General features: G+C 38.7%; 4 protein-coding genes and 3 long non-coding RNA genes across 7 annotated transcripts in view; all 7 read left to right on the top strand.

The window, feature by feature from the left end:
* LOC137041049 (adhesion G protein-coupled receptor F5-like) overlaps nt 1-4,944 on the top strand; it is a 15,058-nt gene extending 10,114 nt beyond the window's left edge. The window contains exons 8-11 of the mRNA XM_067416973.1: nt 3,415-3,515; nt 4,280-4,347; nt 4,499-4,635; nt 4,742-4,944. Of these exons, the coding sequence (XP_067273074.1) occupies nt 3,415-3,515; nt 4,280-4,347; nt 4,499-4,635; nt 4,742-4,944 (509 nt within the window). The remainder of the gene's footprint in view (nt 1-3,414; nt 3,516-4,279; nt 4,348-4,498; nt 4,636-4,741) is intronic.
* A 15,696-nt stretch (nt 4,945-20,640) lies between these two features.
* On the top strand, nt 20,641-30,032 carry LOC137041477 (adhesion G-protein coupled receptor F1-like). The gene is made up of 7 exons (XM_067417829.1): nt 20,641-20,751; nt 20,840-21,016; nt 24,386-25,723; nt 25,875-25,916; nt 27,038-27,097; nt 28,463-28,526; nt 28,679-30,032. The coding sequence occupies exons 1-7, from the start codon at nt 20,653-20,655 to the stop codon at nt 28,756-28,758; spliced, it is 1,860 nt and encodes a 619-aa protein (XP_067273930.1). The 5' UTR covers nt 20,641-20,652; the 3' UTR covers nt 28,759-30,032.
* Nucleotides 30,033-57,082: 27,050 nt separating this feature from the next.
* On the top strand, nt 57,083-90,865 carry adgrf6 (adhesion G protein-coupled receptor F6). Its single transcript, XM_067416972.1, has 41 exons — nt 57,083-57,271; nt 57,897-58,000; nt 58,364-58,467; nt 59,080-59,128; nt 59,316-59,459; nt 59,574-59,738; nt 70,830-70,979; nt 71,079-71,252; nt 71,350-71,379; nt 71,495-71,638; nt 71,729-71,893; nt 72,861-73,007; nt 73,109-73,267; nt 77,172-77,318; nt 77,456-77,602; nt 77,736-77,882; nt 78,079-78,231; nt 78,342-78,497; nt 78,763-78,909; nt 79,011-79,169; nt 79,460-79,606; nt 79,742-79,888; nt 80,194-80,340; nt 80,625-80,777; nt 80,879-81,034; nt 81,303-81,449; nt 81,551-81,709; nt 83,226-83,372; nt 83,507-83,653; nt 84,248-84,400; nt 84,505-84,660; nt 85,258-85,404; nt 85,506-85,664; nt 85,810-85,956; nt 87,655-87,801; nt 88,085-88,237; nt 88,346-88,501; nt 88,768-88,914; nt 89,016-89,174; nt 89,966-90,112; nt 90,690-90,865. The coding sequence occupies exons 2-41, from the start codon at nt 57,988-57,990 to the stop codon at nt 90,863-90,865; spliced, it is 5,697 nt and encodes a 1,898-aa protein (XP_067273073.1). The 5' UTR covers nt 57,083-57,271; nt 57,897-57,987.
* Nucleotides 90,866-91,134: 269 nt separating this feature from the next.
* LOC137041483 (uncharacterized) lies at nt 91,135-95,013 on the top strand. Its single transcript, XR_010898107.1, has 4 exons — nt 91,135-91,280; nt 92,712-92,864; nt 92,975-93,130; nt 94,970-95,013. It is a non-coding gene; the product is annotated as an uncharacterized lncRNA (long non-coding RNA).
* Nucleotides 95,014-98,735: 3,722 nt separating this feature from the next.
* LOC137041046 (adhesion G protein-coupled receptor E2-like) lies at nt 98,736-120,296 on the top strand. The gene is made up of 10 exons (XM_067416971.1): nt 98,736-98,808; nt 108,341-108,487; nt 108,676-108,831; nt 108,936-109,091; nt 109,353-109,499; nt 109,601-109,759; nt 110,105-110,251; nt 110,389-110,535; nt 119,283-119,429; nt 120,292-120,296. The coding sequence occupies exons 3-10, from the start codon at nt 108,765-108,767 to the stop codon at nt 120,294-120,296; spliced, it is 975 nt and encodes a 324-aa protein (XP_067273072.1). The 5' UTR covers nt 98,736-98,808; nt 108,341-108,487; nt 108,676-108,764.
* A 14,650-nt stretch (nt 120,297-134,946) lies between these two features.
* Nucleotides 134,947-135,747, top strand: LOC137041481 (uncharacterized). Its single transcript, XR_010898105.1, has 3 exons — nt 134,947-135,090; nt 135,183-135,329; nt 135,617-135,747. It is a non-coding gene; the product is annotated as an uncharacterized lncRNA (long non-coding RNA).
* A 198-nt stretch (nt 135,748-135,945) lies between these two features.
* Nucleotides 135,946-137,731, top strand: LOC137041480 (uncharacterized). Its single transcript, XR_010898104.1, has 3 exons — nt 135,946-136,091; nt 136,184-136,330; nt 137,602-137,731. It is a non-coding gene; the product is annotated as an uncharacterized lncRNA (long non-coding RNA).
* Nucleotides 137,732-144,179: the final 6,448 nt, after the last annotated feature.

Raw genomic sequence — 144,179 nt, 5'->3', positions numbered from 1 at the left:
TCCGTCGAAACTCATTCATTGAAAAACGTTCCGCGGTGCAAAAATAAGTGTGGTAAAAAAATTTTTTTTTTTTTTTTGCGTAATTAATTAACGCGTTAAAGTCACGTAATTAACGTTAAAGTCCCGGCCCTAATAGAAATATTTTCTAAATATAGAAAATATATTGAAAGTCATGCACCATCTGATTTGGGCTATTGTTAATCAACCTCTTTAAACATATGCAGGAGCTTGCTTAACTCACAAAAAATACTTTGTTTCAATAAACATACATGAAATAATTCAGTTTTGTTTGTATATCAATGTATTTTAATATATGAATCAATATATAGCAATAGGTTGTCCATCCATATATTGCTATATATTTTCAAATATATGAGGAAGTTTCTGATACATTGAAATATATTTTCTAATGTATTGCAATATAAATTCTAGTATATTGCAATATATTTTTGTTTCGTAAGGGTAGTGTGTAATGTTGCTGTTAGAGCATAAATAATACCTGTAAAATTATAAAGCTCAAAGTTCAATGCCAAGCGAGATATTTTATTTAACAGAAGTTCCCTTTCAAAGCCTACAGCGAACGGCCGGTTTGGACTACACCCCTGCACTTCTTTCAGGAATGACGTCACTTGAACAGTTTAGGCTTGTTCGACTTCACCCAGAGATGCGCAGACCGATCGGCGGCAGACTTGAAGCACTGCATGACGGTTAGAAATTTTGTCCGACTTGAGGCAGCGCAGATGGCACGTGACTGTGACATATGTCAACAAAGTACCACGAGAGCGATTCGAGAGCAGCCGGCTGATGCAGCCACTGCAGTTTTCAAGGGGGACTGCAGCAGGCTACTCGAGCTCTAATGACGACACAGCTGATTCACAATTGGCCGGATTCGCCACATGACAGCGATCACGTGCGTTTCATGTTTATTCTAAAACCTTATGTTACGCTAATGCTCACAAATCATTTATTTATAACAGTAAAACCTCTTTTCATGTAGTCGCGATGTTATATTGTCATGTTTATCAAATTTATACTGATAAAAACCGTTGACAAAACTTCACTGATAGTGTAGGTTTATATATTGAACTTTATTCTTGTCCAAACAGACGCTTTATTAAGCAGTACATAAATTATTGAATAAAAATGTAATTGAAACATCTGTGTATTTGAGAAATTTTGCATTTATTTAACTCCAGCTGTGATAAAGTTTGCAAACACAGCTCAAGCGTCACTGCGGGAAGCAGAAAGTGTCCGCCTTCACGTCACCGTTTGCAGCTCCTCTCCGCCTGCACTCGGTAACTCTCGCCGATCGCATGCATCCAGCCGCAGCCAATGTCGAACACCACAAGAACATGCAAAATAGGGGGCGTGGTCTTGTTACTCTCCCACATGGAAAAGAGAACGCGCATTCAGAGCTTGCATCTCCCCGTTATGATAAGAAGTGGGACCTTTCCGGGCAAAGTGCGCTAAGCTGCTGTCCAATCACAACACGGGAAGCGCTGGCCCAATCAGAACTCGTTACGTATTTCTGAAGGAGGGACTTCATAGAAAAAGGAAATCATCAGGCCATTTTTAGGACAGAGAAAACAGTGGTGTACAGATAAGTAAATTGTGTGAAAAATACTGTTTTTTTTACACGCGAAACATGAACTCGTTATGTTTCACGCTGTAAACATAATCAAAGCTTTGAAAACACGCAAAGAACGGAACCTTTAAAAAGTTCATAAAGAGATTGTATAACAAATACATAAGAATCGAGCAGTTTAGTCCACATTTTCTAAAGATACATGACCACTTTATATGATGAACAGATTGAATTTAGGCTTTTATACACATATAAAGATTGATTAATGAAAATAATCAGAAGCTCAACGGTACATGCTTGATGTGTGAGAATGGACCTCATTGGTTCTTGAGCTTCCGTTTATCATAACTGCAATAGAGTGCCGAAGTCATGACGTCACTTTGTAGGCCAACCCGGAAGTTAGCGGCGCATGGGATTCCTCGATCAAAAGCCTATGAATTTTCCCCATAGACTTTTGGACAATCGCAAAAAATAAGATCTGTGTTCAACAAAGAGTTATGACGTTTTGTCTATCAAGATAATCTTTACAAGTGAATCCAAAATGTATACTGTTTAAAGCCTAAATAAAGCCGTCAGATATAAAATGCTAACGGTAAGCTATAAATGGACTACAGCACAGTCGCGGATCTATGTCATCATCAAGCTTCCTCAAACTTTATTTAAAAAACACGTTCACTCATTATGATCTGCGCTGTGTATGAACACTTATCCACTTTTTCATGAGAAATATTGCCCATTAGTTTTTTTCCAAAAATGTTAGAAACTAATTGGGTTTATGCGAGATTTGTTTTCTCGTTTGTTAATGTTTTATTTATTCGTTTATTATTTTGTTAGTTTATATAAACCTTAATATTATTTTCTTTGTGATTAAGATTAGGCTATTATGCCTGATCCTCATGCCCCAAATAGACTTTAAAGATTATCTTTCACTGTATTATGTTTGATTGTATGTTTGCATACCATTTGCTAATTCGCCAAAAAAAAAAAAAAAAAACGAATCTTTACCACCTCAGAAGCACTAACGACGTAAGCTATAGCCGTATCAATTTACAATCATATGTCATTTTTCTTAGACGATTGATCATATATCGAGGAGAGAACCACTATAAATATGGACATGTAACGTTAGAACAGCCCAGCTTTCATTCGACGACTTGTGGTTCCATCTCGGGACAAAACAAAACACTACAGTCTCTCCACAGAAATGAAGAACTGGTAATTGGTTACCTTAATATGACAGATTTCTGTGTACAACAATATTTAGAAACACTACTATTTGAAATGACTAAATATATAACTTTATGTATATTAACTGAAAGGCAAATTTCTAAGAACGTGAGACTGAAATGCAGGCTAGTTTTTATTTTTAATAAATATGTACTTACAGAATTCAAAAGTGAATGAAACGCGGGCTGGTGAGATTTCCTGTTTGTCACGATGACGTCTAAAGTCCCGGCCAAAGGATGTAGTCCCTTTTAGCAACTTCTTAGCAATGGCCGTTTTTAAGACACAATAAAGTTTTTAAAAAATCACAAGCAGATTAGAACTAGTGTCATAGATAAAAACGTGAAAACATTTAGAGGCTTTGTTAACCACAGACCTTATTTCAGGCGATTTAGCAAAAACCCATTCAAAAAACCCATAGACTTTAGAGCGAGGGAACCGGAAGTGCTAAAACGCTAACTCACTATTTTATTCATTCATTGTCTCAGGGATATTTTTTGGAGGGGCTACTAAAGTAAATCTTGCATACCCCCAGCAACTAGGTAGTATTGGTACTGAGGATTCTTACTGTAATTTTGATACATAAATGTACACTTGTTTTACAGATATTGGAATGTCAATGACAATAGATCAGAATTTTAGCACCAATCTTACTGACCCTAATAGCAATGATTACAAATATTTATCTGCACAAATTGAGAAAGCAGTGAGTATTCATTCCTTTTTTCATATTTAAAATAAATATATTGTTTTTGATATTGGCATATGAATACAGCTTTAATATAAAATATAACAATTATATATATATATATATATATATATATATATATATATATATATATATATACATACATATATATATATATACATATATATATATATATATATATATATATATATATATATATATATATATATATATATATATATATATATATATAAACACACACACACACACACACACACACACACACACACACACAATTATATATAACAATCATAACAATTATTTTTGGTAATTAATATTTATGGTCACACTTTATTTTGATGGTCCACTTAAGACACTCTAACTGTGCAACTTCATGTCATCTACCAGTAATTTAAAAATTAATATACTGTCTGGTGGTTAATAGCTATCACTTTATTTTGATGCTTCTCCAGCATATTATACTGACTAAAAGTAACGTTGCGACTTATTCAGCTTATTCTACTAATCCAAACCCTAACAACAAACCACAGTCTACTAATTCTTAGAGTTAGTTGACAAGTTGACACGTAGTTGCAAAGTTATTTATAGTGAATATCTAGACCATCAAAATAAAGCGTGACCCTATTTATTTATGTATTACTTCAATAACCCCCAACCTCCCTGCATATACTTCTCCGACTGATTCATATTTTTACTTACTAATATACAATGACTTTTCAAGCATATATTGGGTACTTTTTTACTTTTTTTTTTTTTTACAGATTAACACAAATTATTTAAAAAATCTTGCTGGTTACAGTTCTGGTTCTGCAAAAGTAACTGGATTCAGGTATGATCTACCATTTGAATTGTATTGATGGATTAGGTTTAATTTGAACTTTTTCCCCACTCAACATTTTTATTTTTTCATAACTTTTTCAAACACGTACAATGTTAATATAGTGTCTTTACATTGGTGTGGTTTGTGTTTCACTCCGTAGATCTGGTAGTGTTATAGCAGACTACACAATAAAAGCATCATCTAACAACCTTGATTTTAGAGCAGCACATGAAAGTATCTCTGACTCTCTAAGGGCAGAAGGAATCATTTTAGCTGAAGATGCTTTTGCTCTGAGTGGTAAGTTTAGACAGTGCCCCATCTAAAACCCTTCACATTTCTTAGTTCCATCATATTTATGTTATTGTTGTTTTTTGTTCATGAGCTATATGGTTTTTCTTTTCAGAACAAAAGGACTTCACAAAAGATGAATTATATCCTCTACAAACGATTGACCTGAACTGCATACAACCAGACTTTGCAAAAGGAACAATACAATGGAAAGTGAATAACAAAGATCCTGCACTAGACAAAAAAAGATACGTCATTTCAAACAACAACAGCACTCTCACTGTGAAAACTATTAGTGAAAGTGACAGTGGTGAGTGACGCAAGGTTTATCTTTGCCCTCTCTGTCTTACATGACAAGAGTCTGATTGATTTTAGAGTCCTGTTTTGAAAAGCAGACTACTGTAAAACTTTAATCATAGTTTGATTGAGGTATATTAGCACTGATGTCCTATAACATAAGATTATACTACATTTACCGTAGAATATGCTGCCATATCAACATTACATTTAATTATGAAATCCATCAACCAATGATAACTAAGCCACACTGAACATTTACAATATTGGTTTGATAGCAAAATAAATAAATACATAATACAAATGAATTTTGTTCTTACTGAAAATGCTCCTTAAAAAATGTATTTTTTGAGTTTACTTTTTAATGGATCCCCCTTACGCCCCATCCCCCTTAATGCAGGTCGATACGTATGCATCATACAAAGCAGTGGAGTAAAATACATCCAGTGGCAAAACATTGTTATTAACCAACGCCCCACTATCATTGTGGGTGGTAATCGTGATTTTCCATGTGAAGACAGCACTGTCCAACTGAGATGTTCTGTTGATGCTATCTACAATGTTGAGTGGGTCCTGAATGAAGCAGTACAAACTTCAGGTTGTACATTCAAATCATTAGTAAATGTTTTACAAAAGTTATTGAGTAGTTGTCTTTTAAACTTTCAATAAAATCTGCCATGTTATTTTTTTTTCTCTAGTACTAGGATCTGATATCATATTAAACTATCCTACTAAAAGTGGGAATTGTAAGGATGAAACCTTTACATGCCGTCTCAAGGGTCTGCCACAACTACTTCAGTACAGTTACAGCTCGCGCAGTGTCACAGTAAGCCTAAAGCACACAAGCACACAACGTAAGCCAGTTTCTTATTCTTCTCAGCATCATATTGCTTTTCACTGTTGGTTTTAACAATCTAAGGCCCCGTCCAAACGGAGATGCATTCAGCTGTATATGTATACATTTTGTACCGTATCAGCATTTTGTCCACACAGATCCGGCGTTTTGGAAGCATGAACACAATATTTTCTGAAACTGGGAACCCGAGAGTGGATAAATCTGAAAACGATATTCTCTCATTTTCGTGTGTACAGCCAATCCGTATATTTTCTGAAACAGTGATGTCATCACATACGTCCAGCATGGTGAAAGAGATAAGGGATACAACTAAGTGGACTGGGCATGCGAACATCAATATCGCGTCATTTAATTAACGTATCTGCATTATTGTAAGGGTAGGTTTAGGGTTGGGGTAGCCAAACTTAGCCCCGCCCACAACATTTTTAGGTCGGGCGGTTCGGTCTGGCCTCGATCCATAGAGGCAGTGCTTTAGGTGGCCCAAAAGAAGTGCCGGTACTCTATTATTTTTATTTTTATTTTTTTGCTGACTCCTCTCCTCCCCTGAAGTAACAACTATATTGAAGTGGTTTTATACGTAGGGTTGCCAACTTCTGGAAAAGAAAATAAGGGACAATCGTGGTTCTTTAAGAAAATAAAGGACATAATAAGGGACACTCAAAATATGTGTACTGTACCACACAGTGTAGTTATTTCAGTGTCTGCAGTTAAGTGTGTGTATAAAGGCTCTCAGACAAACACATGAGTCATTCTGTGTCAAAATCTGCCAAATTTCTGAAAGTTTCTGAAGAAAGACAGTCATAAATTAAGAAAAAAAGACAAAATATTTAATGTGATGGATGTATATTTACTGAGTAATTCAATATTTTGTAGTGGGGGTCAGAATGGCAATTTTCACAGGGGTGTAAAAATGACTTTAGAAAGATGGCATCATTATTTTATTTTCACACAGAGATTGATAGGTCTACTAGTGAAATCTGTTGACTTTAGAAATCTTTGTTGCATTATAAGCAAACGGCGACGTTTAAAAAAAAAAAGCACTTGTGTTTTTTTGTTGTTGTTGTTGTTTTTTATTTTTATTTGCATGCCTGTAATTCATTTTGAAGATACCTTAATATCCTTTTAGATCCTTTTAGATTCCAATTCTTAAAACACTTTTTTTTTTACTTTTTTGTTCCTTAATTTGAAGGCCCATTAATTTACAGAGATATAGGGATCGCAATGTGGCTCCATGAGTTTATTGGTAAACATTTTCAATGGTCTCATACACTCCTGAAAAAAATCTTAAGACCAGGGGATGCATTGCAAGTTTTACACATTTCGCACTTGTGGACTTGTGGGGTTGTAAGTGCTGCTTCAAAATGCCAAAAGAAGAAACAGGAGCGAGAGACAAAAAATAGAGAGTAGGCAATTTATTGAAAGAAAACAATATGGCTTTCATGTCATTGTTCTTGAAGCAGTCATATTGTCAAGATCTCCTGATGGCAAAGGCAAAAAGGCTTTCTCTCTTTGAACGTGGCAGGATTGTTGGGCTGCACAAGCAAGGCCTTTCGCAACGCGTCATTGCTGCTGAGGTTGGACGCAGTAAGACAGTCATTTTACATTTCTTAAAAAATCCTGAGAGTTATGGGACAAAATTGGTCAACTGGGTCAATTGGTAGACCCAAAAAGATTTCACCTGCACTGAGCCACAGGATCCGACGGGTTGTCCGTGAAGACACAGGTCGATCCTCAACCCAAATTAAGGCCCTTACTGATGCTGACTGCAGCCCAATAACCATAAGACGTCATCTGCTAGAGAAGGGCTTCAAGAACAAAAAACGTCTTCAAAGGCCACGTCTCCTCCCACGACACAAACTTGCCCGTTTAGAATTTGCAAGGGAGCACCAAACATGGGACATTAAAAAGTGGAAGGAAGTTTTATTCTCTGACGAGAAAAAATTTAACCTGGACGGTCCTGATGGCTTCCAAAGTTACTGGCATGACAAGGAGATCCCACCTGAGATGTTTTCTGCGCGGCACAGTGGAGGAGGCTCCGTCATGATCTGGGGTGCTTTTTCCTTCAATGGGAAAATGGAGCTTCAGGTTGTGCAGGGGCGTCAAACGGCGACTGTAGATCTGTTGCAGCAGGCATCCCTCTTGACCGAGGGCCCTCGTCTGTGCGGTAATGACTGGGTCTTTCAACAGGACAACGCTGCAATTTACAAAGCCTGCCTGACAAAGAACTTCTTCCAGAAGAATAACGTTGCTGTTTTGGACCATCCTGTGTGTTCCCCTGATTTAAATCCCATTGAGAACATTTGGGGATGGATGGCAAGGGAAGTTTACAAAAATGGACGTCAGTTCCAGACCGTGGATGCCCTTCGTGAAGCCATCTTCACCACATGGAGCAACGTTTCCCCCAGTCTCCTGGAAACAGTCACATCAAGCATGCCGAAACGAGTTCCCTTTCGTTCAGTCACTCCGACGTAACGTCAGTGACTGACGAATGGGGGTTTCGCTTAGAAGCCTGTCATCTCCGAGACTAGAAAGCGCCCAATGGCAGTGCCAATGCCATGGGCATGCGAGATTTGCATGCGTAACTCCGCCTACCCACGTGGGTATATAAGGAAGTAGCTGGCATCATCGCATTATGTTTTAATGCTTCGGAGCCAAGGGTTACATACCTTTCACTCCTATAAGCCTTCTGAGTTAAGTGAGTTAAGCCTCGGTCTCATCCGGTCCGCGGGGCGTCTCTTCGGCTGGTGGCCAGGGTGACCTGAGGGTGATGGTGTGGAATACAGCTCCGACGCTCATGCCTCGGCCCACACCCCCCTCTGTTTCACCGGTACCCGCGAGCGTTGTGATGGAGCCCGCGGCCTCGGTCTCGGCCGGTCCGCGGGTTTCGTTCGGCGCTCCAGAGGACGAGATGTCGGTAACCGCATCACAAGGTGGGCTAGAGTCCTCTGAGGATGAGGATTCGGCTGTGCTGCCGCCTCCGGGCGCGCCAGCATTGTCCGAGTCGGACCCGGAGTTGACAGCCATGCTTGCCCGGGCGGCCGCGGCACTCGGTCTGGAGTGGAACCCTCCACCCCGGCCGGAGCGTTCGCGGCTAGATGATTGGTTTTTGGGTGCGCCACGACAGGACAGCCGTCCTCCTGGCGTGGCGATCCTAAGCACCCCTCCAAGGCCTGTAGATTCACATCTTCCATGGTGTCGAAGACCTACAGAGCTGCGGGGCAGGCCGCCGCTTCTTTGCATGCCATGGCAACCCTCCAGGCCTACCAGGCCAAGTTGCTGTGCGACATGCACGAGGGTGGAGCCGACCCAGGGCTCAGAGATGAGCTGCGTGCCGTGACCGACCTCGCTCTCCGAGCGACGAAGGTTACCGCACGCTCCCTGGGCCGGGTGATGTCCACTTGTGTGGTCCAGGAGAGACACTTATGGCTCAACCTGGCCGATATGCGGGACGCCGAGCGGACTCGTTTCCTCGACGCCCCCATATCCCAGGCTGGGCTATTCGGCGGTGCGGTCGAGAGCTTCGCCCAACAGTTCTCGGCCGCCCAGAAGCAGACTGAGGCTATAAAGCACATACTGCCCCGGCGGCCCGCTGCTGCACCCCAAGCGCCTCCGGCACAGTCGCCTCAGCTGCCTCGCCGCCGAGTGCGGCCTCCTGCGGTCCCCCCCGCTCCCGCGCGGCCACAGCAGCAGCCTTCACCCGGGCCGCGCCGCGGAGCGCGCCGCGGAGCGCGCCGCAAGACGCCGCCCCAGTCCGCGCCAGCCCCGCGGCCCGCTAAACGCCAGGCCAAGCGGCGCTCCTGACGCGGACAGCTCAGAGATGGGCAGTTCTTTCCAGGAGACGGCAGCAGGGCCGCTCCTTCCCCCGGTGGAGGGCCGGGGGAGAATCTTTCGTTCCGCTGCCGCCCCCCGGGGTGGCAGCACCCTAATGTGGTTAAAGAAAGAACTGACAAACCCATCTCTGAGCACCCAGAGACCGTTGACGGCAGTGTGCGCCGCCCCCGGGCCACGCCGCTCTCGTCCCTCTCTGTCGCCAGCCCCCTCTCAGAGCAGACCCCAGTGGAACGCGAGTCCTTCCCTGGTCTCCTCTGTCAGGGCGCAGCCATTACCGCTGCCCCGACACCGGGCCGCTACGCCACCCGAGTCCGGGCCGGTAACGCTGCCTCGCTGCCCCACCGAGGGTACGCCGGTGCTCCGCATGACCCCGTTGGTACACTCCCTGGGAGCGCGGCTACAGCTGCCGGGACTGTCCCGCTGGGTCGCACGGACCATCCGGCTCGGCTACGCGATTCAGTTCGCGCGAGCTCCTCCCCGCTTCCGGGGTGTCCGGTACACCATGGTGGGGTCCAATGCCCCAGTCATGCGTGCGGAGATCGCAACCCTACTGGCGAAGGGTGCGGTCGAGCTCGTCCCTCCAGCCGAGATGAAGTCCGGCTTCTACAGCCCTTACTTCATTGTACCGAAGAAATCCGGTGGGTTACGACCGATCCTGGACCTTCGCGTCCTGAACCGATCCCTTTACAGGCTTCCGTTCAGGATGTTGACTGCGAAACGCCTTTTCGAATGCGTTCGTCCATGCGATTGGTTTGCAGCGATCGACCTGAAGGACGCGTACTTCCATGTGTCCATCCTTCCGCGACACAGACCGTTCCTACGGTTTGCGTTCGAAGGGCGGGCATATCAGTATACTGTACTACCATTCGGGCTAGCTCTGTCCCCTCGCGTCTTCACGAAGATTGTCGAGGCAGCCCTTGCGCCACTCAGGCAACAAGGGGTTCGCATCCTGAACTATCTTGACGACTGGCTCATACTGGGCCACTCTCGGGACCGGGTGTGCGAACACAGAGACCTGGTTCTCCACCACTTAGCTCGTTTGGGCCTTCGGGTCAACTGGGAGAAGAGCAAAGTCTGCCCCGTGCAGAGGATCTCTTTTCTCGGTATGGAGATCGACTCGGTCGCCATGTGCGCGCAGCTTACCGGCTTGCGCGCGCAGTCGCTGCTGACTTGCCTCAGGCAGATAGAGAGCAAGAGTGCGGTTCCACTGAAACTGTTTCAGAGGCTCCTGGGTCATATGGCATCTGCAGCCGCGGTAACGCCGCTCGGATTGCTTCATATGAGACCGCTTCAGCACTGGCTTCGCGATCGAGTCCCGAGATGGGCATGGCGGTCTGGCACGCTCCGGGTCCCAGTGACTCAAGCCTGCAGACAGACACTCACCCAGTGGTCGAACCTCAGTTTTCTACGGGCAGGAGTGCCCTTAGAACGAGTTTCCCGGCATGTTGTTGTGTCAACAGATGCGTCCACCACGGGTTGGGGTGCCATGTGCAATGGACATGCAGCCGCCGGCTCTTGGTCAGAGAGCCAGAGCCGCCTGCATATCAATTGCCTCGAGTTGCTGGCAGTACGGTTCGCCCTGCACCGCTTCCGAGCGTTGCTGAAGGGTCAACACGTACTAGTCAGGTCGGACAACACGGCCGTAGTAGCGTACATCAACCACCAGGGCGGTCTACGCTCCCGCCGCATGTCTCAACTCGCCCGCCATCTCGTTTTATGGAGTCAGAAGTGCCTGAGGTCCCTTCGTGCTGTCCATATCCCGGGGATCCTGAACCGTGCAGCCGACGAGCTCTCACGGGTTCAGCCAATCCCTGGGGAGTGGAGACTCCATCCCCAGTCGGTCCAGCTGATTTGGGATCAGTTCGGGGACGCACAGGTAGATCTGTTTGCCTCCCACGACTTGTCCCACTGCAGCCTATACTATTCCCTGACCGAGGGCACGCTCGGCACGGATGCACTGGCGCACAGCTGGCCGCGGGGCCTACGCAAGTATGCGTTTCCCCCAGTGAGCCTTCTTGCACGTGTTCTGTGCAAGGTCAGGGAGGACAAGGAGCAGGTCATTTTGGTCACCCCGTACTGGCACGGCCGGACCTGGTTCCCAGAACTAGTGCTCCTTGCGACAGCCCCTCCCTGGCCAATTCCTCTGAGACAAGACCTACTCTCTCAGAGACGGGGCACCCTGTGGCACCCGCGTCCCGTCCAGGAGCCACACGTGGAGGTTCCAAAGATCGGGACGCGGGTGCCACAGGGTGGTGGCTACCATCACTTCCGCTCGGGCCGAGTCCACGAGACAGGCCTATGCGTTGAAGTGGAACCTCTTCGTCAATTGGTGCTCTTCTCGCCAAGAAGACCCCTGGAAATGCCCGATCGGGTCTGTGCTCTCTTTCCTCCAGGAAGGGTTGGATCGAAGGCTGTCTCCATTCACCCTGAAGGTTTATGTGGCCGCTATCGCCACCTACCATGACCTCCTGGACGGGAAAACGGTAAGTAAGCACGACCTGGTCATCAGGTTCCTGAGGGGTGCGAGGAGACTACATCCTCCTCGTGCTCCTCTCGTACCCTCTTGGGACCTCTCAGTAGTTCTAAGTGCTCTGCAGAGGGCCCCATTTGAGCCTTTGCGGTCAGTAGATGTTAAGTTCTTGTCTATGAAGACAGCGCTCCTGACCGCACTGGCCTCCATCAAGAGGGTAGGGGACCTGCAGGCATTTTCGGTTGACGAAGCGTGCCTGGAATTCAGGCCGGCCGACTCTCACGTGATCCTGAGACCCCGGCCTGGATATGTGCCCAAGGTTCCCACCACTCCGTTCAGAGACCAGGTGGTGAACCTGCAAGCGCTGCCTTTGGAGGAGGCAGACCCAGCCTTGGCACTGCTCTGTCCAGTACGCGCCCTTCGCGCTTACGTAGACAGGACGCAGTGTTTCAGGACCTCAGACCAGCTCTTTGTCTGTTATGGTGGGAAGCTGAAAGGAAAGCTCTCTCAAAGCAAAGGCTGTCTCACTGGATAGTGGACACCATTGTTTTGGCTTACCAGCAGCAGGGACGCCCATGTCCCCTTGGGGTCAGGGCCCATTCCACCCGGAGTGTGGCCTCCTCTTGGGCGTTAGCACATGGCGCTCCGCTGACAGACATCTGCAGAGCTGCAGGCTGGGCGACACCAAACACATTCGCCAGGTTTTATAACCTCCGAGTGGAGCCTGTATCCGACTATGTACTCGCCTCTACAAGTGGCCGGTAATGGATTGGCTCAGGTGTCTTCGCTTGCTCGCCATTCCACTCCACGGACTGGATACGTGCGATATTCTTCTCAGGTGAGTTCCCCGAGAGCCCTGAGCTCCTCCAGCACTGACGACGCCGACGCCAGTAAGTCTGCCCTTAGTCCAGACACTCGTGTCCGGCCAGGTGCCCCATGTGCATGGTTCCCCTCCGGCGACCCCCACATGTGTATTTCCACCGTAAGCCTCCCTGAGCGGGTGTATTCCCTTGGCAACCGTGCCACCCCCTGGGGTTAAAAATCCACCTTCGGCTGGTACCCCAGTGATCTTCCGTATGCAGCCCTCCGGGGTCATACGTGTATTCCTAAGTCCTCCCTACGGGTAGGCATCTTGGCGCATATCTCCTCCTGGAATATGCCTCCCAGTGTACCTTGGTATTCCTGCGTTAAGTAGAGGCCTTTGACCGTCCTATCTTGCATCAGGGCTCTCACGCTTGCGCAGGGCACTGGAAGACAGCCGAGTGGCGTTATTACATTGGGACCCCCATTCGTCAGTCACTGACGTTACGTCGGAGTGACTGAACGAAAGGGAACGTCTCGGTTACGTATGTAACCCTCGTTCCCTGAGGAGGGAATGGAGACGTAACATCCCGTTGCCACATCCGCTGTACCGCTGGAACGGAGTTCAACTTGGCTCCTCAGCAGGTAAAACATAATGCGATGATGCCAGCTACTTCCTTATATACCCACGTGGGTAGGCGGAGTTACGCATGCAAATCTCGCATGCCCATGGCATTGGCACTGCCATTGGGCGCTTTCTAGTCTCGGAGATGACAGGCTTCTAAGCGAAACCCCCATTCGTCAGTCACTGACGTTACGTCTCCGTTCCCTCCTCAGGGAACGAGGGTTACATACGTAACCGAGACGTTTTTGAAGTGATCAACATGAACTGAGTCCTTTTTTGACACTTTTAGTACTGCTATAGTTTTAAACTTTTGATTAGCTGATGAACGGCCTGTTTGAGTTTAAATGCAGTTTTCAATAAATTGCCTACTCTCTATTTTTTGTCTCTTGCTCCTGTTTCTTCTTTTGGCATTTTGAAGCAGCACTTACAACCCGGTTATGATCCACAAGTGCAAAATGTGTAAAACTTGCAATGCATCCCCTGGTCTTAAGATTTTGTTCAGGAGTGTATTTTCTGAACAACAAATAAACTAGAAATGTATCTATTTTTTTTTTTTTAGATACATTTCTTTTAGATACACAATTGAACATTGCTGTCTGAGTGCCATCAATATTTTTCCCATACTGTGGGTGTAACTCTTTAGTTTAATACTCTAATATTAATATTAGTACTTAATACTTAATACTCTTTAATAGTTCTGTACTAAAGGGATATTAAATACCATCAACCTCTATTAAAAATTAAAACGTAAAAGTTTTTTTTTTTTTTTTTTTTTTCAGGAAGATACATAGATGGCATACAATTTGAAAGCATAATAACTGGACTGAAATGTCAGCCAATAAAACATTTTATAAAACATTGGCACTTAAAATGTTGAACTAAATGTTGTTGCAACCTTATATGAATAAATGAAAATGCATATTTTTGTATGAGAACTCAGAGGATTGCTTTTGCTGCTTGAGACTTTATTAGTTATTTTGTAGAGAACTCAGAGGATTGCTTTTGCTGCTTGAGACTTTAGTTATTTTGTGTTTGAATAGCCTAATGAGACGTATGAATACGACAAGTTAAATATTTAAAATACTGCATTAACTTACAATTATAGTGAAAGACGACTTCCCTTTTTGATCACGTCTTCCATCAGGGAGAGTGCATGTTTTTTTTTGTTTTTTTTGCATGGCTGAATGTTGGACTCAAGAACAATAATCACGTTGTTTGCATCTGCCCAAACTGATTTGCCGAAAATCTAAATGCGAACACATAGAAAACACCGGCAGAGGATTCTGCCGGGTCTTAAAGCCTTCTGCGAACGGTTATTCTCGGTGGGACGAATTAGGAAACATGCATTGTGAAGGGCACTCTGGAAGATGTTCAAATGAGCGTACCGGTACGCTAAAGTCACGTTCTGGGTGCATGGAGAGGTGGCGGTATGCTCAAGAGCTATATTTGGAAGTGACGGTACTGAGTACCGGCGTGTACTGGCCCACTTAAAGCACTGCATAGAGGAGTAATTATACCCGAACAGAAACTGTTCAGACCAATGAAATCATCAGAAATCATCAGATCATCAGGACTGATGATCAACAGTAACGTAGTCATGCATGTCATAAAAGGGGTAAAATGTGTGTTATTTGGCAAGGTTGCCTGCTAAAATTCGCACTCATGGGTCTTTATATCACATAATAGTCGCTTCAACCCGCGGGCATGGAAAACAATCAGTGGAAAAAAAACGTGGACTTGGCAACACAGTGCAGTTGAGCTCTGTTGACATTTGACAACTAACGTAATGAGTCACGTCAATGCTCTGATTGGTTGATCCAATTGATGTCTTTTCTGGTTCGGTTGAAACACGCCCCACAATCACAGCCCAATGGAGCAGTTTCAGACTAATATTCTGACTAGAATTGAGTATGACCACGTCAGGTGTAGGTGTTAATAAAAAAAAAAAAACATCTGTTAAGTAGCAAATATATTCGTTATTTTATCGTGAGATAAACCTCCTACCACAGTTACCCCTTCTAGCCATAACTCTTCTTTTCCGTTTTTAGTGTATTTCTGTGGCAGAATTACAGCGCCACACACTGGCCTGGCATGCATACTACAGCGTTTTGAGTCAGTTTCAGTGATCTCGTGTGTACGCAGATATTTCTTGAAATGAGGAGGGAAAAAAGATCGAATTGGGAAAGCTCTGGCTTCGTGTGGACGAGGCCTAAAAGACTTCTCTTAGGATCTCATCACACCTGGGGCCTCATTTATAAAATGCTGCGTAGAAACTGTCCTATGTGTGATAGCCTATAAGATCATGTCTCAAATGTGTGTAGTCTACGTGTGCGCCTTAAGTTCGTGCTAAAAACATGCTAGGGCTCTCTTTCGCATGTGAAATCTATAAAGTGCAAATGATATAGAAATCAGATCTCCGCCTTGTAAACACCCCCTAATTAATATAATTACCATATGAAAGAGCACCATTTAAAGTCCAAATGTTTTACTTGAGAATGGCGAGCGGGCGAGTGACAAGAAAAGTTATTTTAGTGAGGTCAAAATCGGGGCCCTGTTATAATTTAACTTCAATGCCATGTAATTATGCTTTTTCATTTCATGTATTTATTATAAAGGAAAGTTTAAAAAAAGAAGAAGAAAAAAAGTAACATTTAAGGTACAATTTAAACGGGCCTGACTCAGTTTAAAACTGATTTCCAGCAGGTTCCTGTTCTGCAGAAAATAAAACATAAAACACAATTTACAACACAGAAATATATATATATATATATATATATTTTATAAAACACTTATACAAGACATTAGCAAACAAATACAAGCTAAACAAATACAAATGACTAAAAACAACAATTCAAAACAATGCAAACTGAACCAGGACAATAAATAAACAATCAGTGAGTACAAGTGTAACTGTTTAGAAGAAACTGTTTGCAGAAGCGTCACTAGCAATTTTGGGCCCTATGAAACAATAAGAAGTTGGGCCCCCTATCATACCAAACATACAGGCCAACATATAGCGATCCAAAATCATTGTCAGCCATTTAATTATATATACACTACTCAAACAAAAGTTTGGGAATGGTAAGATTTTTAAAAATGTTTTTAAATAAGTATTTTCTGCTCACCAAGGCTGCCTTTCTGTTATTAAAATACAAAAACGCTGTAATATTGTGAAATATTATTCAAATGTAAAATAACTGTTCTCTATGTGAATATATAGTGAAGTTTAATTTATTCCTCTGATCAAAGCTGAATTTATCATGATTACTCCAGTGTTAACTGTCACATGATCCTTCACTAATCATTCTCATGTGATGATTCACTGCTCAAGAAGCATTAATGATTATTATCAATGTACTTTTACAATTATTTGATGAATATATATTTTTTTTAATTATTTTTGAGAAAGAATTTAAATAAACGAATCCATAATTTATTCAGCAAGGATCCATTAAATTGATCAATTGACAGTATAGACATTTATAATGTTCCAAAAGCTTTATATTTCAGATAAATGTTGTTCTTTTGAACTTTCTATTCATTAAATTATAATAATCATAAATGTTTGTTGATCATCAAATCCTCATTATGATTTCTGAAGGATTGTGTGACTCTTGAGACTGGAGTAATGAGGATAAATTTAGCTTTGATCACAAGAATAAAATAATTTTAATATATTCAAATAGAAAAAAAAAAATTACATTGTAAAAATATTACACAATAATACAGTTTTTTGCTAGCCTGACAAACCAAACCCACACCAAGATGTTTGGTCTGGAAACTCACCATTGACAGGGCTCAATCCGAGGGGCGGGATAAACGGTTGTCTTTCAAACTCCCTCTGCACGCGATAGGATAGCGCTGCAACCAACCAGAGCAACGAAGTGAAAGAGAGCTTGTTGATAGATTAACCATTCGCCGTATCCGGTTGGCAAAACTCTAAACACATCTTCCCTTCTTAAGAATGACTTCAGTGCCGTTCTTTGTTCTTTTCTCAGAGAAAAGCTTAACTCCAAGTCTTCCAGAGTCACGGTCAAAGCTGATTCGAAAGACCGCCGCCGTTCGCCAGTTTCTGTGTTTACTAGAAGCACGCAAACGCAACTCGGCCATCGTCATTATGGCCCCGCCCACCGACTCTATACACGATGTGATTGGCCCGGCAAGAGTTAGGCGATTAGAGCTCAGAAGGGTATTGATAGTTGCTAGACGACACTCGCGGGCAGATAAAAATTTTCTGCCGCTAGGGTGCGTCTAGATTTCTAGGCTAGTTTTTTTGCTGTATTTTGGATCAAATAAATGTAGCCTTGGTGAGCAGAAGATACTTCTTACAAAAACATTTCAAAAACCTTCTTCAAGTCTTGACCAGTAGTGTAGCCTACTGCATAGTTGACCTGCACTTGTTTATGTCGCTCGTTTAACTTCTATCGTAACACAGCTGTTTAGTTAGCTAACTTACACATCTCATTTTGCACTTTGTGACTGATAACTGAAGCGTTGCACTGGGATTCGTGCTCATCAGCTGTGAATATAAAGCCTGCAGAACGTTGTGTTTTTTTTTTTTCCTTCTTAAATTATTTGACGTTAAATGCATTATATTAGTCACATTTACAAAAGCCAAACTAGTAGTACTAATAAAACCGATCTCTGGGGGCCCCAAAAGTGCGTGCGCCCTTATAATTGTCCTAACTTGTCCCCGCTTAGCTACGCCTCTGACTGTTTGTATGTCTTTTTAAAACACATGATGGATGGTATTTTTGTGATGTGGAATATCATTTAAGGTTTTGGTGTATGTATAAAAAAGGATTTCTGACCATAGTTATTTTTATATAGAGGGACTGGTATAAGTGCCTGTGAAACTGACCTAGTGAGAAGTACCAGTCTCATATTGTGTGATGGATAAAGTGCAGCAAGTGTTGGAAAAGTAGCATTTTGAATTTGAAAATAAAATGTAATAGTGTGACTATTTATATAAAAAGTCAGAGCGTTTGAACGTTTAAGTGCAATGCAATGATGGGACTAATTTGGAAGATTACTGTTGATCTTAAAAGCTCATTTATATAATCGTGCTATTGGTTCAGTAATTTCCTTAGTGGAAAGAGACCAGATTGGAAAATTGTTTAAAGTTTCTGATTCAGTTTTTTTTTTGTGTGTGTGTGTTAAATTAGAAATATGACCCTGGTATGCAAGATGTGTATCAAGTAACACACCAAGATATTTATAAGTCTTTGTAGTGACGATCTTGGTTTGCAAAGGTGATAGAGTCAACACGAGAGACTAAAAGACCTAGTGTCCGTGACGTCACCCATAGGATTCTGATAAGCTGCTCTGAAGCTTAAACTGCAAAAACTGCAAAAAAAATACGATTACTAATCACAACAACATACACATGACAAATGCGCTGTTTCAGACTGTTTGAATGACTTAGATTACTGGATCACTGTTCTGGAGTTGAACATGACCTGATCACAAACAGAGAAGCTGAATCGGGTTAGTTAGAATGGATATTTCCTCCTCCCTGGGTTACAAGTGCTGTAGACACTCATGTGATTGTGATAAACTCCGAAATTGAACTGCGTGACGAAAATGGTGTTAATGACGCAGCTTTACATACTTCTGCAATTTATTTGCGTTTAAGTATTAAATTTGTTTTTATTTGATCCACAATACAACAAAAACAGTGTTATTGTGATTTGCTTCTTTTTTCTATTTGAATAGGCTATATTTGTGTGGTTAAGTGTGAGAACAGTTAAGTGTGGTTTATTCCTGTGATCAATGCTGAATTTTCAGCATCATTACTCCAGTCTTCAGTGTCACATGATCCTTCAGAAATCATTCAAATATGAGGATATGCTGCTCAAGAAACATTTATGATTATTATCAGTGTTTAAAACAGTTGTGTATATTTTTTTAATGAAAAGAAAGTTTAAAAGAACAGCATTTATCTGAAATATAAAGCTTTTGCAACATTATAAATCCCTATCCTGTCACTTGATCAATTTAATGCATCATTGCTTAATAAATGTATTAATATATTTAAGATCATAACCAAAAATAAATAAATACAAATTCTTAATGACCCCAAACTTTTGGGCGGTAGTACAATATGACAAAAGCCTTGTTTTTGTACGTTCTATTTCAGATAAATACTTAAACATAAATGTTTGTTGAGCATCAAACGGAAGACTGGAGTGATGATGATAAATTCAGCTTTGATCAATAAATTGCACTTTACTATATATTAACATAGAAAACAGCTGTTTTACACAGGAGTAATATTTCACAAAATTACAACTTTGTTTGTATTTTTAATAACATAAATGCAGCCTTTGTGAGCAGAAGAGACTTTCTTTAAAAACATTAAAAAATCTTACCATTCTCAAACTTTTGACCGGTAGTATATATTATTATATAAATCTTTTTCACATAAGTGCTGCAGGTGCGTAATGTGACGATATTTTAAAACTCACGTTCGGTTGTCCTATAATTATTAAATATCATACTGATATTTGCACATGTAAAAATAATAATAATAGGTTACAGAAATGTATCTAATCTAATTAAATTAGAGTAGATTTATCTATTATTAGGGACAATAACTATAATCAGGATTATTATTACTATTACTATAATTATAATTACTACTACTTATAGATTTCCAAATACCTGCAGTACTCTGACTCTGCCACAAGGAAAAGTACATACTGTACGTCTGCTTAAACCCTGACATGGCTATATAAGTACTTTGCCATGTCAAAGACCAGTTTTATATGAACTTTGTTGTGGATTTTATTGTACGCACTGATTTGATCTTAGAATGTGTGTACGCTAAAATCCACTGCAAAGTTCGGCACATTTTATAAATGAAGCCCCAGATCTTGTGGTGTTGACTGTTTTGGTCCTATTATTTAGTTACTGTATTTGACCCTAGTTATTTGTGACGTTCTGCATAGCATGCAACCACATTTTAAGGGTACTTAAAGTCCCAAATGTGAGTGTAATGCAATATATTCATATTGGGTGATTTGCTGAATTAAATTTTTTCCTTCTGACTTTCTATCAAATACTTCTCCAGAGTATCCTTGCAAGGATCTAAATCTTGGATTTGGAAAAACAGGCGATGAGAAGGAAGGAAACTGTGGAAATGGAATGAAAGGCAGCATAAAGTACAGATGTGATTCAAAATGGATACCAATAAAAAACAACTGTATACTCAGTTATATTGACACAATTAAAAATGATGTTAAGGTAATCTATTGGTTATCTGTCTATTTAAAAAATCATCTGTACCTTTTAAACGTTTCTAATATTCATATTTTTGTACTTTGCAATTTAGTCCTTGATTGTGGAGGACATTCCAGTTTTAACGAGTAACCTCAGTGATGTCACAGCACAGAATAGTGTTAATATAACACAGTCTCCTGCTACTGTCCAAGCTATTGTGGATATACTTTCTTCAGTTGCTAATTTGTCAGTGTCACAGACTGTTGCAATCAGTAAGACAGTGATGGAGGTAAGTATGGTAACATTCAAACTTTTGTCAGATGTTTTATGACATTGTTTGCTTTTGAATTGAATTTAACAAAAATTTATACTCCCCCAGTCGTGTGTATATTGAAGTTGAATATGCTTTGCATGTCGAAAGACTCAACTATTAACTAGGACACTTCACTGCACATCAAAAACAAAATGTGATATGTTTCTTGATTATTGTTTCTTTTAAACTTCCGGAGCAGTGTTAGCAATGCCTGCTATGGTCACATAATTCAACACCGCCATGGTATCAAAATCTGACTCCCAGAGAGATGACACATTTACCACATTTGAAGGCTGTTCCAATTCGACGGCTGCTTCAAATGCAGCCTTCAAATGCATCCTTCATTTCCCACGCAATCAAGGATACAACAGACCTTGCAGCCTTGCCTACCCCAGAATTCATTGTGTACCAGTGACAACAGGATTGATTTTGCTTAAAGTATTGGTCTTCAACTTAGTGAAATATCTTATGATGCATTAATAATATTATTAATAATAATAATAATAATAATAATAATAATAATAATAATAAACCTTAAAGCTGTTTAAATGTTGACATAGGGGAGAGCAGGGCACAACCTATAACACTTTTTGACAGTTTGTCTAAATCCACTTGGGGTTTATTTTTATTTATTTTGTACTTTTTTCCACATTAATTGCACACATCTAGCACAATTATGTGTTTTTTTCATTAATACAGTGTATATTTTTTTCTTTATTTTACGCTGAAAGAATGGAAGTGAAATTTGACAACATGCTAGCCTAGAAATCTAGACGGACCCTAGCGGCAGCAAATCTAATCTGCCACGAGTGTTGTCTAGCAACTCTCAATACACTTCTGAGCTGTAAACGCTAAACTCTGGTCGGGCCAATCACATCGTGTATAGAGTCGGTGGGCGGAGCTTAACATAATGATGGCAGAGTTGCGCTTGCGTGCTTCCAGTAAACACAGAAACTGGCTAACGGCGGCCTTTCGAATCAGCTTTGACTGCGACTCTGGAAGATTTAGAGTTAAGCTTTTCTCTGATAAACGAACAAAGAACGGTACTGAAGTCATTCTTAAGAAGGGAAGATGTGTTCAGAGTTTTTCCGACCGGATACGGCGAAAGTTTAATATTTCAATTAGCTCCGCTTCACCTTTGTTGCTCTGGTTGGTTGTAGCACTATCCAATTGCGTGCACACCATGCAGAGGGAGTTTGAAAGACAACCGTTTATCCCGCCCCTCGGATTGAGCCCTGTCAATGGTGAGTTTCCAGACCAAACATCTTGATGTGGTGGGGTACATGTGTGGGGTACATTGTAACATGTGAGGGGGCATATTGTAGCATGAGCAAATGACAGTTAAAGGTTTAGTTCACCCAAAAATTCTGTCATTAATTACTCACCCTCCTGTCGTTTGACACCCGCAAAGACCATCGTCGGAACACACATTAAAGGGATAGTTCACTTTGAAATTAAATTTTGATATGTTTTAGCTTACCTCATGGGCATCTGAGATGTAGGAGTATTTATTTCCCCAGTAGTTTCAATTTTGATCATTTTAGGTCAAACCGTTCTTGTCTGTGCCTCACATAATGCAGGTCTATGGTCACCACCTCAAACAGCATTCACAGAGAAGTCCAAATTAAACAATCCCCCATCGTAAGTACACACTGATGGCCTAAGACACGAAACGAATGGTTTGTGTGAGAAAACGAACAGTATTTATATAGTTTTTACCTCTTGTACAGCACTACGTATGACTGATCCGAGGGCGCGTGTTTCCTGTTGTGACATTCACGCGTTCTGGCTTTAGTCTGCGCAAGCGCGGAAAGTGCCGGAAGTGGATCTCTCGCGTGTGTACGTCTCTCTTTTGGGGAAAGTAATGATAGTGGAGTGTTTGAAGCATGAAGACTGGTCTCCAGGCCAGTTGGTCAGCGCAGGCTTTCAAACAAGCAGATGAGATGCTGTCTGGGCCCGAAGCTTTCTTAGTCTTCTGTTTTTTTGAAGTCTCAGCTCATGTCCTCCACACAGACCTTAAAAGTGCACTATGCAGTATTTTTGCAGTTAAATATTCAAAAACCACTAGGTCATATTTTGTTCAGTTGAGTACTAACAATTTTTTTTCCAACTATTTGAAAATTGTGAGAAAATTGATATTTTAACCAAGAAGCCGGGATATCTGAGCATAACATCTGAGGGAGTCGCCTGTCAATTGTGTCATATCTGCGTTACTCTCAGTTTTATTTGGCAGAAACGCTTTACTCTTAGCAGTGTGCAACAAGTGTCACAGCAGCCGCCGAGCGTACGCACAGAGAAACGTCATAACATAATTTTAAACACACTTAAATGTATCTAATATGATAAACGGAGCTGCATTACTTTATACTCATTACAGAAAAAATGGAAATAGCGCCGGTGCCCGGCGACTGTCCCCCGTCAAAATAAAGCAGAGCAGGACCGAGTGTTGTGGAGCTGAGCAATGCCTCCGGAGCGATTGTTAATGAGATGAACAACACACGCCTCGCGAGCAGCGACAGGGGACAGTCAGGCCTCCGGACAGTCCCCAGTCAGTCTCCCGACTGTCCCCCGTTGCTGCTCGCAAGGCATGTGTTGTTAATCTTATTAACAATTGCTCCAGAGGCATTGCTTAGCTCCACAACACTCTGTCCTTCTCTGCTTCATACTACAGTAACGTTAATAACCGCATCCATCAACATGATTTCTGCCTGAGTCCTATCCACTGGCTGTAAGGTGAAGAGCACATGTCCCAAGATGCTGTGCTCAAACTTAGTGTCATCAAATTACGCCTTTGTTTTGAAAAGACCATTCAGGTTGCATTCAGGTCCCACTCAATCAGAAACAGGGGAGTCACAATTCCATGCAGATGATGCATAAATTAAAACAAAACAACAACATAAAGTACAGGCCTAGTCCTTTCTCGTCTTTTACTGTCATCACTCCTTCTTCTATCCTCCCGGGTGGCTCTGGTCTCACTCAGTTCCCACAGCTCTCAGCGCCAACCCTATTTTCCACAGTAAGGAAAGATTTCCCCATGCAAATTGACCAAAAGTTTCAAGTGTTGGGCAAGGCTGTTTGGTTTGAAAGTGACTTCTGTGTGGGCTGTGCCTTTATAGATCACTATGCTACATAACTGATACAAGCCTATTATTTAAACATGGTGTGTCCCCACTCCCCACCCAAATGTGAAGCTATACCTAGAATGTTGATTCAGTGCAATTGTGCCATTATCTCTATTATCATAAAATAAACATGTTCAATATTTATATTATAACTATATTATTATATTTCAGATTTTATGGGATACATTTCATATTATTAAACAATGGTATATTCAATTTCCAGGATTTTCTAAATACAGTGGACATTATTGTATCAAGTGATGTCAGTAATACATGGATCACACTGAACAATGACAACAACACCAGCATTAAACTTCTGGATGCTATTGAGAAGATAAGTGACCGTCTCACAGATGATTTTGTGATTAACGGAACATCCTTTCAGCTGAACAGAACTACAATTAAAGACTCATTCCGTATGACATCAACACTGCCAAACTCAACCACAGAGATTGTAATACCACGGGTTCCTAATGTGACTACCGTAACCATCATAATCTTCACTACTCTTGAAAATGTCTTACCTACTCGTAATACTAGTAATAATAATGACACTAATAATTCAGATGTTCGCATCAACGGAGATGTGGTTGTTGTTAAGGTTAACCCAACACTTTACAACATTTCTTTTGCATTTGACATTACTGAACAGTCTTTGAAAAATCCTCAGTGTGTCTTTTGGAACTTCAGTCTTGATGCATGGGATTCCACTGGATGTGAAGTAAAGCTCTCAATGAATACATCAGTTACGTGTGAATGCAACCACACAACCTCTTTTTCAATCCTAATGTCACCATTTTCCCTTGATAATAACAAAGCCTTAGCCTATATAACTTACATTGGTGTTTCTATTTCCTTGGCCAGCTTGATTTTGTGCCTCATTATTGAGACTATTGTATGGAAGTCAATGACAAGAAATGACACATCCTACATGCGACATGTCTCCATTGTCAACATTGCCGTGTCCCTGCTGATCGCAAACATCTGTTTTATCATTGGAGCCGCAGTCGCAGAACAAGAGCAGCCAACATCAGTGGATCGCTGCAGTCCAGCGGTTTTCTTCATGCACTTTTTTTACCTGGCTCTTTTCTTCTGGATGTTAATTTCAGCGGTGTTGCTCTTTTACCGGACCGTTATGGTTCTGTCCCAAATGTCAAGGGCCAGAATGATGGCCATCGCCTTCATAGTCGGTTATGGTGCGCCTTTGCTCATAGCGGTCATTACAGTTGCGTCAACAGCTGGACCACAAAATTATATCATGAAAGAAAAAGCATGCTGGCTGAACTTGGATGAGTCTAAGGCCCTGCTGGCATTTGTGATTCCAGCTCTCACTATTGTAGCCATAAACCTTATGGTTTTGATTGTGGTTCTGTATAAGATGTTGAGGAGAGGAGTTGGTGCTACAACTCAACCAGATGAGAAACATGCCCTGGTGGTCATTGCCCGATGTGTGGCCATATTGACTCCTATCTTTGGACTAACATGGGGACTTGGAATTGGAACCATGGTGTCCCGTGAAATAGGCATTCATGTGGTGTTTGCACTCCTCAATTCACTGCAGGTATCACTTTTTTACATCTCTATTTTTATTTTTATTTTTTGTATATAATGTAATGCTGAACATTGATCTATTCTAAATATCCATGTTTTATGGAATTTAATGGAACAAATTATTTCATTTGTATTTTCATTTTTAACACTTTCTTTAATAGGGATTTTTTATTTTGGTGTTTGGAACACTTCTAGACAGCAAGGTACAGTATGAGTTTACTTCTGTTGCTTTGTAAAAGCTTAAAAGGTTAGTTCACCCAAAAATGAAAATTAGATGTTTATCTGCTGACCCCCAGTGCATCCAACATGTAGGTGTGTCTGTTTCTTCAGTAGAACACAAATTAAGATTTTTAATTCCAACCGTTGCTGTGTGCCAGTCATATAATGGGGTGAATAGGTAACAAGTCTATGAGAAAAAAAGAAGAAAAAAAACATGATTAGGCAACATGCACAAAAACCTGGCTTCTCCTGATGAAACAATGATTTGTTAAGACACAAACCGATCAGTTTCTGTGAGAAACCGAACAGTGATTATGTAATTTTTTTACCTCATATCCCGACGAGTCTCATCAAGTTTTCCCATCGGCAGTAACTTCCGTTAGATGAGGTCAAGCTGGTGCGATCATAGATATATACCATGTAGATACCTCATTAGATCGATCTGCGCAGGCACAAATGAGGATATATATATATATATATATATATATATATATATATATATATATATATATATATATATATATATATGAATATGATCGCACAAGCTTGACATGCTTAGGATTCTGAAGTGAAAGGAAGCGAACACGCGTACAATGTCTTCACCACGTGAGCTGAAACTTCATTAAAAATAAATGAAGTATCACTCATTCTTAATATTATGATCTAAAGGAAAATTTTGCAGCGGCTGCGTTCTTCCACAATCAGGAAAAGCGCAATATCTTGCTATTCTTTGGCATGTTTATTGCTGCTGGCTAGCGATCTGAACAGCTCAATGAGTCGACCGGCAGGGCTACGGAATTAGACGTGCTGTAGAGACGGTGTTTCGCAACAGATGACGTCAAGATGCGCACACAATCGTTTTCTGGGCCTGGTGTCTATAAAAGCTTTACTTTGACTAACAATGAAGTTTTCAACTCTGAAACTTACAGGATATTCTTATATTACCATGACCTTTTATATATCAAACGTTAATTCCTCAATTCATCACCCCTTTAATAATAAATACTGCAATATTCATTTACAAGTTACAAGTGAACCTTCACAGCTTAATAAAAAGACATTTAAGAGACTTTTCGACATGTTAACTAGAGATCTTTGATTGCAGGTTCGTGAGTCACTAAGAGGAAAGCTGTCACTACAGAGATTCAGTTCCAACCGTACCCAGGTAAAAGACATTTTATAAAAGCATATTTACATTTACATTTATGCATTTAGCAGATGCTTTTATCCAAAGCGAATTACAACTCAGGAGAACAGGAAGCGATCCATCAAGAACAGGCAAAGAAACAAAAAGTGCCCCAAGTACCAAGATTTGTATACCGCTCAGAGCAGCAAAAACCAAAAAAGGGAAGAAGAAAGGAGAAATAGAGGAGGAAAGAGGTTTTTTTTATGTAAGATTAAGTGCTCATGGAAGAGATGAGTTTTTACCTGTCTTTTGAATGAAGCGAGTTCTGTCGTGCATATGGAGGATCGTTCCACCAACCAGGAACAATGAAAGAAAAAGTTCTAGAGAGGGATTTCATGCCTCTCTGTGATGGTACCACAAGCCTTCGCTCATTAGCTGAGAGAAGGCTTCTGGTGGGTGTGTAGACTCTTAGGAGTGAGTCGAAGTATGCGGGTGCTGAGCTTGTGGAAGATCCATAAGCAAGAGTCAGGGCTTTGAATTTGATCTGGGAAGCGAGTGGTAGCCAATGCAGAGAGATGAATAGAGGTGTGACATGAGCCATGTTTGGGCTCATTGAATACAAGACGTGCCGCAGCGTTCTGGATCATTTGCAGCGGTTTGATTGCACAAGATGGAAGTCCAGCAAGAAGCGCATTGCAATAGTCAAGTCTAGAAATGACCAGGGCTTGGACAAGAAGCTGTGTTGCATGCTCTGTAAGGAATGGTCTGATTTTCCTGATGTTGTGCAATGCAAAGCTGCATGACCGAGCTGTCTTTGAGATGTGGTCTTTAAAGGACAGCTGGTCATCAAAGATTACTCCAAGATTTCTGACCGACCCTGAAGGAGTAATCAAAGATGAACCTAGCTGGATGGTAAAATCGTGTTGTATGGTGGGATTAGCAGGGAAAACAAGCAGCTCAGTCTTTGCTAGATTGAGCTGCAGGTGTGGTTTTTCATCCATGCCGAGATGTCCGCCAGACAGCTCGAGATTCGTGCAGCTACTGTGGGATCATCTGGTTGAAATGAGATGTAGAGCTGTGTGTCATCAGCATAGCAATGATATGAGAGGCCATGTGCCTGAATGATGGGTCCCAATGAGGTAGTGTAAATGGAGAAGAGGAGAGGTCCAAGCACTGAGCCCTGAGGAACCCCCGTGGTCAAAGTCGACCTGTCTTATTATACCCAATTACTTTAGAAGCATATAGAAGCATTTACAAGCATATTCTCTTTAGACTTGCATTCTTTCAAATGAGAAAAAAAAAATATTCACTTGATATATACCATCAGTCAAAAAACAAAAATTGTGCCAATAATTTTTGTTGATTTTTACATTGACTATGTGATTTATTTTGATCACCTCACAGAGCACCAGTGCAGGACCATCATCCACACCTGGATTCAATTTTTTGCCATGGCTCCGGCGGAGGAGTAAGTAGATGACATACATCTGAACAACAATTTCAAGATTGAGAATATAGTTATTATTCATGAGTTAGATTCATAATTTAAACATACACGTTTGCTTAATGAATTAACGTAAAAACATTATATGTGAGTAACATACATCTCACTATTTGCAGATGTGTACAACGTGTCTGAAGCCAACAGTTCCTCTGCAGTTACATCTTCAGACAGCTCATACGCCATTCTGAACACTTAAAAGACACTCCAAAATGGTTTCCTCTACTGCAGTGTGTGCTAGTGTTTGGTGGAAGAAATGTTTCTATGTTCTAATATATATGATTAAAAAAAGGACTTTATACTGTACTGTATATTATACAGTGCAGGGTATGGACCTTTATCAATACTTATCTATATTTATCTATACTGGGTATTTTTTAAATAAGGGTTTTCTTTGTTTTTTTTTGTTGTTTTTTTAAATTCCAAATATTCCTAAATTGTTTAATGTCTGCATCACCAAAATTAAATGCATTTTCATGCTAAAATAGCTTGAAGATGATTTTAGAAAACTTGAGAAAAAAGACATTTGTCTTCGCCTTTGCCAAATAGATAGAAAAACTTCAACGCCCATAATGCACTGGCATGTTGCTGTCCAGGGCCCAGTCTGCTAGACATGCTTGATCAGAGTCAATGGGTACTTCTCAATATCCCTCCTCGTTTCCTCACTCCTCTGTCCTCCATCCTATGACCTGGAAACCGATGGACTCAGCCATCTTGTAGGACATCTCAATTCTCTAATTGCACCACGAGGAGGTGAGGATCGAGGAGGGAGGAGGCTTCCTGAGGGGTCGTAGGCGAGGATACACTAGAGTATCCTTAAGTGTTTTATCAACTAAACCTGACGCATGCATTAATTCTCCTCCCCTTCACATCGTGCCACAGTTTATTCATTAATATTATCATGTTTACATGTACAAGACACAAATGTTTGTCAAAACAACAACACCTGACATTTGCAGAATAATATCAAAGCACAAGAAAATGAAAAACACATAGAGAAACAAATATAAACTAGTACAACAAAAGGGTTAGTTCATCCAAAAATGAAAATTAGATGTTTATCTGCTTACCCCCAGTGAATCTAACATGTAGGTTTGTTTGTTTTTCAGTAGAACACAAATGAAGATTTTTAACTTCAACCATTGCTGTGTGCCAGTCATATAATCATGTGAATGGGTAACAATTCTATAAGAGCAAAAAAAAAAGAAAAAAAATTCCTTAGGCAACGTGCACAAAAACCCTGCAGCTCCTGACGACACATTGATTTCTTAAGACACAAACCGATCGGTTTCTGTGAGAAACCGAACAATATTTATGTTTTTTTTAATTTCATTTTTACCTCATATCCCCACGAGTCTCAAGTTTTCCCATTGGCTATAACTTCTAACTTCTGTCTGGTGAGGTCAAAAAACGGCGCAAAAACATATATTCCTCATTAGTGCCTGCGCGGATCGGTCAAATGAGGAATCTACATATTGTATATCTATGATCGTATAGATATTGTTTATTGTATATCTAAAATAAACAAAACAAAAACTCACATTATTTTTAAATGATAGTATCATTTTTGGACTGTGATGTTTCCACAGTCTCTGTTCTCATGTATTTTTTTTTTTTTTTTTTTTACATGTTTTCACACCCAAAGCCATTGGCCACACCACACCCACATTATTTTGAGACATCTTCAATGGAAGGATGATGATACTTTAACTAATTGATACTTAACACAATAAAAAAATGCTATTGCATATTGATTAGTTAACATGCATTCCTTAGTAGTTAATATTAGTGACTTGAGTGTTAATGAAGAATTATTCATTAGTACTGCAGTAATTATTTTTATTAGTTATGCATTAAGTAAGAAACAGTATTCTAAAGTGTTACCAAATTATTCACATCCTATTCACATCGGCTGCATTTGTCTAATGTGTATTCGTGGCATGCACCACTGTCAAATGACAAGTTGCATTTTGCTTGTTTTACTAAAACAATATAAAAAAAGTAATATAATTAAGTATTTATCAGCATTTGTCATTATTATTGTAAGTGTCTGCGGGTGGGCTAGCAGTGCAGTTCATTCTGGGGGAAATCTTTTTTTATTTTTTATATAGTGATACTTACATTTTTCAAGTATACAATCAACAGTTTCCTCCAAAGGCGAGATCTTTGAGCAGCTAACAGACGTCTCTGAGCAGACATTACAAACACTGCGGGAAACCGCACAGGTCGGGGTGTTACTGATGCTATGAGCTGTTACTGCACCTGTCACTCATATCTTTTGATTTATTGTTTTATAATTACATGGTGGTATATTTAACAATGAACAATCATAATGATAAAACAAATATGGGTTTGTGTGCATTAGACGGAAAACAAAAACACAATAATAAGGTTAGATCTTGAATTAATCATCATAATGCAATATTTTTTATTTTATTTTTTTGCGGAGGGGGGATGAAACAGGAGTTAAATTTAACAAGAAAAAAAAATGGAAATATAAAGGAGATTTAGCCCACTTTTGCTTGTGGATGACATTTTTTGCATATAAAATAAAGAAATTAACAACATATTCAAGAGATCACGATTTGGGGTTTTTGCAAGGATAAAAAAGGATGAAACTGTCAGATTAGTAGGGTTAAAATGTATTTATTATACTACAATGATAGAATAAATGGGCAGCTGTTTCTTTAACAAGACCACAAAATGAGCAAGTTTAAATCAATATTAATATAGATAGATGAATTAAACCTGTCACACGAGTTGCGCTTGTGATATCGTCATGGGTCACATCATAACGTCAACATGGCGCATAAAGTGCGGATCGCATTCTAACGAGCCCTGCGTCTCAATCAGCTCCCTAGTGCACTAGTCAGGGCATTGATCAGGACATAAGTCAATGGGCTGACTCCCTGATCAGTGCCCTGACTAGTGAACTAGGGAGCTGATTGAGACGCACCCGAGATCTGGATATACAGTACCTACTCTTTTTGCGCTCGTTAAGTAAGTACTTATTGAAATTGAGTACCTACTCAATAAATTGTGGTTCCGAATAAGGTATGGCGGAATAGCACTTTTGAGAGTACTTCAACTCGGAACAGTAAAAAGTCACACCTGAAAAATCCTCCCTCACATCTCCCCCTCCCCCTATTGACAAAAATGAGACAGGGAGGGGGAGATGTTAAGATTACCTGTTGAGGGCGTGTTCTTGGGAATGACTTGGCAAGTTTTCTGTTTCCTGATGTGTTTAGTGCTTGTGCAGTGACTGGTGGTCTGTCTCGTTTCAACACACTCAAATGTACATAATATGAAAACAGTGCTGAAATCAAACAATGTGTTCTTGCCACAGAGAATAGTTTTGAAGCAGACTGGAAGTTTAGGGAGAGAGAATAAGACTGGTATACAGGTTTTAAAGGAAGTGTATGTAAGATTGTGGCCAAAACTGGTACTGCAGGTTTATCCCCTCTCCCTTTCCCCCTCCCCCTGACTCAAGGTTGCCAGATTGGCTGCAGGATCCAGCAGGAACGTTTGTAGCTGCAGCTGTGGTAACTAGAGCAGAGCTGGCAACCCAGATGCCAAAACACTACTGACTTTGTGATTGGTCGATAGGTGGAGGGTGAAGGTTCAGACCAAAACACAACATGTCAACATCAACATCAGTTGAGGGCTGCAACAACAACTTTTAAATGACAATATCCTGGCCGGACTACTGTTGTCAGTGAAATAAGTATTTGAAATTAACATGATTTGTTATTGTCTAGGGACATATCAGGGCCATTTTATGATTACTTGAAATACATTTCTTACATATTGTTCCTTTAAGACCAGAAAACCACCAAAAGCAGATATTTTTGAGCACCTACACACATCTGGTGCATTTGGTCATTAGGCCTACCTATGACAAATCTATTTATGTATAATTTATTAAGAACAATCTATATGAATTATCAAATACTGAATATTAAATCAGCACTAGGTAACTTTTGCTCTACAGTTGGGAAACAGTATTGTCCTCTACTACTCTGTCATCCTACATCAGGGGATGTGCGCGTGCATTGGTTGACATGACAACCATGATAGCCCTGAACTAGTGATGCGCGGGTCGTCTCATAACCCGCGCACCCCTGGTAAAGAGTTGGGCTGGGTAAAGAAATTGTCACTTTATTTGCGGTATGGGTTGGGATTTTATTTAATGGTCGCGGGTGGCGGGGCAGGGCGGGTTGTAAAACTATACAGTGGTGGGGCGGACCAAATAGTTTCATAAAAGCGGGACCCGCGGGTTGGAAAAAAAAGTCGACCCGTGCATCACTTCCTCTGAACACTGCAGGAGGAGCACATGCAGTGTTCTGCTTGCGTCGCGTGTGAATTGTCTTCATCCCAGGTGAAGTGGCATGTTTCAGCATGTCATATGAATATAATTTCATGGGTTTTATTTTTTTCAAACGCCAAATGATCACGATGCTCACGTTTACAAGCCAGAGTCATTATAGTATAGAGTCTATTGGTTACTGTTTTACAGAATCTATATGATACTTCAGTTCAATGTTTGAGTGGTAGCTAACCATATCGTCAATATCATAATCGCAACCATAGATGAATCTGCAAATTTGAAAAATCGATTTGCATTAGGCCTATAGCTTGAGGCAAGACAAATAAACAAATATCACAGACATGTTACGTATCCTAAAATATATGATTTTGTACGTCCTATGTATTTACTTATCTACCTATGTGGTGGTGGGAGTATATGCCGTAAACCAGTCGAATTTTGTAGTTCTTTTGTTCTCGGGTTATACCGAAACCCGAAGTTTAAAAGTAAGATTAAAACAATACGGAGCCCGTCAGGCTATGGCAGACGTGTCATTCAACCTATTGCAAGTCCATTTTTTTATCACAACTCTTGAAAATATATGATGGCCAAAAAATCACCCAGTGCTGCTTTAAGTTAGGCTATTTATTATTATAGGCCTGTATGCAATTCCTGAATATGGGATTTTTATATAAAACGTGTATATAAACTAACAAATAGCCATATTTATATGTCAAACAATTCCTGAATGTGCTGTGGAGTGTAAAAATGACCTCATTCAAAAGTGAAGTAGAGCATACTGAACTGTTTTAGAACATTTATTACGTGTTCAAATGAGAAAAATACATTTTCCTTTCTTTTTTGTTGTTGTAAAGACTGGAAATTACATTTTGTATTGTATTGTGAGCAAGCATCTTGTTTTTGAATCTGGTTAATGGAGATACATCTATACTAGGCAATTGCAGCTAGCTCTGGGTAGACAGCAGGGGGCAGTGACACTCCTCAAATGTGTTGTAGACTGAGAAATCGTTAAAGATTTAACCTTTAACTGCTTTTGCCTGCGGCGAAAAAAAATAGTTAAACTGCTGCACATAGTGTTCCTTTCAAGTTCACAGGAGGCATTTTAGAGGTTTGACGCTCACGCTAGAGATAAGACAGATCATGTTCCTTTCTAGTTTTTTTCTGTGTCTATTATGTCGCAAGTTTTCATTGTTTTCATGACTTTACAGCGAACACATTTGTTATTGTTGGTCGATTGTTCCAGGTGTCCCCAGGTGTTTCTACTGCAGGATTCCTTAGGCCTACGTTGTTGACAGACCATGGGACCAATGGTAACAGCAGTCACTATAAAAGCAAAGTGGTCAAATCTTGTTTTATGGTGTAGCCTTAGCAACTTAGAACTATGTTCTCTGAACATAACCTGTTCATAAAGCACTACTATAATATAAACTAAAGCAATGTTTATTTTACTCTAATTTATCACATTTATCTCACCGACATATATCTACACTCAAGGTGTTTTTTTGGGGGGGGTTTTTTGGCAAGCAGATGTTTTCTATATAATGCATTTCTATGATAAATAGATATACAATTCATCCGATTTTTGCAAGGAATGTGGAAGCAAAATGGCTAATCTTAAAAACAGTGAACTTATACAGCCATATTATCTTTTTTAAGCACAAGCTATTCAAAAGAAAAGCTAAATATTTTCAACCAACATTGATAATATGTACCAAATCAACATATTAGAATGATTTCTGAAGGATCATGTAAGTAATGATGCTAAAAATTAAACTTTGGCATCATAGAAATAAATCACATTTTAAATAGAAAACAGTTATTTTAAATATGTACAAATACAATTGTGAAAAAATCTTTTATTTTTAAAAAAAAAAATCTTACTGATCTAAAACTTTAGAACGGAACTTATGGACAAAATCAAGTCCCTCCCCAAAAATATTTCTTTTTCGAGAAGCCATTTCGCATGATTGTTTGTATAATACATTTTTTATTTGCATAATAACAAAACTTAAATATATTGTTTTATGTAAATGAGTAGGCACAAAGATTGTTATTATTTTAAGTAGTGTACGACCGATATTGCTTTTTTACCAATTGTTTGGATGTTTAGGTGCCGATAACCCGATATATAGAACAGATATTTATTTATTGTGTTATTTCTGTTTTTTTTGGACAATTACAGCAACAACACTGAACTGAGCTTTTTAAACACTGTAATTTTTGCAGTTTTACTCCCTTACATACAGAACAAAAGACATTTACATCAATAAATAGTATGAAAAAAAATGCATTTTTTTAAAATACAGTGCAGTCTTTTTGACATTAATGTTGTTTCACCGTTTTATTTATAAATACAGCCATATTAACAACAGGCAAAATACATTTATAAAGTCTAATATTTTCAAATGGAGAACATAAATGAGAGTTGAGTCTATCAAATCCCCATAACTATGAGCATAAATATAAGCATTCATTTTAAACTACAGTTTTAAAAGGTTTATGTGTTTAATAGAATCTTCTTCTTTCGGCTGTTCCCTTCAGGGGTCGCCACAGCGAATCATCTGCCTCCATCTATTTCTATCCTATGTATCCTCTTCTCTCAGACCGACTACCTTCATGTCCTCCTTCACTACATCCATACACCTCCTCTTTGGTCTTCCTCTTGACCTGCTGCCTGGCAGCTCTAACCTCAGCATCCTTTTACCAATATATTCACTCTCCCTCCTCTGAACATGTCCAAACCATCTCAACCTGGTCTCTCTAACTTTGTCTCCAAAACATCTCACATGTGCTGTCCCTCTGATGTACTCATTCCTGATCCTATCCATCCTCGTCACTCCCAAAGAGAACCTCAGCATCTTCAGCTCTGCTTCCTCTAGATCTTCCTCCTGTCTTTTCCTCAGTGCAACTGTCTCCAAACCATACAACATCGCTGGTCTCACTACCGTCCTGTACACCTTTCCTTTCATTCTTGCTGGTACACTTTTATCACACAACAGACCTGACACTTTTCTCCACCCATTCCAACCTGCCTGCAGATGCTTCTTCACCTCTTTTCCACACTCCCCATTGCTCTGGACTGTTGACCTTAAGTACTTAAAATCCTGCACCTTCTTTACCTCTTCTCGCTGTAACCTCACTGTTCCACTTGGTTCCCTCTCATTCACACACATGTATTCTGTCTTGCTACGACTAACCTTCATTCCTCTTCTCTCCAGAGCAAACTTCCACCTCTCTAGACTTTCCTCCACCTGCCCCTGCTCTCACAACAGATCAGAATGTCATCCGCAAACATCAAAGTCCATGGAGATTCCTGTCTGACCTCATCTGTTAGCCTGTCCATCACCACCACAAACAAGAAGGGGCTCAGAGCCGATCCTTGATGCAGTCCCACCTTCACCTTGAAGTCCTCTCTCTCACATACGGCACACTTTACCACTGTCCTACTGCTCTCATACATATCCTGCACCACTCTAGCATACTTCTCTGCCACTCCTGACCTCCTCATACAATACCACAGCTCCTCTCTTGGCACTCTGTCATATGCTTTCTTTAAATCTACAAAGACACAATGCAGCTCTTTCTGACCCTCTCTGTACTTCTCCATCAACATTCTCAAAACAAATAATGCATCTGTAGTGCTCTTTCTTGGCATGAAACCATACTGCTGCTCACAAATGTCCACTTCTCCCCTTAGCCTTGCTTCCACTACTCTTTCCCACAACTTCATTGAATGGCTCATCAGCTTAATACCTCTATAGTTTCCACAACTCTGCACATCTCCCTTTTTCTTAAATTTTTTAGTGTTTAATAGAATAAAGATTGAATATTCTCTGGAATTGTAATAGCTATGATATAGTCGCGGGTTTGTTTCTTTTTCTTGCAGAGTCAATTTCATCTAGTACGGTAGCCAATCAAAATGAATGTTTGTGTATATCTATGAAATACTGCAGTATTACTGTCATGATGACAGCACTGTTTTCATCTCTGCGTTTAACTTACACATCTCGCGGAGATAGGCCTAATAATACATTTCCACGGAGCTGTAATTAATTAGATATTTATTATATAAATGTTATATAGCAGACGACGTTCATAATTAGGAGTTTTAAACGTGTCTGTCTTGTTTACATACGGTGACTAGCCTATATGCTGGAGCAGCAACTCCGTGAGTGAACGGCTGAATGCGACAGAGGATTCAGTTGTTAAGCTGAAGCCTTCTACCTCTGCTCTCGATATTGTTCCTACCCAATTTTTTAAACAGGTATTTGATAGTGTTGGGGTCTGGATTCTAGAAATTATAAATAAGAGCCTTCTTTCTGGGTCTGTTCCTGCTTTTTGTAAACATGCTTTGGTTAAACCTCTGTTGAAAAACCAAACCTGGACACAACTGTCCTATCACATTTTAGGCCAATTTCTAATTTACCGTTTATTGCAAAAATTTTAGAGAAAGCTGTGTTTTTGCAATTACATAGTTTTTTGGCCACTAACAGTATTCTAGAAAAATTCCAGTCTGGTTTTATGAAAAATCATAGTACTGAGTCTGCACTTCTAAGAGTACTGAATGATATTTTATTACTAGTTGATTCTGGGAACTCAGTAATTTTAGTACTCTTAGATTTGAGTGCAGCTTTCGATACAGTGGACCATAGCATTCTTTTATCACGCCTTGAAAAGTGTGTAGGAATCCAAGGAACTGCCCTGAGCTGGTTCAGATCTTATCTTAGTAATCGAACCTTTTCAGTAGGTATTGGTCATGCTACTTCATCTGTAGCATCTCTTACCTGTGGTGTTCCTCAAGGGTCTATTTTGGCTCCCATTTTATTTTCCCTTTACATGCTTCCACTAGGTTCAATTTTTAGGAAGCATGGAGTGTCTTTTCATTTGTATGCAGACGACACCCAAATCTATTTACCCCTAAATCATAATGACAAGCATGGCTTAGAAACATTGCTTGCATGCTTAGCGGATGTACAATTCTGGATGTCTTTGAATTTTTTGCATCTAAATGAGTGTAAGACTGAAGCAATTGTCTTTGGGCCTTCAGTTAAAAAAGGAAATCTAAATCTTAACTGTGGTAAACTAAACTCTTATATCAAACCAACGGTTAAAAATTTGGGAGTTGTTCTTGATTTGTCCCTTAAATTTGACAAACATATAAATTCGGTTGTAAAATCATGTTTTTTCCATCTTAAACTACTGTCTAAAGTCAGATCTTTTTTATCTTTAAAAGACCTCGAAAGAGTTATACATGCCTTTGTTTTATCTCGCTTGGACTATTGTAATTCTTTGTATATCGGATTACCTCAATCTTCGATTGCAAGGCTTCAGATGGTCCAAAATGCCGCTGCTAGGTTTTTAACTAAGGTTCGTAAACGCGAACACATTACTCCGGTATTAGCGTCTCTTAATTGGTTGCCAGTGCATTATAGAGTTGAATTTAAAATGTTGTTGTTTGTTTATAAGTCGTTAAATGGTTTGGCACCTGCATATCTGTCAGATCTTTTGATTGTAAATAAGTCAGTTAGATGTTTGCGATCCTCAGACAGTATTACATTGGCATATCCTAGAACAAGATTGAAGTTGCGAGGTGACCGTGCGTTTTCAGTGGCTGGTCCTAGGATATGGAACAGTCTTCCATTATCTGTGAGGTCTGCATCATCGATATATGAATTTAAATCGAAGTTACAGTCTTACTTTTTAAATCAAGCATTCCATTCATTATAACTCATGGTTTCCTTTTAAGCTTAAATTTAGTGATGTATTGTTATTATTATTATTATTTTATTTTTTTTTAATTTCTCTTTTATTGTTGTGTTTATATTATTATTTATTATTCCTATTTTTATTACTGTTCTTTGTACAGCACAGTGGTCAACTTTTGTTGTGTTTATTTGTGCTTTATAAATAAATAAATGAAATGAAAATGAATGAAATGAGAGCATAAAGAACACATGGTGGCCTAATAATGCATTTTCACGGAGCTGTAATTAATAAGATGTTTATTATATAAATGTTATATAGCAGACGTTGATATAATTTAAGGAGTTTTAAACAAGTCGGCCTTGTTTACATAGCCTACTGTAACGTTAGCCTATATGCTGGAGCAACAACTCGGTGAGTGAACGGCTGAATGCGACGGAGCATAAACACAGAAAGAAAGAAATTTGGTGCTTTTACTTCCAACATGCTTTCGTTTAAATGTGAAGTTGCGTCTTTGTGACATGACAGATTACCTGACGACTGTCAGTGAGTTCGTCTCTACAGTGCCAAGTTTAAACTACATATAATCTCATAACATCTTATTTGTTCATATCTCAATTGTGCATTAATGTTATGTTAAACAAAGTTTATTAATTAAGGGATGCAGGTTATTTTACCTTTGAACACCCTTGTTAACTCATCTCCCCTCAGACAGTCCGTTAATGGCGTGCTTGTATGCAATTCTCAAAACGTCCACAAGATGGCTCCATTTATCGGGAAATCCGATATTACGAAACGGATAACCGATTATGGGAAAATGCTTAAATAGCGGGAAAAATATTGGGAATCCGATATATCGGTCGATTACTAATTTTAAGGCAAAAAACTCTAGGCAACAACATCAATTATTTAAAGGAGTACTTCAGCGCTGGGAAGAATCTGTATTTAAACTGGGTCATTAATGTAGTAGAAATGTGAAATTGTTTTTTAATTTGGTGCTTTCTAGACTGAGAAAAGACAGAAAATGTATTTTTGTCTCAAGGGGATGAAAGACAACAATTCCCAGAATGCTTCACTGCCCTACGAGGCCACTCGCAAAGCCACTGCTACTAGATTACTGACTCACTGATCACTTTCCCACTGTGACCGCGATCATCTTCATAAAATCAGTTCAGTTAGAGAACAGACACTACAATTAAAAACTGAACGTGTGTGTTCAATACGTGATTTAGCCTCTGAGGGAGTCTCAGTCACAGCCCAAAACTGCAGGAGTCACATTGACAGTCATGGATGATTCACAGCGCATGTTCAGTATGCTGCGTTTTCAGTTCATGCCTTTGGAAGCTTAACTGTCATAGGAATTAGTTTGAGAAGTTGAAAGACTTACTTTGCAGTTCTTTGCAGCTGAGTGCAGTGTGATCTCCCATCCCCCACGGGCAAGTTGAAAACATGAGGAAATGGCTCCATCTGCTGGCTGTAGTCTTGGGCGGGGTGGAGCACAATCATTTGAATTCACTCCAGGGTTTCTGATACAAAGCAATTATGCTAATCGCTGAAGTAACCCTTTGAAAGTCTTGTGCTGCGTTCCAGTTCGTTTTTATCATGCCCTTCACTCGCAAACTTCCCTCCGTCTCGTTCACTCGGATGCTTACGTTGCATGAGTGCCCACTACTGGCGGAAACGTTGCAATGGACTGAATTGGAATGCCCTAAGCCCTTGATCACTTGGAATCCACTATGGAGTTGATTTATTATTTATTTTTTCCTTTATGAAATTGATTAATGCAGCATTCTATATGTAAATGGATGTGTTTGGGTTGTTTTAAATGTTTTTAAAAATATCAGAATTGTTTGTGGTGGGTTAAATTAAACGCAATATGTGGTGACGTCACAATCGCGTTGCATTGTGGTATATGAAGCTGCCTGAAGTGTACATATGAAGTAGACTCGCTCACTCGGTCAAAATCGAGGGAGCAAGGGTTTGTCCATATAAACATCCCTTGTCAACTTCAGGAAGTGGAACGCACTTCAAAATGGCGGCGGGGATTCCCCCTAGTGGAAGTGCTTAGGGAAGTTTGCAAGTGCGTGTCTTAAAGTGGAGTGGAACGCAGCATCGGACACGTGTTTTTAGCATATTTTAGTAATTAAGGGTGTACCATGCTGAGGCGCGTTTGACCCCCAATGTCTGGCTGGGTTGACTAATGTGAGTGCTCTGCAGAGGTGTCAAAAGTACTCGCATTCATTACTCAAGTGGAAGTATAGATACTAGGGTTTAAAAATACTTCTGTAGAAGTTGAAGTATCAACTCAAGCTTTTTACTTAAGTAAAAGTGTAAAAGTACTGGTTTCAAAACTACTTAAAGTATAAAAGTAAAAGTAATGTAAGGAAAAAATGCCATTAAAGACAAAAGCTTAGGCCACACCACAGGGGCCTATAGCGCACTACCCCACCTCCTCAAGAAAAACTTTTCTAAAGGCCATACTGACTATAATGTTATATTAAAATGTTAATGTTGAAAAATTTGGGAGGCACTGGCTACCTGTTTCAGCCGCATATATACCCATTGAAAATGAATGCATTTTAGTACAATGGAAATATACCATTATGTGTACTGCTGAGCATTAACATGTGTTTCCTGAAGCGGAAGATATGATGACTAGTTGCCTATAAGTAATGTTATCAATAACCTTTATTGGAATGTAAATGTAGGCTACATGTGTGATCAGTGTTGCCAGATTGACGACGCTTTAGAGCCCTACGGGCCCTGACTTTTTTTTACACCCCTAACCTCATACCCACTGTCGGCCGCCGACTGCTTGGTTGTCACTTTAAAAAAAATTAACAAACAAACAAATAATCCAAACATTTTTCTAAATTAACTTTAATAAAGAAACTAAACGAAATTTAACTACTTGGACATTACAATCAAAGCTGAACGATTTTAATGACTGCAGGAGTGTGCCATAGGATTGTGCAGGGCCTGTGCAGGGCTCAAAGAATATATAGTAAAATGCAACTTATTCCTGTGATCAAAGCTGAATTTATCATCATTACTCCAGTCTTCAATGTTACATGATCCTTCACTAATCATTCTCATATGAGGATCTGATGATCAACACACATTTATGATTATTATCAGTTGTGCTGCTCATGGTGATGCTTAAATTTTGTGGAAACCATCTAAACATTTGTGGTAAAATTAAAAAAAAAGAGAAATTAATACTTTTATTGATCAGACATGCATTTAATTGATCAAAAGTGATATTGTTAATATTACAAAAGATAATAATTTATTTAATAAATGCAAATAAATGCTGTCCATTGAACTTTCTTTTCATCAAAGAATCCTGAAAAAATAAATGTATCATGGTTTCCACAACATTTTAAAGCAGCACAACTGTTTCCATCACAGATAATAATCATAAATGTTTGTTGATTATAAAATCATCATATGAGAGTGATTAGTGAAGGATCATGTGACACTGAAGACTGGACTAATGATAAATGCAGCTTTGATCACATAGAAAAAAAAGGCTGTTTTAATTTGTAATAATATTTCACAATATTACTGTTTTAACTATTTTTGATTAAATAAATGCAGCCTTGGTGAGCAGAAGATACTTAACATTAAAAAAAGCTGCATTATAGGCTGCTTTATTGTCAATAAATAGGCTACATTGAGATGGCTTGAAAAACACACATAAAGCATATATTGTCGCACTCGTCTGATTGTCTTCGTCACGTTTCATCACTCATAACGATTGTTTTCCTTCAGCTGTAGCTCCAGCGTGACAGGGTATTACTTCTACGAATCCGCTTTTGGAATTTGGACTTTCTGTGAGAGCGAACTCCTCATATTTAGATGCGAATAAAATGACAGCAGGGCATGCATAGATTAATTTTTGTCTCTGATTTTAAATCTTAATGTATTCACATTGGTTTCTATGTAAATACACTTGCCCGTGACCTCAAATAGCGCTCTATCAACCGAGATTAGAGAAGGCTGTCTTTAGCGTCCCTGTTAATTTGGCCGTCGCCGCGCAGGGTAACGCTGGTTCGAATCCCGCTCGGAGCGGGTCGACTAGAATCGGTGAGACCCAGTAAAGTGCGGGGGACGAAAATACATTTTATTAAAATTGAGGGGGACACGTCTCCCCCCCCCCCCCGTCCCCCACGTAATCTGCACATGCCACTGCCAAAACGCGTAATTCATTGATAAATTACTGTACAATAATCCGCCGACAAAAAAATAACAACAATGGGCTTAGCTTTGCTCTGACAAAACTACAGTAGGCCTACCCTTGTGAAGTTCATAGAACATGCACTTAGCCCAGTCAAAACTGATTCAAACCTCTTTCAGCAGCTGTTGGGGTTGCTAGTTGCAGATGTCCTGAGTGTATGATGGACAGGAATCATGATTATATTTATAAAGAGTCTTCGAGTTACAGGTGTATTCCACGTTTGAGAGTTGGTTCACTCTCCCACTCCTTACTGTAGAAACGGGTTGTGTATATATATACTGTATGTATGCCACTTTAGCATAGCGATCACTTGAATATACATCTATCACGAGTTATCGCGCTAAAAACCTGGCTGTCATGAATGAGCGCGTCTGCCTGCTGATCGCTGATTGACTGAAAGTGCGTGCTCGTCCGCTGGAACCCGCCCAATTTGGCAACACCGTGTGTGATTTGTGCTTTGAGTCATGTGCAGGCACGATGGATCGCGTAGTAACCAATAGGGTGTTGGTTTGGTATATGTTTACACTTCTCATCCAACCACAATCAAATTCACACTATCCGGATGACGCGATTTATCTGCATTTTTTTTTAAACAAGATTAAATGAAAGAGGAGTAACGAGGCTATTTTTAAAAAGTAAGGAGTAGAAAGTACAGATAATTGCGTGAAAATGTAAGGAGTAGAAGTAAAAAGTAGGCAGAAAAATAATTACTCCAGTAAAGTATAGATACCCAAAATTTCTACTTAAGTAAGGTAACGAAGTATTTGTACTTCGTTACTTGACACCTCTGGTGCTCTGTACCGTGCCCGGACATGGTTTGTTTAGCTGGACCTGGCCCACTTAGAAGAGGTGGGCCAGAGTGAGAGTCGGTCTGGTTTTAACTTAATTGACGAAAAGGAATTGTAGTTTGGAGCTGCAAATTCCTCCATCAAAGCCTGATGCCTCTAGCCTAGAAATCTAGATGCACCCTAGCGGCAGCAAATTTAATCTGCCCGCAAGTGTCGTCTAGGAACTCTCAATACCCTTCTGAGCTGTATTCCCCTAACTCTTGCCGGACCAATCACATCCTGTATAGAGTCGGTGGGCGGGGCCATAGTGACGATGGCCGAGTTGCGTTTACGTGCTTCTAGTAAACACAGAAACTGGCGAACGGCGGCGGTCTTTCAAATCAGCTTTGACCGCGACTCTGGAAGACTTCGAGTTAAGCTTTTCTCTGAGAAAAGAACAAAGAACGGCACTGAAGTCATTCTTAAAAAGGGAAGATGTGTTCGGGGTTTTGCTGACCGGATACGGCGAATGTTTAATCTATCAACAAGCTCTGTTTCACCTTCGTTGCTCTGGTTGGTGGTAGCGCTATCGCATGCAGAGGGAGTTTGAAAGACAACCGTTTATAACGCCCCTCGGATTGAGCCCTGTCTATGGTGAGTTTCCAGACCAAACATCTTGATGTGGGTCTGGCTTGTCAGGCTAAGATGCCTCTGTAATTTTCGGATACTTGGAGTGCAATCAAGTGAAAATCCCTGTGTCACAGATCGGGGTGGCCTCCTGCCACCCCTATTTGAGCGTACCACCTTGAGGAGTTACCCAGAGGTGACCAGTATTAAAACATTTTATTGAATTTAAAAATAGGCTAAATCCTAAACTACAAGCACGGTCTGATTCGACTCTTCTACATCAGGCTGCATGGGGAGTTCTCACGTCGGTTCTTCTTCGGCAGGTGAAGGAGCAGACACTGTTAAGGGGGTTCGCACAGCGATTCCTCATCGGATGGCCAGAAGTAATGGGGCAGACACTGCTAAGGAGTGAGAGCATACACTGGTAAGGAGTTAGACAGCAATTCTCTTTTGAGTCAGGGAGTCAGACAGCAATGTATGACTGTTTTCTAAATCCTCTTCTTGTCAGACTAATCGTATACGCATGCCAACGGTCTTCTGCAGTGTGAACAGCCCAACAGAGAGATAATGCTTCCTCTTCGGACAATCAGAGGTAAGGGGTTCGCATGGCGATTTCTCTGCCAGAGATCTCCACCAATATTACCAGCCCATCAAACAGATACAGTTTCCTCTTTGGATCATGTCTCCTCGTCGGACAACCAGAGGTAAGGGGCTCACATAGATTTCTCTGCCAGAGATCTCCTTCGATATGACTAGCCCATCAAACAGACAACGTTTCCTCTTTGGGTCATGGAGTCAAACAGCAGTGCATGAATGTTCAATAAATCCTCCTCGTCAGACAATAATCGGATACTCACGCCAGGTGTCTTCTCCAGTGTGAACAGCTCAACAGACAGATAATGCTTCCTCTTCGGGTCAGTGAGTCAAACAGCAATGTAGAAATACTCAACCAATCCTCTTCCAGTCAGACATGATGGAACTGCACTCCTGCACAGCATACACTCAACATATAGCAGTTAGTTAGTTTCAATTCAACACTAGATAATGAGTAGGCCAACTGGGGACACGGGCAGACAATTTTAATGTTCACAATTGCACGTGCATCACTCACTTCCAATGGTCACACGTGTTCACTTCACACCAAGCACTGCGGCTCACAACAAATTGAGAATAAGCGTTAGTTCTGGCAGGCTAGGTAGTCAAGACGCTGCTAACACTATTTGGTAAAATCAGCTGTTTCTGCTCAGCTGAGATGCATCAGTGCATTAGCTGTTCACACTCCCCTCGCTGCTAATGGCCATTATATAACAGCGCGCATCTTCAAACAGATTCAGTTCGCTCCTAAACTGCTGCTGCTAGCTCTTTGCTGCCCACCACCTCCCCAGCTCCTCCATGTTGTGTATAACATGGCATTTTACTTTGTCATCGTTGCTGCTCTGGTCATAGGGGGAATAGTTCAGCTCTCACAGGCTAAACTGTGTGAGCGTTCCCAAATGCTGCTGCTGTCCTCTGACTCTCTGCTGTTTCATGGTGCTCATGAAAGGTCAGAGGACTCCCTGAACAGAGCCATACCGTCTTAAAGTGGAGTGGAACGCAGCACAGGTATTTTTCTCCCTGTTTGTCTTGCCCCAGCGTTCTCTGTGTTCCTGTGTTGGCCTCCTCTCTACATAGATATCCATAATAAAGGCTAGATGTCTTACGGCGGAGTCACCATCGTCATCACCGGCGGCCATCTTTGATTTACAAATGGTTTGGTTTCTTACAAACGTTATTAACATAGCTACAAATCTGGATGCTATAACATGTTGAAATTGCAGCTTTTCGATTTGATAAACGACTTAATCGTGCAGCTTGTGTATCACTGCTAACTTACGTGCACGTTATCAAGGCCCAGACCACAATCGAGCTGTTCAATTATATAGGTTTTATTGACACCAATAACAATTTTATGACAACCAATCTTTTGTCTAGTTAAAATAAACTTAGTTTGCGTTTTTTTGTTTGAATTTTTAAAAAAATACAAATAATTTTATAATAGTGATATTCTTATTATAAAAGTGTGTGTGTGTGTGTGTGTATATGTATGTATATATATATATATATATATATATATATATATATATATATATATATATATATATATATATATATATAGCTAGCTCTGGAAAAAATCTGAGCGGTGTATATATATATATATATATATATATCTCATGTTGCCATTCGGTACATAGTTTTAGTAGCCTATATATTGATTTAACATAAATACCTTGTGCATGTGTATATTCATTGCACCGTCTGTTCTGTTCATTGTTACTTTCATATTGAAGTCCATGGTTATAATTATTCATAAGTATGTAGTGTCATAACTAGTAGCCTGATACCGAGGCTTCGAAGCGTGTGTCGAGAACGTAGGCACCTCTCATCGGAGCTCCGTAGAGGCTTGTATTGTTTTGGTGACTTGACGTCACTGATGACGTTCGAAGCCTCGTTTGAGTGCAGCGCTTCGAGAAAGGGTTCCTTTTGGAGGGATGCTTCGACTATATGACGTGTCAAACTACACAAGCACCACCATGTAAGGCCGCCCAAATCGTCCCAATGGAGGCTAACGATCGGCGGGTGAAGTTCGCTGCGCGTTCGTCTTATCAGCGGAGAAAAGGGGATTTTATTCCAATTCCTCGTTATCTGACTCCATTTAATGATAATTTAGAATTTAGGTTAGAATGCCAATTGGTTATTTGGTCATTCATTTTTAATAGTTTACGTACACATTTAATTATTCCGTTTAACCCTTTGTTGAAATTATACCCAACCTGAATAATTCCAGAGCAAGTCAGAATCTATCAAAGTATAACAATTTATTTAACAGTCAGGTAAATGTATAAAGCCAATTACATAGTCAATTCAAAGGTAATCCATATATAACATCAAATACTCTGAAGTAAAGAATGAAATGTATACCTGACTTCTGAAAACTACATAATGCTGGCTATCTCGAGACATCCAGCATTACGGGCTGACCGGTTTAAAGTGTCAAGCCTTGAGCTCTTTGCAACATTTCCTTAAATACCCAGAAACAAATGCACAAACTCTTTCAAATGTAAACACGAGTGCACAATGGGAATTTGCATTGATCAAGACTTGTATTGATCCAAAGGCCAAATGGCTGAAAGCCACACCCACCATACACCAAGGAAAGATATCTTTAAACCCTTAAAACATTTATGATGTTCTAGTTTACTTCTGTGGAGTAGAGATATTTGTACCAGTCGCACTGAGACATTTCAAACGATATCAAACACATATAATACTGCATTGTGAGGATTGACATTGTAACAAAGAGATTTCTGGTGCATTTCAGGTGATCTCAAGTTTGTGGGAGCAGTAGTTTGGGGGAAGTTTCATGTGAAAGGAAAGGCATGTAAATTAGAGTCATTCATAGATGATTCACTCAGTGTGATGTCGTCTCGGACAGAGACTCTAACTCTATGAATAAGCTCAGATGCTAATTTCCTTTATTTTCTCAGAGAGTCCTTGTTCTTCATTCAGACATTTCGGCATATACTAGTTTTTTCAGTCTTACAGTTCCACCTCTTGATCCCAATGGGTCAAACTCTGGTGGTCCTATGGGATCACTGTTAGACGTTGGTTAGACGTTGGTTCAATCCTTGAGATGACGAAATTGTCTTAGCAGCTGCAGAGCCCTTTGGAAGGTTCTTTGTTCACCTGCAGGACACCGTCTTACCAGGTGTGTGTAGCTTGAGTTTAAGCTGGTGGGTGAATGTGTTCAGGTGTTCTACCTGTGGTTCAGCACAGCATGTTCATAGAGTCAGTCTCGGACCTTGGTGAATGTTCAGTTAACGTGTCACTTCTTCATGGGGAAGCTTCTGCTTCTGCACCTTCCCGATAATCTGACTCTCCTTGTGTAATTCTCACACCTCCAATGGTGTGGTTCACTGGGTAGATTTCAATGGGTGGAAGGCTTCTCCGTAGTTGACACCTGAAAAGAGTCTTAATGTCCACTTAACGACTGAACACTGATGAACTTAAAGCCATAGAGAAATGCATAAGAACATACAATGCAAGAAAACAAAAATAAAAAACGGTCGTCAGTAGAGGCCATACGACTGATATCTTGGACGCCCGTGCTACACGTTGATCATTCCAAGATATTTTTGTTCAGTCCCCTTGGGTTTGAATTCTCGTAATTAATGCAAACTGCTTTCAATCAGAGGCCCATGACCATCACCACAGATTCAAGTGACCAACTTACTATCTCTAATGGTGACTTTCTATAATCATGCCGTGGTTTTCCACGTCTACGTAATTTAGAGCAATATTACAACAATCAGGAATTAGGGTTGCCCTATTTAGATTGGTCTAACAATTTGTTATTGTTCTAAACGGAAGACGTCTTTAGTCTTTCAACCCGCAGTCCAAGTCTACGTATCTGAACGCCAATGTGTTAGTCGGAGCTCTAAAACATCAGCCTGGTGTGCTTTTATGCTCCACCGAAAAACTGTGTTCTAGTCCGTGTACTAACCTGAGCGTAGTCTTGTGGTGTCATGGATGTACATGATCCACTGAGTTATTAACACAACATACGTTATAGCATTTTCATGGTTAATGCAATTGAATAACACTGTAGCCACATGGCAATCCTATGCTCCATCTGGGAGACAAACAAATTCAACAAAGAACCACATTTATTCAGTTTTTCTCAAGATACATGGTCTAGAATGCATATAGCATCTACAACCTTTATCCTAAGTGTTTCATACACTTACAGTAAAGCAATCTTGTGTTTTAAAGAATAAACTTAAATAGCCTAGGTGTTTTTATTAACACAAACAACTATCGTGTGTTCAATGCGCACGTGTTTAGTACAATTACAAATTTGAAAATGCATACGAACTAATACCAAGCGTTAGGCGGAACTCTAAAATCTCATTCGGCGTGCCTCAAAGCTCCACCCAAAAACTGAACTCCTAACCTGACAGATTTGCGGTAACAATACATCCTAATGCACTAAAATCAATAATTTCAGAGTAAATCAAAATTAAATCGAACGCAACAACATATTTGTCAAAGTGTCTTAAAGATAATGATTTTGATTCGGCCCTGCAGTCACAACTGGCTGGCATGTACATTGATTGCACGACAACAGTCAGGCTTAAGTTCAATGAGCGACTCTGTTGCTGTTAACATCCAATGAACTAGCAGCACATGCTGAGTGCAGTCAAATTCCTGCTCGAATTCTGTTTTGAGTGAGGTTTCGGATTTTATTTTCATGCCAATACATTTGAATATGAAAGACTGGTTCAAGACTGATGCAAGCACATTCGTTGTATCTCTTTTTAGATTTCAAATGCCTATTTGCTTGATTTAGTCTATTTACAGACTAATCTGCTTGGCAGCACAGTGGCAATTTTAACTGAATTTACAAAATGTGATAGATTTAGGTGTTACTTATTTGGCTAAACGCTCCCATTGAACATAGAGAGAAAGTCTTTGTTCTCCGAGTGGGCGTGGTACGCCCCGTGGGCTCGCTGAGCCACTCAGAAACATCATGAGGTTTCTTAACAAAAATACAGTAACAACATCACTATCATTCTGTGTATCAATCTTAGATTTGAATCGTACCACCTCTTAATCATTTGTAGCCACGAGTAATTTAGCTGTGTGGCAATAATAGCTGTAGCCAATTTTGATCAAACAAAAAGTTCTCTTCATTTTTACATGTTGCATATGCATCAGCCTGTTTTTCCCAACTTTGTTTTTCATAAACAAATGCATCAACGTGCGTATCTATCAAATCACAAATGCCTTCCAATTGTTTACAAACTTAGATTTTTAATTCTATTGTTTGCTCGTTCTCATCGTGTGTTGCTAGTTTGTTGCAGCTAATAAAACAACGGAGAAGTATTTAGCTGATTTTAAAAACGCTCTAATTTACAAATGCTTATCGAGTCTCAGGAAATAGTTTGGAAGATGTTTTTCCAATTTAGGTTTAGTTGTTGTAGGTCTACGCCGACAAAGAAATATTTTAAAATCCATAACATGAGTTTTAATTCCTCTACTGCGCTGTCGCTATCATGTCCCTGGTATGTGATGTATCTAAATTCTTAAACCCCACCGGATTGCGGTTCCGGTCTAACATTGGGTATTCCGACCCATTCTATTAATGTGTCTATATGGGATGCGTCTGTTTTTCCCTAAACATTTCTAAAAAGGCAAAAAGAATTTTACTTACCAGAACAGCTGAAGAAAGAGAAGTGCAAACCTCTTGTTGATTTTAAAATCGAATACTTCGCTGAAAAGACGTTGCTCGTAAGAGAGTTGCAACATCACGGAGGCTGGTCACCATTTTGTAAGGCCGCCCAAATCGTCCCAATGGAGGCTAACGATCGGCGGGTGAAGTTCGCTGCGCGTTCGTCTTATCAGCGGAGAAAAGGGGATTTTATTCCAATTCCTCGTTATCTGACTCCATTTAATGATAATTTAGAATTTAGGTTAGAATGCCAATTGGTTATTTGGTCATTCATTTTTAATAGTTTACGTACACATTTAATTATTCCGTTTAACCCTTTGTTGAAATTATACCCAACCTGAATAATTCCAGAGCAAGTCAGAATCTATCAAAGTATAACAATTTATTTAACAGTCAGGTAAATGTATAAAGCCAATTACATAGTCAATTCAAAGGTAATCCATATATAACATCAAATACTCTGAAGTAAAGAATGAAATGTATACCTGACTTCTGAAAACTACATAATGCTGGCTATCTCGAGACATCCAGCATTACGGGCTGACCGGTTTAAAGTGTCAAGCCTTGAGCTCTTTGCAACATTTCCTTAAATACCCAGAAACAAATGCACAAACTCTTTCAAATGTAAACACGAGTGCACAATGGGAATTTGCATTGATCAAGACTTGTATTGATCCAAAGGCCAAATGGCTGAAAGCCACACCCACCATACACCAAGGAAAGATATCTTTAAACCCTTAAAACATTTATGATGTTCTAGTTTACTTCTGTGGAGTAGAGATATTTGTACCAGTCGCACTGAGACATTTCAAACGATATCAAACACATATAATACTGCATTGTGAGGATTGACATTGTAACAAAGAGATTTCTGGTGCATTTCAGGTGATCTCAAGTTTGTGGGAGCAGTAGTTTGGGGGAAGTTTCATGTGAAAGGAAAGGCATGTAAATTAGAGTCATTCATAGATGATTCACTCAGTGTGATGTCGTCTCGGACAGAGACTCTAACTCTATGAATAAGCTCAGATGCTAATTTCCTTTATTTTCTCAGAGAGTCCTTGTTCTTCATTCAGACATTTCGGCATATACTAGTTTTTTCAGTCTTACAACCACTACCCTCTCTCAAGTCCACCAAATCTAAAGAACTCCATTTCCCTCTGTTAAACAAAAGTACTCACCAGTTACAAAATTATGAAACACTAAGCATAAATACATTAATGATTATAGAGGTGTATATATATATATATATATATAATCAATTTTTGCATTGACCAGCAGGTGTCTAGTGTGCATTCGAAGCCTCAAGAAATGAACCACTTTTCAACACATCAGAGAGCTCCCTCTCTCTCTCTCTTCTCTCACTCACACACACACACACACACACACACACACACACACACACACACACACACACACACACACACACACACACACACACACACACAGCGCTGTCCTAGCGCTGCCGCCTCCCTTCCACTCACGTCACTTTTTTTAAATCCCCCACAGCACGAAACACGAGTCCCGCAAACACGCCGCCGAGGAGCTTGTTTGTAATCTGAGGACAATGGCTCCTTGGTTTCAAAATGGTTTGGGTACAAGGTGATCGCGTTGAAAATAAAGGCGTTTGTCTAGTGTAAGAAGATCATTTGAAACATTGCCGCGGCTCATTTAAGAAAATGACAGCTCTGAAGAGCTGTCATTTTTTAGTTCGAGGTAGTGTTAACAATAATAAAGAAAGATGATGATCAACACCTTATGTGTTACCACTGAAATGTAGATGTAATATATTTCCAAAAGTAAGCCTATTTTAAGCGAAATGCACGCTTCATACTGTCGTCTGCTCTTGCTCTAACCACGAGTGTTTTAGCCTGTTTACTTTTTGCATACCCAAACGCTGTGACCTCGCGTCAAATGTTTTTATTGGTTTATTAAGTACAAACAGGCGAGTTATGAAAAATTGAGTGCGAGGGATATGTTCATTTCACACAGAAAGATTTTGGAATGAGATGGCTAACTGTAGTAGCGTTTAGTCCACTGTATAATAGCCTAATTTAGAGATCACTTTTTTTTTTAACTGACAACTTTGATCGGTTAACAATGATAAGGTCAACCATAGGTCAAACGGTCATCGGTTAACATCCCTAGGCAGGTGTTAACTTTACCAACAGTCTTGCTTGAAAAAAAGGTTCTAAATAAAATAAAAATGTAGTCCATACTACCATTATTTGTTTTGTATATCATTTCAAACTGCATTTCCACATTGCAATTTTGTATAGACTATTCATAAACTGAATTAACAGAAAAATTGCTATATCATTATGTATATCGTTATCGGGATATCAAATGAGCTATATCGGGATATGAAATTTTGGCCATATCAGCCCTAGAAGACAGCCTCAAAACCTGTGTAGAAAATAGCCTATTACTTATTAGTTATGATGTTTTTGAATGTAAAAACCACATGAATGTCATTAGTTTACCTCAGACAACAGTATAAAAAATAACAATAAAGCCAGTTCATTACACGGGGCGGCAGTGGCTCAGTGGTTCATGTAGGTTGTCTACAAACCAGAAGGTTGGTGGTTCAATCCCCGGTTCCACCTGACCAAGTGTCGAAGTGTCCTTGAGCAAGACACCTAACCCCAGCTGCTTCCGACGAGCTGGATGTCGCCTTACATGGCTGACATCGCTGTCGGTGTATGAATGGGTGAATGTGAGGCAAAAATGTAAAGCGCTTTGGATAAAAGCGCTATATAAATGCAGTCCATTTACCATTTACACCTTTAAATAGATGGGAAGAAAACATTCATTGGGTGAAATATTTAAAATGTTATACCAGTTGTAAGCTAAATTTGTAGATGGGAAGGAAGGAGGCGAGAACCGGCGAACAATCAACAACTTTTAATTAAATAAATAAACAAAAAGAAAGTACCATGGACAACCCCTCACGGAAGACTGCCCGCACACACATAATAAAACATAAACAAAACCATAACATAGAGTCTAGGCCTGGTCCTTTCTCGTCCTTGACTTGTGTCGCTTGTCCTTATATGCCTCCGATCTCCCTCATGAGAGGACTCGAGACCGGGGTGGCTCGCAGGTGACGCTCATTCGCCATCAGGCCCTGGTTTCGCTCGCTTATCCCATGTCTCTCGCTCGTCCACCTCGCCACACCAGTATTACAATTTGTATACATGTGTATTCAGTGTGATATAAACATGGATGGAGGCATCATTCCCAATACTTTGGTGGTGTACTTGTATGTTTTTGTTAAGGCTATTTTCAAATCTTAAATTAAAAGCTAGTTTAAGAATTGAGTTAGGTTTTATTTTGATGTTTAGTATTTGGTATGTTAGCAGGTAATCTTTTTACATCTTAAAATCACCTATAATTTGTGTTTATATTTTTCTTCTTCAGTAAATTTTTTTATAATATAAAAATTATACTGACATTGGGTCCTACAAAACAAACAAACACACACACACACACACACACACACACACACACACACACACACACATGTCTGGTGCGCTATCTTTGTGGGGACTTGCCATAGACGTAATGGTTTTTATACCATACAAACCATATTCTATCCCCCTACACTGCCCCTGCCCCTAAACCTACCCATCACAGGAAACTTTCTACATTTTTACATTTTCAATAGAACTCATTATGTATGATTTATAAGCTTTTGTACCCATGGGGACCTCAATTTAGGTCCTTACGGTGACACGAGTCCCCATGAGTCTGTGTACATTCAGGTTGAAGTCCTCACCAGGCTAGAAAAACATGTAGACACACACACACACACACACACACACACACACACACACACACACACACACACACACACACACACACACACACACACACACACACACACACACACACACACACACACACACACACACACACACACACACACACACACACACACACACACACAATAAACATAAAAAAAACCTGCTGTTTTTTTTTTAGTAGATCTTCAGAGCAACATTGTAATATAATATACAATAGTATATAATTGTGTTGGCCCTGTTACATGTGAAAAATGAATACGAGAGTAAAATAGTTTTGAAATAAGAATGTTGTCAGTCAGGATTTTTGTCATAGCTTTGCTATTGTTCACAGATAGAAGAGCAAAACCAACACTGTCAGCTGCACAAGGGCTTTATCTTTTTATGCTGTCCTTTTCAAACTATACAGCTTGTAGATTTGCACCCTCTTTTGGCATTAAAAAAACTACTAAACTTGTAGTTGGAATTTACTAAATACAGTCAGTGCAAAATAAGCGCTGAAAAAAGCATGTACATGGTTATTTTTGGGGCTGACTTTATTGCATATGCATTTGTAGGAGATTTATGGGAGGAGAGTATTTATATGAATCATGTAAGGTTTGAGCTTGTCAATTTATAGTTTTTTTGCAACAGTATTTACAGCTGAGAAAAAGCCTGTCTACCAGACACTAATCAGTAGAGCAGTAGATCACGTGTAAAAACAAAACGTCTCTGGTTACGACTGTAACCTAAAGCCTAGTTCAGACTGCACAATTTTCAAACTCGTCAGGTCACTGCTCTTTTCATACTGCATGACTATCTGGGGTATCCTTCAGTCACTGCTGTGTTCACACTGCATGATGAATCAGCAATAGAGGGGTTCACACTGCATGACTGTACAGGAGGAACAATCGCCGACAACTCTCTCTCTGTGAGAGCAAGCATGACAGCCAAGTCAGCATCAGTCGGACACGCCTCCTTCAGCTCATGCCAACGAACAAACGCTGGCCCAATGTTGATCCTCGTCCTGCCTTTAATCCAATCACTTTTTCGTTTCCTCTTATTGCTTTCCTCCAACAAAACCTATGCTTTCTTATTTTTCTGTGCTGCTTCAGACATGACTATAGTATCCAATATAAATAAACAAACGATAGTTGGGCTCGCACGTCCGAATGTAAGGAAGTGGGGGTGGAAGTGAAAGTGACGTATATGCCGTAAAGCAGTCGGATTTTGTTTAAAAGTACGATTAAATGTTTAAAAAGTACGATTAAACATTATACAGACCCCGTCAGGCTATGGCAGACGTGTCATTCAACCTATTTTGTAAGTCGATGTATCATCACAAGAGTTTTGAAACTATATTATGAAGGTTGAAAAGTTATCTAGTGCTGCTTTAATGGAGAGGAGCTACAGTTGCAACATCTCATAATGTATGTCAAGCTGAGTAGCTTATCACTGAGAAACACCCGGCTAAAGTCGTCCTTGAGATCGAGGTTCGGGTTGAATAATATAGCTTTTTCAATGTTTCATCATCGGGCTTGTGCTCAGATTGATATGGTAAAATCAACATCATCGTTGCTCTCTTTAGACTGTGTACAATCGCTGAAGACTGAGGAAGCTTCCTGAGCTGAAATACAGTTATCTAATGGCCGTTAGCTTTCAACAAGCGGCAGACCAATTGTAACCTGAAACAGTAGACTACTTGTCTGGCCAATCAGAGCAGAATAGGCTCACGGAATGGCAGGATTCATCCAACGAGTTGTTTGAGAATCATTGAAAAATGTGGTTATGTGCACTATATATTGTGAGAAAATTAAAGTTTTTTTTTATTTTATTTTTTTTACCTTTGATGCGTGTAAACCTGTTGTAGTAGACCTCCAAAACAAATGACTTTAAACTTTAAAATAGTCTTATTGGGGCATTTTAAAGGTACACTTTGTAACTTTTGGCCCTCTAGCCGTTAAAAATCAAAACTGCATGCATTGTTTTGGTTGTGCTTCGGCGTTGCATGACTGTGCGGATTAATATAATTATCCTGCTGCTCACTACTAGGCTTACCCAGTTGAGATAGAATGGATCTCAAGCCAACTGTCTGAAGACGTTACTATAGCTATACCAATTAACAGACACAGTACTTCTTTGAAAATGAATTCCAGCACAGTGCTACAACAACCATAATGAAATGACCCTTCGAAATAGATAATGCTTAGCAGTGAACTCTGTTAAAGAGCTACACATGGCAATTTATCTGTTCAATTAAATACATTACTCACCTGTTATGATATATGTATGACATGACGTATGTACACAATTTCCTGTGAAAACCATTTAGCTAGGTTGAGAATATAAACACATATAGGCTTACCATGTTGAATCAGGGTGAGAAAAAAAATACATTTTGGAAGAAGGATTGATGTATTGCCTCATTGTTTCAATTTTTAGATTTTTTAAAACACTGCTTCAGTTAAATTTTGTTTAATACTTATATAATATCATATATAGTAACAATCAGGCCCAAAGTGTATCTCCAGACCTGATCAAGCACAGCTGAACAAGACAGTACAGTAGTAAAGGTTAAATGTTTAATATGTGGGCCCCATATCTTTTAAGATAATCTTTTAAGTATATATATATATATATATATCTGAGTGTGTGTGTATATATATATATTCAGGAGTAAATATATATATAATATAATTCAGGTATATATCAGCTAATTCAGGAGTAAATCACATAAATAATATGTGATTTACTCCTGAATTAGCACACAACTTAACAGTTTCTTTTAAAACTCAGCCTCCTCCTCTGTTCTCTTTACACAACAAAACAAGGAAATGGAGAGAATCAAACTCGTCTAGCAGGTGACTCACACGTAGTCACATATTATCAACACAAAGACATGTTAATTCCAGGAAGATTTTGTAGGAGGATCATTTGACAAGGAAACCAAATCTCAGACCCCAGAAGTGAGTTTGGCATCTCTTCATGATTGTTTCCAGAGGTAGGAGTGACAAACCAACGTGTTTTTTTCTTGTGAATGTGTAACTGCTTTTAATTTCCTTTCTGAAGTATATTCAAAGAAAGAAATGCTTACCTTGACTTTAAAATGTACTGTTCAATGTTTACTTTTAAAGTTGTCATTTCTGTCTCTTATTAATATAGAAGAGCAGAAATGACCTAAATTCAGGTTAGAGATTGTAGTTGACTGAAACTGCACAACCCAGACTTATTTGTGCTTGCACTTTGTGTCATTGTAAGTTTATCATTGTAATTTATTATGAAATAATCCTTTATTTTATTTTTATTTTAATTAGTTGCAGGATACTGACATTAACTATTTGAGCCTATTGTAGTCTAATACAAATATTTGTTGTAGAAAATGAGTTACTCTAATTTGTTTAAATAATTACTTTTTGTAAGTCAGTAAACAAATATTTTATCATGAAAACTTCTGCTTATTATTTGATAATTTCATGACAATCGTGACAATTTCTGCTTGTTATTTCTGCTTGCAATTAGCATAAAATATGACTTTTTAGCTCAGGATATTACAAATGCTTTAAACATCATTATTAATCAAAATCATTGTGCACTGATTATCTGTGACATAATTTACTATTTTACAGATTTAAGTTGTCTGGATGAGCCATATAATTGCTTTTTTGTTCTGAAGAAATGCGTTAAAGTGATTTTGACTAACATACGTCTGTGAGAAACATGGCCGGTCAAGGTACAGTCAACTAAATTATTTTTGGCTCACTGTGTCACAAAAATGCTGTAATGCACATACCACATGAGCCTTCAGGCTTTCGATCTAACATAATGGCAAATATGTTCTGGCTTTGTTTATGATATATATCGCACTGAAATAGATTGCATTTGGTGCTCTTGCCCAGCAAAAATGCTTGCTGTCGATACTATCAGTTCAGATATTTGCATTGTAGACAGAATTCATGCATTTAATTTCTTTTTCATTATCTGTTCCAAGACCTGTTTGAATCCTGTTTCTAATAAATGTTTGTTTTTTCTGATATCTTGTTATATGCTGTATATTTATTTGTATATGCTTCATTTTTCAATGTCTCTAATACAGGACAAATATTCAAGTACTTCGCAGGAATCATAATGGCGGTCCTGCTGACCCATGAATGTGTTGTGGAAACTCTGGATTTCCCAGAAACAAATATAGACATAGAGGTAGGGGAAGGTTCATTCATACTGCAGGAACATAAACACAACTCATGTCTGAAAAACAACAGATTCCTTTATTTTGTTAGAGAAAAAAATCTGTAACCATTAAAAGCACTTTTAAAATGTTATGAAATGTACAGCATAAAACACAAATTTGTTGTATGGTCCAGTGTTATTTTAGATTTATTATAGTTGTATTCACATTTTCAATGTGCTAAGTTTTGTAGTAATTTTATTTTACACTTTTGTATTATTATTATTATTATTATTATTATTATTATTATTATTGTTATTATTATATTATTGTATTGTATTTAAAAAAAAAATACTCTTTACGTTTCTTTCTTTTTTTGTTAGTGTTTTATTTTTTCAGTCAATAATTTTAGTGCTATTGCCAAGGAAACATTTCTAATTTTCCTTTAATTTCTTCAATTAATTTATATTTAATTTATTTTATCTTATTTCAGCTTTATTTCTATTAACAGAAATGTATTTAATCATTTTAGTTAATGATAATAACCCTAACATGGTCACAAAATCAACTCGCATGATAAATGCTTATATATAAATAGATAAATAAATAAATACATGCATTTTTGTGTTATTTTAATTTTCCAGTTTAGCTACATAGATGGGCAACTGCATCATAGATTACCAAGAAGCACAGGTCTGATTTGTCCTCTACTCACACACTGTTATAATGCTTTTTTTAAGTATTATTTATATAAAAATAAAAACACATTAACTTGATATTCTTTGCTATTTTTCCCTGGGATTTTGTCTGTCAATTATTTTGTTTTGCTCCTTATGACTGCATGATCATTAAAATCGCATTCATTTTCCTATATGTATAGAGCTATTGGAGTTCATTGTGGTTGTGGAAGTGAATGCATCCCAAGCTGTGGTGATTGAACAGATCAGATCGGCATTGACCTCGATCACGTTTCCTCTTCGATTGGACAACAGTACTGAAATTACTGCTGCAAATGTCACAACAGGTGAGCCGGTTAAACTGGTGATCAAAAGCTATATACTTAATTCTTACTGCTTAATTTTCATCCTTAATGTTGTGTAAACATTCTGTAGTTAAGCAGTTCTGTTGTTTCCATTAGTGTGCCAGCCAAATGTGACCCAATACCAGTGCGTGTGTGAAGGCGGTTATGCATGGACATACAACAACTGCAAGTCATATGAGGCCTGTGATGACATCAGTTTGGGCTCGTGTGGATGTATCAGCGGCATTCCGAGTGATGGAGAGATGTGCGTGCTGGAGAGCGGTAAGAATCATGACCAAACAATTTAAAGGTTTGTTAAACCCAAAAATGAAAATTCTGTCATTACCCTCATGTTGTTCCAATCCCATACGATTTTCGTACAAAAAAGCTCTCGGATTTCATCTAAAATAACTTAATTTATGTTCTGAAGATGAACGAAGGCCTAATGGAAAATTAACGAAGGCCACATGGAAAAGAATGGTGACGGCTTGCGTACACACGGTTGGTCGGGCTCCGTGTTCGCTGCGTTCGTTGAAATATTTATCAAATAAATTTATTTCTTCACGCATTTTAAATATTGTCTGAACAAGTCTTTAACAGCGAGGCAAACGTTTGGCAACAAACAATGCAGATATGCGTGTATTGAACAGAAACATTACCGACGCCAAAAACAGCACACAAACAAACAATGCCATTGGAGCCTTTACCTGCTGTTCATCTGCATTACAGCTGCATTTCTTGCTTCTACAGCTGGATCTTTATTACCCAGAACCCGACCAAAGTTTTTGAAAACTATTCAAACATTAAGCCCTGTCCTCGTTAAACCTCAACTGTATAACTTTGGATATGGGCAACTCACCATTTATCGTTCATTTTGAATCCTCGGTCCAAGGCGTATATTACCCACGACAAAATGTTATTCCAACCGCATCAAAGCAAACAAATTTTATCCGGTTTCATACCTCTTTCTACTGGTCTTGCTTGCGGGAGATATACAGCTCAACCCTGGCTCAGGTTTAGATGCACCTGTCGACATTGCGATGGGCCTCCCTCCTCCTTACAACGAGTGGAGTTTTGTGCTCTGGATACCCACGGCTTGATCGACTCTGCGTCACCCGGAGTGCCCGCAGGTTTTTCGGACTCTATTGACCAGCAAGGACGAGGTGTGGCACGGGGATCTGAATGTGCAGTTCTACGATTCCGCGGGAACGATGGATCGGGCAGAGATGCCGGCCGGCGTTGTTGGAGGTCTGGCGGAGGCAGAGACGCCGATCATGGATAACAAACTGAGCCTGGTCGGTGCCCCGGGCTAATTAGCTAATGCTGCTGGCCGGCTGTCCTCGACAAAGTAAGACCACTCCAATCACAAGTATTGACTAAGCAGACTATCTAGTCAAATCAGAACTCATTTAAATTAGAAATTCTTCGTAAAAAAATAAATGAAATTTGAGACTGAGCTAAAAGGTGTTATATGGGATGAGCTCCAACGATAACCATGTATGATAACTGGCAAGTTTATGTCCGCTATTGAGTTTATTGTGGATAACTTCATTAAAAAACTTAAAAAAAAAGTATCAGTTTTCATGGATAAATGATAATTTAAGAAAATTAATAAAAAAGTGGGACTATGCCCTAAAACTTTTTATCAAGACTCAGGGACACTGATTTGAAATTGTTTAAAGGTCTGCGCAACCAAGTTGTTAGTTAGAGAACTCAGAATTTCCAAATCAAATTATTACATTCAAAATCTAACTGAGGCCAAAAGGGAATGGCAAAATATTTTGCAAGCATTTAAATAGCCTACTAAATCCAAAGAATACCAACACCCAAAACAAATATGAACTTAGAGTAGGTGAAAACATCAGTGATAACACTCAAGATGCAGATGAATTTAATATGTTTTTTATGCAATCGGTTAATAACCTTTCATCAAGTTTTCCACTTAAGAATGATATAAATCTAACAATATTAGACCAGTTTAAAGATCAGGACAACTCATTTCAGCTCAGGGAGGTTAGTCAGACAGATGTTCTGAAAGTCATACAGAACTTAAACAGTACCTTCTCAAAAGATATTTATATAATTTAGATTCAGTTTTTCTAAAAAATATAATAGCTTTCTGATCACGCCTCTCACTAATCTAATATCTCCATTACATCTGGCCAATTCCCAGATGGATGGAAAAATGCTTTGGTAATACCTTGCTTTAAATCTGTTAAATTGTCCTGTAAATAACCCTCCTTCCAGTATTTTCTAAAGTTTTGGAGAAGATTGTTTCAGAACAATTGATGCAGTATCTTGAGACAAACCATTATCTGAGTTCTTTGCAATTTGGATTTTTAGATCTAAAAAAAGCGTTTGATACAATAAATCATAAGACTTGAATATCTAAATTGGCTAAATACAACTTAGCAAAACAGTTGCTGTCCTGGTTTGAATCATATTTAAAAGGCTGTGAACCCCTTACGAAAGGAAAATATATTTACCAATATATTATTTTGAAATATATTATAATATATTGTAAATACATGGAATAATATATTGATGGTATTATACAATATATTATATATTCTTGTAATATATTTTAAAATATACAAATGATTACCGCTATCATATATTGTAATATATTGGAGAATATAAATATGAAATCCCATATATGTGAATATATTGCCTAATGTATTACATGATATTTTCCAATATACTGCAATATATTTTTGTTTCGTTAGGGACAATGTGTTGTAATTAACAATGTGAGATCCACCTTTCGTAAAAATTGAAACCGGGATTCCTCTTGGGACCCATAGTTTTCAGCCTTTACATTAATGATTTACCGGATGTATATCAAGGTTTGCAGATGTAGATGACACAGTTGTGTATGCATCTGGTAATACCTGTATTTCTGTGGCTGATAAACCAAATGCCAATTTAGAGAAAATATCTGCTTGGTTAACCGCATCTTGTTTAATCTTAAACACTAAACAATCTAACTCTGTCTGCTTTTACATTAAAAAATGACCTTTAACACAAGTATTGAATGTACAACTCAATGGGGAACTTATTGAACAAGTACCAGAAGTAAAGTATCTGGGAATGATTATAGACTATCAGTTGAATTTTAAAAGTCATATTAAGAAAATCAGTAACATCATAAAGGTCAATCTGGGCTTTTTTAAGATGATAAGAAACTGTTTGACTCTTGACTGTGCATTTATTTTCTTAAATTTTATAATTTTCTCATATATGGCTGAACCACATGGTCCACATTAACCCAAACTCATCAGTCTTCTGTTAAGTCTATAGAGTGTCTTTATAACCGGGCCTTGAAAATCTTGGACAAGAAGAGAATCAGGCATCATCATTGTCAAATTCTTAGCAAATATAAGATTTTAAGTTTTACTAATTTTATTGTCTCACATTTCGTTAATTTGGTTTTTAAATGTCTAAATAATGCTGCTCCTTTGCAAAACAATAACAAGACAGCAAAGTGGTACAAGATAAATCACTCGTTCAGGGTCAAAAGGCAACTGTAGCATTCCGTTCTGTAGAACAGTGTTTGCCCAAACTGCCTTTTCAGTAAAAAGGGCAATATTATGGAATTCTCTCCCAGACCATTTCAAATGTATACCAACATTACCATTTAAAAAAATGTGGTCAATTCAAGAACAATCCTGCTCACATGTGTAGTTGTGTTTTAATTTTTTTTTAATGTATATATGTGTGTGTGTGTGTGTGTGTGTGTGTGTGTGTGTGTGTGTGTGTGTGTGTGTGTGTGTGTGTGTGTGTGTGTGTGTGAGCCTGTTTATGTGGTTTATGAGGACACAAATTTGTATAACTACATGGGTATTACACTGGTATTACACTATAAATGTGGTTTATGAGGACATATCAAATGTCCTCATAATTCAAATGGCCTTAAAAACATACGAAATGACGTTTTTTTAAGAAAGTAAAAATGCAGAATGTTTCCTGTGATGGGTAGGTTTAGGGGCAGGGGCAGTGTAAGGGGATAGAAAATACGGTTTGTACTGTATAAAAACCATTACGCCTATGGAGAGTCCCTGTAAACCACATAGACCAACATGTGTGTGTGTGTGTGTGTGTGTGTGTATGTTTTTTACGTTATTTTATTTTATTTTATTTTATTTTATTTTATTTTATTTTATTTTATTTTATTTTATTTTATTTTATTTTATTTTATTTTATTTTATTTTAATAAATCCCCACTAGGGACAAGTGTTGTGAATTACCTTTAGCTAAAAACACTGACGCATACATCAGATGAATGTTCAAGTTTATCTATGTTTTTTGTATCTGTCCCTATTCAAATAAACTTAAATGAATGAATAATGGGTTTGGAGTGATGTGAGGGTGAGTAAAGGTGCCCTAGAATGAGTTGAAACAATATGTTAAATTGTTTTCTGATATCTAGATAGAGGGTATGTGGCTTTTTTAAGGGCAAAATTTGTCCATATTCAGTTTTACAGGTCCATTTACAATCCTAGAAATGGTCCCTAGGATGTAATGCTCTGTTTTTGCCTTATTTGGAAGAGTCATGATTATTAATGTTGAGCTCTGCTCTGATCACACAGCACACAGCAGTTCAGTTGTTCAGCGAAGCAAACCGTGAGTCCTGACCGTCCTGACAGAACACAGACAGACTGAATGACACTTTAAGCAGAACATCTCAAATGGAGATTGCTAAAATGCAGCTTTTTGGTGTTTTCAGATAATCCACGCGCGTGCAGAGGCGTCGGACTGGGGGGGTTAAAGGGTACCGAGTACCCAGGGCCAAGGCATGGGGGGCCCCTTAGAAGTCAGTTTTCTATACATACATATACATTAATCAGAGTATGGCTTATTTTGTTTAAGTTTTAAGTGTTTTTTTATGATAAAAAAGCAATACCCCACCCATTGGTATCACTGTTGTATTTGGTACGGAGGCCCAGCAAGATGATTTGTACCCAGGGCCCAAAATTTGGTGCTACTCCGCTGCGCGCGTGCATACTGTTGCCAGATTACAAATGTTTAGGTAAAAGACAGGATAGTATACGTGTTCTTTTCACAGATAAGCTGTTATTGGGGGATTTAAATTACTGAAATCTGGCAACCACAAGCATGAATGCTCTTCTTTCCCCCTGAAAAAAACCAGTATACTATCCGTTGTTTTGGTTATATATGGTACTTGGAGTTTCTATTGTTACTGTACTAGCATCTTGCGTTATCTAGACAATGCTGTCTCTCTAAGAAACTTTCAATTTAATCAGAAATTGATTAAACAGTCAATAAGTGGATAAATCACTACTTACTGCTTGCAGGAATACAGTTGTAATTGCCCCTTTTGTCAGTTTAAGACGCTGAGGGAAGCTTGCTTGAAATGGGCAGAGCAAACGAATGATTTTGAATTAAATTGTTGCGGTATATTATTATTATCAAAATGGGAGAAGATGATGTCAAAATGCTAATTTTGTCAAGTATTCACATATACAATGTTGATTATGTCTTAAGTGAAGGTAAACAGTTGGAGAATATCAGATGTGTACCAGTGTATTGGATCCGTACATTCGGCCTTAAAGTGACAGCAGCTTTGTAACTTTTATACAAGTATTTAAATGAGTTAGTCGCATGCTAGTATGTCAGAGTGAGCATCACCGACTGGCTTAAACCATGATGGCAGAATGTGTATTTATACAACAATAATAAAATAATGCATTGACATAAAAAAGGAAATTTACATTTGATACTTAAGTACTTTTGAAAACAAAAACTTCTGTACTTTTACTTAAGTAAAAATGTGTTTTTTACAACTTTCACTTGTAACAGTAATATTTGACCAGTAGTACTGTTACATTTACTCAAGTAATGAAGTTGTGTACTTTAATGTCCACCTCTGGTTCGGACAGATGCAAATATTGGGGGCGTACATATTAATGATCTCCCGCAATTGCATCACAGGTAGTGTTATGTTGATAATCGCTTGTTTTTCCGTGGTGTTTGTTTTTCATGCATAAGATATAGATAAGAAGTAGGATGCAATGGTGTTTGAGAATCACAGTCCATGTACTGAACTCTTATTATTTCACTATGGCATGGTTAATTCAGTTTTTCATTCTAGGGCACCTTTAATAACAGAATTTCCATTATTGGGTGGAAATTAATAATTCACCCAATTAATTTAATTAATTGGGTTAATAAACCCCTTTAGAACATTCCCAAATCTTCCCTATCCATCTGTCACATGCCTGTCCTGTTTGTATGCACATGTGGGTTTTGTTATGTTGAGCATGTGCTCGTGTAATTGTCAGATCCCTCCCCCTTGTTTTCTGATTAGTGTTATTGGCCCCACCTGTGTTCCCTGATTTCCTTTTGATTTCTTCCCTTTATAAGCTCCTTGTGTTTGTCAGTCTTGGTCGGATCGTTGTATGTCTTGTCTTCGTCTCCCGGTTCCCTGTGTTGGTATGTCTTCAGTTTATGTATTTTCTAGTTTATGGTTTTCCCCCTTGTGGGTTTTGTTTTGTGTTTATGTTTTATTTTGTCATAATAAATAATAATTCTTGCGCACATGAGTCTTCACCTCAGTTTTCTTTAGTTATAACGTGACAGAACGATCCGAACCATGTCAAAGACTCAGCGCAAGAATGCACGTCACCCACCAGTCTCGTGTCCGTATTACGAGCGCATTCTAAGATTCCAGTCTCTAGCGTCCCTCCGCCAACAAGGGGCGGATTTAAGGAAGTTTGCGGGGGAGTTCCTGAGAGCGGCTGAGGGACTGAAATTGAATGAAGGACCTTTAAAGGATTTGTTCTTTTATGCGCTTGACGAGCCCATGGACTGTCTGCTTAGGAGCGCGTACGAGAACGTCTCCTTTGAGTTAATGGTCGAGGGCCTCGCTCGCCTGCAGGAACGAGAGGCCAGGGAGAGGAGGACTGTTCCGGTGGACTCTGTTCCGGTGGAATTAGTTCAGCTGGACCAGGTCCCGGTAGTCTCTAAACGGAGGAGGAGGAGAAGGAAGGCTCTCTTCGTCCCTGTTCCAGAGGTGTCTATGCCGGCGGATTGTGTTCCGGTGGTCCCTATGCTGGCGGATCATATTCCGGTGGTCCCAGTGCCAGTGGATCGTGTTCCGGTGGTCCCGAGGCTGGTGCATCGTATTCCGGTGGTCCCAATGCTGGCGGATCGTATCCCGGTGGTCCCAGTGCCAGTGGATCGTGTTCCGGTGGTCCCGATGCCGGTGGATCGTGTTCCGGTGGTCCCTATGCCGGCGGATCGTATCCCGGTGGTCCCAGTGCCAGTGGATCGTGTTCCGGTGGTCCCGATGCCGGTGGATGGTGTTCCGGTGGTCCCAGTGCCGGTGGACACTGCTGGACCGGAGAAGTTTCCCCGGCGCCCTGCTCTGCCTGCGCCAATGAGGCGCCCTGCTCTGCCTGCGCCACTGAGGCGCCCTGCTCTGCCTGCGCCGCTGAGGCGCCCTGCTCTGCCTGCGCCGCTGAGGCGCCCTGCTCTGCCTGCGCCACTGAAGCGCCCTGCTCTGCCTGCGCCACTGAGGCGCCCTGCTCTGCCTGCGCCACTGAGGCGCCCTGCTCTGCCTGCGCCACTGAGGCGCCCTGCTCTGCCTGCGCCACTGAGGCGCCCTGCTCTGCCTGCGCCACTGAGGCGCCCTGCTCTGCCTGCGCCACTGAAGCGCCCTGCTCTCCCTGCGCCACTAAGACGGCGCCCTGCTCTCCCTGCGCCACTAAGACGGCGCCCTGCTCTCCCTGCGCCACTAAGACGGCGCCCTGCTCTCCCTGCGCCACTAAGACGGCGCCCTGCTCTCCCTGCGCCCCTGAGGCGTCCTGCTCTCCCTGCGCCCCTGAGGCGCCCTGCTCTGCCTGCGCCACTGAAGCGCCCTGCTCTGCCTGCGCCACTGAAGCGCCCTGCTCTGCCTGCGCCACTGAAGCGCCCTGCTCTGCCTGCGCCACTGAAGCGCCCTGCTCTGCCTGCGCCACTGAGGCGCTCTGCTCTGCCTGCGCCACTGAAGCTTCCTGCTCTCACCGCGTCTCCTTGGCGCCCTGCACTAACCGCGCCACCCAGGAGTCCTGCTCTCACCGTGCCTCCCTGGCACCCTGCTCTACCCGCGCCGCCCTGGCTGCCTGAACTCTGCGGGCCGCTCCGGCCACCTAAACTCGGTGGGCCTCCCGAACTCGGCGGGCCGCCCTGGCCATTTGAACTTTGTGGGCCACCATGGCCTCCTGAACTTTTTATTTTCCTTGTCCCTCCCTTGTTTACCCCTCCCTTGTCTGTTTCCCCTGTCCCTCCCGTGCCCCCCTGGTCAGTCCCTCCCGTCCCGCCCTGGTCTGTCCCTCCCGTCCCGCCCTGGTCAGTCCCTCCCGTCCCGCCCTGGTCTGTCCCTCCCGTCCCGCCCTGGTCAGTCCCTCCCGTCCCGCCCTGGTCAGTCCCTCCCGTCCCGCCCTGGTCAGTCCCTCCCGTCCCGCCCTGGTCAGCCCCTCCCGTCCCGCCCTGGTCTGCTTCTCCCGTCCCTGTCCCTGGTGGAGCGTCTGGTAGCCGCTCCTTAAGGAGGGGGTAATGTCACATGCCTGTCCTGTTTGTATGCACATGTGGGTTTTGTTATGTTGAGCATGTGCTCGTGTAATTGTCAGATCCCTCCCCCTTGTTTTCTGATTAGTGTTATTGGCCCCACCTGTGTTCCCTGATTTCCTTTTGATTTCTTCCCTTTATAAGCTCCTTGTGTTTGTCAGTCTTGGTCGGATCGTTGTATGTCTTGTCTTCGTCTCCCGGTTCCCTGTGTTGGTATGTCTTCAGTTTATGTATTTTCTAGTTTATGGTTTTCCCCCTTGTGGGTTTTGTTTTGTGTTTATGTTTTATTTTGTCATAATAAATAATAATTCTTGCGCACATGAGTCTTCACCTCAGTTTTCTTTAGTTATAACGTGACACCATCATTTCAATATATATATTGAACAAATGTTATAAATATATATATATTGAAATGATGCATAGGGAAGATTTGGGAATGTTCTAAAGGGGTTTATTCACCCAATAATGGAAATATATATATATATATATATATATATATATATATATATATATATATATATATATATATATATATATATATTAAATAGTTATACTGATTAATTATGTAAATATGGGTGTCATTATGTTTTTTTAAGGTACAAAATAGATTTACTGTACATTAACATTTTATCAGTCAATACAATGTATAAATATGTACTGTAAAATATATGGACACCAAAAAGCCTCATGATGCCTAGAAAATTTTACAGTAAAATTGTACTGTAAATGAAAATATTTTTGTAAAGAGTATTAACATCATTAGGAACTATTTTTTGAAATTTTAATTAATACATAGGCTGCTTGTTTTTTTATGTATTGCACATTGCTATTGATAATGTAATAAATTAAGGGCTGTCAAAATAACATGTTCATTTCGATGAATTAATCGGGAGAAAAAATAACCCGGATTAATCCATTCGGTATTGAACTTTGACCCTGAGCTGGTTGCCATCGTTGAACTGTAAAAGGAAGTAAGGAGATGAGAACATGCTACCTGACTCACTGATTAGAACATTTAATTATAGTAAAAAAAGAAGAAAAAAAAAACGGCTTGATGGAAGTGTTGATAAAAGTACCAAATGCAAAGCATCCAGGAGTTCACGTTAATCCGGAGGTACGACGTTCTCTGGGAGAAATGCAGTAGCACGTTGATTTGCCATGTGTGGGTCTTTAATGCAGACTCTCCTCATGTGTTTGCAGTTTAAATTAGGACTCGATTAAAAAAAATCTAATTAATTAGATGCTTTGTAATTAATTATTCGAAATTTATCGCATTTTAATTGCATATAAATATTTGACCTGAGAACAGTGAGTTCTAAAAGTAATTTTTCACATGGATTTTTAGTATACCATTAAATAACGACTGAATACATAAGCTTAATCAACAAAATATTGTTTATTTATTTCAGTCCAGCAGACCAGTGCAATGTTTGCCATTAAGTGTAGCAAAAGCATATTTGTGATATTTGAGGATCGATGTGCTGCGGTGATACGCAAATTCCTTGTTGTATAGCTTGCACACAACCATGCTCTTGTCGACGCTTCCATTCTTTTGTTTTTTAAAACAAAATTTCCCATCCACGAGGCCAAGCAAAGCGGTCTCATCAGCTTCTTCGTTCATGTTCACTATGGCTGCGTCTCAATCAGCTCCCTAGTTCAGTAGTCAGGGCACTGATCAGGGAGTCAGCCCATTGACTTATGTCCTAATCAGTGCCCTGATTAGTGAACTAGGGAGCTGATTGAGACGCAGGGTATGGTTTGTTGTTATCGTGACTCGTGTGCGCTAGTTGATGTTCCAGTATAATCGGTCCGTTGAAACTCATTCATTGAAAAACGTTCCGCGGTGCAAAAATAAGTGTGGTTAAAACTGTTATTTATTTTTTGCGTAATTAATCTTAATTAACGCGTTAAAGTCCCGTAATTAATTAATCTTAATTAATGCATCATCTTTTTATTCTTTTTATAACTGTTTTAGTTTACCTTTGTTCTTATCTTTGGTTATTGTTTATCTATAAATTATCTATATATCATTTAATTTTTTTAAATTCCCTTTACAACTTTATATGTCACCACAGAGCGCTTTTGTGCAGCTCATCTGTCAGTCAATTCAAAATTTAGCTTGCGTGTATATAATGTGCGCGTCAGGTGGCGGTGTGAGATCCTGAGGCGCGCAGGGCTGAGCTTTGCGTACGTCTTCACCCCCTTTAGGCACAATCGGCTTAAGAACGTACATGTGAACGCACTCAAAGTGTTCTTTTCCTCTCTAGGCAGGTATTTTTTTTTTAGGTTTATTTATCAAAATGTTATTTTATATATTTGTGTGATGTTCTGTATTTCGATCGTGGCTTTAACATGTTATGAGAAAACGGTTTATGAATGTTTATCCACCACATTACCTTTTAGGCTATTTAAACCTAAATAAGAAAGCCATGGTCTGTTCGTCTGTCAGTTGGCAGGCAGTTTTGCTCACTTTATTAAAAGTTGTTGCTGTGTGCAGAGTGTAAAGAAAAATAAAAATAGTTTTACCCTTCTGCTGACAAGTGTCGTGCCCCTCCCAACCCATTCACACATACATAGATGATTCGACTATCGGTCGACCGTAGAGAGATTCGACAATTCTGATTTGAATGTCTAAATCCTTAGTCGAGGACAGCCCTAGTACCTATGATGAATATTACAGGCCTCTCTCATCTTTTTAAGTGGGAAAACTTGCACAATTGATGACTGACTGAATACTTTTTTGCCCCACTCTATATTGTAATAATAAATATCAAGTACAATGATATGCATGTTGTCTCTTCACAGAACTGCCGTTCACAGACTACTTGTTTGAGATTGAGATGGAATCATTAAGTACCGCTGTGATCGATGAGATGAGGAGATATCTGCAGAACGTCACCTTTCCACTTAAGTTAGATGAGCTGGTTGAAGTTTTAGATGTGGACATCACTACAGGTGAAGAACATCACATGACCTTCATGACCTTCTGAACACAAACACAGCAGTCCTGATCTGCTAAAAATGAACTTACATTTATGTTTCATCCTTTCTTAGTGTGCAATTTCAACGACAGTGGATACAAGTGCACATGTGAGGATCAGTATTTCTGGCCGTGTGAAAAGTGCAGAGAATATGAGAGCTGTGACCACATCATTAACAACACATGCAGATGCATCAATGATATTCCAAGTGATAGACAGTTCTGTCAACCAGTCAATGACATAACAAGTAAAGTAGTTTTATACATTTCTGTTTGTAATCACACAAAAGACCTCAGTTATTGTTACAGATTATTTCTAATCTATTCTCATCCTTTTCCTGGAAGATGACACAGCATGTGTGCAAACACCAACAGGTACTTAAAACTTCTAGCTTAAATCCCGAAATCCAGAAAACTGCAGCATTTTCATGCGTATGAGTGAAGAGTGAACATTCCTAACTCTTTTTTTCTTCCTCTACACTCACTTCAGTTCTGGCTGAATATGTAACTGAAATTCAGATAGATGCAGAGAATTCTGCCATCATGAATCAGCTGATGGGCTATTTTATGGCTTTCAGTTTGCCCTACAAAATCAGTGACAGGACTAACATTACAGAAATCAACATAACTACCGGTATGAGCTCTGTCTTTGCTTTGACTTGTACTTTACATATCATATATACTGCTATAAGTTAATGATGAACTTGTGGTTTCTGCTTTCCAGTGTGTTCATTGAACCAAACGCAGTATCAGTGTAAATGTGAGGGTCTGTTTGTTTGGCCAAATGACACGTGTCACTCATACGACGCCTGTGATGTCATCACTGATGGTTCATGTACATGTATCAATGCCCTTCCAGTCAATGGACAGCTCTGTCAGTTAAAAGAAGGTGAGCTTTTACATTTATAAATCTGAAAACAACAGCATTCTTCTATAAATTCTTTATATTTTACATTTGATTTGTAGCACCCCAGTGCCCAATTCAACTAAATATCATATACAGTCACTTCACACTTTTAATTTAAACACAATTTAAATCTTAATCTTAATTGGTTATCTTTTCTTAATATCTGAAATGGGTTATATTTTGGTTATCTTTTCTTAATTTCTAACAACAGTATTCACAGAATAGTTGTTTGAATAATATCCCAACCAGGGGAGTGCTCTAGACTCTGAATGTTTGCCCGAAACCAGAGTATCCCCCCGTGATAGAGATAGAACTAGACTGCATTGTATTATGGATTGTGTTGATAAGAGTTTATTAGATCAAAGTGAGGAGATGGGGTGGTGGAGAGATGCTAAAAACTGTCAACAAAAGGAGTTAAATCAGCTGTATATATACACCTATTATCATTGATTAAACTGATTAGCTTAATGTGCTCCACTTGTGTTTAATTAGGTTTAATTATCTGAACGTGCTCCTCTAAAAACGTGTTAATAAAAAATCCCTAATTTTTTTCCCCTTATTTTTCCCACCCTAGAATCATAATATAATCTTAAATTAAATATTTGTAATGGATATAATATTTTTTATATTGGTATTCAAATCATCCAGATCAAATTTTGTCCTGTATCACATAAAAACTGATTCAGAATATCCGTAATTGGACACTGGTGTATAAATAATTATCTAAATCAGTATTTGCTGATCTCTATTGCAGACTAACTTAGTAACTTTCATTAAAAATGAAAAAAATTGAAATTTTTGCATTAAAAATACAGCAACATGACTTAACAACATTCCAGAAGGCGGGAGTGGAATCAAGATAAACCAGTTTTTAACATTGAGGGTACATAGTTTCACTTTTGTTCTTTTTGTTCTGCTCAATTTGCTTATGTTTTTTTTTTTTTTGCAGCACAACCTACGAACTATGAGATTGACATTGACGTAAGTTTCTTTGACTTGTTCCTGGTGAACTACTTACGAAATCTAATCATGAACGTGAGCCTGCCGTTAACTCTGAGCAACAGCATAAATATCACAGATATCGACATGACCACTGGTGAGAGCAGAATGTTTCATCATGTCACATACTAAGATGAGTTCAGTATTAGGAGAAATTGACAGTCTGAGCACAGATGAATAAATCCTATTCTGTTACAGTGTGTGGGTTAAATGGAACAGAATATGAGTGCAAGTGTGAGGAGTATCATGTCTGGCCCAATGACACCTGCAGGGCCTATCATGAGTGTGATGCCATTGTGGGAGGCACTTGTGGATGTATTCAAGCTCTCCCTTCAGAGGGTCCGCTTTGCCAGAGAGGTAAGATCTCACATTAAATCACAAATGTACTGATTGTAATTTTGGTAACATGATCAGTATGACTTTACCCTTTGAAACTTGACACGTATGTTGGTTTAGAAAATTGTGGCCACTTTTATCAGAGAGGTTAGACATTATTGAAACCAAGCAAGCAAGCAAATAAATAAACAAATAAAAAGAACCACTATTGAATTTTAGTTCATGCTTAAATATCTGATTCACTGTGTTTGCTATTTTCATTATAACAACAACTTTTTCCATACATTTAATCTCAGGATCATTAATTTTTGTCATTTTTATTCTGTTTTTAGATTAGATACAAAAATAATTTATACAAAAGAAAAAACAAAACAATACAATTATAACTTTTTAACTCTATATTCACATTTTTGTTTATTATTAATTTCTATATATGTAGCTCCATATCAGTGGTCTTGAGAAGGCAAAATCCTCAAAGTTTTTTTTAATACATCGATCAAATTCATGTCCCAGTTAACTTAAAGGGTTAGTTCACTAAAAAATGAAAATTCTGTCATTAATTACTTTACCTCATGTCATCTGACACCTGTAAGATGTCTGTAACCCGTTCGTTCATCTTCGGAACACAAATTAAGATGTTTTTGTTGAAATCAGATGACTCAGAAAGGCATCCATTGGCAGCAATGTCATTTCCTCTCTCAAGACCCATAACAGGCACTAAAGACGTAGTCCATCTCACTCCAGTTGTTCTACAATAATTGTATGCAGTAAAAATAATAGTTTTTGTGTGAAAAATAAATAAATAAGAATAACGACTTTATTCAACAAATTAATGTCTCCTCGATCTGGGCCTCTGAAGCACCGCGACGCACCACTGAATGCATACTGTAGCACCATTTTGAGCATTATGCCAAGACCTAAAGCACAATCAATGTAGAATTCAACAACTTAGAAACAGCACATCTTCCTCTGCTTGTAAGCAAAGTTCCTCTCTTCCGCCGGCTCTACGTCATATTTTCGCGTGTGGCATGGTGCTTCGTGAGTTCACGCCTGAGGCCCACTATCGTTATTTGGTTGTTATATAATCTTGATTTGCACTTAGTGTAGATAGCAAGTATCTTTAAGAAAATATGATAGAGTGATAGAGGCTATTTACACCAACTGTAAATAGCAACTAGATTCTATTTACACTTACAAGCTATTTACACCAAGTGAAAATAACACATTTTATTAACAATAGAGGATATTTACACTAAGTGCAAATAGCTGTAGAAGCTATTTACTATGTGAAAATAGTGATATATTCTATTTACACCGTCAAAAAACAGCCGTTCTTTGGAATATGTGTAAATAGTAATTATAATTTATTTCGACAGATACATACTATTTGCACCTCAGTATTGTTGTACATAAACAGGGTCCAATAATAACACAGTGTAATTTTAATTTTTATTATTAAAAGGATGCCGCCCACCACTAACCCTACCCAATAAATGTTTTATTATTATTTTTAAATATTTAGTTTGCCACTTTTTCACATGAAAATGTTCTTAATTTTATATATGTGATGAGAAAAGAGAGAAGAGCAAGCTCTGCAAATTGTGGATTCTAACCCGTGTTGATCGCGTCAAAACAATACATTAGCCGCTTACGCTTTACTGATTGCTTAACTGAAGATGTTATATCACAAGCAGTTTTTTTTAATTGATGTTTGGCCCAACCATGCATTGTTAGGTGGAACTAGTGTGAATAGTACTTGCCAACAAGGCACGCTATTTGAACTTGGTGTGAATAGACACTTCGTAAAAGTCAATGGGGTCAGAGGAGGCAAGAGTTTTTTTTTGTAATATGAATTATAAACCTGAAAAAATTTGAGCACTACACAAAGTGTGATTAAAAAGGGATGGCAATAATTTACAATTCTCATAAACTTATATTTTATTCACAATGGAATATAGATATCATATCAAATGTTGAAAGTAAGACTTTTTGAAATGGCCATTTCTCATGAGAGCTACACATTCCAAAAAAGTTTGGACAGGTAGCAATAAGAGGCCGGAAAAGTTAAATGTACATAGAAGGAACAGCTGGAGGACCAATGTGCAATTTATTAGGTCAATTGGCAACATGATTGGGTATAAAAAGAGCCTCTCAGAGAGTCAAGATGGGCAGAGGATCACCAATTCCCAAAATGCTGCTGCGAAAAATTGTGGATCAATATCAGAAAGGAGTTTCTCAGAAAAAAATTGCAAAGAGTTTGAAGTTATCATCATCTACAGTACATAATATCACCCACAGATTCAGAGAATCTGGAACAAACTCTGTGCGTGAGGGTCAAGGCCGGAAAACCGTCCTGGATGCACGTGATTTTCGGGCCCTTAGACGGCACTGCATCATATACAGGAGTGCTACTGTTATGGAAATCACAACATGGGCTCAGGAATACTTTTAGAAAACATTGTTGGTGAACACACATTTCCTGCTGCTGGCTAAAACTCTATAGGTCAAAAAAGAAGCCATATCTAAACATGATCCAGAATAGCAGGCATTTTCTCTGGACCAAAACTCATTTAAAATTGACTGTGGCAAAGTGGAAAACTGTTCTGTGGTCAGATGAATTCAAATTTGAAGTTCTTTTTGGAAAACTGGAAAAACGCCATGCCAACCAGACTAAAGAAGACACGGACAACCTAAGTTGTTATCAGCGCTCAGTTCTGAAGCCTGCATCTCTGATGGTATGGGGTTGAATGAGTGCGTGTGGCATGGGGAGCTTACACATCTGGAAAGGCACCATCAATGGTGAAAGCTATATTCAAGTTCAAGAACAACATATGCTTCCATCCAGACATTGTCTCTTTCAGGGAAGACCTTGCATTTTCCAACTTGGCAATGCCAGACCACATACTGCATCAATTACAACGTCATGGCTGCATAGAAAAATGATCCGGGCACTGAAATGGCCAGCCTGCAGTCCAGACCTTTCAACCATAGAAAACATTTGGCGCATCATAAAGAGAACAAAGAAGACAGTTGAGCAACTAGAAGCCTGTATTAGACAAGAATGGGACAACATTCCTATTCCTAAACTTGCGCAACTTGTCTCCCCAGTCCCCAGACGCTTGCGGACTATTATAAAAAGAAGCGGTGATACCACACAGTGGAAAACATGGCCTTTTCCCAACTTTTTTAAAAAACTTTAAATTATACATTTTCTCAGTTTAAACATTTGATATGTCATATATGTTGTATTCTGAATAAAATATGGAAACGTGAAACTTCCACATCATTGCGTTCTGTTTTTATTCACAATATGTAGTGTCCCAACTTTTTTGGAATCTGGAATTTTTTGTATCCAGTTTTTTGATTGGCTGACTTGCACCATGCAAAAGTGTGTGTGTGTGTGTGTGTGTGTGTGTGGGGGGGGGGGGGGGGGGGGCGTGTGTGTATGTGTGTGTGATATTTTAACCTAATTCTCTGATAAATGTCAGGTAAAGTGGATATTTTCATTCCATAAAATCTTGAACAGAATGATGTTAGTCCATTGAACAGAATCAAACTCAGATGTTATCAGTTATTCAGATGTTCCCTTAAAAACTCAAGCAGTGTAACAAAATTACAAATGAGATGGCAAAAAGCCAACAGACAAAGAAAACAGCAAAAAAAAACTTAAAAGGTTAAAAAGTCAAAATGACTCCACCTGGTGGACAAAATCTCAACTGTCAAAAAAGTTTGACAGACACTTTAACCAAAGATTGCTTTAACTGGAAGTTGCATGTAAGATTTGGATTTTAGTCAGTATAGGCTAGAGATGAGCAATTAAGTAAGAAAATGTGATATTGCCTAACTAATGTGAATAATCATACTGTTGGTGTTTTGCAAATCTTTAATTTGAGCATTTATGCATTACCATCGCCCTCATTTTCAGACATCAATGAATGTAAAGATGCAGTGTCAGTTTGTGGTCAATACTCCGATTGTGTTAACACCATTGGGAGTCACATTTGTTCATGCTGGAGTGGATTTAATACCTCCAATAAAGACAGTCCTGTGAGCCGCAACAACTCATGTCAGGGTGAGTATTATCAACTGATTTTATTTTCTGTTTTTATCTCATTAAATTGAGTGTACGGAGCTGCTATGTGTTTACAAATTGTGTGACTACTAGTGTGAGCTATACCTATATTATTTTTAATTTGTTTGTTTTCATAGATATAAATGAATGTCTGGTCAGTCCATCTGTATGTGGTCCAAATTCCAACTGCACAAATAAAATAGGAAGTTACAATTGCTCATGTTTGGATGGATTCACTGCAACAAACTCAAATCTCACCATCAGCCTCAATAACACATGTACAGGTAAATCATGTAATTTATTGTGCATGTCATTTTTGAAAATAAATACATTTATGTTGATCTTCATATTAGCATGAAAATTCTTAATAGCAGCAATAATTATTATTTTTATTTTTTTACTTTTTTTTAAATAAAGATGTGAATGAATGTCTGAAGACATCAGAGTTCTGTGGTCTAAACTCTCGTTGCACCAACTCAATTGGGAGTTACAACTGTTCCTGCTTGAGTGGGTTTACTGTACCAAATAGAAATCAACCAGTCAGCACCAGCAACCCATGCAATGGTAAGCCATTTTTTTTTAACTTTGATTGATTTGATATCTGTTTTCTCCAAAATGGAGGAGAGTTCAGTTAAACCTGTCTGTCTCGTGGCAAATCTTGGTCTCAGAGAACAGATTCCAGTCATAACTGAATTCTGACAAAAGGTTTTGCAGGGCATCAGTTATAATTTCTGGATTTTTCCTCTCTTTTTTTAAACAGTGACTCTCCCTTTGACTGAATATCTGATTGAAATTCAGATCAGTAGTGTGGATAGTAACATCACTGATCATCTGAGGAACCTTCTGATGTCTTTTAATCTGCCCTTCATGATCAGTGACAGCACTAACGTTACAGAAATCAACATAACTACTGGTATGAACTCTGGCTCTGCTATCTAATATTAAATATCAAAGAATGAACGTTATAGATCATGAATGTTGCCGTAAATTGTTTGATATTTGGACTGTTCTTCTGCATTTCAGTGTGTTCAATGAACCAAACGCAGTATCAGTGTAAATGTGAGGGTCTGTTTGTTTGGCCAAATGACACGTGTCACTCATACGACGCCTGTGATGACATCACAAATGGTTCATGTACATGTATCAATGCCCTTCCAGTCGATGGACAGCTCTGTCAAAGTGAGATACTGCCATCATTCTATGACAGCATCAGTTTTTCTCCTTAAATAATTTGATCAAATTTTTGTTTGTTTGTCTTTTTGCTTTGATTTTACTCCGTTTTGCTTCTGAAATTGACAGACTGATTATGTCCTTGTTATTATTTTATTATTTTCTTGCAAATAACTGTAACACACAAATTGTCTATTATATGGAGTTTTGCCATAAAAAAAATATAAACATCACAGTACACAACAGCTCAACCTGCTTCTGTTTGTTCTTGCAGTACTTCCTTCTAACTACATGATTGACATTGATGTGAGATTCTTTGACTTGTTCTTGGTTAACTACTTACGGAATATCATCAGAAATATCAGCCTGCCCTTGACTCTGAGCAACAGCATAAATATCACAGATATCGACATGACCACTGGTGAGAGCAGAATGTTTCATCATGTCACATACTAAGATGAGTTCAGTATTAGGAGAAATTGACAGTCTGAGCACAGATGAATAAATCCTATTCTATTACAGTGTGTGGGTTAAATGGAACAGAATATGAGTGCAAGTGTGAGGAGTATCATGTTTGGCCCAATGACACCTGCAGGGCCTATCATGAGTGTGATGCCATTGTGGGAGGCACTTGTGGATGTATTCAAGCTCTCCCTTCAGAGGGTCCGCTTTGCCAGAGAGGTAAGAAATCACATTAAATCACAAATGTACTGATTGTAATTTTGGTAACATGATCAGTATGACAATTGACACTATCGGTGGTTTAGAAAATTTTAACATTTAATAATAATGATTTACATTTAAATAGCCCTTTCTGGGAACTCAAAGCATTTTACATATACAGAGGGGAATCTCCTCAACCACCAATGTACAGAATCCACCTTGATGATCCGATGGCCAGCCATATTGCACCACAATGCCTACCACAGAACAGCTTTATGCAATAGCTTCTCACTTTTTTTTCCTTCCAGACCTCAATGAATGTAAAGATGCAGTGTCAGTTTGTGGTCAATACTCAGATTGTATTAACACCATTGGGAGTCACATGTGTTCATGCTGGAGTGGATTTAATACCTCCAATAAAGACAGTCCTGTGAGCCGCAACAACTCATGTCAGGGTGAGTATTATCAACTGATTTTATTTGCTTTTTTATCTCATAAAACTGAGTGTACAGAGCTGCTATGCTTTTACAATTTCTGTGAATTATAATGTGAGCTATACCTATATTATTTTTCATTTGTTTTTGTCATAGATATAGATGAATGCCAGTTCAGTCCATCTGTATGTGGCCCAGATTCCAACTGCACAAATGAAATAGGAAGTTACAATTGCTCATGTTTGGATGGATTCACTGCAACAAACTCAAATCTCACCATCAGCATCAATAACACATGTAGAGGTAAATCATGGAATTTAGTGTGCATGCAATTTTTGAAACAGCATATTTTTTCTTCTACCATGATTTTTTTTTCACATATTTTTTATCAAAGTTTATTGTTCAGTACCTCTGAAAAGTAACTTTTATAGGCACACATAATTTACAATTAATATTTCTACCTGGGTCATGCATACTTTTGTTATTTATCTTTTAATTTTAAAGTTTGGCAGCCATACCAAAAAAATATTATACATTTTGTTAAACTTCATATTAGCATGAAAGGTCCCAACTGCAAAATTTAATTTGGTAAACTTGTTTTAATAAAGATGTGAATGAATGTCTGAAGACATCAGAGTTCTGTGGTCTAAACTCTCGTTGCACCAACTCATTTGGGAGTTACAACTGTTCCTGCTTGAGTGGGTTTACTGTAACAAATAGAAATCAACCAGTCAGCACCAGCAACCCATGCAATGGTGAGCATGAAAATATACTTACTTCATGCAGTATTTGTTTAATATTGTAAGTTTATTTTTGCAGAAATATAAATTCAATCTATTATAATGTTTTAGTGTGTGTTCCTGTTACTTCTATTTTCAGCCGTTATAAAACCTTCTTAAATGCATACTTGAGTTATTTCAAAACTGCTGCATGAAATCCTGTTGGCTTGAAAAATCATTGTTTCCTTTTGTGAGCTTTGATTGTCGTATTTGTAGTTAAAAGTCATGGTCATCATTTCTGGATGTTTCTTTTTCTACAGTGACTCTACCTTTGACAGAATATCTGATTGAAATTCAGATCAATAGTGTGGATAGTAACATCACTGATCATCTGAGGAACCTTCTGATGTCTTTTAATCTGCCCTACATGATCAGTGACAGCACTAACGTTACAGAAATCAACATAACTACTGGTATGAAATCTGGCTCTGCTTTCTAATATTAAATAGCTAAGTTTAAATCATGAATATTGCTGTAAATTGTTTGATATTTGGACTGTTCTTCTGCATTTCAGTGTGTTCATTGAACCAAACGCAGTATCAGTGTAAATGTGAGGGTCTGTTTGTTTGGCCAAATGACACGTGTCACTCATACGACGCCTGTGATGACATCACAAATGGTTCATGTACATGTATCAATGCCCTTCCAGTCGATGGACAGCTCTGTCAAAGTGAGACACTGCCATCATTCTACAACAACATCAGTTGTTTAATTAATTTAATTAATTTGATCCATGTTTGTTTGTTTGTTTGTGCTTAGATTTTTACTGTGTTTTGCTACTGGAATTGACAGACTGCTTATGTCCTTGTTCTTTATTATTTTATTATTTTCTTGCAAATAACTGTGGAACACAAATTGTCTATTATATGGAGTTTTGCCATAAAAATATTAACATCACAGTACACAACAGCTCAACCTGCTTCTGTTTGTTCTTGCAGTACTTCCTTCTAACTACATGATTGACATTGACGTGAGATTCTTTGACTTGTTCTTGGTGAACTACTTACGGAATATCATCAGAAATATCAGCCTGCCCTTGACTCTGAGCAACAGCATAAATATCACAGATATCGACATGACCACTGGTGAGAGCAGAATCTTTCATCATGTCACATACCAAGATGAGTTCAGTATTAGGAGAAATTGACAGTTTGAGCATATATTAATAAATCCTATTCTATTACAGTGTGTGGGTTAAATGGAACAGAATATGAGTGCAAGTGTGAGGAGAATCATGTTTGGCCCAATGACACCTGCAGGGCCTATCATGAGTGTGATGCCATTGTGGGAGGCACTTGTGGATGTATTCAAGCTCTCCCTTCAGAGGGTCCGCTTTGCCAGAGAGGTAAGAAATCACATTAAAGGGGTCACGAATTGAGAAATCAACTTTCCCATTAGCTTTTGATATATAAAGGTCATTGTAATATAAGGATATCCTGTAAGTTTCAGAGCTGAAAACTCCCTTGTTAGTCAAATAAAAGCTTTTATAGACACCAAGCCAAGAAAATGATCAATCTCAGAATATGCCACACCTTGATATTATCGTGTGGCGAAACACCGCCTCTACAGGATAATAAGCACGTCTAATAATAAGCCCCGCGCACCAACTCATGGAGCTGTTTGGATCGCACTAGCCAGCAGCAATAAACATGCCGAAGAAGATAGCAAAATATTGCGCTTTTCTTAGTTGTGGAAGAACACAGTCAGTCTCGATGAATAAGCTTCCTTTGGATCCTAATATTAGGAATGTGTGGTTGACTTTATTTTTAATGAAGTTACAGCTCAAGTGGGGAAAACATTGTACGTGAGTTCGCTTCACTTCACATGCGGAATCGTTTGTAAACAAGACACAAGTCGACACTGGATTTGCAGACATATTGAGATTAAAACATAATGCTGTTCCTTCTATATTGGATGAAACAGAAATGGGTCAACACACTTATGTGAGTAAAAACATTTTTTTTTAAATGTGATAGTATTGCATTGGAATTAGACTCGGATATGTAAGGCCGTTAGCAGGCGTGTGAATCTTAAATAGTGAAATAACATTCCTTTCTTGATCTGAGCTGTTCACTCTCTTGACGTGATATTTAAAGGGCAAGTGCACGGTTCGCGCTTATATCCACCTATCGGGCGGGCCAAGTAATAAAAAAATATATTCCAATCAATCGCAGGTGGATGAGAAATAAATAATTGTGTTTGTTTGATAAAGACGTTTACGAGCACTGTGATCAAGATAATCATTCCGGTTGCCCCTTTCAGAACAATCCCTCCCTCTTGTGAACTGACAGGGGAGCTTAAGCTAATTAAATATGCAAATCGTATCCATTCCTAGCCATGGGCATTTACTTCCAAGTCTTCAGTGCGGCACGCCCATCAAAACCCAGTGTGCAAGAGACAGCCTCAAAACCAGTGTAGAAAATAGCCTATTACTTATTCATTATGATGTTTTTAAATGTAAAAACCACATGAACATCATTTGTTGACCTCAGACAACAGTATAAAAGAATTTTAAAAAGCCACACCTTTAAATCACAAATGTACGGATTGCAATTTTGGTAACATGATCAGTATGATTTTACTCTGTGACAATTGACACTTTTGGTGGTTTAGAAAATGTGTACATTTAATAATAATAATTTGTTACATTTATATAGCCCTTTCTGGGAACTCAAATAACTTTGCATATAGAAAGGGGAATCTACTCAACCAGCACCAATGTACAGCATCCACCTGGATGATGTGACAGCAGCCATATTGCACCAGAATGCCCACAACACAACAGCTTATTAGTGAAGAGGAGACAGAGTGATGAAGATTAGGATGATTTATGCAATAGCTTCTCACTTTTTCCCCCCCAGACATCAATGAATGTAAAGATGCAGTGTCAGTTTGTGGTCAATACTCAGATTGTATTAACACCATTGGGAGTCACATTTGTTCATGCTGGAGTGGATTTAATACCTCCAATAAAGACAGTCCTGTGAGCCGCAACAACTCATGTCAGGGTGAGTATTATCAACTGATTTTATTTTCTGTTTTTATCTCATTAAATTGAGTGTACGGAGCTGCTATGTGTTTACCATTTTTGTGAATACTAGTGTGAGCTATACCTATATTATTTTTCTTTTCTTTTTTATAGATATAAATGAATGTCTGGTCAGTCCATCTGTATGTGGTCCGGATTCCAACTGCACAAATGAAATAGGAAGTTACAATTGCTCATGTTTGGATGGATTCACTGCAACAAACTCAAATCTCACCATCAGCATCAATAACACATGTAGAGGTAAATCATGGAATTTAGTGTGCATTTTTGAAAATAACAACATTTTTCTTCTGCCATTACATTTTTTCAAATCCTGTTTAACAGTTTTATTTTATACTATCTTTAAAAAGTAACTTTTATAGATCAACAATGTTGACAATTAATATGCATTCTCTAATTTTAAAGTTTGGCACCCAAATACATTTATGTTGATCTTCATATTAGCATGAAAATTCCTAATAGCAGCAATACATTTTTTTTTCACTTTACTCTTAATAAAGATGTGAATGAATGTCTGAAGACATCAGAGTTCTGTGGTCTAAACTCTCGTTGCACCAACTCATTTGGGAGTTACAGCTGTTCCTGCTTGAGTGGGTTTACTGTAACAAATAGAAATCAACCAGTCAGCACCAGTAACCCATGCAATGGTAAGCCATTTTTTTAAAACTTTGATTGATTTGATATCTGTTTTCTCCAAAACGGAGGACAGTTCAGTTAAACCTGTCTGTCTCGTGGCAAATCTTGGTCTTAGAGAACAGATTCCAGTCATAACTGAATTCTGACAAAAGGTTTTGCAGGGCATCAGTCATAATTTACCCCTTTCTTTTTCTACAGTGACTCTACCTTTGACTGAATATCTGATTGAAATTCAGATCAGTAGTGTGGATAGTAACATCACTGATCATCTGAGGACCCTTCTGATGTCTTTTAATCTGCCCTACATGATCAGTGACAGCACTAACATTACAGAAATCAACATAACTACTGGTATGAACTCTGCTTTGTAATGTTAAATAGATAAGAATAATCTTTATACATCATGAATTTTGCTGTAAATTGTTTGATATTTGGACTGTTCTTCTGCATTTCAGTATGTTCAATGAACCAAACGCAGTATCAGTGTAAATGTGAGGGTCTGTTTGTTTGGCCAAATGACACGTGTCACTCATACGACGCCTGTGATGACATCACAAATGGTTCATGTACATGTATCAATGCCCTTCCAGTCGATGGACAGCTCTGTCAAAGTGAGATACTGCCATCATTCTATGACAGCATCAGTTTTCTCCCTTTGATTCATTTATTCTGTTTTTCCTGCTTTAATTGTACTGCATTTTGCTATTGGGATTAACATACTGATTATGTACTTTTTTTTTTTTTTTTGCAAATAAATGTGTTAAACATTTTTAACAACACATGTCATGTTCTTTTAAATTTAAAGCTTAAAGCTGCAGTCCATAACTTTCAGTAATCTAGCAGTTAATAAACATAACTGCATGCCTCTTGAGGAAGAACATTGTAGTCAGAGCTACTTCTCTCTTAAGTGATACGACTCAAGCAGGTACTGGGCTACTCTGCAGCACTGCTGACCTAAACTGAACCAGTCTGAAATATATATTAATAAATCCAAATTTAAAAACTTATTATAGTTGTACTTTAGTGATTCGAGATAAGACAAAAGCACGGATTTGGAAAATGTGTACATTTTCAGCACAAAAAAAGTTATGGACTGCAGATTTAAACTACAAAGAATGTTATAAAAAACCTGATGTATTTTGTTATTTTAAGAATTTAATTAATTTTACTAATCATTCTGCTCAACCTGCTTCTGTTTGTTCTTTCAGTATTACCATCTAACTACATGATTGACATTGATGTGAGATTCTTTGACTTGTTCTTGGTGAACTACTTACGGAATATCATCAGAAATATCAGCCTGCCCTTGACTCTGAGCAACAGCATAAATATCACAGATATCGACATGACCACTGGTGAGAGCAGAATGTTTCATCATGTCACATACTAAGATGAGTTCAGTATTAGGAGAAATTGACAGTTTGAGCACAGATGAATAAATCCTATTCTATTACAGTGTGTGGGTTAAATGGAACAGAATATGAGTGCAAGTGTGAGGAGTATCATGTTTGGCCCAGTGACACCTGCAGGGCCTATCATGAGTGTGATGCCATTGTGGGAGGCACTTGTGGATGTATTCAAGCTCTCCCTTCAGAGGGTCCGCTTTGCCAGAGAGGTAAGAAATCACATTAAATCACAAATGTACTGATTGTAATTGTGGTAACTCAACCAGTATGTGTTTAGTCAGCGACATTTGACACGTATGGTGATTTAGAAAATGTTAATATTTATGCAATAGCTTCTCACTCTTTTTTCCCCAGACATCAATGAATGTAAAGATGCAGTGTCAGTTTGTGGTCAATACTCAGATTGTATTAACACCATTGGGAGTCACATTTGTTCATGCTGGAGTGGATTTAATACCTCCAATAAAGACAGTCCTGTGAGCCGCAACAACTCATGTCAGGGTGAGTATTAGTGACTGATTTTATTTTCTATTTTTATTTCATTAAAGGTGCACTATGTAGTATTTTTGCAGTAAATGTCCAAAAACCATTAGGCCAGTGTTATATATTTTGTTCAGTTGAGTACCTACAATATCCCAAATGTTTCCATCTATTTGTAAATTGTGAGAAAATTGCTATTTTAACTAAGGACCGGGACGTTTAAGCATCGCGTCTGAGGAAGTCGCCTGTCAAACGCGTCATATCTGCACTACCCTCGATTTTGGGTTTTATTTAACAGAAGCGCTTTACTCTAAGCAGTGAACAAGTGAACGCACGGAGTAACATCATAACATCATTTTCAACACACTTAAATGTATCTAATATGATAAACAGAACTGCATTACCTCATTACCTCATATAATCATAACCGGAAGAGCGGAAATAGTGTAGGCGCCCAGCGAATGGGTCCCGTCCCGTCATAATAAAAGTCCGGTGTTCGCGAGGCGGGTATTTGTATAACAATCACTCCAGCGGCCGTGCTCAGCTCCACAACACTCGGTCCTGCTCTGCTTCACACTACAGTAACGTAATAATCGCATGCATGAACATGATTTCTGCCCGAGTCCTATTTTCCACCGGCTGTGATGTGAAGACCACATGTCCCAAGATACTGCGCTCAATCTTTGCGCCATCAAACTACGCCTTTGTTTTGAATAGGCGACCTCTAGTGGATGGAAAGTTGCATAGTGCACCTTTAAGTTAAGAGTACAGAGCTGCTGTATCTTTACCATTTGTGTGAACACTGCTGTGAGTTTTAGCTGTTCCTGTCTGAGGTGTAACATCATCAAACAAATGATTCATGAGTTCACACTAGCATATATATATATATATGCTGTTGAATATATATGTTATATGTAATATATATGTTGAAGAGGACACCCCCCCCCCATGTAAAGCGCTTTGAGTGCCTAGAAAAGCGCTATATAAATGTAACTAATTATTATTATTAATTATTATTATACCTCGTATTATTGATTGGCTGAGTGCTCTCCACTTGTGTCAATTATCTGAACATGCTCCCCCCAAACCTTGTTAATAAAACATAATTTCATGTTTCTTTTGTCCCATCGTGGAATTATAATGTGAATATGTTTGTTTAAATACCCCAAAAGTTTGCATGTTTTTTTTTTTTTTTTTTTTTTTTTGTGCCTAATTTAATACTTTAAAAATAATAGTTTTGTTGTTTTTTATTTATTGCTGTTTTTCCCCCATAGATATAGATGAATGTCGGTTCAGTCCATCTGTATGTGGTCCAGATTCCAACTGCACAAATGAAATAGGAAGTTACAATTGCTCATGTTTGGATGGATTCACTGCAACAAACTCAAATCTCACCATCAGCATCAATAACACATGTAGAGGTAAATCCTATAATTACATTAGTAAATCGTTGAATTTTGGAAAATAATCTAATATATTTTTATTTTTTTACATTTAATTTTTGTTATAAAATCATTTTTAACACTGTTGGTTAATTAACAGTTGAACAGCAATTCATTTTTTGCTTTGTTTTTTTCTAACTGTTTCATACAAAACTTTATTAATCCCCTATTTATAAAGTTACCAAAACATTAAAATAATACATTTGAATTACAGTGATGTTGATATTTCAGTGTTCCTATTAGTAACAATGCCTTTTTTATCTGTTTTGTAATATAGATGTGAATGAATGTCTGAAGACATCAGAGTTCTGTGGTCTAAACTCTCGTTGCACCAACTCATTTGGGAGTTACAACTGTTCCTGCTTGAGTGGGTTTACTGTAACAAATAGAAATCAACCAGTCAGCACCAGTAACCCATGCAATGGTGAGCATGAAAATATACTTACTTCATGCAGTATTTGTTTAATATTGTAAGTTTATTTTTGCAGAAATATAAATTCAATCTATTATAATGTTTTGGTGAGTGTTCCTGTTACTTCTATTTTTAGAACGTTATAAAACATTCTTAAATGCACACTTGAGTTATTTCAAAACTGCTGCATGAAATCCTGTTGCCTTGACAAATAATTATGTTTCCTTTTGCTAACGTTATCATATTAGTAGCTAAAAGTCAGACTCATCATTTCTGGATGTTTCTTTTTCTACAGTGACTCTACCTTTGACTGAATATCTGATTGAAATTCAGATCAGTAGTGTGGATAGTAACATCACTGATCATCTGAGGAACCTTCTGATGTCTTTTAATCTGCCCTTCATGATCAGTGACAGCACTAACGTTACAGAAATCAACATAACTACTGGTATGAACTGGCCCTGCTTCATAATGTTAAATATCAAAGAATGAACTTGATACATCATGAATTTGACTGTAATTTGTTTGATATTTGGACTGTTCTTCTGCATTTCAGTGTGTTCAATGAACCAAACGCAGTATCAGTGTAAATGTGAGGGTCTGTTTGTTTGGCCAAATGACACGTGTCACTCATACGACGCCTGTGATGACATCACAAATGGTTCATGTACATGTATCAATGCCCTTCCAGTCGATGGACAGCTCTGTCAAAGTGAGACACTGACATCATTCTATGACAGCATCAGTTTTTTCTCCTTAATTAATTTGATCCATGTTTGTTTGTTTGTGTTTTTGCTTTGATTTTACTGCGGTTTGCTTGTGAAATTGACAGACTGATTATGTCCTTGTTTTTATTATTTTATTATTTTCTTGCAAATAACTGTGGAACACAAATTGTCTATTATATGGAGTTTTGCCATAAAAAATATTAACATCACAGTACACAACAGCTCAACCTGCTTCTGTTTGTTCTTGCAGTATTACCATCTAACTACATGATTGACATTGATGTGAGATTCTTTGACTTGTTCTTGGTGAACTACTTACGGAATATCATCAGAAATATCAGCCTGCCCTTGACTCTGAGCAACAGCATAAATATCACAGATATCGACATGACCACTGGTGAGAGCAGAATGTTTCATCATGTCACATATTAAGATGAGTTCAGTATTAGGAGAAATTGACAGTTTGAGCACAGATGAATAAATCCTATTCTGTTACAGTGTGTGGGTTAAATGGAACAGAATATGAGTGCAAGTGTGAGGAGTATCATGTCTGGCCCAATGACACCTGCAGGGCCTATCATGAGTGTGATGCCATTGTGGGAGGCACTTGTGGATGTATTCAAGCTCTCCCTTCAGAGGGTCCGCTTTGTCAGAGAGGTAAGAAATCACATGAAATCACAAATGTACTGATTGTAATTGTAGTAACTTAACCAGTATATGTTTAGTCAGCGACATTTGACGGGTATGGTGGTTTATAAAATGTTAATATTTAGGCTTGAGACACACTGCAAGCGAGGTGTGAGCGTGGCGTTTCTGCTGCGTGTCAGCCGCGGGGCGGCTGCCTGGCATTTTCTGTCATTGCACACCAGAAGCGTGTCTGACGCGGCGCTGCTGCTGCTATTAATGTACAGGGAAGCCCTATACTTCATGTTAAAGATAAATATATTGCATAGTGATACAGCAAAGATAACGTCGGCAGTAGCCTATTGGCCATATATATGGTATTGATGGCAAAATAGGCTACAGAATATTTTGTTCTGTATTGACAGGTTTAATATTTCAAAATCGGTAATTATGTTGTTTTTTTATTATTACAATTAGGCCTATATCTGCATTTATGTTAACCTACAGACTTTCAAACATGAAAATGTCATTTATTTATATGTATTCGTGTCAAAATGGCATATAAACATGCTATTTTGCCTAGAAACGCTTCCAACACGCTCGCGTGTCGCGTGAAAAGTAGGCGTCTCTTCTATTTGAAGCATGCACACGTTTTCCACGCGGCTCGGACCGCGCGTGTGACGCAGGCAGTATGCAAGCTCTAACCGGTTAACATGGGAGCCGAAATAAAAACGGACACGCCACGCAGCCGAGACGCTCACGGCACGCTTGCAGTGTGTTCCCGGCCTTATGCTATAACGTCTCACTCTTTTTTTTTCTTCCAGACATCAATGAATGTAAAGATGCAGTGTCAGTTTGTGGTCAATACTCAGATTGTATTAACACCATTGGGAGTCACATGTGTTCATGCTGGAGTGGATTTAATACCTCCAATAAAGACAGTCCTGTGAGCCGCAACAACTCATGTCAGGGTGAGTATTATCAACTGATTTTATTTTCTATTTTTATCTCATTAGTTGAGAGTACAGAGCGGCTATATCTTTACAATTTGTGTGAACACTGCTGTGAGTTATAAACTAAAAGGTTGGTGGGGGGATGCTAATAAACTGTCAATAAACAGAGGTAAGGCTGCTGAATATACAGGTATTATATATACCTTATACCTATATTGGTGGTGGTTGAAGAGGACACCCCCCCCCCCCCCCCCCTGTAAAGCGCTTTGAGTGCCTAGAAAAGCGCTATATAAATGTAACTAATTATTATTATTAATTATTATTATACCTCATATTATTGATTGGCTGAGTGCTCTCCACTTGTGTCAATTATCTGAACATGCTCCCCCCAAACCTTGTTAATAAAACATAATTTCATGTTTCTTTTGTCTCATTGTGGAATTATATTGTGAATGTGTTTGTTTTAATACCCAAAAAGCTTGCATGTGTTGTTGTTGTTGTTGTTGTTGTTATTGTTTTATTTTTTTGCCTAATTTAATACTTTAAAAATAATAGTTTTGTTGTTTTTTATTTATTGCTGTTTTTTCCCCCATAGATATAAATGAATGTCGGTTCAGTCCATCTGTATGTGGTCCAGATTCCAACTGCACAAATGAAATAGGAAGTTACAATTGCTCATGTTTGGATGGATTCACTGCAACAAACTCAAATCTCACCATCAGCATCAATAACACATGTAGAGGTAAATCCTATAGTTACATTAGTATATAGTCGAATTTTGGAAAATAACCTAATATGTTTTGTGTTTTTTTACATTATATTTTTGTTATAAAATCATTTTTAACACTGTTGGTTAATTAACAGTTGAACAGCAATTTGCTTTTGCTATGCTTTTTCGAACTGTTTCATACAAAACTTTATTAATCCCCTATTTATAAAGTTACCAAAACATAAAAATAATAAATTTGAATTACAGTGATGTTGATATTTCAGTGTTCCTATTAGTAACAATGCCTTTTTTATCTGTTTTGTAATATAGATGTGAATGAATGTCTGAAGACATCAGAGTTCTGTGGTCTAAACTCTCGTTGCACCAACTCATTTGGGAGTTACAACTGTTCCTGCTTGAGTGGGTTTACTGTAACAAATAGAAATCAACCAGTCAGCACCAGTAACCCATGCAATGGTGAGCATGAAAATATACTTACTTCATGATGTATTTGTTTAATATTGTAAGTTTATTTTTGCAGAAATATACAGAACTCCTGAACGGCCATGGATAATATATATTTTTCTGTCTTATGTCGTGATCACGAGTTAATTTTCTTGTGATCTCAAGATAACAAAAAGTTGTTTTCTCGTGATCACAAGTTTCTAAATTACACAACTGCGCCAACAGGTGGCAGTATAGAACCAATTAACTGATGGGGTGCGGTATAGCCTATCCATCTTACTGTGTTGTACTGGTCCAGATTAAATGCGTTGAAAACCTTTCATGATCTCTATAATTTGTGCAGTACTGTGTGCATTAAGCAATTAATTTAATGAAATGGTCTAATGTGATCAGTTTGCTATAGCTATAGCGTTCGGTATGATACTAAACTTACTGTTTAACTCATTTTGATGTCACTGTATTCTGTTTGCACCTTTTTGTTCATTAAGATGCCGTTTTAATCAGCAGCCTAAATAACCGTTAGTTTCCCACATTGTGTCACTCAATATATCACCTAAATGTGACGTATAGCCTATGTAAAGATGTGTATAGCAGCCTAATTTAATTCAGTGATACTGTGTAATTAAAACGATTGTATTTTGTACATTGTAGCAAAACACAACTCAAACAGCATCCCGAGATTGTATATTAACTGGATTAAACGTTTGTTTGTTTTTAGAAATGGAGTAGGCTACTGCACCTCTTTTTAATGGAATAAAGGCTAAAAGGAACATACATGATACCTCTCACAACCTATCCTACATGATACTATAATAACAAACAAATTACATAATGTATTTCTAACGAATGAGGAAAATAAAATAGGTTGAATCGAAACAGTGATTTTTAGAATAGAACAAAATAATCTGCCATCCTTCTGAAGGCACTCCCCCTGCTCTTTTGATTATTTAAACATGTTTATGTGAAGCAAAGATTTCGCTGAAAGATCCAGCGCACGGTTTTATTATCCATTGATCAGATGCGCGTGAAAGTTGTTCGTTACTACTGCAACAGTAGACTGAGGGTGTTGTGCAGTATTTCAGAATGAAACTCGTGATCACGAGAAAAAACTACTTTTGTTATCTCGAGATCATTAGAAAATTAACTTGTGATCACGACATAACAACACAGAAAAAATATATATTATCCATGGCTGTTCAGGGCTTCCGTAGAAATTCAATCAATCAATCAATTCAATCTATTATATGTTTTGGTGTGTGTTCATGTTACTTCTATTTTCAGCCGTTATAAAACCTTCTTAAATGCATACTTGAGTTATCTAAAAAAACTGCTGCATGAAATCCTTTTGACTTGAAAAGTCATTATCTATTTCCATTTGTGAACTTTGATTGTCGTATTTGTAGCTAAAAGTCAGTCATCATTTCTGGATGTCTTTTTCTACAGTGACTCTACCTTTGACTGAATATCTGATTGAAATTCAGATCAATAGTGTGGATAGTAACATCACTGATCATCTGAGGAACCTTCTGATGTCTTTTGATCTGCCTTACATGATCAGTGACAGCACTAACGTTACAGAAATCAACATAACTACTGGTATGAAATCTGGCTTTGCTATCTAATATTAAATAGTTAAGTTTAAACTTTATACATCATGAATATTGCTGTAAATTGTTTGATATTTGGACTGTTCTTCTGCATTTCAGTGTGTTCAATGAACCAAACGCAGTATCAGTGTAAATGTGAGGGTCTGTTTGTTTGGCCAAATGACACGTGTCACTCATACGACGCCTGTGATGACATCACAAATGGTTCATGTACATGTATCAATGCCCTTCCAGTCGATGGACAGCTCTGTCAAAGTGAGACACTGCCATCATTCTATGACAGCATCAGTTTTCTCCCTTTGTTTAATAAAGGGGAATAATAATACAGATTTAATAACATTTCCTGCTTTGATTTTACTGCATTTTTTCCCCTGGGATTAGCAGACTGATTATATGCTTGTGTTTGTTTGCAAATAACTCTGTGTAAGACACTTGGTCTATTGTATGGAGTTTTGTCATAAAAATTTGATCACAGTATTTTTTTTACATTACAGGTCCTTCTCAAAAAAAAAAATAGCATATTGTGATAAAGTTCATTATTTTCTATAATGTAATGATAAAAATGAAAATTTCATATATTTTAGATTCATTGCACACCAACTGAAATATTTCAGGTCTTTTATTGTTTTAATACCGATTGGCATACAGCTCATGAAGACCCAAAATCTCAAAAAATTAGCATATTTCATCTGACCAATAAAAGAAAAGTGTTTTTAATACAAAAATAGTCAACCTTCAACAAATTATGTTCAGTTATGCACTCAATACTTGGTCGGGAGTCCTTTTGCAGAAATGACTGCTTCAATGCGGCGTGGCATGGAGGCGATCAGCCTGTGGCACAGCTGAGGTGTTATGGAGGCCCAGGATGCTTCGATAGCGGCCTTAAGCTCATCCAGAGTGTTGGGTCTTGCGTCTCTCAACTTTCTCTTCACAATATCCCACAGATTCTCTATGGGGTTCAGGTCAGGAGAGTTGGCAGGCCAATTGAGCACAGTAATACCATGGTCAGAAAACCATTTACCAGTGGTTTTGGCACTGTGAGCAGGTGCCAGGTCGTGCTGAAAAACAAAATCTTCATTTCCATAAAGCTCTTCAGCAGATGGGAGCATGAAGTGCTCCAAAATCTCCTGATAGCTAGCTGCATTGACCCTGCCCTTGATAAAACACAGTGGAGCAACACCAGCAGCTGACATGGCACCCCAGACCATCACTGACTTTGGGTACTTGACACTGGACTTCAGGCATTTTGGCATTTCCTTCTCCCCAGTCTTCCTCCAGACTCTGGCACCTTGCTTTTCGAATGACATGCAAAATTTGCTTTCATCCAAAAAAAGTACTTTGGACCACTGAGCAACAGTCCAGTGCTGCTTCTCTGTAGCCCAAAAGTGGCTTGACCTGGGGAATGCGGCACCTGTAGCCCATTTCCTGCACACGCCTGTGCACGGTGGCTCTGGATGTTTCTACTCCAGACTCAGTCCACTGCTTCCGCAGGTCCCCCAAGGTCTGGAATTGGTCCTTTTCCACAATCTTCCTCAGGGTCCGGTCACCTCTTCTCGTTGTGCTGTGTTTTTTGCCACAGTTTTTCCTTCCCACAGACTTCCCACTGAGGTGCCTTGATACAGCACTCTGGGAACAGCCTATTCGTTCAGAAATTTCTTTCTGTGTCTTACCCTCTCGCTTGAGGGTGTCAATGATGGCCTTCTGGACAGCAGTCAGGTCGGCAGTCTTACCCATGATTGCGGTTTTGAGTAATGAACCAGGCTGGGAGTTTTTAAAAGCCTCATGAATCTTTTGCAGGTGTTAAGAGTTAATTAAAGCCAAAATCATCAGTATTAAAACAATAAAAGACCTGAAATATTTCAGTTGGTGTGCAATGAATCTAAAATGTATGAAAGTTTAATTTTTATCATTACATTATGGAAAATAATGAACTTTATCACAATATGCTATTTTTTGAGAAGGACCTGTATAAAGCTTAGGGTACAGAGAAGATTTGTAAAACAAGTTTTTTGAAAAAAAAACAAAACAGGTTATTTTAGATTTTTTTATTTGTACTAATTATTCTGCTCAACCTGCTTCTGTTTGTTCTTGCAGTACTTCCTTCTTACTACATGATTGACATTGATGTGAGATTCTTTGACTTGTTACTGGTGAACTACTTACGGAATATCATCAGAAATATCAGCCTGCCCTTGACTCTGAGCAACAGCATAAATATCACAGATATCGACATGACCACTGGTGAGAGCAGAATGTTTCATCATGTCACATACTAAGATGAGTTCAGTATTAGGAGAAACTGACAGTCTGAGCACAGATGAATAAATCCTATTCTGTTACAGTGTGTGGGTTAAATGGAACAGAATATGAGTGCAAGTGTGAGGAGTATCATGTTTGGCCCAATGACACCTGCAGGGCCTATCATGAGTGTGATGCCATTGTGGGAGGCACTTGTGGATGTATTCAAGCTCTCCCTTCAGAGGGTCCGCTTTGTCAGAGAGGTAAGAAATCACATTAAATCACAAATGTACTGATTGCAATTATAGTAACCCAACCAGTATGTGTTTAGTCAGCAACATTTTACACATATGTTGGTTTAGAAAATGTTAATGTTTATGCAATAGCTTCTCACTCTTTTTTCTTCCAGACATCAATGAATGTAAAGATGCAGTGTCAGTTTGTGGTCAATACTCAGATTGTATTAACACCATTGGGAGTCACATGTGTTCATGCTGGAGTGGATTTAATACCTCCAATAAAGACAGTCCTGTGAGCCGCAACAACTCATGTCAGGGTGAGTATTATCAACTGATTTTATTTTCTATTTTTATCTCATTAAGTTAAGAGTACAGAGCGGCTATATCTTTACAGTTTGTGTGAACACTGCTGTGAGTTCTAGCTGTTTGTGTTTGAGATGTAAAATCACCCAACAAATGATTAATTCATCTCCCTAAAATATAATGTGTATGAATGTCTTTAGCTTTTTTGCCCAATTTAAAACTGCTAAATCTATTTTTCTAATTTTCTTGTGAAGACACCATACACTGTAAAAAGCATTTTATGCAGAAATTTAGTTAGCTTTGCATAATATGCATACACTTTTTGTTTATTCTAGTTTTTATATTTTGTCTTGCATTGTAAACTTCCACATCGTTGTAATTACAGTGTTTCCTACTTGGGTCATAATTGTTGACCTTCACATACTGTAAGCATGAGTGAACAAACTTTTTTTCCCCCTGTTTCTTCCTTTTACTAAAGATGTGGATGAATGTGTTGCGAGATTAGATGTCTGTGGTCCAAACACAATCTGCAACAACACTGTTGGGAGTTACAATTGCTCGTGCAAGAGTGGATATAATGTAACAGACCCAAACCTCCCTATAAACAGCAATAACACATGCAAAGGTATGATTGACAGCTCTTAACATTTTTCTACTGTTTGCCCTGTCTGAACTTTTTATTAACCATTCACTTTATTAATGATTTTGTGTTGGTCAAACTCTATCTGCCTTAACATGATATCGAATTTATCATAAATACAAGTTTACTAGTAACAATTGGACATGAACACCCTCTCAAGTTGTATTTGCCACTGGGAAGCACTGGGATAATTATGATACCCAAGTTGCCTAGTTAGGTGTGCCGTAAACTTAAAACATGGCCATGGGGAGAATGATTGTAATCGCAGGAATTATTATTATTATTATTTTTTTTAATAATTTCTCATTTTAATAATATTTTGTCCCTCCCCAATAGATATAGATGAATGTCGGTTCAGTCCATCTGTATGTGGTCCAGATTCCAACTGCACAAATGAAATAGGAAGTTACAATTGCTCATGTTTGGATGGATTCACTGCAACAAACTCAAATCTCACCATCAGCTTCAATAACACATGTAGAGGTACAGTTTATATTCAGATTTATGTTGATGCTATCCTTGAATAATAATCCATATGGTTTTTATTTTACATGTCTTTTCTGTGAATGAAGCATTCCATTGCAAAGATGGTAAATAATATGTTGACCTTCACATATGAATGAGTGACCCAAACTGTTCTTTTCCTCTGAACTTCCTTACTAAAGATGTGAATGAGTGTGTTGAGAGATCAGACGTCTGTGGTCCAAACTCAATCTGCAACAACACTGTTGGGAGTTACAATTGCTCGTGCAAGAGTGGATATAATGTAACAGACCCAAACCTCCCTATAAACAGCAATAACACATGCAAAGGTATGACTGAAAACTGAAGCTCAAAACATTTTGTTACTATTTGTACTACCTGAAACTACCTACCTGTTCACTTTATCAATTATTTATTTTACGTCAATATTTATGAATGTTTTGTAGTTAGTTAGTGTGTGCAGAACTCTTACTGTTGTAATTATACAATTTGTAATTATTATTTTAAATAATTGCTTATTTTAATAATATTGTTTTCCCCCTCTAGATATAGATGAATGTCTGGTCAGTCCATCTGTATGTGGCCCAGATTCCAACTGCACAAATGAAATAGGAAGTTACAATTGCTCATGTTTGGATGGATTCACTGCAACAAACTCAAATCTCACCATCAGCATCAATAACACATGTAGAGGTACAGTTCATATTCAGATCTCTGTTCCCTGACATTGAATAATAAACTATATTTGTACACCATTAGTCCAATCTGTTTTATTAAAATAAATAGGAAACATATTTTTAATGCTAACATTATGAAATCCCAGTGTTTCCTACTTTGGATAAAATATTTTAAATGGAATATCAGATTGTAAGATTAGGCAATTAATCCGTTGACCTCCTCATTCTGTATGAGAACTCTTTTTTTGTTTTTTTTTGGTGGGGGTTTTGCCTGTAATTTTATTTTACTAAAGATGTGGATGAATGTGTTGAGAGATCAGACGTCTGTGGTCCAAACTCAATCTGCAACAACACTGTTGGGAGTTACAATTGCTCGTGCATGAGTGGATATAATGTAACAGACCCAAACCTCCCTATAAACAGCAATAACACATGCAAAGGTATGATTGGCAGCTGATAAGATATTTTGTGTCATATATTAATGAATGTTTTGACTCACCATCAGTATTTGGGCAGAACTCAATGTTGTAATTATAATTGCAGGAAATTAAACTGTTTTTAAAATGGTTATTTCCCCACCTCTATCCCCTTAGATATAGATGAATGTCAGTTCAGTCCATCTGTATGTGGTCCAAATTCCAACTGCACAAATGAAATAGGAAGTTACAATTGCTCATGTTTGGATGGATTCACTGCAACAAACTCAAACCTCACCATCAGCATCAATAACACATGTAGAGGTAGAGTTAATATTCAGATTTGTTTACTCTAACCTTGAATAATTAGCTTATGTAAATGTATTTGTGGATGTCATTTTTGAAAGCTAGACATTCTCATTCTCATTATTTATTAACATGAATGAGTGATTAGAACTGTTCTTTTACCCGTAACTTCCTTTTACTAAAGATGTGGATGAATGTGTCGAGAGATCAGACGTCTGTGGTCCAAACTCAATCTGCAACAACACTGTTGGGAGTTACAATTGCTCGTGCAAGAGTGGATATAACGTAACAGACCCAAACCTCCCTATAAACAGCAATAATACATGCGAAGGTATGATTGACAGTTCATCCATTCTTTTATGGTAACCCCTAATAGTAACTGAGTGTTTTAATTTAGTAAAACACTCAGTTTCAGTCAATCTCATGTCAAACTTGAGTACCTATAGAGTAGTATTGCATCCTTCATATCTCTGAAAAGTCTTTAGTTTTATTATATTTATAAAATAAAGATAGGCTGTGCTGATTCTTTCCGGGGAAAAAAATGATCATTACAGTTACAATTGCTCATGTTTGGATGGATTCACTGTAACAAACTCAAATCTCACCATCAGCATCAATAACACATGTAGAGGTACAGTTCATATTCAGATCTCTGTTCTCTAACATTGAATAATAAACTATATTTGTACACAATTAGTCCAATCTATTTTATTAAAATAAATAAGACATATATTTTTAATGCTAACACTATGAAATTCCAGTGTTTCCTACTTTGGATAAAATATTTTAAATGGAATATCAGATTGTAAGATTAGGCAATTAATACGTTGACCTCCTCATTCTGTATGAGAACCCTTTTTTTTTTTTTTTTTTTTTTTTTTGCTTGTACTTTTATTTAATTAAAGATGTGGATGAATGTGTCGAGAGATCAGACGTCTGTGGGCCAAACTCAATCTGCACCAACACTGTTGGGAGTTACAATTGCTCGTGCAAGAGTGGATATAATGTAACAGACCCAAACCTCCCTATAAACAGCAATAACACATGCAAAGGTATGACTGGCAGCTAATAAGATATTTTGTGTCATATATTCATCAATGTTTTGGCTCGCCATCAGTATTTGGGCAGAACTCCGAATTATAATTGCAGGAAATTAAACTGTTTTTTAAAATGCTTCTTTCCCCACCTCCCTCCCATTAGATATAGATGAATGTCGGTTCAGTCCATCTGTATGTGGTCCAGATTCCAACTGCACAAATGAAATAGGAAGTTACAATTGCTCATGTTTGGATGGATTCACTGCAACAAACTCAAATCTCACCATCAGCATCAATAACACATGTAGAGGTACAGTACATTCTTTGTGTAATCAAATCTTGAATAAAGCATATATTTTTGTTTGTTTGTTTTTTTAACCTGATGGTTTTCCTATTAACATTAATCTTCTCATGTAATGCACCTAGTGATTTCTTGGTTTCTGCCATTTTGCGTTTGCTTTTTTTCCAAAAAGAGGACACAACCAACCACCCTCTGTCTAACAAAATAAGGTAGCTAAATACGCTAGAGAAAGAGCACATGGAGAGCAAATGCTTACAAAAGGGCGTCTGAATTGCACAACATCAACTCTTTTGTCTGAAGGAGATGTACAGGCATGCAAAAAAGCCATTATATGCAGAGCACCCCCAGCCTGACCTCTTCTGCGGGGGGCATCTTCATATATCCCAGATCACACAGTTCCACACACACACACAAGTGTTGAGCGGTAAATATGCCAGCTGATTATAGCTTCTTCTAGGACTTTTCCACTTCAGTGTGAAGATCCGGAAGGAAAAGAAGGCTGACAGGGGAGGGATGATCATGACCCACCAAAAATTGCTCATCCAGTCTACCACAAATGACTTCCTGTTTCTAAAGCCAAGTGGCGTGTTATCTGTACGCATTTTGAGATAGCCGCATGTATGTCTACGCCGTGTGATTCCGCCAACCTGATCTCACAGAATTAATATTTATAGCCTAATTTTATATTTTGGAGCAACTAACTCCACTCCTTCTCTAAACCTACCTACTCTCAACAACATAAAACATGTAACAGGCAAATAAATGTACAGTCACTTTGTACAGTCACAGTCAACGAACCAAAAAACAGTATAAAAGTATTAACTCATGTTGCATTCCAAGTCTTCTGAAGTCATACAAATATCTTCATGTGAAGAACAGAGTTGATCTTAATGTTTTAGTTGTTGAAATGATCATGCCCCTTTGTGAACAGAACACACGCACTTGTTAATATTTCTGATTCAAATGATACACACTACAAGTTAAGAATGACGCGATAAGTCACGAGACACACGAGAGCCAATGGCATTGTACAATCAAAGCTGATGTAATGACGCAATTGGAGACATATGACAGCCAATGCTGTCAAAGCTGACGTGACATTTCTTCCGGCAGCAATATTTGAAAATGTATTATTAATCTTTGGCAGATGGACTCGACGTTCTGATCGCTTTTGGGGATTTTCTTCACACAAATCAATCGTTGTCCTTGGAACACTTGGAATATTTGTACTTTCTGAATAAATTGTGCCTGCAGTTAGACATGTGCCGATTTTCGATAATGCGATTTATCACGATAATGAATATGCACAATATTGTTATCGTGGGCACTTTAAAATATCGTAAATAATAATTTATTAACAATTTATAATTTTTTTATAATGCACTCAAGAATACTTTGCCCATCAACCGTATGAATGCTCAACACAGCTGTATTCTGCGTCAAAGGGACACGCGCTCAGATATCAACAAGCCCAACGTGCGTTTGCACATGACTGAACCGGTGAAGGAGACGCGCTGCTGAAGTACCGCTCAGTGACAGCAGAGGGCGCTGATGAACTGCAGAATGCGGCTGTTACCCCGGAAACCAGCAAACAAACAAAAAAAACGTGTGTAGTTTTTAAAACAGCCATTCGTTTTTGTAATCTCAATGTTGTTCATCACAGCACCAAATACTTAATACTTAAAGACTTAATAGGCTATTTATTTTCAAATTTAAACATTTTATGTTTTAATCTGGACTACAACCCTAATAATTAGAACTGTTCTAATTATGTGTTATTCAGTATAACTTTGAGATACGACTTCATTAGTTAACATGTTAATTCATTACCAAACTGACAATGAAAAATACTTATAAAGAATTAATCATTCTATGTTAATTTCTTAGTTACTTTTTAATAACATCAAAATCAAAATAACTTTTAATGGACCTAAGATAAAACTAACAATGATCAGTATTTCTTAACTAACATTAACAAAAACATTCTACTTTCTGTACCAAATGTAGCTATTGCTCAATCTTAGTTAATGCATTAACTAATGAGCCCTTATTGTAATTTGTAAGCCTACCTGTTGTTCTTTGTAGCCTAATTCTTTTGCACTTTAATCTGTTTGAAAATGTTACTTTTACAGCTCTGAAAAAAATCAAGAGACCACTTAACATTGATTTCTCAATGAGGGGTCTCTTAATTTTTTTTTCCAGAGCTGTATATATTTTTGGTGCATTATTGTATTTAAACATTCAGTTATTTTTGTTCTTACAAAAATAGTTCTTAAAGCTGTTATGTTATGGCAACACTTTTTTTTTGCAACTTATTTAAATATCATGATAATATCGTATATCGTGATAAAACGTCATCAATTAATCGCAGCATGAAAAATTGATATCGGCACATGCCCAGTCATATCTGCTTGTTATATCCTTTTTTTATTATACATAAATGGGTAGGTTAAGGGAAGAGTTTGAGTTACACGTTCAACATGTCTGAATGTGTGTGTGTGTGTGTGTGTGTGTGTGTGTGTGTGTGTGTGTGTGTGTGTGTGTGTGTGTGTGTGTGTGTGTGTGTGTGTGTGTCCACAAGGTAAATGGATTTATAAACATACTAAATTATGTTTTTGTGAAAATGTAAAAATGCAGAATGTTTCTTGTGATGGGTAGGTTTAGGGGTAGGGGCAGTGTAGGGGGATAGAATTAAACGACATTGATAAACATGCTAAAAAGCGATTATGTGTCTTGATAGCACGCCAAAATGGCATACAAATTGGTGTGTTATACATACGCCATTTCATGAGATCAGTCTGGGCTGACGAAGGAAAGAGCTCAACAAACTCCGAATTTCTGTGAAAGAAGGGTGCATTCCAAGGTCACATTTGGAATGTCCTACTCACTTTTTTAAAATGAGATAGCCATATGATGCATGCAGCATTCGCATGCGACCTCCAGAGGATGCAGGCTTCCAAAATGAGGCACAGCTTATTACTCTATTTTAGTGGTTCCCAGCCACGATCCTAGAGGCCCACTAAGGTCACCTTTGTGTCTGACACAACTACATCAGGTTTTGGAGTCACTACTAATGATGAGGGGATGAGCTGAATCAGGTGTGTTTGATTGAGGAGACATGCAAAATGTGCACTGTTGGTTTCCAGGAATGTGGTTGAGAACACTGCTCTATTTGAATGCCATTTGCCCTGTGTTCTGGATGAAGTCTTGTTTGTTGGTTGGTTTTGGTTTACATTGTCTGTTGGCAGTTGGTTTAAGTTATGATTTCTGCCTGAGCCTTGGATTCCCTGTTCCTGTCTGCCCCCCTTGGAGTGTATGTCGTGTATTTGGACTGATTATATTTGGATGTGCTTGACCCTCTGCCTGGTATGGACTATGACCTTGGATAATACTTGAAAATAAATTGCGTTTGGATTCTCACTTCTTCTGCTATATGCTGTCATTACAACACCAAATCATTACACAGAGAGGAAGAACACACTCTCTTATCTGTCTAGAAAACAACTATTTGAGGCCATGCACTTGGACTATGAGAGGTAACAGTACAATGTTTACTATGGACTATGATGGGAAACATCAGCATCTCTTAGCTGAATGTACATCAGAGTAAAAATTAAACCTATATCCCTACTCAACGTGCTATAATACAAAACCAAGAAGGCTGAATTTACTCCCCATGAATCCCTGTAGGTGTGGTGGTGTCCATCTCCATATTGTCATTCAGAGACCAGATGAAACGCTCCAGGTCTCCAGGGGTTTTAAAAACAGAAAATGCTCCTTCCCATTACGCACTCTGACCAACGCAGGGTAGAGCAGGGAATGACTTGATACCTAGTATTTGGAGGCGTTTCCTCCCTTTGGCCATGGCTTTTCTTTTTTGGGAAGTTCCCTTGCTAAAGTCAGTAAAGAACCGTAAATTACCCCCTTCATAACTCGCTCCTGGCTCCCTACAGGATTACCTGTCAGTTATTGTAGTGAAGGAGCTTGAAAATTTAAGTTTGCAATCTATTCCTGGAGGGATCCTCGTTCGCATACAAGCAGTGCGCCCTTTCGATCTTAATAGTCTTTTCTTGTAGAGCAAGAATCCACTTGGGGATATGGGTCTGCAGGAACTGAATTGCTTTCCCTTCTTCAGCTCCTTACCGTAGGCCCTACTAACCATAGGTTATTTTGTCTGGACTTATCTTCATAAAGACATAGTTGCTCCTATAGGACTTGCTAGCAATTGAGTCCCTTTTAACATCCCGCACCATCGGCTGATGTTGTCACATCTATTCCCAAACAATTTGACATCCTTTTCCAGCGAATCCAATCCAATCCAGTCGTGTTGTAATTGTCTTCTTTAGTGGCATTCTTGATTTCATAGTTTAAAAAAACAAAATGACAGCATTGCCGACGGCTTCCAAACAAAGCTTTGTGATGGACGTGCTCTTGCTCTCGCTTTGGTTGATGTGCGCACATGCTAATCCAGTGCCCATACAATGAATTCCACCCTTTATGACCTCATACAGGGCCATACTGTGAAAAAAAGGAGTGTATTCACAGAAATACTCATACATCTTCATACAAATAATTGTCATACGTCCAAACACGTTTTTTTTAACAGTGTAAATAAGTCAGAATGCATAAAATAGCATTAGACCCCCGCCATTATTAATTCATGAAACACCCCATTGGATGTACCCCCCCAACCCCCCTTATGTCATTATTTATTCACTTATATATGAGTAAAAGTGGATGAATGTGTTGAGAGATCAGAGGTCTGTGGTCCAAACTCAATCTGCAACAACACTGTTGGGAGTTACAATTGCTCGTGCAAGAGTGGATATAATGTAACAGACCCAAACCTCCCTATAAACTGCAAAAACCTATGAATATCTGCAAAGGTGTGATTGACAAATGAAGCTCTGAACAGTTTGTTACTGTTTGAACTGCCTGTATATTCTGTTACCTCTAACCTTTTTTTATTATCATTTTTTAATATCAGAGATTAATATTAATATTTGACTCATCATCAGTGTGGGGGTCGAACTCTTACTGTTTTAATTATCATTTTAGGAAATTAAACATGTTTTAAATATTTGCTTATTTTAATAATATTTAATTTCCCCCATAGATATAGATGAATGTCTGGTCGGTCCATCTGTATGTGGTCCAAATTCCAACTGCACAAATGAAATAGGAAGTTACAATTGCTCATGTTTGGATGGATTCACTGCAACAAACTCAAATCTCACCATCAGCATCAATAACACATGTAGAGGTACATTATATAATAATCAGTTTAACCATGTTATTTTTTTGTCATTTTTGTATTAAGCATTCTCTTTCTAAGTATTTTCCGTATTTATTCACATGCATATGTATGAGTGACCCAAACTTTTCTTTTACCCGTAACTTCCTTTTACTAAAGATGTGAATGAATGTGTTGAGAGATCAGACGTCTGTGGTCCAAACTCAATCTGCAACAACACTGTTGGGAGTTACAATTGCTCGTGCAAGAGTGGATATAATGTAACAGACCCAAACCTCCCTATAAACAGCAATAACACATGCAAAGGTATGATTGACAGCTGACGCTCTGAATATTTTGTTATGGTTTGTATTTCCTGAACCTTCTGTTAACTGGTCACTTTATATTCGTTTTGAATCACCATTAGTGTTTGGGCTGAACTATTGCTGGTGTAATTAAACTGTTTTTAAATAATTACTCTTTTTTAATAATATTGCATTTCCCCTTATAGATATAGATGAATGCCAGTTCAGTCCATCTGTATGTGGTCCAGATTCCAACTGCACAAATGAAATAGGAAGTTACAATTGCTCATGTTTGGATGGATTCACTGCAACAAACTCAAATCTCACCATCAGCATCAATAACACATGTAGAGGTACAGTTTGTATTCAGATTTATTTGCTCTAATTTTGAATAAGTAATTACAGTTTATTCCTTTTTTTTATTTTTATTTTTGTAAACTAGTCTATTCCCATCACACAACAGCTTATTAGTGGAGAGGAGACAGAGTGTTAAATTATAAAGTCAACCAGTATATGGGGATTTCATACCCAATGGCAATTCAAAGTGCTTTACATAGAAATTAATTAAAATAGTGATAACATATGCATGAGAAATATGAATAATATTTTAAAAAAATATAGCTAGGTGGCTAGAGCAGTATGGGTTCGCTGGAAGTCAATGTGGCCCGAGCGTCGTAGACGGCAGATCGCAGCATCGACTTCCAGAAAACTCCACAGAGGAGGCGACCTCGATCGCTCCTCGGGAGAGGGGGCTGGCCAGCCGGCCACTGGGCTGGGCACACCACAATTCAGACCACTCCGATGACCGGTATTGGAACACTGAACTGCAGTCTGTACCCCTTTGCCCACGGTACACAGGGCCCAAGTAGATATATTCGGGAGCATAACTATGCGCCGAGATATTCTACTAGGGGAACCAACCTCCCAAGGCTGGTCTCTGGTACCCACCGAGCCTCCTGCCCGACCCCCTGAAGCGGCCACCCGGCAGGGCTTAGTCGGGGAGGATTTTCGGTGTGCGAACACGTTCGCTGCCCAGCTGCCGTCTTTCTAGTGCCGGCTAGGGCAGCATGCGTCCACTGGAAGTCAATGTAGCCTGAGCGTCGTAGACGGCGGATCGCAGCATCGACTTCCATAAAACTCCACAGAGGAGGCGACCTAGATCTCTCCCTGGGAGAGGGGCTTCATCTGACTCGACAGGGCGGCCACCGTGAATCCTTAGATGAAAAGGCCCTGTGAACACAATTTGGATGATAGGCTGATAATCTAACTCCTCAAAGTCAGATAAATCCCATTTAATTCCTCAGAATTAAATGCCCCTAATCACCCCTCAAGTGAACATGGTCTGAATGATAGACTGAATGAACATATCCAACTCCTCAAAGTCAGATAATGTTTCATTTTGAATTCCTCAGAATTAAATGCAGCCATAATCTCCAGACGATACTGTTTAAATATTTATTTAACAAATCGTCATCTAAGTCAATGTGGCCTGAGCGTCGTAGACGGCGGATCGCAGCATCGACTTCCATAAAACTCCACAGAGGAGGCGAAGAGGCCGCAGCGCGGGCTTCCATGCGGGGACGGAGAACATCCGAACTGTCAGCAGGGACTAAGAAAGTGCCTCAGCAGCCCCAAGACCCGCTGACAAGTTCATTTGCGAGCCCGCTGATCTGCCGCCGCGCTGCCTCAACAGACGCGGGACAGAACTGGGGTACAGGGGGATATGGCTGCTGGTTATTCTAGCTACATTTCATTTAGAAGCAAAAAATTTGGTTGTTTGTGGTTATTAAGTCATTAACTAGAAATTATTTGCTCTTAAGTGAACAGATGTTTAAAAGTGTTAACTTAACAGTATTATTTTTTCCCCCAAATTAATCTTAGTTTGACAAATAACAGGCTGCAGATTAGATGGGTTTGCTATATGGCCTGAAAGGGCCTTAGCCTTTCTATCACATGACAAAATAGAAATAAAGAAAGAGACAGGCACACTGGGTTCCCACTTGTTCTGTAAATATTTGATAAAGTTCCTGTTATCATAGCGAGGACCCAACACACATCACTGAGAGCTGGTATCAGTTGTTTTTGGTTCACCCACAACAGATGGAGGAGGGAATAGGCCCTGGCATTTTGACGGAAGAAAAATCACAGGAGGAGGGGGAGGGTAAGCTGGGCCCACAGGCTTTGGTGGTTGTGGGGCTCGACGCTTTTTGGTTGATATCAGGGGGCTCACACCGATCGAGTGTGATAGTTTAGTTCCAGCATAAACTAGTTCCTCCATTTTCTCTGAGAAGCTCAGAAGCAGGGATGCTGGAGAGAGGAAAACATGTCCGGTAAGAAGGCTGTTGCTCTAGTGTTATTGGAAGCTGAAATATGTTCTCCTGGTTTCACTGTCCATTTTCCAGACAATCATGCTTGGTTGCTGAATCTTGGAGCAGTTCTAATCCATCACAGTCTTTCTGTGGTGAGCTCTGTGGGCAGGGCTCAGCTAGGAGTGTGTCTGTGAGCAGTGGTTGTTGTGGCTGTGTGGTGTTATCATTTCCCTTGTGGGGTGTGTCAAATGCATGTCCATTCAGGTGTTGAAATGAAGTCTTATGGTCGTCCATACTCTGTACAGGTGTGTGTGTGTGTGCCATCCAGGTTGATTGCATTGGCACACACAGCTGAAGGATGATGAAGAGAAAAATAAATATCATCCTTTAGCACTCTTGCACCAAGTTTGTTTGGATGGCGGCTATTCAATGTAAACAGTTGTCTCTGACTCCAAAAGAGAACCGATTTCTTCCTCTTGCTGGCAGTGGTCCACTGATGAACAGCTGAACTTTACATTTTTTAAGTGTTTCAAAAAGTTAATTGGAATCCCTCTTAGTGAGTTCTTACTGCTCTCTCTGAATACCATTCTTCTCCACATAAATTATAAGTCGATTTGCAGTCTTAACTTTCATCAGAATGTTCAGACGTTCACTGTTTACATCAGAAACTGTTGCTTGTGGAAGGCAGCATGTAGTATCCTTGTTGCTATTATTTCTGAACGTGGTGTCACCCCACTATCAGAGACCTGGACTCGGCTGCTCTCTAAGCTGAGCGCTGCCGTCTGCTCGACCTTGAGTGCCTGTTAGCATCAGTGTTAGCTGCGGGCTGATTCAATCTGTGTTCAACCACATTCATCACGTTTGGGGATCCCTCACCCACATTCATTCATTAATATTTCTGTTTTCAAGATGTATAGGCGGTGGTAGGAAAACAGTGTTTGCAAAGTAAGAATAGCTTCTCACTCTTTTTTCTTCCAGACATCAATGAATGTAAAGATGCAGTGTCAGTTTGTGGTCTAAACTCTCGTTGCACCAACTCATTTGGGAGTTACAACTGTTCTTGCTTGAGTGGGTTTACTGTAACAAATAGAAATCAACCAGTCAGCACCAGTAACCCATGCAATGGTAAGCCATTTTTTTAAAAACTTTGATTGATTTGATATCTGTTTTCTCCAAAACGGAAGACAGTTCAGTTAAACCTGTCTGTCTCGTGGCAAATCTTGGTCTTAGAGAACAGATTCCAGTCATAACTGAATTCTGACAAAAGGTTTTGCAGGGCATCAGTTATAATTTACCCCTTTCTTTTTCTACAGTGACTCTCCCTTTGACTGAATATCTGATTGAAATTCAGATCAATAGTGTGGATAGTATAGTGGGGACTAATCAGCTGAGGAACCTTCTGATGTCTTTAAATCTGCCCTACATGATCAGTGACAGCACTAACATTACAGAAATCAACATAACTACTGGTATGAACTCTGCTTTGTAATGTTAAATAGATAAGAATAAACTTTATACATCATGAATATTGCTGTAAATTGTTTGATATTTGGACTGTTCTTCTGCATTTCAGTGTGTTCATTGAACCAAACGCAGTATCAGTGTAAATGTGAGGGTCTGTTTGTTTGGCCAAATGACACGTGTCACTCATACGACGCCTGTGATGACATCACAAATGGTTCATGTACATGTATCAATGCCCTTCCAGTCGATGGACAGCTCTGTCAAGGTGAGATACTGCCATCAATCTACAACAACATGAGTTTTTTCATCCTAATTAATTTGTTCTTGTTTGTTTGTGTTTTTGCTTTGATTTTACTGCACTTTGCTAGTCAAATTGACAGGCTGATTATGTACTTGTTTTTGATTATTTTATTTTTCTTGCAAATAACTGTGTAACAAAAAATGTCTATTATATGGAGTTTTGCCATAAAAAAATATTAACATCACAGTACACAACAGCTCAACCTGCTTCTGTTTTTTCTTGCAGTATTTCCTGCTGACTACATGATTGACATTGATGTGAGATTCTTTGACTTGTTACTGGTGGACTACTTACGGAATATTACCAGAAATATTAGCCTGCCCTTGACTCTGAGCAACAGCATAAATATCACAGATATCGACATGACCACTGGTGAGAGCAGAATGTTTCATCATGTCACATATTAAGATGAGTTCAGTATTAGGAGAAATTGACAATTTGAGCACAGATGAATAAATCCTATTCTATTACAGTGTGCGGGTTAAATGGAACAGAATATGAGTGCAAGTGTGAGGAGTATCATGTTTGGCCCAGTGACACCTGCAGGGCCTATCATGAGTGTGATGCCATTGTGGGAGGCACTTGTGGATGTATTCAAGCTCTCCCTTCAGAGGGTCCGCTTTGTCAGAGAGGTAAGAAATCACATTAAATCACAAATGTACTGATTGTAATTTTGGTAACATGGCCAGCATGATTTTACTCTGTGACTCTTGACACATTTGATGGTTTCGAAAATTGTAAATTTTGATAATAATTAAAATTATTATACAATTACATTTGTTAAAAATACATTTGTTACTATTTATAGTTTATACAGCGCTGGGTACTCTAATGCTTTACATATAGAAAGGGGAATATCCTCAACCACCACCAATGTACAGCATCCACCTGGATGATCTGATGGCCAGCCATATTCCACCAGAATGCCCACAACACAACAGCTTTATGCAATAGCTTCTCACTCTTTTTCCTTCCAGACATCAATGAATGTAAAGATGCAGTGTCAGTTTGTGGTCAATACTCAGATTGTATTAACACCATTGGGAGTCACATTTGTTCATGCTGGAGTGGATTTAATACCTCCAATAAAGACAGTCCTGTGAGCCGCAACAACTCATGTCAGGGTGAGTGTTATCAACTGATTTTTTTTTTGGCTGTTTTTATCTTATAAAATTGAGTGTACAGAGCTGCTTTGGGTTTACAATTTATGTGAATACTAGTGTGAGCTATACCTATATTATTTTTCCTTTTTTTTCCATAGATATAAATGAATGTCTGGTCAGTCCATCTGTTTGTGGTCCAGATTCCAACTGCACTAATAAAATAGGAAGTTACAATTGCTCATGTTTGGATGGATTCACTGCATCAAACTCAAGTCTCCCCATCAGCATCAACAACATGTGTAGAGGTAAATCCTGGAATTTAGTGTGGTTGTAATTTTTAAATTTAATAATTTAGCAGATGCTTTTATCCAAAGCGACTGAACAAACAAACAAATCTCAGTTAATCGAGCACAGTACACAAACTTTTTTTTTTGTAAAATAAACAAACAAACAGAAATAGAATTGGATAGTTAAGTGCTAGTCTTTACTGTCAGGTGCAGCTAGAAAAGATGTCTTAAGATGTTTTTTTGAAAATGGCTACAGGTTTGGCTGCTCGAATTGAGATAGGCAGGTCGTTCCACCAGGTGGGAATAGAACAGTTGCAAGGGTTTGACAGTGCATGCAGAAAGGCCAGCTAGAAGAGCATTACACTAGTCCAGTCTGGAGAGAACAAGAGCTTGGACCTGGAGTTTTGCGGCCTGTTCTGATAGGAAGGGTCTAATCTTCCTAATGTTGTATAAGGCAAATCTGCAGGACCGGGCTGTTGCAGCAATGTGGTTAGTGAAGTTTAACTGGTCATCAATCACAACTCAAGGTTCCTGGCTGTCCTGGACGGAGTTGTGGTTGATGAACCTAGCTGAGTGGAGAAATTTTGATGAAGGGCTGGGATTGGTTGAGTTGAAGGGCAAGATTGAGTTGAAGGTGATGCTCCTTCATCCCGTCAGAAATGTCTGTCAGGCAGGCAGCAATATGAACACCAACTGTAGGATCATCTGGTTGAAATGAGAAGTAGAGTTGAGTGTCATCAGCATAGCAGTGACAGGAGAGGTTTCTGAATGACAGATCCTAATGATGACATGTAGAGGGAGAAGAGGAGTGGTCCAATCACTGAGCCCTGGGGAACCCCAGTAGCTAGATGATGTAACTTAGACACTTCACCTCTACATGACACCCTGTAGGACCTACATGAGAGGCAAGATTTGAACCACTAGAGAGCAGTTCCTGAGATCTCCGTCTTCTTAAGTGTTGACAGGAGGATCTGGTGGTTAACTGTGTCAAAAGCAGCAGACAGATCCAGCAAGATGAATACTGAGGATTTGGAAGCTGCTCTTGCCAGTCTCATTGCTTCAATAACCAAGAGCAGGGCAGTCTCAGTTGAGTGGCTGCTTTTGAAGCCGAATTGGTTGTAATCCAGAAGGTTGTTCTGTTCAATAAACATAGAGAGTTGGTTGAACACGACTCGCTCAAGTGTCTTTGCAATGAAAGGAAGAAGTGATACAAAGGGATACAGAAGGGATAGTTTTCTAAACATGCTGGATTCGGAGAGGGTTTCTTAAGCAGTGGAGTTACCCAAGCCTGCTTAAAGGCTGTGGGAAAGGTCCCTGTGTGAATAGAAGTGTTGACAATGTGAGTGAATGAAGAAGAGAGAGGGGATCATGTGTGTTGTTAGTTGTTGAGATGTGCGTGTCAGTTTATGGTGAGAAGAACTGGCTGCTGATGAAGGATGTTTTGTTTGTTAAAAATGATGCAAAGTCATCAGCTGTAAGAGTTGATGATCGAGGAGGAGGAGGACAAAGAAGAGAGGAGAATGTTTTAAAGAGTGTGCGAGAGTCAGAGCAGTTGTTGATTTTGTTGTGGTAGTATGTTGTTTTAGCAGTGGAAACATTTGGAGAGAGAGAAGAGAGAAGAGACTGATACAAGGTAAGGTCAGTATAGATTTTAGATTTGCGCTATTTCCTCTCTGCCGTCCTGAGTCGATGTTCACGGAGAAGGGGGCGGTGGGGGGTGGGGTGGGGCGGGCTGGTCTGTATAAAAGGGGGCAGCAGCTGTCTAAGCAAGATGGAGCAAAGTGTGTCAGTAGCAATGTTAGTGTCCAATGCTGAGAACTGAGCAGGTGGAGGAAGTGAAGATGAAACCATAGTGGATAGACGAGAGGAAGAGAGTGAGCGTAGATTATGCCAAAAGCTAAAAAAGTCGAAAGCTGTGTGTGAGCAATGGAGTTACTAAAGTGTTTTCCATGGAGCAGTAACGTGTTTAGACAAGGTCTAGTTGGTTACCTGATCTGTGAGTAGCCGTAGTAGATACTCACTTAAGGTCAACTGAGGTCAGTAGAGTGGTGAAGTCTGTGGCTAGGTGTTTTTCAATATGGATGTTGAAGTCACCTAGTAGAATCAGAGGAGTACCATCCTCAGGGAAATTAGAAAGTAACACATCCAACTCCTCCAAGAAGTTTCCCAGGTGACCTGGAGGACGATAGACCACTACAACATGTATTTTGACAGGGTGAGTAATAGTGATTGAGGTGATTCAAATTAATTGCCAGATAGAAATGGTAAGGGATCAAACTTCCACTCATTTGAGATAAGCAAACCAGTACCTCCACCCCTCCCAATTGGATGAGGGGTGTGTGAAAAAGTAAAATTAGTTGAGAGGTGTAGGAGTGGCGGTGTCCTCTGGTTTGATCCAGGTCTCAGTTAGGGCGATGAGGCTTAGATGTCAATGAGTTGCGATAGATGAAATAAAGTCTGCTTAGTTTACAACAGACTGGCAATTACAGAGACCAATTGGAATAGACAGTAAAGAAGCAGAGGACCTAGGTAGAAGATTGTTGCATCGTGTACAGAGCGTGATTTACGAGTGTTAGTAGTAATAGTAGATATTTGTAAGCGCATGGTGAATACATGTCAGAGAAATGGCCAGATAGAAAAAGCTTAACACAAATACTGAAAGGGAAAGGAAAACAATACTCAAGTGCCTTGTCTGTGTCCTTGCTGAGGAGTTGCACAGGGAAGAGTTGATGTCTTTACACTCTTCGGTCTTCAAATGATGAGTGCTTCACACGAGCAGCCGTGGACTATCCCTCTATTTATACTCACCTGAATATCGTTATTGAAAACAACTTGTAACATTCCCCAGAAACTTGTTTACTCACGTGGCAGTGAGACTAAGCGATAACTCACCACAAACCGCAAAAATACATTAGAACGACTAATACACAACAATACACTACACAGACAATCTTATCTAACAACAAATGAACAAACAATCAAATGAGAAAAGTTACAAACACAGACCCAAACCTCCTTATAAACAGCAACACATGCAAAAGTGTGATTGGCAGCTGGAGCTCTAAATAGTTTGTTACTGTTTTAACTGCCTGTATATTCTGTTAACTCTAACCTGTATATATATATATATATATATATATATATATATATATATATATATATATATATATATATATATATATATATATTTCCCTTTCGGGGAACTCGAGCTGCGTCGAAACGCTGTGAGAACGCCTCTGTTTAAATGCGTCGTGAAGCGCCTGTAGAACCATTCCATCGGAAAAAAGATCGATCGTCGGCGTGATGACGTCATCGACCGGAAGCTATAAAACGTCCGTGAAAACAAACAGGAACTAGCTTCTGAGCCTTCAGCAAGCGATCTGTGTGAACCTGTCTGTCTATTTGGTGTTTTTGTCTGTCTATTATATAAAAAAGCAGAGATTTTCCACCCTTTTTGTTAAATATTTCATATATTAACAGAAAAAAAGAGAAAATAAAATAGATAGAAATGGCGAGTGAAAGCAGCAATTTCAGAGAGTGTGTTCCTCCCTGCCCACGCTACATCACGGGCGGGGACACACATCTTCTCTGTGTTGCATGCTTGGGAGCGCAGCATGCCCAGGCAGCCCTCGAGGGGGCTGCTTGCGAGCACTGTGAGCGTATGCCACTGAGAACGCTGCGCTCCCGCCGGGCACTCTTCGAGGAGGGTGCCTCGGCTCGTGTTCCCCGCGGCTCTGGTCCCGCTGCCGCCGAGGCGGAGCGGAGGCTGCAGTCGTGGGGATCACAATTGGATGTTGCAGAGGGGTTAGAGACGGGCGCTGCCTTATCTCTGCCCTCACCTGCTCCATCCAGCGGTTCTTCTCGGGGCATGGAAGCACGCATGGCGGTTTCTTCCCCCCCGAGAGAGCCGCCGGTACTTCATCTGTCCAGCTCTGAGGAGGTGGACGTTGAAAGTATCGATACTGAAGATTCGCCACTTCAGTCCCCTGCTAGTGAGGAGCTAGTTGAGGTTTTGACGCGAGCAGTGGCCAGATTAAACATCGACTGGCCCACTGAAAGATCTGAGGCAGGAAGAAAACGTCATAGTAAGCTAGACGAACGCTTCCTGCCGTCTCGCGCTTCAGAACCTCAGCGACGGGGCCTGCCGTTCTTCCACGATTTGCACACCGAGGTGGCAAGATCGTGGAAGAGACCGGCTTCATATCGTGTCTTCAGCCCGCAGACTTCGGTCTACAGCAACATTTGCGGGCTGAGACAGTATGGTTATGGGGCGATGCCAAAGGTTGAAGAGACGCTTGCGAGCCATCTCTCGCCTTCCTCGGCGTCGTCCCTGAAGGCCCCGACTTTACCCACCAGACCTCTAAAAACAACGTCGGCGATGGTGGGTAAAGCGTACTCGGCGGCGGGTCAAGCGGCTGCATGCCTGCACACGATGGCTATCGTGCAGGCATACCAGGCTGACCTGCTAAGGGATTTGGACGGTAGTGATGCTGTGGGGGGTGATATTATCGCTGAATTAAGATCATCAGCCGATCTAGCTCTCCGGGCCACCAAGGAGACGGCCAGATGTGTTGGCCGCTCCATGGCAGCATTGGTGGCTACGGAGAGGCATTTATGGTTAAACCCCACAGACATCAAGGAGAGGGAGAAAGCCTTTCTGCTTGATGCGCCGCTTTCTCCTGGAGGCCTCTTCGGTGACGCAGTTCACACTGTCACCGAGAGGTTCCAGGAGTCGAAAAAGCAAGCTGCGGCGCTCAGGCAGTTCCTCCCTCTCCGGGTCCAGGTCCCTGGGGCTGCTGCTGATACCACCAAGCAGCCCAGGCCGAGTACGAGCTCCTCCTACAGGGCTCAGCAGAAACAGAGCGTCGCTGCCCGAGCTCCCCCTCAGCGTGGGGACGAGGGGCGGCGCTCTCAGACGAGGCCTTCGAGGGGCAGGGCTGATCTGCGGACAGTCCTGATCGCCAAGAAGGCCTCGTCGAAGCGTTCCTGACGCCAGAAGCGTCAGGACGCTGAGGGTGGTTCCCCCCGTAGGGAAACGGTGCTTACCCCTGCCTACGGTACCCGTTTCCCTACGGCACCCTCGGGGGGCCGCGCTGCCAACCCTGCCGCAATGCCGGGGCGCAGTCGGTCTCCGCGGGCCACCCGAGGGTGGTCCGCACCCCCTTCGGGGGGTCCCCAAGCAGTCAAGTCAGTTGTTCCCTGCCGGTCCGCCGCTTCAGGGCACTGCGCTTGTTGCTCAAAGTACACCAGAGGCCAGCCTCGAGAGGCTGGTTCCCTTAGTAGATTTTCTAGACGAGTGGAAACGTCTACCAAATATATCTCGTTGGGTCCTGCAGATAATAGAAAAGGGGTACGCCATTCAATTCAGAAGTCGGCCACCTCCTTTCTGCGGTGTCCTGCCTACAGAGGTGGGCCCGGAGCAGGCTCTGGTAATGGCACAGGAAGTAGAGACACTCCTGCAAAAAGGGGCTATAGAGAGGGTTCCCCCTCCCAGCAGGGAGTCTGGCTTTTACAGCCGTTACTTCATCGTGCCGAAGAAGGATGGGGGCTTACGCCCGATATTAGATCTGCGGCTATTGAATCGCTCGGTGGCCAAGCTAAAATTCAAGATGCTTACACTCAGACAGATTGTAGCGCAGGTCAAATCGGAGGATTGGTTTGTCACCATAGACCTCAAAGATGCGTATTTTCATGTCTCCATCCTTCCACATCACAGGAAGTTCCTGAGGTTTGCCTTCGGGGGAGAGGCATACCAATATCGTGTACTTCCCTTCGGTCTAGCACTGTCACCCCGCACGTTCACCAAGTGTGTGGATGCAGCTCTGGCGCCGCTGCGTCTTCAGGGCATCCACATACTGAACTATATCGACGACTGGCTGATTCTAGCGAATACAGAGCAGATGGCGGTTCAGCATCGAGATGCTGTTCTCGCCCATATGTCGAAGCTGGGGTTGAGGCTGAACGCCAAGAAGAGTGTGCTTTCTCCGGCTCAGAGAACCACTTTTCTGGGTGTGAACTGGGACTCGGTAATTATGCGGGCGCAATTATCGCCAACACGCATAGCATCGATCCTGGCAGCCGCCAAAGAACAGAAGCTGGGCCGAGCCGTCACTGTGAAACAGTTCCAGAAACTGTTAGGTCTCATGGCAGCAGCGTCCAACGTGATACCTTTTGGCCTACTGTACATGAGGCCACTGCAGTGGTGGCTCAGGACAAAAGGGTTCTCCCCGAGGGGAAATCCGCTCCGCACGATCAAAGTCACGCGGCGATGCCTACGTGCTCTGGTCATGTGGAAAAACCCGGGGTTTTTATCTCAGGGTCCCGTGTTGGGGGCTCATGTTCGTCGCGTAACGCTAACGACAGACGCCTCTCTCACGGGCTGGGGGGCGACCATGAGTGGTCGCTCGTCCCAGGGTCTATGGCAGGAGCATCAGCGGCACTGGCACATAAATCGGCTAGAGATGCTCGCAGTGTTTCTTGCATTGAAACAGTTCCTGCCCGACCTCAGGGGCCACCATGTACTAGTCAGAACAGACAACACGTCCGTGGTGGCCTACATAAACCACCAGGGGGGTCTGAAGTCTCGTCCGTTGGACAAATTGGCACATCGGATCCTCCTGTGGGCCCAAGGGAAATTGCTGTCAGTCAGGGCAGTATATATCCCGGGGGCCCTGAATCAGGAAGCAGACAGCCTGTCGAGACAGGGGCCGAGGCCCGGGGAGTGGAGACTCCACCCAGAGGTGGTGGAGCTCCTTTGGAAGGTTTATGGGAAGGCAGAGATAGACCTGTTCGCTTCGGCGGAGAATTCTCACTGCCCGCAGTGGTTTTCTCTGACCCATCCGGCCCCGCTGGGGCTGGATGCCATGGTACAGGAGTGGCCGAGGCTGCCTCTGTACGCCTTCCCCCCGATTGTCCTGCTTCCAGGAGTTCTGGAGAGGGTACGCCGGGACGGGGCCCAGGTACTTCTAGTGGCTCCGAACTGGCCGACCCGAGTATGGTTTTCGGACCTGATATCTCTCCTGGAAGGCTCTCCGATGGAGATTCCGACCAGGAGGGATCTACTCTCTCAGGCGGGCGGGAGATTCCTGCACCCACGCCCAGAGATGTGGAAACTGTGGGCCTGGCCTCTGAGGGGGCTAGGCTCATAGAGGAGGGTCTCTCGGCCGAGGTCGTAGAGACCATCCTACACTCCAGAGCTCCGTCCACAAGGAAGCTGTACGCTTTGAAATGGAGACTTTTCTCAGCATGGTGCAGAGAACGCCAGTGGGATCCAGTTAACTGCCCGGTTGGTACAGTGCTGGAGTTCCTGCAGGAGAGGTTCTCTGCAGGGTTGACCCCCTCCACACTTAAGGTGTACGTGGCGGCCTTGGGTGCTGTCCACGTCCCTTGCAGTGGAGTGTCTTTGGGAAGACACCCTCTAATTACACGCTTCCTTCGTGGCACATTAAGGTTGAGGCCAGTTATGCACTCGAGGGTCCCGGCATGGGACTTGGCCATTGTTTTGAGGGGCTTGTCCGGACCTCCGTTCGAACCTCTGGAGGAGGTTTCGGATAAGTTCCTCACCCTAAAAACCATCTTCCTTTTGGCCATATCATCTCTTAAAAGGATAGGAGATATTCAGTCTCTGTCGGTAGAGCCCTCATGTCTAGAGTTTGCGCCAGGGATGGTGAAAGCATTTCTGCATCCCAGGCCGGGTTATGTCCCCAAGGTTCCTACGAGCCCACGGGGCCCCATCACTCTACAAGCCTTCTGTCCTCCTCCATTTATGACGTCAGACCAGGAAAGATTAAATCTGCTGTGTCCTGTGAGGGCACTGGATACTTATGTCCACAGAGCTGCCCTGTGGAGAAAAACTGAACAATTGTTTGTTTGCTTTGGACCCCCTAAGAAGGGGGCCCCAGTATCCAAGCAGAGGATGAGCAAGTGGGTGGTCGAGGCCATCTCACTTGCTTATGAAGCTACCGGGCAGCCATCTCCACTGGCTGTCCGGGCGCACTCAACCAGGGGTATGGCTGCTTCTAAAGCACTTTTGTCGGGGGCTTCCCTCCATGATATCTGTAACGCGGCCGGTTGGTCGTCTCCTTCTACCTTCGTCAGGTTCTACGAACTAGACCTGGCATCTACAGTAGGGGCACAGGTACTCTCGTAACCGTGTGCGCTTCGGCTTCACACATACGAGACACTTGGTCCTATGGCGATGTGGGTATAAGCGTTCTCACAGCGTTTCGACGCAGCTCGAGTTCCCCGAAAGGGAACGTCTCAGGTTACGTATGTAACCCTAGTTCCCTGAGGGAACGAGACGCTGCGTCGCTTTGCCATACTCCCGGCGTGTCCGTGATCACTTACTTCAGGCTTTATCAGAAGTTAGTTCCTGTTTGTTTTCACGGACGTTTTATAGCTTCCGGTCGATGACGTCATCACGCCGACGATCGATCTTTTTTCCGATGGAATGGTTCTACAGGCGCTTCACGACGCATTTAAACAGAGGCGTTCTCACAGCGTTTCGACGCAGCGTCTCGTTCCCTCAGGGAACTAGGGTTACATACGTAACCTGAGACGATATATATATATATATATATATATATATATATATATATATATATATATATATATATATATATAAAATATATTATGTCAGATATTCATTAAGGTTTGACTCCTCATCAGTGTGGGTGATAACTCTTACTGTTGTAATTGTCATTTTAGGAAATGAAACCATTTTTGAATATTTGCCTATTTCAATAATATTGCGTTTCCCCCTCTAGATATAGATGAATGCCAGTTCAGTCCATCTGTATGTGGCCCAGATTCCAACTGCACAAATGAAATAGGAAGTTACAATTGCTCATGTTTGGATGGATTCACTGCAACAAACTCAAACCTCACCATCAGCATCAATAACACATGTAGAGGTACAGTTTATATTCAGATCTCTTTGTTCTCTAACATTGGATAATTATCTAGATGTTATTTCTATGGTGTTTCCAATAATTGAAGTAAAATTTTGGTTTATTCCAAAATGAGCAGGGATATGCAACTTTAAGTAATACTTACTTTAGATTTGTTTACTCTAACCTTGAATTATTAACTAGAATATATCTATGTGATTTTCACTATGGATATAGTTTTTGTAAACAAAACATTATTTTGTAAAGATGCCAAAGAATAAAATGGCCTTTACATGTATGAGTGACCCAAACTATTCTTTTCCTCTATTCTTTTAACTTCCTAACTAAAGATGTGAATGAATGTGTCGAGAGATCAGACGTCTGTGGTCCAAACTCAATCTGCAACAACACTGTTGGGAGTTACAATTGCTCGTGCAAGAGTGGATATAATGTAACAGACCCAAACCTCCCTATAAACAGCAATAACACATGCAAAGGTATGATTGACAGACAAAGCTTGTACAAATGACAAGCAGTATTGGTAAACTTATACAGTAATTATTTTTTTCTTTGTCAGTTTTGTTCAGTTTTTAAAAACACTGTTAACAGTAATATCACCAATATGTATGTATTCTAAATGTAATATGAGATTTCCCCATATTTCCCCAATAATAATTTTTCAGGGTGTTTTATCATGCAGGAGATTCAAGTGTTTTTTGGACGTACATAAGCCAGAATTCTTTTTAAATTCTGGTTCATTTTCTTAAAAAAAAAAAAAGGTGTTGACATAATGTAGATAAAAGTTTCAAAATCCTAGTCTTCTGGATATTTGTGGTTAAAATTTTTATTTGATATTGTCCTCCTTTCTTGGTTCTTTTTCTTCTAGAATAGATGTAAATGTTGTTAGACACCAGGGGCCTGTACCATGAAGCCGGTTTCGCTGGCTAGCCAGATTTGTTTAAGCTTAGTTTGTGCCAATCCTGGGTTTTAGGAACCATTAAAGTGGTTTGGCTTTTAGCTGTGTTCATCGCCATAGTAACTTACGCTCCACAGCTAACCTGCTCCAGGGCAGGTTATGTTCTGGATAAGAGATCTCAAACTGAAATTGGAACAATCAGCTGTAAGTAAATTGACATACCTCTGATGCAATAAAGTCCCTCCCCCTGTTTCTGCTCCAAATTAAAGGTCACTACATAGCAAATGGTTTTTAAAGACTAAAGTGTCTGGCTTTTAACAATGCTTATTTATAAAAAATAATAATTTTGAATTATTTAGATATAATTTATGTAATTATTATACCCTTAATCAATTACACATTTAGCATTTTAGTTAATAAATCATTAATAGGTACTTTGTTAAAATTAATATAAATAGCCTACATTATTTACTTTCAATAAATAAAACTATTCAAAAAGAAGCTTACTGAGCTTAAATGTTCAATTTTATCTATATATCAACTAAACTAACTTCATAACTTTTAATTGCATTGACGTATACTATTGTTCTTTAAGTTGTCCTCTTTCATAGACAGCTCTTCTTGCTGTGTACATTTTTTTTAATTCTTAATATTTTTCAATCATGTAATAATCTGCAGAAGCGAGAAGTGAATCTCAGTTCCACTGATCCAGAGCATGTGATTGGCTGTTCACTTCTGATGGCACAGCTAAACTCCTAAACTCAGGATCAAAGCCTGAGTTGACAGAGAAAGCTGATGATCAGCATCATGGTACCAACAAAGCCTTAATACATTGGTTTGGTTTTGTCAACTCAAAACTAATCCTGTAACACTGAGTTTGTTAAACTACCATCATGGTACAGGCCCCAGATGTCTATCATGTTTTTATGTGTTTATATTTGTATGTACATTACATTTGTTTTCCTCCATAGATATAGATGAATGTCGGTTCAGTCCATATGTATGTGGTCCAAATTCCAACTGCACGAATGAAATAGGAAGTTACAATTGCTCATGTTTGGATGGATTCACTGCAACAAACTCAAATCTCACCATCAGCATCAATAACACATGTAGAGGTAAAGTTTATAATCTGATTTGTTTACTCTAACCTTTAAAAAGTAGCTAGAGTTAAACCTTTTAAAAATATATATTATTATTAAGAATGATTCAGGTATGGTTGACAGATGAAATTTTACTCCCCCCCATTAGATATAGATGAATGTTCGGTCAGTCCATCTGTATGTGGTCCAGATTCCAACTGCACAAATGAAATAGGAAGTTACAATTGCTCATGTTTGGATGGATTCACTGCAACAAACTCAAATCTCACCATCAGCATCAATAACACATGTAGAGGTACAGTTAATATTCATATTTGTTTACTCTAAACCTTGAATAATTGGCTACAGTTTATCCATTTGATTTTCACTATGAATATGTTTTTTAAAATAAAGAATTATTTTGTAAAGATTCCAAAGAATGAGATGAACTTTACATATGTATGAGTGACCCAAACTATTATTTTCCTCTATTCTTTTAACTTGCTTTTACTAAAGATGTGAATGAATGTGTCGAGAGATCAGACGTCTGTGGTCCAAACTCAATCTGCAACAACACTGTTGGGAGTTACAATTGCTCGTGCAAGAGTGGATATAACGTGACAGACCCAAACCTCCCTATAAACAGCAATAACACATGCAAAGGTATGATTGATAGAAAAGCTTGTACAAATGACAAACAGTATTGGTAAACTTATACAGTAATTATTTTTTTCTTTGTCAGTTTTGTTCGTTTTTCAAAAACACTGTTAACCGTAATATCGCCAATATGTGTGTATTGTAAACGTAAATTGAGATTTCCCCATATCTTTCCAATTATTATTTTTCAGTGTGTTTTATCATGCAGGAGATGCAAGTGTTTTTTGAACATACATAAGCCAGAATTCTTTTAAATTCTGGTTAATTTGTTCACAAAAAAAAAAAAATATTGTCCTCCTTTCTTGGTTCTTATTATTCTAGTATAGATGTAGATGTTAGACATCAGATATCTATCATGTTTATATGTGTTTATGTTTTTACGTAGATTACGTTTGTTTCTCCCCATAGATATAGATGAATGTCTGGTCAGTCCATCTGTATGTGGTCCAGATTCCAACTGCACAAATGAAATAGGAAGTTACAATTGCTCATGTTTGGATGGATTCACTGTAACAAACTCAAATCTCACCATCAGCATCAATAACACATGTAGAGGTACAGTTTATATTCAGTTATAATTTGCATGTTTTTTTTTAAATGTAGCATTCATTTGTAAAGATGCCAAATTATATGTTGACCTTCACATATGAATGAAGGACCCAAAATGTTATTTTACCCGTAACTTTTCCTCTGAACTTCCTTTTACTAAAGATGTGAATGAATGTGTCGAGAGATCAGACGTCTGTGGTCCAAACTCAATCTGCAACAACACTGTTGGGAGTTACAATTGCTCGTGCAAGAGTGGATATAACGTAACAGACCCAAACCTCCCTATAAACAGCAATAACACATGCAAAGGTATGATTGACAGTGAATTACAAATTCTTAACAAAATAAAATTAGTATTGTGAGGTGTATAATTAATGTTTGTTAGTTTGTTACTGTTGCACATTCTGTTTTTTAAAATCGTACTTTTGTTTGTGTTTAATGTTAATATTATACTTTCTCAATCCATATTCTTCTTGTAGGCTTATAGTTATTTTGTATGGTATTATTTAGTGAGTTATTCAATTTGTTTATGTGTTTATATTTGTATGCATTAAAAGAAATTACAATTATTTTCCTCCCATAGATATAGATGAATGTCGTTTTAGTCCTTCTGTATGTGGCCCAGATTCCAACTGCACAAATGAAATAGGAAGTTACAATTGCTCATGTTTGGATGGATTCACTGCAACAAACTCAAATCTCACCATCAGCATCAATAACACATGTAGAGGTACAGTTTATATTCAGATTTTTTTTACTCTAACCTTGAATAATTATCTAGAGTTTATCTATGAAATTTTCACTTTGCATATAGTTTTTGTAAAAAAATCATTATTTTAAGATGCCAAAGAATGAGATAAACATACATATAAATGAGTGACCCAAACTGTTGTTTCCTCTGAACTTCCTTACTAAAGATGTGAATGAATGTGTTGAGAGATCAGACGTCTGTGGTCCAAACTCAATCTGCAACAACACTGTTGGGAGTTACAATTGCTCGTGCAAGAGTGGATATAATGTAACAGACCCAAACCTCCCTATAAACAGCAATAACACATGCAAAGGTGACAGCAAAAGCTTATATTCCAAATTCATGACACAGAATTTGAGTATTGGAAGTGTTTAATTAATATTTTTTTGTGTGTTTCTGTTGCACAAGCTGCTTCTCAAAATCTTAATTTTGTGGACATTTATGTTTAAAGATGACGATATTATACTTTTCCAATCCATATTTTTCTTGTAATCCTATAGTTATGTTAGTGTATTATTTGGTGAGATACAATTTGTTTTTCATTGTTTTTGTGTTTATATTTGTATGTATTAATACAAATTACAATTATTTCCCCTTTAGATATAGATGAATGTCGGTTCAGTCCATCTGTATGTGGTCCAAATTCCAACTGCACAAATGAAATAGGAAGTTACAATTGCTCATGTTTGGATGGATTCACTGCAACAAACTCAAATCTCACCATCAGCATCAATAACACATGTAGAGGTACAGTTTTGATTTGTGTTTGCTCTAACATTATTTAATTATCTGTAGTTTACCTATATAATTTCTTTTTGTACATTTTTAAAATTAATCATTATTTCTGTCAGGATCACTACCGTCAAAGATGATAGACAATTAGCATATAGTTTAGATTGGCGGTATGGTTCTGTTCTGAGCTAGAACTCCCTGTGCATCGATGCAGCCTATAGCATGGATGAGAGCAGGGAGAGCAGCGATAAACATCCCTGGGGTAAACAGAACAGAAACAATGATGTATTGCAGATAGCATTAATATCTATATTAAAACATACAACCTAATTCAGGAATTTAGTCTAAATCAGGGGAAATCAGACTGACGAGAGGAGGAGCAGGGATGAAGGAGGGTAATTAGCTCTGGAGAAACACGATAGCAACTGATAGTAATGAGCTTATATATATATATATATATATATATATATATATATATATATATATATATATATATATATATATATATATATACATGCTGTGATAGGCATAATCTTCCTGTAGGTAGACGTGATCAGCTGATGTGCGCTTGACTAGCGTGATCTGACAGAAATAACCCTATATGCTGGATGTTGTAAAAACAAAAAGGAATGATATTAAACTGACCCTAACTGTTATTTTCCTCTGAACTTCCTTACTAAAGATGTGAATGAATGTGTTGAGAGATCAGACGTCTGTGGTCCAAACTCAATCTGCAACAACACTGTTGGGAGTTACAATTGCTCGTGCATGAGTGGATATAACGTGACAGACCCAAACCTCCATATAAACAGCAATAACACATGCAAAGGTATGATTGACAGTGAATGCTTATATTACAAATTCCTGACAAAGAAAATGGGTATTGTGAGGTTTATAAATAATATTTGTTAGTTTGTTTCCTTTGCATATGCTTCTTTTTAAAATATTACTTTTTTTGTGTTTAAAATTGTTGATATTATACTTTTACAGTCAATATTCTTCTTGTAGGCCTATAGGTATTATGTATTGTATTATTTAGTGAGTTACCATTTGTTTTTCATGTTTTATGTGTTTATATGTATTCAAACAAAGTACAATTATTTTCCCACTCTAGATATAGATGAATGTCTGGTCAGTCCGTCTGTATGTGGTCCAGATTCCAACTGCACAAATGAAATAGGAAGTTACAATTGCTCATGTTTGGATGGATTCACTGCAACAAACTCAAATCTCACCATCAGCATCAATAACACATGTAGAGGTACTGTTAATATTCATATTTGTTTACTCTAAACCTTGAATAATTGGCTACAGTTTATCCATTTGATTTTCACTATGAATATGTTTTTTTAAAATAAAGAATTATTTTGTAAAGATTCCAAAGAATGAGATGAACTTTACATATGTATGAGTGACCCAAACTATTATTTTCCTCTATTCTTTTAACTTCCTTTTACTAAAGATGTGAATGAATGTGTCGAGAGATCAGACATCTGTGGTCCAAACTCAATCTGCAACAACACTGTTGGGAGTTACAATTGCTCGTGCAAGAGTGGATATAATGTAACAGACCCAAACCTCCCTATAAACAGCAATAACACATGCAAAGGTATGATTGGCAGTGAATGCTTATATTACAAATTCCTGACAAAGAAAATGTGTATTGTGAGGTGTATACATAATATTTGTTAGTTTGTTTCCTTTGCATATTCTTTTTAAAATATTACCTTTTTTTGTGTTTAAAAATGTTGATATTATACTTTTTCAGTCAATATTCTTCTTGTAGGCCTATAGGTATTATGTATTGTATTATTTAATGAGTTACCATTTGTTTTTCATGTTTTATGTGTTTATATGTATTAAAACAAAGTACAATTATTTTCCCACTCTAGATATAGATGAATGTCTGGTCAGTCCGTCTGTATGTGGTCCAGATTCCAACTGCACAAATGAAATAGGAAGTTACAATTGCTCATGTTTGGATGGATTCACTGCAACAAACTCAAATCTCACCATCAGCATCAATAACACATGTAGAGGTACAGTTTATATTCAGATTTGTTTACTCTAAACCTTGAATAATTGGCTACAGTTTATCCATTTGATTTTCACTATGAATATGTTTTTTTAAAATAAAGAATTATTTTGTAAAGATTCCAAAGAATGAGATGAACTTTACATATGTATGAGTGACCCAAACTATTATTTTCCTCTATTCTTTTAACTTGCTTTTACTAAAGATGTGAATGAATGTGTTGAGAGATCAGACGTCTGTGGTCCAAACTCAATCTGCAACAACACTGTTGGGAGTTACAATTGCTCCTGCAAGAGTGGATATAATGTAACAGACCCAAACCTCCCTATAAACAGCAATAACACATGCAAAGGTATGATTGACAAACAAAGCTTGTACAAATGACAAACAGTATTGGTAAACTTAAACAGTAATTATTTTTTTCTTTGTCAGTTTTGTTCGTTTTTCAAAAACACTGTTAACCGTAATATCGCCAATATGCGTGTATTGTAAACGTAAATTGAGATTTCCCCATATCTTTCCAATATTTTTTTTCAGTGTGTTTTATCATGCAGGAGATGCAAGTGTTTTTTGAACATACATAAGCCAGAATTCTTTTAAATTTTGGTTAATTTGTTCACAAAAAAAATGTTGACCTAATGTAGATAAAAGTTTCAAAATCTTAGTCTTCTGGTTATTTGTGTTTAAAAAAAAATATATTGTCCTCCTTTCTTGGTTCTTATTATTCTAGTATAGATGTAGATGTTAGACACCAGATATCTATCATGTTTTTTTGTGTTTATGTTTTTATGTACATTACGTTTGTTTCCCCCTCTAGATATAGATGAATGTCTGGTCAGTCCATCTGTATGTGGTCCAGATTCCAACTGCACAAATGAAATAGGAAGTTACAATTGCTCATGTTTGGATGGATTCACTGCAACAAACTCAAATCTCACCATCAGCATCAATAACACATGTAGAGGTACAGTTTATATTCAGTTATAATTTGCATGTTTTTTTTGTAAATGAAGCATTAATTTGTAAAGATGCCAAATTATATGTTGACCTTCACATATGAATGAATGACCCAAAATGTTATTTTACCCGTAACTTTTCCTCTGAACTTCCTTACTAAAGATGTGAATGAATGTGTCGAGAGATCAGACGTCTGTGGTCCAAACTCAATCTGCAACAACACTGTTGGGAGTTACAATTGCTCGTGCAAGAGTGGATATAACGTAACAGACCCAAACCTCCCTATAAACAGCAATAACACATGCAAAGGTATGATTGACAGTGAATGCTTATATTACAAATTCCTGACAAAGAAAATGGGTATTGTGAGGTTTATAAATAATATTTGTTGGTGTGTTTCCTTTGCATATGCTTCTTTTTAAAATATTACTTTTGTTTGTGTTTAAAAATGTTGATATTATACTTTTACAGTCAATATGCTTCTTGTAGGCCTATAGGTATTATGTATTATATTATTTAGTGAGTTACCATTTGTTTTTCATGTTTTATGTGTTTATATGTATTCAAACAAAGTACAATTATTTTCCCCCTCTAGATATAGATGAATGTCGGTTCAGTCCATCTGTATGTGGTCCAGATTCCAACTGCACAAATGAAATAGGAAGTTACAATTGCTCATGTTTGGATGGATTCACTGCAACAAACTCAAATCTCACCATCAGCATCAATAACACATGTAGAGGTACTGTTAATATTCATATTTGTTTACTCTAAACCTTGAATAATTGGCTACAGTTTATCCATTCGATTTTCACTATGAATATGTTTTTTTTAAATAAAGAATTATTTTGTAAAGATTCCAAAGAATTAGATGAACTTTATATATGTATGAGTGACCCAAACTATTATTTTCCTCTATTCTTTTAACTTCCTTACTAAAGATGTGAATGAATGTGTTGAGAGATCAGACGTCTGTGGTCCAAACTCAATCTGCAACAACACTGTTGGGAGTTACAATTGCTCGTGCAAGAGTGGATATAACGTGACAGACCCAAACCTCCCTATAAACAGCAATAACACATGCAATGGTATGATTGACAGTGAATGCTTATATTACAAATTCCTGACAAAGGAAATGAGTATTGTGTGGTTTATAAATAATATTTGTTAGTTTGTTTCCTTTGCATATGCTTCTTTTTAAAATATTACTTTTGATTGTGTTTAAAAATGTTGATATTATACTTTTTCAGTCAATATGCTTCTTGTAGGCCTATAGGTATTATGTATTATATTATTTAGTGAGTTACCATTTTTTTCATGTTTTATGTGTTTATATGTATTAAAACAAAGTACAACTATTTTCCCCCTCTAGATATAGATGAATGTCTGGTCAGTCCATCTATATGTGGTCCAGATTCCAACTGCACAAATGAAATAGGAAGTTACAATTGCTCATGTTTGGATGGATTCACTGTAACAAACTCAAATCTCACCATCAGCATCAATAACACATGTAGAGGTACAGTTTATATTCAGTTATAATTTGCATGTTTTTTTTGTAAATGAAGCATTCATTTGTAAAGATGCCAAATTATATGTTGACCTTCACATATGAATGAAGGACCCAAAATGTTATTTTACCCATAACTTTTCCTCTGAACTTCCTTTTACTAAAGATGTGAATGAATGTGTTGAGAGATCAGACGTCTGTGGTCCAAACTCAATCTGCAACAACACTGTTGGGAGTTACAATTGCTCGTGCAAGAGTGGATATAATGTAACAGACCCAAACCTCCCTATAAACAGCAATAACACATGCAAAGGTGACAGCAAAAGCTTATATTCCAAATTCATGACACAGAATTTGAGTATTGGAAGTGTTTAATTAATATTTTTTTGTGTGTTTCTGTTGCACAAGCTGCTTCTCAAAATCTTAATTTTGTGGACATTTATGTTTAAAGATGACAATATTATACTTTTCCAATCCATATTTTTCTTGTAATCCTATAGTTATGTTAGTGTATTATTTGGTGAGATAAAATTTGTTTTTCATTGTTTTTGTGTTTATATTTGTATGTATTAATACAAATTACAATTATTTCCCCTTTAGATATAGATGAATGTCGTTTCAGTCCGTCTGTATGTGGTCCAAATTCCAACTGCACAAATGAAATAGGAAGTTACAATTGCTCATGTTTGGATGGATTCACTGCAACAAACTCAAATCTCACCATCAGCATCAATAACACATGTAGAGGTAAAGTTCATATTCAGATTTGTTTACTCTAAACCTTGAATAATTGGCTACAGTTTATCCATTCGATTTTCACTATGAATATGCTTTTTTTTTTTAATAAAGAATTATTTTGTAGAGATTCCAAAAAATGAGATGACCTTTACATATGTATGAGTGACCCAAACTATTATTTTCCTCTATTCTTTTAACTTCCCTTTACTAAAGATGTGAATGAATGTGTCGAGAGATCAGACGTCTGTGGTCCAAACTCAATCTGCAACAACACTGTTGGGAGTTACAATTGCTCCTGCAAGAGTGGATATAACGTGACAGACCCAAACCTCCCTATAAACAGCAATAACACATGCAAAGGTATGATTGACAAACAAAGCTTGTACAAATGACAAACAGTATTGGTAAACTTATACAGTAATTATTTTTTTCTTTGTCAGTTTTATTCGTTTTTCAAAAACACTGTTAACCGTAACATCACCAATATGTGTGTATTGTATAGTAATTTGAGATTTCCCCATATTTTCCCAATAATTATTTTTCAGTGTGTTTTATCATGCAGGAGATGAAAGTGTTTTTTGAACATACATAAGCCAGAATTCTTTTTCAATTTAGTTCATTACTTCAAAAAATGTGTTGACCTGATGTAGATAAAAGTTTCAAAATCCTAGTCTTCTGGATATTTGTGTTTAAAAAAAATTATATTGTCCTCCTTTCTTGGTTCTTATTCTTCTAGTATAGATGTAGATGTTAGACACTAGATATCTATCATGTTTTTATGTGTTTATATTTGTATATACATTACATTTGTTTCCCCCCATAGATATAGATGAATGTCGGTTCAGTCCATCTGTATGTGGTCCAAATTCCAACTGCACAAATGAAATAGGAAGTTACAATTGCTCATGTTTGGATGGATTCACTGCAACAAACTCAAATCTCACCATCAGCATCAATAACACATGTAGAGGTACAGTTAATATTCAGATTTGTTTACTCTAACCATGAATAATTAGCTACAGTTTATCCATTCAATTTTCACTATGAATACATTTTTTTTGTATAGATGTAGATGTTGTTGGACACCAGATATCTATCATGTTTTTATGTGTTTATATTTGTATGTACATTACATTTGTTTCCCAATCTAGATATAGATGAATGTCTGGTCAGTCCATCTATATGTGGTCCAAATTCCAACTGCACAAATGAAATAGGAAGTTACAATTGCTCATGTTTGGATGGATTCACTGCAACAAACTCAAATCTCACCATCAGCATCAATAACACATGTAGAGGTACAGTTAACATTCAGATTTGTGTACTCTAACCTTGAATTATTAGGTAGAGTTTATCAATGTGATTTTCACTATGGATATAGTTTTTTTAAATAAAGAATTCTTTTGTAAAGATGCCAAAGAATTAAATGGTCCTTACATATGTATGAGTGACCCAAACTATTCGTTTCTTCTATTCTTTTAACTTCCTTTTATTCTTATTCTTATTCTGAGTCTTTTAACTCATTATTCATTATGATTATTTATGAATATTTAAATTAGTTAAATAGATTAAGTTGATGTGGCTACATGAACATTACAATCAATCAGATTATCTTATGAATATTTAGTATTGATTATTGATTAATTCTAAGAAAAGTATATTTTTCATGGCCACAGAAAAACAATCCTTCCTTTATCTTTACATAAGCGCTTAGAGCACATAACAAGATTGATCCTTTAAGTGACAATTTATTTGCAGTGGGGAGTCAGAACCAAACATATATTGTGTACAAACTTTAATAACTAAAGCACTGACAAGATTAAACAGACATGAAGCATGCATACACCAAACATGCATGCCAAGTGGCAAAGTCAAAGTGGTTAGAGGAACTGGGTCAGTACAGATGGATGAAGTTATGAAAAGACTCTAAAACCTGAGAGAACTATCCCATATAAGCTCCTTTGTTGGAGCAAAGGAGTTTACAGTTTTACTAACTACACAGCGATTTGTATTTCTTAGTACATTACTTGTTTGCCCAAGAAGGCATTGAGAGATACAGTCGCAGGCGAAAGTCTTGATGGTTCCGTCCAATGGTTTTGGAATTGCGATCATTTCCTTCCTTGGTGAGCTTGCATAGTTGAGCTTGCATAGTTGCAGTCGAGGTTGAGGAAGTTGCACGTAGCCTTAGGAGTTTGTGCTTGCTGGCCCATGGACGTGTGGTGGCATCGGATTTCCTGTCTCACACACACAGGTTCTGTGTATGTAGGCCCACCATGCTTGGTGGCCTGCCGGGCGGAAGCCCACTGCGTCTGTCGTAGGTGCGAGGGAGAAGAGAGAGAATCTGAGCGTCTCTCTTAAAAGTGTTGGAGAAATCGCCAAATGGGATTGTTGGGATTTCCCAGTGGGAAATTCCTGTGTGGGAGATTTTATGGCTCTTTATTTCAAGCAAGATTCAATGGGCCTGTACCCATATATACTTAAATTAATGCAAAAACACGCACTACCTCTTATGAGGAAGTGACATATATGACAGTGTAAGTCGTGAAGTGAGCATTATTTCATAGGAGACACACTATATATGAGGTTACATAGCAAGTTGGTCATAAGAAATGTATAAACAAAGTAACATAAAAGGGACACTTTACATGCCAGTTATATGCGTACATACTGTCCTGGGGTACATGTTCATTTATAGATGGTTTGTCTATAACTTGAGACAAAAACTTGTTTTACATGCTTTGCATTTTAAATATGCATTCATGTGTCTGATTTGTCTCCTCAGTCTGTACAGTGGATATTATGTAATAGACTCAAACCTCCCTATATATAGCAATAACACATGCAAAGGTGACAGCAAAAGCTTATATTCCAAATGTATGAAAAAAAAAAAAAAAAACTGAGCATTGGCAGTGTATAATTAAATTGTTTGTTTGTTAGTTTCTTTCTGTTGCACATGCTGCTCTTCAAAATCTTTATTTTGTGGACATTTGTGTTTAAAGATGTTGATATTATACTTTTTCAATCCATATACTTCTTGCAATGCTATATTTATTATTGTAGTATTATTTGGTGAGATGCAATTTGTTTTTCATTTTTTATGCGTTTATATTTGTATGTATTTAAACAAAGTACAATTATTGCCCCTTTAGATATAGATGAATGTCAGTTCAGTCCATCCGTATGTGGTCCAGATTCCAACTGCACAAATGAAATAGGAAGTTACAATTGCTCATGTTTGGATGGATTCACTGCAACAAACTCAAATCTCACCATCAGCATCAATAACACATGTAGAGGTACAGTTTATATTCAGTTATGATTTGCATGTTTTTTTTGTAAATGAAGCATTCATTTGTAAAGATGCCCAATTATATGTTGACCTTCACATATGAATGAATGACCCAAAATGTTATTTTACCCGTAACTTTTCCTCTGACCTTTTCCTTTTACTAAAGATGTGAATGAATGTGTCGAGAGATCAGACGTCTGTGGTCCAAACTCAATCTGCAACAACACTGTTGGGAGTTACAATTGCTCGTGCAAGAGTGGATATAACGTGACAGACCCAAACCTCCCTATAAACAGCAATAACACATGCAAAGGTATGATTGACAGTGAATTACAAATTCTTAACAAATACAATTAGTATTGTGAGGTGTATAATTAATGTTTGTTAGTTTGTTACTGTTGCACATGCTGTTTTTTAAATCGTACTTTTGTTTGTGTTTAATATTAATATTATACTTTCTCAATCCATATTCTTCTTGTAGGCTTATAGTTATTTTGTATTGTATTATTTAGTGAGTTATGCAATTTGTTTTTTTATGTTTATGTGTATATTCGTATGCATTAAAACAAATTACAATTATTTTCCTCCCATAGATATAGATGAATGTCGGTTCAGTCCTTCTATATGTGGTCCAAATTCCAACTGCACAAATGAAATAGGAAGTTACAATTGCTCATGTTTGGATGGATTCACTACAACAAACTTAAATCTCACCATCAGCATCAATAACACATGTAGAGGTACAGTTTATATTCAGATTTGTTTATTAACCTTGAATAATTATCTAGAGTTTATCCATGAAATTTTCACTTTGCATATAGCTTTTGTAAATAAATCATTATTTTAAGATGCCAAAGAATGAGATAAACATACATATAAATGAGTGACCCAAACTGTTCTTTTCCTCTGAACTTCCTTACTAAAGATGTGAATGAATGTGTCGAGAGATCAGAGGTCTGTGGTCCAAACTCAATCTGCAACAACACTGTTGGGAGTTACAATTGCTCGTGCAAGAGTGGATATAATGTAACAGACCCAAACCTCCCTATAAACAGCAATAACACATGCAAAGGTATGATGGACAGCTCTGAACATTTTGTTACTGTTTGGACTGTCTCAACTTTCTGTTAACTGGTTTCACACTGCATGTGCAAGCAGTGTGGTGGCAGCCAAGAAGCAGTGAATATGAAGAGCGGGAGCAGTGCGAGCCTTTTGTGCTTTCACACTGGCACCGTTTGTCGCTTGCAGTTGAACCATGGCTTGTGTATTGCAAATACAGACGAATATCGTCCATTGTGTCACCTTTGCCGGTTTCTCCTCTGACCCCTGTCTGTCTCATGCTTTGATTTATGATGGGCAGCATATCTGCTGCAAATGCGACCGTGTTCCCCTCTGTCCAAAACACATATGCATATAACAAGCTATATGTAGGTAGTTTACATGATAAAGGTAACTTTAAAGTTAAGATATGCCTCTAGTTTTATCCATTTAAGCGGGCCTTTGACATTTGGGCAAAAACTTCTGGCAGTGATATGTTTTTGTGTATTTTATGATTTTTGTTTCATAGTGCGGGATGTCATATGGTGATTGTGAAACACACAGAACACTTCTCTACATAATTTTATGGTGAAATGTATTTTTTGTTAATACGGTCAATTTTGATCAAGAAAAATGCACTGTGGCTATAAATTAGCATGAGCAGTGCTGCAAAAATAGACTGCGCCCCTGCCATGGCGCCTCTGCGTGCGGTGTGAATGCTCTAATCTGTTAACATTGGCGCCGGAAAAAATCCAGCATGTGCAGTGTGAAACCGTCCTAGTGCTGCCTTAACATGCTATCAGAATTATCGTAAATACGAGTTTAGTTGTTAAAATTGGACATGAACACCCTATCAAGTCGTATTTACCACTGGGAAGCTCTGGGATTATTTTGATAACCAAGTTGCCGATTTTGATATGCCATAAAATTATAACATGGCGCAGGAGAGAATGATTGTAATTGTAATTGCATGACATTTTATTATTTACATTTTTTTTAAAATTACTTATTTTACTCTAAGCTTAAAAATTAGCTAGAGTTAATCTTTTTTTTTTTCTTTGTTTTTTTTTTTTTAAACTTATTCTCATTAAGAATGATTCTTAAAGTTATGAAAGGTATAGTTGACAGCTGAAGTTGTACTTACCACCTTAATTATCTATAGTTCATCCATATAATTTTTACTTAGATTTTTTTACATCAATCATTGTATTGTAAAACCGACAAGGAATAAGATTAAACTGACCCGAACAGTTTTTTTCCCCCCTTGACTTCCTTTAAATGAAGATGTGGATGAATGTGTTGAGCAGTCTGAGGTCTGTGGTCCAAACTCAATCTGCAACAACACTGTTGGGAGTTACAATTGCTCGTGCAAGAGTGGATATAACGTAACAGACCCAAACCTCCCTATAAACAGCAGTAACCCATGCAAAGGTACTGACAGCTGAAGCTCTGAACATTTTGTTACTATATGTACTGCCTTAATCTTCTGCAAACTGTTCACTTTATAAATTATTTTATTTCAGATATTTATGAGTGTGTTGACTCAGTATCAGTGTGTGGACCAAACTCTCTCTGTTACAATTACAATGGAAGCTTCTCATGCTTTTGTTTAGAAGGATATAATGCCACAGATGCTAATCAAGCTATTAATAAAAACAATCCATGCATCGGTAAGTTTTTGTTTATTTAATACTTTTAATTGCAATTTATAAGTAATTGTTATGTTTTTACATTTGTGTCACTGTATATTGCAATTTAAAGAGATTTTAATCCAAAATGTATAAATTTAGTATAGATTCAGGATCCAGATAGATTGTTTATTTTATTTTATTTATTTTATTTAATGTCAACATTACTGTCATTTGCATACTCCTTGTATAGATGTCACTCATGCCTTAATGTATTTTTTATAAATCTTAACTTATAAATCACCTTTTTTCTTTTCTTTTTTTCATAGATATAAATGAATGTCAGTTCAGTCCGTCTGTATGTGGTCCAAATTCCAACTGCACAAATGAAATAGGAAGTTACAATTGCTCATGTTTGGATGGATTCACTGCAACAAACTCAAATCTCGCCATCAGCATCAATAACACATGTAGAGGTACAGTTCATATTCAGATTTGTGTTGATGATACCCTTAAATAATAATCCATATAATTTTTACTTTGCATGTCTTTTTTGTAAATTGAGCATTCCATTGTAAAGATACAAATAATATGTTGACCTTCACATATGAATGAGTGACCCAAACTATTCTTTTCCTCTGAACTTCCTTACTAAAGATGTGAATGAATGTGTCGAGAGATCAGACGTCTGTGGTCCAAACTCAATCTGCAACAACACTGTTGGGAGTTACAATTGCTCGTGCATGAGTGGATATAATGTAACAGACCCAAACCTCCCTATAAACAGCAGTAACCCATGCAAAGGTACTAACAACTGAAGCTCTGAACATTTTGTTACTCTATGTACTACCTTAATCTTCTAAAAACTGTTCACTTTATAAATTATTTTATTTCAGATATTTATGAGTGTGTTGACTCAGTATCAGTGTGTGGACCAAACTCTCGCTGTTACAATTACAATGGAAGCTTCTCGTGCTTTTGTTTAGAAGGATATAATGCCACAGATGGTAATAGAGATATCAATAAAAACAACCCATGCATCGGTAAGTTTTAGTTTATTTAAAGATGTCATGAACTGGCTTTTTAATTTTTTTTAATATTGTTGTCTGAGGTCAACTAATGACGTTTGTGTGGTTTTTACATTCAGAAACATCATACATTTACATTTACATTTTCGCATTTGGCAGACACTTTTATCCAAAGCGACTTACATTGCATTCAAGGTACACATTTTTTCATTATTGTCAGTTCTTGCTTTCCCTGGGAATTCAACCCATGACCTTGGCGTTGCTAGCGCCATGCTCTACTGGTTGAGCTACAGGAAAACTAATAAGTAATAGGCTATTTTCTACACTGGTTTTGAGTCTCTCTCCAAAACACTGGGTTCTGATGGGCGTGCTGCTCTAGAGACATGGAAGTAGGCACCCACAGCTAGGATTGGATAAGATTTGCATATTTAATGAGCTTAAGCTCCCCTTTCAGTTCAGTGACATGAGGGAGGATACAATGAGGGAGAACCGACAACCAGAATGTTTTTCTCGATCACAGGGCTCGTAAACGTCTTTATCAAAAAAACACAATGTTTTATTTCTCATCGGCATGCGATTCATTGGACTATTATTTTTATATTACACATAGCCCGCAAGATCGGACGATATAAGTATGAACCGCGCGCACACACATACACGTTCTGCACGCACGCTGCCCTTCAGATGTCAACGAAAGAGAGATAATAGCAGAACAAGAACGGAATATTATGAGATTCATCAGCCTGCCGGGCTTTGCGAGCCCTAGCCCATACATATCTGAGTCCAGCGAGCTAAAGGTATGCTCTGTTAGACAGGAACAAATAAGCAAAATGATCTATAACAATGCAGTACTATTACAAATCCAGCATCGACCGGAGATTTGTTTACAAACGATCCCGCAGTGAAATGAACTGAACATATCTTCCCCACCTGAGCTGGAACTTCATTAAAAATAAAGTTCAACCACTCATTCCTAATATTAGGATCAGAAGGAAGCTTATGCAGCGACTGTGTTCTTCCACATCCAGGAATAGCGCAATATCTTTATCTCCCTCCTCGGCATGACATTGTTGTTGACCAGCTAGCACAAGCCCCCCATGAGTCTGTGGGCAGGGCTACTGAACTACACATGCTCATTATTCTGTAGAGGCGGTGTTTCCTTGCACACTGACGTCAGAATGAAGCGCTGGACCGTTTGCTGAGCCTGGTGTCTACAAAAGCTTTTCTTTGCCTAACAAGGAAGTATAGCTTAGAAAAACTAACTTATAAATCACTTTTTTTCATAGATATAGATGAATGTCAGTTCAGTCCATCTGTATGTGGCCCAGATTCCAACTGCACAAATGAAATAGGAAGTTACAATTGCTCATGTTTGGATGGATTCACTGCAACAAACTCAAATCTCACCATCAGCATCAATAACACATGTAGAGGTACAGTTTATATTTAGACTTCTGTTGACACTATCCTTGAATACTAATCCATTTGATTTTTGTTTTTTTTTACTTTGTATGTATTTTATGTAAATGAAGCATTCCTAAGTAAAGATGCCTAATAATATGTTGACCTTCACATATAAATGAGTGACCAAAACTGTTCTTTTTTTAATATTTTCTTATTTTAATAATATATTGTCCCTCCCCAACAGATATAGATGAATGTCGGTTCAGTCCATCTGTATGTGGTCCAAATTCCAACTGCACAAATGAAATGGGAAGTTACAATTGCTCATGTTTGGATGGATTCACTGCAACAAACTCAAATCTTACCATCAGCATCAATAACACATGTAGAGGTACAGTTTATATTCAGATTTATGTTGATGCTATCCTTGAATAATAATCCATATGGTTTTTATTTTACATGTCTTTTTTATAAATGAAGCATTCCATTGCAAAGATGCCAAATGATATGTTGACCTTCACATATGAATGAGTGACCCAAACTGTTCTTTTCCTCTGAACTTCCTTACTAAAGATGTGAATGAATGTGTCGAGAGATCAGACGTCTGTGGTCCAAACTCAATCTGCAACAACACTGTTGGGAGTTACAATTGCTCGTGCAAGAGTGGATATAATGTAACAGACCCAAACCTCCCTATAAACAGCAATAACACATGCAAAGGTATGATTGACAGCTCTGAACATTTTGTTACTGTTTGTCCTGACTGAACTTTATATTAAGCGTTCATTTTATAAATTATTTTGTCCATAATCCATGCTTGTTTTGACTCGCCATCAGTATGTTGGTCGAGCTCTAGCTGCCTTAACATGCTATTGAAATTATCATAAATACAAGTTTACTAGTAACAATTGGACATGAACACCCTCTCAAGTTGTATTTCCGACTGGAAAGGACTGGGATCATTTTGATACCCAAGTTGCCGAGTTCTGTATGCCATAAACTTAAAACATGGGGGTGGGGAGAATGATTGTAATCGCAGGAAAACAATTTTTTTTTATAATTTCTTATTTTAATAATATTTTGTCCCTCCCCAATAGATATAGATGAATGTCGGTTCGGTCCATCTGTATGTGGTCAAAATTCCAACTGCACAAATGAAATAGGAAGTTACAATTGCTCATGTTTGGATGGATTCACTGCAACAAACTCAAATCTCACCATCAGCATCAATAACACATGTAGAGGTACAGTTTATAATTAGATTTATGTTGATGCTATCCTTGAATAATAATCCATATGGTTATTTAGTTTACGTCTTTTTTTGTGAATGAAGCATTCCACTGCACAGATGCCAAATAATATGTTGACCTTCACATATGAATGAGTGACCCAAACTGTTCTTTTCCTCTGAACTTCCTTACTAAAGATGTGAATGAGTGTGTCGAGAGATCAGACGTCTGTGGTCCAAACTCAATCTGCAACAACACTGTTGGGAGTTACAATTGCTCTTGCAAGAGTGGATATAATGTAACAGACCCAAACCTCCCTATAAACAGCAATAACACATGCAAAGGTATGATTGACAGCTCTGGACATTTTTGTTACTGTTTGCCCTGTCTGAACTTTATAATAACCATTCACTTTATAAATGATTTTGTCTATAATCCATGCATGTTTTGACTCGCCATCAGTATGTTGCTCGAACTCTAATGCTGCCTTAACATGCTATTGAAATTATCATGAATACAAGTTTACTAGTAACAATTGGACATGAACACCCTCTCAAGTTATATTTGCCACTGGGAAGCCAGGGATAATTATGATACCCAAGTTGCCTAGTTAGGTGTGGCGTAAACTTAAGACATGGCCATGGGGAGAATGATTGTAATCGCATGAAATTCTTTTTTTTATAATTTCTTATTTTAATAATATTTTGTCCCTCCCCAACAGATATAGATGAATGTCGGTTCAGTCCATCTGTATGTGGTCCAAATTCCAACTGCACAAATGAAATAGGAAGTTACAATTGCTCATGTTTGGATGGATTCACTGCAACAAACTCAAATCTCACCATCAACATCAATAACACATGTAGAGGTACAGTTAATATTCAGATTTATGTTGATGCTATCCTTGAATAATAATCCATATGGTTTTTATTTTACATGTCTTTTTTATAAATGAAGCATTCCATTGCAAAGATGCCAAATAATATGTTGACCTTCACATATGAATGAGTGACCCAAACTGTTCTTTTCCTCTGAACTTCCTTACTAAAGATGTGAATGAGTGTGTCGAGAGATCAGACGTCTGTGGTCCAAACTCAATCTGCAACAACACTGTTGGGAGTTACAATTGCTCATGCAAGAGTGGATATAATGTAACAGACCCAAACCTCCCTATAAACAGCAATAACACATGCAAAGGTATGATTGACAGCTCTGGACATTCTGTTACTGTTTGTCCTGACTGAACTTTCTATTAAGCGTTCCTTTTATAAATTATTTTGTCCATAATCCATGCTTGTTTTGACTCACCATCAGTATGTTTGTCGAGCTCTAGCTGCCTTAACATGCTATTGAAATTACCATAAATACAAGTTTACTAGTAACAATTGGACATGAACACCCTCTCAAGTTGTATTTCCGACTGGAAAGGACTGGGATCATTTTGATACCCAAGTTGCCGAGTTCTGTATGCCATAAACTTAAAACATGGCCGTGGGGAGAATGATTGTAATCGCAGGAAAAACATTTTTTTAAATAATTTATTATTTTAATAATATTTTGTCCCTCCCCAATAGATATAGATGAATGTCGGTTCGGTCCATCTGTATGTGGCCCAGATTCCAACTGCACAAATGAAATAGGAAGTTACAATTGCTCATGTTTGGATGGATTCACTGTAACAAACTCAAATCTCACCATCAGCATCAATAACACATGTAGAGGTACAGTTTATAATTAGATTTATGTCGATGCTATCCTTGAGTAATAATCCATATGGTTTTTATTTTACATGCATTTTTTTGTAAATGAAGCATTCCACTGCACATATGCCAAATAATATGTTGACCTTCACATATGAATGAGTGACCCAAACTGTTCTTTTCCTCTGAACTTCCTTACTAAAGATGTGAATGAATGTGTCGAGAGATCAGACGTCTGTGGTCCAAACTCAATCTGCAACAACACTGTTGGGAGTTACAATTGCTCGTGCAAGAGTGGATATAATGTAACAGACCCAAACCTCCCTATAAACAGCAATAACACATGCAAAGGTATGATTGACAGCTCTGGACATTTTTGTTACTGTTTGTCCTGTCAGAACTTTATATTAAACATTCACTTTATAAATGATTTTGTGTTGGTCAAACTCTAGCTGCCTTAACATGCTATTGAAATTATCATAAATACAAGTTTACTAGTAACAATTGGACATGAAAACCCTCTAAAGTTGTATTTGCCACTGGGAAGCACTGGGATAATTATGATACCCAAGTTGCCGAGTTCTGTATGCCATAAACTTAAAACATGGACGTGGGGAGAATGATTGTAATTGCAGGATATTATTATATTTTTTTTAAACCATTTCTTATTTTAATAATACTTTGTCCCTCCCCAATAGATATAGATGAATGTCTGGTCAGTCCATCTATATGTGGTCCAAATTCCAACTGCACAAATGAAATAGGAAGTTACAATTGCTCATGTTTGGATGGATTCACTGCAACAAACTCAAATCTCACCATCAGCATCAATAACACATGTAGAGGTACAGTTTATATTCAGATGTATGTTGATGGTATCCTTGAATAATAATCCATATGGTTATTTACTTTACGTCTTTTTTGTGAATGAAGCATTCCACTGCAAAGATGCCAAATAATATGTTGACCTACATGTATGAATGAGTGACCCAAATTGTTCTTTTCCTCTGAACTTCCTTACTAAAGATGTGAATGAATGTGTCGAGAGATCAGAGGTCTGTGGTCCAAACTCAATCTGCAACAACACAGTTGGGAGTTACAATTGCTCGTGCAAGAGTGGATATAACGTGACAGACCCAAACCTCCCTATAAACAGCAATAACACATGCAAAGGTAAGATTGACAGCTCTGGACATTTTTGTTACTGTTTGTCCTGTGTGAACTTTATATTAACCATTCACTTTATAAATGATTTTTGGTTGGTCAAACTCTAGCTGCCTTAACATGCTATCAAAATTATTGTAAATACAAGTTTACTTTTAACAATTGGAGATGAACACCCTCTCAAGTTGTATTTGCCACTGGGAAGCACTGGGATAATTATGATACCCAAGTTGCCTAGTTAGGTGTGCCGTAAACTTAAAACATGGCGGTGGGGAGAATGATTGTAATCGCATGAAAATCTTTTTTTTTATAATTTCTTATTTTAATAATATTTTGTCCCTCCCCAACAGATATAGATGAATGTCGGTTCAGTCCATCTGTTTGTGGTCCAAATTCCAACTGCACAAATGAAATAGGAAGTTACAATTGCTCATGTTTGGATGGATTCACTGCAACAAACTCAAATCTCACCATCAGCATCAATAACACATGTAGAGGTACAGTTAATATTCAGATTTATGTTGATGCTATCCTTGAATATTAATCCATATGGTTTTTATTTACATGTCTTTTTTATAAATGAAGCATTCCATTGCAAAGATGCCAAATAAAATGTTGACCTTCACATATGAATGAGTGACCCAAACTGTTCTTTTCCTCTGAACTTCCTTACTAAAGATGTGAATGAATGTGTCGAGAGATCAGATGTCTGTGGTCCAAACTCAATCTGCAACAACACTGTTGGGAGTTACAATTGCTCGTGCAAGAGTGGATATAACGTGACAGACCCAAACCTCCCTATAAACAGCAATAACACATGCAAAGGTATGATTGACAGCTCTGGACATTTTGTTACTGTTTGTCCTGACTGAACTTTCTATTAAGCTTTCATTTTATAAATTATTTTGTCCATAATCCATGCATGTTTTGACTCGCCATCAGTATGTTGGTCGAGCTCTAGCTGCCTTAACATGCTATTGAAATTATCATAAATACAAGTTTACTAGTAACAATTGGACATGAACACCCTCTCAAGTTGTATTTCCCACTGGAAAGGACTGGGATCATTTTGATACCCAAGTTGCCGAGTTCTGTATGCCATAAACTTAAAACATGGCCGTGGGGAGAATGATTGTAATTGCAGGAAATTATTATATTTTTTTTAACCATTTCTTATTTTAATAATATTTTGTCCCTCCCCAATAGATATAGATGAATGTCAGTTCAGTCCATCTGTATGTGGTCCAAATTCCAACTGCACAAATGAAATAGGAAGTTACAATTGCTCATGTTTGGATGGATTCACTGCAACAAACTCAAATCTCACCATCAGCATCAATAACACATGTAGAGGTACAGTTTATAATTAAATTTATGTCGATGCTATCCTTGAATAATAATCCATATGGTTTTTATTTTAAATGTATTTTTTTGTAAATGAATCATTCCACTGCACATATGCCAAATAATATGTCGACCTTTACATATGAATGAGTGACCCAAACTGTTCTTTTCCTCTGAACTTCCTTACTAAAGATGTGAATGAGTGTGTCGAGAGATCAGACGTCTGTGGTCCAAACTCAATCTGCAACAACACTGTTGGGAGTTACAATTGCTCGTGCAAGAGTGGATATAATGTAACAGACCCAAACCTCCCTATAAACAGCAATAACACATGCAACGGTATGATTGACAGCTCTGAACATTTTTGTTACTGTTTGCCCTGTCTGAACTTTATATTAAACATTCACTTTATAAATGATTTTGTCTATAATCCATGCATGTTATGACTCGCCATCAGTATGTTGCTCGAACTCTAATGCTGCCTTAACATGCTATTGAAATTATCATGAATACAAGTTTACTAGTAACAATTGGACATGAACACCCTCTCAAGTTGTATTTGCCACTGGGAAGCACTGGGATAATTATGATACCCAAGTTGCCTAGTTAGGTGTGGCGTAAACTTAAGACATGGCGGTGTGGAGAATGATTGTAATCGCATGAAATTCTTTTTTTTATAATTTCTTATTTTAATAATATTTTGTCCCTCCCCAACAGATATAGATGAATGTCAGTTCAGTCCATCTGTATGTGGTCCAAATTCCAACTGCACAAATGAAATAGGAAGTTACAATTGCTCATGTTTGGATGGATTCACTGCAACAAACTCAAATCTCACCATCAACATCAATAACACATGTAGAGGTACAGTTAATATTCAGATTTATGTTGATGCTATCCTTGAATAATAATCCATATGGTTTTTATTTTACATGTCTTTTTTATAAATGAAGCATTCCATTGCAAAGATGCCAAATAATATGTTGGCCTTCACATATGAATGAGTGACCCAAACTGTTCTTT

Source organism: Pseudorasbora parva, chromosome 15, assembly GCF_024679245.1.
Source record: "Pseudorasbora parva isolate DD20220531a chromosome 15, ASM2467924v1, whole genome shotgun sequence".
In the NCBI taxonomy this organism is placed as follows: domain Eukaryota; kingdom Metazoa; phylum Chordata; class Actinopteri; order Cypriniformes; family Gobionidae; genus Pseudorasbora; species Pseudorasbora parva.
This window is presented reverse-complemented; position numbering and strand designations above follow the sequence as displayed.

Excerpts from the sequence above, each read along its gene's own strand:
- LOC137041477 (XM_067417829.1), top strand. The coding sequence starts at position 20,653 with ATGAAAGGCAGCATAAAGTACAGATGTGATTCAAAATGGATACCAATA. Across the intron at positions 25,724-25,874 it reads CACTCCTCAATTCACTGCAG|GGATTTTTTATTTTGGTGTT; the intron begins GTATCACTTTTT and ends TTTCTTTAATAG. Across the intron at positions 25,917-27,037 it reads GAACACTTCTAGACAGCAAG|GTTCGTGAGTCACTAAGAGG; the intron begins GTACAGTATGAG and ends CTTTGATTGCAG.
- adgrf6 (XM_067416972.1), top strand. Across the intron at positions 71,380-71,494 it reads ATGTGTGCAAACACCAACAG|TTCTGGCTGAATATGTAACT; the intron begins GTACTTAAAACT and ends CACTCACTTCAG. Across the intron at positions 77,883-78,078 it reads CACCAGCAACCCATGCAATG|TGACTCTCCCTTTGACTGAA; the intron begins GTAAGCCATTTT and ends TTTTTTAAACAG.
- LOC137041046 (XM_067416971.1), top strand. The coding sequence starts at position 108,765 with ATGTCTTTAAATCTGCCCTACATGATCAGTGACAGCACTAACATTACA. Across the intron at positions 109,500-109,600 it reads AGATATCGACATGACCACTG|TGTGCGGGTTAAATGGAACA; the intron begins GTGAGAGCAGAA and ends ATTCTATTACAG. Across the intron at positions 110,252-110,388 it reads CCGCAACAACTCATGTCAGG|ATATAAATGAATGTCTGGTC; the intron begins GTGAGTGTTATC and ends TTTTTTCCATAG.